The sequence below is a fragment of the Molothrus ater genome, chromosome Z (assembly GCF_012460135.2).
Source record: "Molothrus ater isolate BHLD 08-10-18 breed brown headed cowbird chromosome Z, BPBGC_Mater_1.1, whole genome shotgun sequence".
NCBI classification, from domain to species: domain Eukaryota; kingdom Metazoa; phylum Chordata; class Aves; order Passeriformes; family Icteridae; genus Molothrus; species Molothrus ater.
The window spans coordinates 63,023,080-63,150,077 of record NC_050511.2 but is presented as its reverse complement, the minus strand read 5'-3'; the positions used below and the strand labels follow the sequence as shown (position 1 = coordinate 63,150,077).

Sequence of the window (126,998 nt, the reverse complement as noted above, 5' to 3'; positions counted from 1 at the left end):
ATGCACAGTGTTGTCTCCTTTCCTCCTTCTTCTCACATAATGTTAAATCATTAAAAAAATACTGAAAATGTTGAACATTTAACCTTATTTTCCATGCTTCCCATTTTATACAAGCGTGGGGGTGACAAGTAAAAGGCAGTGTAGGATCTCTTTGTGTATTTTACAAGACAAAAAAGAAGGAATAGTAAGTGGCAGCTACATTGTAAATGTCAGCGTACAAAGGCAACACTGCTTTCTTAAAGACCTGCACAACCTACAGGCTCACAAAAAGATTCCAGAGAAAGGCTTTTAAACACAATGGAAATGGCATCACTTAGAATCACAAATAAGTATATTTTTTAAATTGCTTGGTTTGGCCATGCAGGGAAGAATGGCCACAGCGGTTATTTCTGTGGGACAGTGGGGGGACAAAGGGAGTCACACAGTAAAACCCATCAATCCTCTGAAAGCAACAAGGGTGGTAACATCTCAAATGAAGAGCACAAGTGAAAAAAAAACAGGCATTGTTCTCACATTGTCACTGAAGATTCTGTTAGGCTCAGCTGTCATGTTTACCCCCAAATAAAAGACATAATTTCAGAAAAATTGTACCACTGCAGCTCTTCCTGTGGGTGGAATAGGAACAATAATTAGATAGAGGTCACTGTTGTTTGACCTCTACAAACAGGTAGATTTTTTGTTTAGTACATTTTGAAGGAAAAAAGTTGTCTCATTAGAAGGATCCTGCTGACAGCTTCTTGTTAAGGCAACCTGACAACAAGGTGGTGGGCAAGTACACCATAAACCTTTTCCTAAAAACAGCGCATAACTATTGTGTTTGTCAGGTGTATTGCATATCCATGGGACTAGAAAAAATTCTCAGGACATATGACTCCATTAGGGCAGGACTCTACCACACAGCTCACAGGGAAGCTCCCTTTTGGTATTACCTGTTTCCAGTATTGGCATTAGATACCTGTACACCACAAAGAGCCTCCCAAGGTCTCCCAAGGTCTCTCCCAACCTTCCCAAGGTCTTGTTGTACTGTAAAAGCCCTGTAAAATGGACCAGAGAAAACACCAGCCGGACAGCCAAAGGGAGTGGATCTCATGCCATGGAAAATAATAGGTGTCTAGCACCACAGCACCCTGCAGAACCCAGGATTAAAAACCTGATGTCTGAAACACAAGGTGCTTGTGTTTCTATTTTGCAAAAATATTGTATTTAATCCAGAGAGGAAGGGAAAGAGGATCATTCTTAAAAAACACGTTGTTTTTCCTAAGACATTTGCTACCATCCAAACCAAGTCGGGATATTGTGAATAAGATCTTCTATCTGAAGAGCTGAAAGCAATCCTGCCAAGTCATGTATGGTCTGTGAGAAATACAAATACCACCTTTGGATAAAATAGCATTAAATAAAAATAAGTTTTGGACTCAATGTAGAAAATTTAAAGGATGGTTTTACTAGCCTATATTAGTTTCTTTTTGTTATCCTGACCTCACTTTTTCACACAAATATACACATACAGTCCTGAAAGATTTGACTGACTTATCTCAGGGAATCAGCTCCCTAAACTGCCTCATATGAAAGATCTCTATTGCTACCCATTTACTGGCACTTTCTGTGTAGCAGCTGAATGAATAGGATCAGTCAGAGTGCAACTGATAGCAGCACCTCTGCTTCCTATTCACACAGGAGCTGCTCAGCTCACAGACCTTAACAGAGCAGGGGCAGCCTGGCAGCTGAAGATGCTGGAGGTGCAGTGGCCAGTGTACCTTGGGCTACAGCAGGGACTAACTGCTAGGTTTGGGGTTTTTGCTCTTCATGCTCATATCCTCTGATACAGTAGCTGCTGTAAATTCTTCATTAAAATGCCTACATTTTACTGTTAAAATGCCTACTCAGTACATCATTGTACTATGGGAAACTATGGTACTCTAGAAAAAAAGTGGCCAAGCCTTTACTTAGCTAATTTTTCCCTACAGAAAAGTCAGGAGATTATTTTATTTTTAGATATATTAATTCAATAAGTTTTTTTCTTGCCTGCTTCTCATCTTGTAGCTATGATGAAGAAGCAGTGATTAAACTGGAGAATAAGTAAATTCTACATGTATAGCCCAGTGGTTTAAGGACTGAGGAAAAACAGAACAATATTTTTGCATTTTCATGTGACCCCATCAATGGATTGAATTCTATGTATGGTCACAGTGCCCTCTGCTGAAATATAAGGCTCTACGTTAAAAAATAAACAATGTTTAAAAACCCAAACAGGCATAAGAATAACATAATTCCTATTCAAATATGAATGATAAAAATAATTTTGAAAAGCTATTTGGTACTGTAGGCTTTCCCTTTACAGCAATGTTGTTGGGAAACATTTTGTTTCCAGTTTTATTGCTCTGCTATGAAAACTGTGCAGCACAACTCACAACAAAAACCACAGAGAGCCCTTGTTAAGGGGCCTTCCCAGCCTGACCATTCTCGAGGCTCTGGCAGTCACACCAGGGACTGTCACTGGAGCCCCTTCATGGTGGCCACTCCAGTGACCTGACAAGGTCCCACCTGACTCCTGCACATTCTCACAGGGTCAGCCCAGGTATCCTGGCACTTTCTTAAGCCTTATTTCTTAGTGCTTGAGGGAAAAAATTATAGCTAAGACCAGGAGAGAGAAAAATATCTAATAGATGTTAAATCTGAACTAATGTCAACTAACAAGGCTTTATGCTTTTGACATGTCTTGAAAAAAATTGATCTGGAAGGAAGAACTTTGTAATGGGCAAGGAAAAAAGTACTCAGATGCCCCTCCTGATATGTTGTACTGGGCAATGCACAGGCAGGGCCTGACTCCCTGCACAATATTTAAAGAAGATATGTAGGCAATGGGTTAGGAATAAACTCCACAGGCTCAGCTACAAGCATGTTTGGAGCAGGCTGCTGTTGCAATTATTAGCTAGCATCAAATATCCCAATGCAGTTGTTGTCCTCTACCTCCATCTGTACCTTTCAATCTGCTACTAAAAGGCAGAAGCTATCTTTATTGCCATGCATATCTACTCTTCAGAGCCCACACATTAATGTTTGGTGAAAGCATAGCTTTTAAAGAAAAAAACCCCAAGACAGGAAAAACAACCTACCTCCAACCGAGTTCAATTTCTCCTGTCTCCAATGGATTGTTGCCATGTTTTATACAAGAGGCAACTGCTTCTGAGGTTTTGTTGTTGTGTTTTTAAATTGCAATGTAAAATGGCATGAGAGCTATGGCAGAGATATCTGAGAACATCTCTGCTGGTTGATTACACCATGATCCTCAGTCATGCTGAGGGTCAGCCTCCGATTTTACTCAAAACCCTGCTCTCAGGTTTGTGTTTGAAGATGGACACATGTGGAAATTTTCTGTGAGTAACACCTGCAGTTTAATGCTCAGGTTGGAGTGGGAGCTAAGAGGCAAGGAAAATCTCTTCTCCAATAAATTGTGTTGTCTCTTTAAATTCTTTCTCCATTCCCCCACCACTGCCATCCAAGATACTCCTTAATCTGCGCTCATGGCAATGCACACTTTATGTTTCCTCTTGTGGTGCTCAAACGATAGCTCCAGCTAAGTTCACTCGAAGGTTATTCTAATTCCCTCCATCAAGATTTCAATTTAGAGGCTTACACTAAACCATTAATTAAAGTGACCTTTTTTTTATTACAGCAAATTCATCTTAACTAGTTAATGTGGTGGCAAGTCTTTCTTTGTTGTTTTGCCTGGCAGGGAGATCTCCTGAAATTGCTGTATTTGCTGGACAGGTGCCAAGTGGTAAAGCAATCCACATTCCCTGTCATTTGGCACTGCCTCTTCTGGCTCCAAACATGCTGGAGCTGCCAATACCCCAGCAAGGGACCCCTCACCATTACAGGCTGTAGCTGAGACACACCAAAACCACCTTTTGCAAACAATCACAAGCCTCCCAGAGTCTGAGATACCGTGCACTGGCTAACACTCCTGAAAGGCTCAAGAAAAGTTGCGTTTCAGAGAAGCCTCACTCCAGAAATACTTGGCTACAGATTCTTTTGAACTGAATTTCTTAGCTGCTCAGCCCTATCCTTTCTCTCTCTGTCTGCTGGCTCCAGCCAGGCAGGTGTGACACTTCTCTTTCGTGAGTTTGTCTATGGTTTTTGTGAGTATGAGACCACAGCCCATGAAGGGTTTTCTCCGCCTCTGATGGCAGTGCTTGTAAAATCAATAGGAGTAAATTTTAGTTTTGCAGATCATACCACTTGCTTCACAAGCATTACCTTGCCGGAGGCACAAAAATGTAAATTCTACTGGTCAAAGGAACCCATAGCCTGATGCCAATCTTTTCTTGAAAAACTTCCTTCAGAAGAGAGCTTTCTTTTTTCTGTTAATACTCCTGGGATAATTATTTTGCTGGCAAATGTATTCATCTGCCCACGTTTGCTTTTCCATATCTGTTACCTTTTGATCTAAGTATCTGCTAGGATGAGAGCATACATTACTCTGTCTGAATCAGACGAGTGTTGAAAGCTGGAGCATTTGCTTCTCTGCAGTTTTGCAATGAATTATGCATGACAGAGGAAGGAAATCAGTAGCCACTGTATTTGTTTTGCTTGCTCTGCCACTGTCTTGGCCTAATACACTCTGTTCCCTGGCCCCTTTTACGGAAGAGCTGTTTCCTGCACAGGAACCTATTCCTGTTTGTGACATGCTTTATCTCAAAAAGAAAAATCATGCAAAGCTCTACAAATATTTCTTTCCTAAACTAATTCTCTTCCACAATAAATCAACTCTCTTTCTCTATCCTGTGATCTTCCCACACTTTCTCTGGGACAGTCTCTACACAACCAGTAAGAGGAGCTTTGGGGATGAGCTTCAGTGACTGTGCTGGAAATGAAAATATATCTATATAGAACTACTGCATTGGCTTGCAAAACCAGACCTGAAGATCTGGATATCCCATTCCAAGTGGATTATTATATGGACTGCATATTCTTGGTATCAGTATCATTGGTTTCCTGTATTCCAAAACATTATGCACAATTGTATTCCTGTAACTTACCTGTTACATAAAAGATAAGCTGTATTACAGCAAATGTATCAATGCCAAGGAAGGGCAGAGAAATCTGTGAAAAGTCAGTGAAAATACACACACACACAAACCCTCTCACATACATTGCCTCCCACTGTTACATGGAGAAAGGTGGGTTTTGTTTGCTTTTTTTCTCTAAATCTCACCCATGGCTCCTCTGGATGCAGTTGGGTTCATTAATTGTTTATGAAGAAGGTTCACAGTATAAGAACTTGGTTTACAAGGAGTAGAATGTAAAGCAAGAATTAATGGACTACAAAAAGAAAAGCAGAATTAAACACTCACTTTAGATACAAATGGCCAAATTACTTCTGTAACAATTATGAACAAAACCCCACACTTCTATTCAAACACTTGTTCCTATGACCTTAACCTCACATAGTGGATTGTACACAAGTTAAGCATTTGTTGGATGACAGCTTAAAAAAATTACAAAGATAGCCAGGGTAATTACTGTCTTTAGAGATCAACGATTTGCCTGTACCTATATTGTTGCATCTCTGCTTAGTGAGAAACTTCATCTCACTTTGTACTTTTGTTATGCAGGTATATTCTGGCAAATAACATATCTTTTTACAGCTTCATTAATTTTGCATAACATTTCTGAAAACTCTTAATGTTTACAGTTAAGATACAGAGTATTTGAGTCTTTTAAACCCATGCCAAGAATTTGGTTAACCGTATGTGTGGGTTCACATATTAGTTATAGTGCATGTATAGTCACCTGTGAGAGAAAAAACAGGATTTTTACTCAAATTTACCATATGCTGTGCTCCTAACAGAACATTTGCTTCCCTATTAAGCTCTGTATTGAGACTTCATGCTCTGAGTGATCCAGCAGTGACCTTCTTTATCGACTTCAGTTCTAGGCAATTTGTAATATCATTTACTCTTTCACAGATCAGGCTTTCATAGGCAAACAGGGGAACTGTTTGCAAACAAAAATATTTTTGTAATTTTTAGGATCTTCTTTGAAAAATAGAGTAATACAGTTGTTTATGCATGTATTTATTAAACATACACAAATCTAGAAATTGCAATTCACTCAGGACCCCTGTTTTCTACTTATATAGTCAATAACTGTTAAACATATGCATATTAATGTGAACTTTATTTATTATCTTCATTTTGGAAAGTGATCTTGCATGTCACTACAAACCATGATGTTATTTGTGTACAACTGCCCAGGGTGGGAGCATGCAGGGGGTAAAGAGTGCACAGTGACTGAAGTGTGAAAGCAAGGGAGATGAAGAATAAGAAAAAAACCCAACCAATTGTTCCTACAAAGAGGGGATATCAACATTTCTAAGCTTCATATTGACACCCATTCTCATTCCATAATCTGCACTGCAAAGTATTTAATCTGGCTCATTCAACATGATGTCTGTGGAAGAACTGAAACCCAACCCTGACAGATTACAAGGACCTGTTTGATGGTCAGCAAGCAATACTGTACACAAAAATAGGGAGGGGAAACGAAAATTTTTACACAAGTTCTGTGCTATTAATTCCTTCAGCTTGACACTGAGAGGTTGTGGAGTCTCCCTGATTCGAGATATTCTAGAACTGTCTGGATACAATGCCATGTGCTCCAGAACAGCCCTGCTTGAACAGAGGTTGGACCACATGACCCGCTGTGGTCTCTTCCAAGGTGACTGATTCTGTGATTCTGTGACATGGGCAGTGTCCCCCAACCTGATTCTGAATATCTATTCACCAAAGATATTTCTATGCATCTCTTTGATTTTGAACATGTTGCTACAATGTGAGTGACAAGGAGCAGAGAATTTTATGAAAGAAGTGTATTTTGGGTGATCACTCTGTTTAGAGAGTTGGGAATGAGTGTATTAGGTTGCTCAAGGAATCACTGGCAAAGGCATTGGTAAAGCAAGTTTAATATAGAAGTAAAAGCGTAAAAATTTGTTGGCAAAGTTCACTGTATTATTTACTGAATAGTTATAGCACACAGAAAAATCAGACTAAAATTTGAATCAATCAGTCTAAAATAAAATTGATTTACATCATAGAAGCTGGGGATGGAAAAAGGGTAAGGATGGGAAAGAGTAAGGATTACAAAAAAATAAGGGAGACTCCCCTATTGAATCACAAGATTCAGAGTGAATGCCTTTGCCAAACTGAGCCTTGGACTTGATCAAATGTTTAGGCCTAAAGGTTTTAACATCACTTCAACTTAACAGTACTCAACAGCACTCAATCGATAGCCTGACTTAAATAATTTGTCAGAAGATTCTACAGAATTTACTGCAAGAACAACAGTAGCTCACTTATAGGTCTAACTTAAAAATCTGAAGTACCTAAGCATCTAAGAGCATTCACATATAGCACATTTGCTATGACATATTCTCACCTGTATGCAACTGTATGACCTAGAAGAATACGTACAAGGTATATATCTGGGAAAAACTGCCCTCAAGTTCAGTGAAGGACTCACATGGGATGCCTTTGTGCCTCCTCATTGGGTGAAGGGTTGAGCCCTGAGGAGGGGGTCAGTGTTTGCTGCAATCCCCGAGTATCCTTCACTGGCTCCAAAAGGTGCCCACTCCCAGGGAGATTTCTGGTCACACCCCACAGCGGCCCAGGGTAGTTCAAAGGGTCTCACTTGGCACCACTATTTTTAGGGTTGCAAGAAAATTTGCTTTAGCCACAGTAATTTCCCACATCAAGGCCAAGGCCTAATGGGCATTTCTGAAGTCAGTGGAGCTCAAGGAGGCAGCAGGAGATGCGCCACCACAAAGAGGTTACATCCTGGAACTAAAAAAGGGTAGGGAAACAGGGGAGGTCCAACCCACTCTCTAAGAAACTTTGTAAATAGATTTAATGGAAAAGAAGGATTGGCAGTTACTCAGACAAATCTGCAGGCAAAACATTGGAAATATCAGAAATGGAAAATTCTATGGGAATAAGACACTTAACCAGAGTAGCATCCCAGCCCTCAAGAACTGAGAAACAAGTGGTGAAGGTCTGTACAAAGCAAAAAGAGAAAGGTGTGAACAGCTTATAGGGAATAGAGACTGCAAACAACTTTTTCTTATATCTTCATTTTTTTCCATGTTAGCTATTAAAGCCTCACAGTGAGTTCTTACTGTATGTTTTCTGCTGGCTAGCAGAATCAACCCAGTGGCAATTGTGCATGCTGCTGTGATTCATGGTATTATAGATACTCATATCTTCTAACACTTTGTATTTCACTGCAGTGAAGGACAGAAAAACCTGGTATCAATGGAAGAACATTAAAAAGAAGAATGTAACCAAAACATGCTGCATATGGGAATTTATATTACACTATTAAAAAATTAAAAAGCAGAAATGTGCAATATATACTACTGAGTGATGCTTATCACAGAATAATTTTTCAGAAGTAGAAATGAGACCACAGATAACTACAATGTTGTTTGCTGTTACTACAAACATACACCAGTCATTTGCACTGGAGCTGAAGGAAAACTATTAGATCATGGTTCACACCCTACAGATGGAATAAACCATCTTCTGCTCATGAACTTCACAGATATCAAAAAGATGATATCATCTGAGATCCATCCCCAAAAACTACCAATTACACAAAACACACCCTGAACTGACTTTGGGGTATCTGTTAAAAAAATGGGGAAAAAAAAGGCATTTCCCTGGAAATGCTGCATGGAAAGATGCTGTTGTGTTTCCATCTTTATAGCAGCTCTAGCAAAGAACTTTTCTACATAGAATAATTGCACACATTAAAATAATCCTGAAATACCACTTTGTTTTGATTCTCCATTTAGAATAAACTATATATAAAGTCAGGCCTTTGTATGCTCTGTGAACAATTTCTCAAAAAAATATTATAAATTAGAATATTCACCTGTCAACCTATTCATCTTGGAAAAAGATGAAACAAAGAATTCCCTCTCTAGGCAAAACAGTTAAGTCTGCTTGGCACTTGTAAATACAAAAGAAATAGAAAAAAAGTTTCAAAGTTCATGTGTAAGGAGAAAGTTTACACAGACTGATTGCTTTGAAATTTCTCTATGATCTGACCACGCCAATTTCTCACTAATATATCAAACGTGACAGCTACAAACCTTTCAAGAAAAGCTAAAGTTTCTCTGAATGTTTTCATTATGGGTTAAAAGCACAAGATGATGTATCAAAAAGGCTAGGCTGATCTCAGAAGATCCCAAGATTGCTGTCTCCCAAAATTCACAGATTCATAGAATGGCTTGAGTTGGAAGGGACCTAAAGATCATCCAGTTCCAACCTCCCCTGCCATGGGCAAGGACACCTTCCCCCAGACCAGGCTGCTCACAACTCCATCCAGCCTGGACTTGAACACTGCCAGGAATAGGGCATCCCATCCACAGGTTCTCTGGGTGACCTGGTCCCTGTGCCTCACCATCTTCACAGTAAAGAGTTTCTTTCTCATATCTCACCTAAAGCCACACTCTTTCAGTTTGAAGCCATTCCCCCTGGTTCTACCACCACATGCCCTAATAAGAAGACCCTCTCCAGCAATACTGTACCTTCAGGTACTAGAAGGTAGTGGTAGTATCATCTCTGTCTAAAATTGTTCCTATTATATCCAAAAACTACTTCCCCCTACCCCACACACACCAGGATTTCATAATGGAAAAAAAAAAATGAGGGACTCTATTACTTGCCTGTCCCATCACTCCCTGTCATGCAAGTAAGTGGCCAGACAAGCCCTTTTTTTATTTAGCAAGTTACAATTGGTAGTACAAATTTGATCTGCAAAATTGCAGTAGACCCCAGCCATACAATTAAAAATCTCATAAATTTTCTCAAGCCAGAGGTGGCCTTTTGTACTTCAATACTGATTACTATTTTAGAACTTTAACTAGCTGAAGACACAGGGAAAAGAAAAGGCATTAGGAAAGAAAAATATATTTGTGAACCCCGGGAAGGGTCAAAACCTGCCCATAAGTGCTAGAACAAGTATGACCAGAAGACATAGAAAAATAATGACTGGGTAAAGCTCACATTTTGAAGTAGGAAAAGTTACTGCTTTTCACAGATATTCTGGCACTAAGGTGACATCAGAATTACCTTAAACAAATACAACCATGACAAACACTAAGACCTTCACTGATCAGTGCAGCTACAGATCCAGATAGCATCAAACCCAGCTGACTGAGCTTTTCAGTCAGAGCTGGATGACTATCCCTAGCTCTACATCCTTCCTACATAAGGTGAAAAGGAATTGAGGGGAAGCAGAGGAAATTATGTGATTTGCCCTGATCAGGAAACTCATGGCCAGGGTCAGAAGTTATCTGGGGCCTCAGCTGTCACTGCTGTCCCACAATACACAAAATTAAGTCTCTATTCTCCTAAGCATGTCCTTGCCATCATCCTGGCTCTTTGAGAATGGGTCTCTTGTCCCTCATATACTGGATTTCCAGTGGTGCCTTTGGCCAGAGACAGGGCCTTATTGATAGCACACTTAATCTGCTACTGGCTCCAAGAAATTTGTTCCTTAGTTTTTGGAGTTTTTTTTAAATTTCTTTACTGCAGGAATGGAAATCCATCTATTTGTATACAAAGCCTGAACATGAAGAAGCAATTACAATGCCTTTTGGAAGGGGTTTGGGGACTCACCATGTTTCAGACATGCGAAGTGTCTTGCTCAGTCCTTGCAGGCTGCAACAGCTGGTGCACTTTAAGAGAGAGGCTTAGGTACATCAGGCCTTAACTACATTAGGCCTTAACTTCCCACAATTACAGCATCACCTGGCTGGCAATCACCACTGGAGAGGGCCCAGGACACTTGCTGTCCCAAAGGAGGGTCAGCTAAAGCTGCTCCTCCACAGAAAAACACTCCAAAGGTGGACTGCCAATCAATTCCAGTGCTTGATCACTTACTCAATAAAAACATTCCTTCTGTTTTTGTGGAACTGCCTGCATTCCAATGTGTCCCCACAGACTCTTTTTCTCTGCCACTGGGCCCCACTGAAAACAGTGTTCACCTTTTTCACCTTCTTCACTCCCCACCAGGTAGTTAAAGACAAGGATAGGATGCCCCTGAGTCAGTAACACTGCTGCTCCTTGCTCCCTTGAGCTGAAATGACTGTAGACTCAGCAGCTCAGGCCAGCTTTGAGATATCTGGCTTCCAAGACAGACCCATAACTTCAGTCACCATCAGTGTTCCTTTCCAGTGTTGCTAGCTTGTCTCCGAATGAAGAGTAGGATATACTCCACAAACCTCACAAGTAAACCAGTGTTGAAATAAGATAGTTTGTATTATTGACACAGCACACACTATAGAATTACTTGATACAAGAACAGAAGACACCCATAATTTTATTGCCTTGTCAGATGTAAAAATTTATTTATGCTATTTGTCAAGTGTTTAAATTTACACAAAAGACAAACACTTTAACTTCAGGTCCAATTGTTCATCAGTAAGCCCTACATCAGAATACCCCTGACACTTCAAAGGACAAATTTTACAAGACGCTTAGAACAGCAGAATATCATAAATAATGGCCAACTTCACAAGCCTGAGGATCACCACCTCATCACTATTTCTCTGCTGAGCATGAGAACAGAGGAAGCCTTAAAGCCATTTTAATCCCCAAACACTATCACTACTGCACTCAGAGCATTTACATCACTGCCCTGCATTAATAACACCAAACATTACAGTTAGTTGTAAAGATTTATCACAGCTTCCCCTAACAAAATTACTTTTCTTTTAAACATAACAAGAGAACTGTGCATCAAAACAACTGCAAAATACACAATCATCCATTTGGCTTGGTTTTACAATAAAAAAAGTATTGGTCATCTATTTGTTAACTTCAACTCTTGTGTCATACTCCTTACTCCCTCCTTTCTCAATTAGACCAGGCAGTTTAATTGTAGCACTGAGGTAGCATATTTTAATTGAACAGAGTAATATGTTTGATATTGTGCCTCTTCTCCTTTAAAGCACAAAAAAACATCCCCACAGTTTTTCAACATCTTTGGAGAAGACAAGCATATAGTTCATTTACAACAGCCACTCTATTTTGAATTCAAAGCACAAAGCATCTATGAATGGTAGATACATTATACCAGCTCGAATGAATGAGAACATATAGAAGAAGAAGGAAATATGTCAGTTTTATTAGAACTAGGGTTATATTTTAGCCCTAAGGCACCTATTGCTCCCTATAATGAAATGCATCTTTACTGTCCCTGAAATTTAATTTCAAAGACAAAGATCCTGAAAAAGGGCAGCTGTGCCACTGTTCTAAATTATTTTTACACTATTGGCAGAGACAATTTATTGCAACAAAACCAGATTAAATCAACGGACCTAATATAAAGTCAACAGGAATTAACAACATGAGTATACTAAGAGAATCAAAGTTAAGGCAGAAGGTATGATTTAATGAACTGAGAGCACTTTCCATTCACTTAGAAGTTAAAGCTGAGATAGCCTTAAAAATAATTCAAGAAAAACCAACACTAAAAAACAAACAAAAACAATCCCAAAACCAACCAACCAACCAAACAACAAAACAAAAAAAAAATTAAAAAATCAAAGCAAAACAAAAAATCCACCACTGCAAGAGTAGAAGCCTCATTTCCTAACAAATTGAGAGTAACAGTATCTTAGTTTTGCCCTTCTGGATAAAAGCTTTAAGACTAAGCTGAAGTCAAGCTATACTCAAGACTGCAACCTTAACTTCTAGACTGTCTATTAAAGTAGCTCTTACAGACACACCTGTGTATTTAGAGAGAATGAACAGTGATCCTAAAGAACAGAAGTAATTTCCTGCTCTGCATGCCACACTTGTACACAATGTCTTGTAAAGCACTGCTGATTGGTACACAATTCTCACCCAGCCCCAGGCTGGATCTTTGAATTCCTTCCTCCATCTTTCACACAGGAAAGCAAAAATTTTTACTGCAATTAAAAATCCGTTGAGTCAGCCTCATGCATAGGGGAGATTGGGCTTTAACACGTTAGAAAGCAGACTGAGAAAGTAACCGAGCTCACAGAAAAACTCCCATGGAAACACCCAAACAGCTGAGGGAAAAATGCTTAAGTTATAATGACCAATTCAAGCTGTTTATGAAGGCATTGATGTTAATCTTTCAAGTAACCCAAAATGCACTCCAACACCTGTTACTAAAAACTTAAGGCTTTTATGAATACCCTCTTACACACAAAAGGAATATTAAACAGAAGGAAATTGTTTACAGTAAATACAAACATCTGAAAAATCTCTGAAACCTGTTTATACAAATACTAAAAAATTCTTTAATATTTTGTACAACTAGAAGGTGCACAGATTGGCATTCAAGCAGTCAATGCTGGCAAACATCTCTCAGACAATAACATGATTTACTTGGATAACAATATAGTTTAAAATGCCATAAATTAAAAAATAAGTTAGTTCACATTTTTCCCCCAGATTTTATGTACATCTTAGTCTTTAATGAGATCGTGCAGCCTTCTTCAGAAGCTCGAGGTCTTTCTGACGGCTTTTAGTTGCTCTGGCACAGCCATACTCTTCCAGTTGCAGAGGGATATACTTTTCTATCTGAACGAGCCCATGCCCAGCAGGACTGGTAAACAGCTTAATCCAGGATGGCTTAGTATTTCCTCTGAAGCCCAGAAAGGCCAAGCTTCCTGTGACAGAAAAAGCTTAGCATTACCAAACCAGCCAAGCTCACTGCAGCATCATGACTGGTTAGGTAGGCAAAGGCAAAATTCTTTCCCCCACATCATTCCAGACATTTATCCATTCTCAGCTTTACATGCACCTTACAAAGAAATAATGATTTGCCATCTCCTGTCTCAATATTTAGTATTAAATACCCTGAAATCTTAATTTGAAAACACAGCTAATTGGACAGTTATAAAACCTGCTTTCTCAACCACAACTTGTAGCATCACTCTGAACAGATGAGAGCTACCCCCATGTGGCCTATAAACTCATCATGCCTCAAAATACCAATAGCTTCTCATTTCTAGCTTCAAGTTATTTTAGAACAGGAAATACTAGGCAGGCACAGAATATTGCTTAAAGATACAATTGCTGGGTGAGGCACAAAATACAGGCTTTAGGAAAAAAGGCTGGGACTCTTGTGTGATCCACAGGCACAAAGAACTGCCAGTTACTTTTCTGTTTGCAACAAGCTTCACACAATGGGATAAAGGGGTTTTCTGCCCCATCTGCTAAAGGGCTGCTCAACAAGAGCTGACACACAGCAGCCACACCAGTGCAAACTGGCAACCATCTTCCACCAGCTGCATCCTTCTCACACACCCATAAGAAACCCACCACGCCAACATGAACACAAAGACCAAGGTGGTGTCAAAGAAATGTGCAACGTTTCCACCAACCATTGCTCTGAAGATAAGGTGGTTTCGCTGTGCCCAGGGACATTAAGGCTTCACCTAAATTATTAGGAATTGCTACATCACCTCTTGTGCTCAGCAGAATGATAGACCTGCAACAGGAACAGCATTGACACAGCAGCTATTATAAACACATTTTTTTAATATTCTGGCTACACACCTTTCCAGCTAACTGCCCTCAGTGTCCAATTCCTTATGAATGCTTATGACATGGAAATAGTCAACCTTTTCTGAAAGTAGTACTTAGAATTTCTTGGTTTTAAACTGACTTTAACTTCAAAATCATTTGAAAGTGTTATTTAGATATGATTTAGTATTTTGTATCAAAAAAATCAAGTTTGGATATTGATCCAAATTTAGAAAACTAAAATACTGTTTATTTTCTGACACTAACTCTCTATCTTTATTTAGTAATAAATAATTTTCTCCACAGGGAGAAAACAGTACAACATCTTTCACATAGTCCTTGCCACTGTCCTTATTAAACAAAAAGTTATTCTTGTTTTAAGCAAAGCAGTGTTATTACATGATGTCTTGTTAAAGAAAATTATTTTTGAGGAAAAAAGCAACACCAGAAAAATTTTAAGTGCTCAAAATCTGCTTAGTTTTCTTAAATAAGGATACACTGTCCAATAAATTGCTCCTCTGTTTCTCCTTTTGCCTGAATTTAGACATATGTTGTGTTCACTTTCAGCGCTCAGATATCATGATCTATTTGTCATTATTTAAATCCTTGTCAGAGAGCAGAGCTACAGCTTGCAGGACATACTGGAAATGACTGGTCATTGCACATACCTTTGTGGAATTCCAGATTTTAAATATCCATCTACATGCCTAATGTCTACTCCAGAAAATAATTTGTTTCCCAACACTGTGCCAGTGCAGGCATCTACTACAACAATAAGTATTCCATTACCCTTGAAGGAAAACATGGTGTCATTGACCTCAATGGGAAGAAAAAGAGAGAAAAGAAAGTTAATATGAATCAAACAGCAATTCTACTGCACCCAGTGGCAATCAATCTTACTCTAGTTTAGACACAGTAATTTCCTTACAAATACTTGCTTCTCCCTAGCAACTCTTCAGTTTTTCCTTTGAAAGGATGCTGCTTAATGGGATTTCTGAAATTGCATGGGAGTCTTAAGCCTGTAGCTTCTACAGGAATATGGCACATTCCAGGTGACTTAGTACCTGCCTCAGTCATCGCTCCAGCTTTGGGAAGCTAAAGTTCAGACACTGAATCCTCTGGACTTCTTTACAGTGATACAGTTAATTGATCCCTGCAGCAGGTTAGTTCCAGCCCAGTTTCTTCCTGCTGTTTTGGATATGGCACACACCTTCCTGGAGAAGTTCGCAGCTGCAAAGGTTAAGCTGCTCATGTGCTATTTGTCTACCTGAATAACTGAAAGTTCAGCCAGGCCAACAATGACTACAATGACTCTGTAGCACTGAAGAATGTAAGGAAGTACCATTAAGTGGTACTTCACCTTCATGCACAACTCTACTTCAGCATCTGAATGGAAAAGTCAAACTAAACTACTTGTTATACAGTATCACATCACTGGGCTCACTTGGGCCACGCCAGAACAAATACAGAAACCTACTGATTCTTTAGCAATTGCCATTTAGAGGACTTCAGCAAAGCTTAATGGCTCATGTGACCCATCCCACTAATTTACTAATCTGCTTGCACAAGGACAATTTCAACAAAATGGATTTAACTAACAAATTTTTAGTTTATGTCTTCTGTTTATTTGCAAAACCAGCCATAAATGTATGCCCAGATACATTTTTTACATTTTAAACTAAGATTTAAACATAAACTGAACATTTTAAACTCTAATCGGAACATTTCTCTCTTCAGCAAATAGGACTCAAATATAAAATGGGGTTTTGAAGCCTTACTTTCTAATGTTTAAACATAAGCTTTTTGACTTTATTTTCAAACAATGAAGCAATCTTTTCATTCAAGTGAAGAAAACTGAGATGTGCATTATGAAGAGCTGTACAACTGCTACAATACATACTGCTATAGTGATATTTAAGAAGAAAACCATAAAGAATACTTACATATATAAATGCTTGCTGGCCTCTGCTTGACTCTTTTTCATCAGATGAATTAATCTGCACAAGGAGGTAGTTTCTGTGAGGGTCACTGGTGAACACCATCTGGATATCAAACAAAACAGTTAAGTACACATATTAATGTTTCTTCAACACTTTATCATGCCAGTTTACAACAGACAGCCCGTGCTCCAAAGCAAATATATCCATTTGTCAATGGCATTATTTATGGTACTACTAATACTAATAAATATAATGATACATAGTGGAACCTATTTTATCTCTTAATTTCAATATTTTTCTCAGCTTGTATAGCTGAGACAATTTCAAGTTCACGTTAATAAACAAAGATCCAAACAGAGAGAAGGTTTGCCATGTAGATCTCTGCAGCAAAGCTCTCCATGTGTCACAGACAATACTGCAGTGCAAGACACCAATCCACCTATGTCCCTTTTCTGTTGTACTTGGAGCAGGAGTTGCACAAAAGAAGAAAAAAAAAACCTTGAAACCATGCTACAAGAAAGGACTCCAAACCTTCAAGGAGTCCAAGAAGATTAACAAGCTGACCACTGCAATTTAAAAGTGCAGTATTCTGTGCTGAAAGATTGAAATTTGGACTTAAATTGAGTAGACAGCATCACCAATCCTACAGTTCATGAAAGTTTTAGCTTATTTTATTTTACCTGAGTTGTGCCACATTTTGAACATGGTACAGTAGTTTTTTCTGGCATCTGCTTTATGACGGTTGGTACTTGGTAGTACTTTGGGTAAGCTTTTGCCATGCAATTACTTATCCCTTTTGATGAATCTTTGGTCACAATCTTGATCCTTTCACATCCCTGAGATGAGCAATAACTGTGACCATCCCTATTATATTTGGCTTGAAGAAATAAAAACAGTAATCTATACAAAAAAGGGAAAAATAATCTAAATTAACTGGTGAAATATAGGTATTTATATTCAATCTTAGCAGCTATATTTCATGATTTTCAGAAGCAGACAAACTACAGTATTCACTTCTGCACCACTATCCAAAGGTTTGAAAGTACTTACAGTTCACTAGAGTTAGGAAATCCCTAGCAACTTATCTAAAATTCCCCACAAAGGAGACATCAATATAAATGTTGATGCTTTGCAAAGAAATAACAATCCTCATATCAGTGGCTTACAGGAAACAAAAACCATATTGCAGAGCATGAATTTTTTCCTTGCTCATAGATCTTTGCAGACATGCAGCAGAAATACTCAGTTTCACCCACCAACACTGAACAATATAGTTGTGCTACTTCAAATACCTGGAAAGGCATTTTAGGGTGAAAAGCTCTTACACAAAGCAACATAAAATGTTTGTTCAAAATTCATCTGTGAATTTTCACAATTAATTTGTGTATTTATTATAGATAAGCACAGTAGCAGGTAACAGAACAAAATAAATAAGAGAACAAATTATAAATTCTAACTCACTGTTTGCAAAACTCATAACTAATGTACACAGGACTTAATTTACTGGAAGCTGATCATATCTAAAACCTCTCAGAAGGATCATAGTGGCATCTGTGAAAGAGAGACTAGGACTTTTAAGTTCTTTTGAGACAGCTGAAAACAGATTAGGATTTTCAAAAATATAATTTTTAAATGTTGGAAGAGAAAGTTTCTTGGAAATTTATAGAATTTTCTGCTTAACAAGAAAACAGACAATTTCTCTGAAGACTAAGAAATTAAATCCTAAAAGGCACTGCTGTGCAGCACACCAGAAATACTGAAAATATAGTAATATTTTCCCCAGACATAGAGTAGGAAATAACTTTGGCCACTGTGGTGCTTCTGGAAAGTATTTCAATGACAACCATGGTAGTTTGGAGATTTCAAGACATATGAACATTCTTCCAAAGAGTTTTGGAGTCCTCAACAGCTTTCCTCTTAGGCAGGTGCCTCAACCAGTTGCTTTTAACACTTTCAAGCTGGACATTTCAAAATTAAACAACATCTTCTAGCAGAGTCAAACTACAAGAGTTACCCAGTACTGTCGTCAAAGTAAAACCTCTTGTCTGATCGATTCTTTTCAAGCTCCATCATTGAAGATACAGGTGTGTAGCGCTCCACCTTGCTTGACAGAGCAGATGATCGCCTTTGAAAGGTTTCCAACACTATAAGAAAATCTGTCTTTGGTTGGTAACAAAGACCAACACGTATCCAGTCATTCCTAAAACAATATAAAATATATGAGTCCTCACAGGAACAGTTTAGGTGTCAATACAGAGCAAAGAGATCATTCCATAAAAAAAGAAACAGGAACACAAAAAGCTCCAAAACCCTCAACCAGATGATCAAATCTGCACAGTCTTTCATTAAACATTTTAGTAACTGATTGTCTCAGGATATATTTGATTATATACTTCAGAGATGTTTAATAAGTTCATCTGCCAACAAAATCAAGTATGATAAGCTAATCAAGTACAATTCTGCTCGACTTCACTATTGGTACATCATCCTCTCCAAAGGCTTTTCCTTAAAGACACTGTACTGGACAAGTGTTTAACTTCAGATGCATATCTGTTGTTTAATCCCATACTTTTGTATTTGTAACTATGAAAAAAAAAACCCAAAAACAAACCAAACCCAAGCTCTGGTCTTCCAGATGATTGCAAACTCATGCACAATAATTTTGCAGGACATAACTTCAGTATTGCCTTATGGATCAAAGCCACAAAAGAAAATAAACATACTTGTTGAAATTGATGAGATACAGATAGGTGACATTTGGAGCTTTTCCATTCCAATGTATTGTATAGCCCTTTTGGAGCATCACCACTGGCTGGTACTGCTGAAAGGCAGCTGCTCTCTGATTAATACCTCGAAGAACCATGGGATTGGCTGGATACTCATCTCGGACAATAGTCATGGAAAGATTCTGTCCATTCCAGGTTTGGACATAAACCTATATGATATTTAAGAGGGAGAAAATAGGAATATTTGATCTCGTTTGCAAAAGAAAACGAAATTGTGAAGCACTATCAGGACATTATTAACCAAAAAGCTGCAATCTGATGTTCTGACACAATGCACAAATCCATCCTGAATAAAAGTCTTATTTAAAAAACCATTATAGATTTTTCCCACCTTACAGACAAAAATGGGTATGAAGGAGAAAAAAAAATCAGCTATAACATCTGGCCACGCAGAGCAGGAACCAGAATGGGAACCTGTAAGACTCATTCAGAAGGTGTTATTTAACATCTCCAGAAAACAAACCAACAAAACAACCCCTTAAAATCTACTCTGTGAAAAAAAGCAGACAGAACTTGTGTGGAAGAAGACACCTTCAACAAAGATGTTTTAGCAGATACAGCTGCAACACAGAATTCTTGGCAAACACATTTAGTTTTATCTTGCAGCATCTGATACTGTACCCTCAGTCTGCTGAGAGGAAGCATGATGTATACACAACTGGCTCAAAAGTGTGATATGTATAGAAGTATCTTTAAAAGCAAAAAAATTTTGAAATCCAAAGACAGGTAATTTTTTATTTGTTACCCTACCTGACTCCACAAGTAGTTCATACTATACATTTGCCCCAAACAGAAGCCAAAAGTACTAGCCTGTGCATAGTTCCCACTGCAAACCACTCCACTCCATTCTGTGATGTTAACGCATTTGGGGTGTTGAATCAAGTAATTATCCATTCGGCCCACGTAGGTGTCCCTGTAGTCAGTCACTGAGCCATCTAGGTCATGAAATATTGAGTTCTTGTCACCATCCAGATCTCCTTCTTCAAACCAGGGACCAGGCTTCCCAAAGAAGGCTTTCAAAGAAACCTGACAACAACAACAGAAATTTTTGTTTTTCCTGAGGCTGAAATACAGACTTAGATTTGCACATGTGCAGAAACACAGGAATTTGACAAAGCTGATTAAAAATTTTAGAGCAAGGATAGCAGCACGTGCAAAGCAGACGTGCTGGTTTTTACTAATAGGCTCACGCCGGCTCAAGCCAGCTCTTGCTTCTGAACAATGTTAATATTTGCTGCAGAAAATAAATTACTAAGGATATACATCAAACCTTAAAAATCTTATAAAAATTTCTTTTCAACTTTACCACAAGCCATTAATCATTTAGTGTAACATATCCTACATCTCTGTTGGTATTGGATTTTTTGGTCAGGAGACAAAGGAGGCATGACCTCCAGCCAGGAGATAAACTCTGAAGTAGGTATGCATAGAAAGGATGACCTACAACTCTTGTTTGTGTATGTTAAATACAAGAAAAGAAAACCATTTGCAAGACTTCAGGAAAACTTGTAGTAAACTTACATTTGGACCAAACTTCACAAGAGAAATGTTATTTTTTGGAGTCATCTGCCATGGATTTTTCATCAAGAATCCAACTGCACTGGTAAATCTGTCTGGAGTTGGCACGAAGTTTTTAAATGTGCACTTAGTAAGGTGAATAGGTCCATCATAGATCTGAAAGCCTCTGATTGGAAATGTCCTGTTGATGCAAGCAAATATTTATACCATCCTGTAACAAAATTCATGGTACACTTGAATCTGTGTCAAATACATCTCTTCTCAGAAATCAATAAAGTAACAATTACAGAACAACTCGCAAGATAGAATTTAGCAAAGGAAATATGGTTTCTGCACTTCTCTAATGAGTCAAAAAATCCTCTATTCCTAAATTTTCCCGTTAGCAGAGCTATCACTATCCATGCACAAATGTACCTCTTTTTCAATATGAGAAATACAGCAGAAAAATAATACCTCCAGCTCTTTGATTGATCATGGTAACTGGAAGTGACTGCAGACTGGAAGAAAGTGAATGTCATTTCTAACTTGAGAAAGGAGCACACAGAGAATGGTAGGCTGCTAAGGCTTAACTTGACCCCCAGGAAGATGATAGAGCAGCTAATCCTAGAAACCACTTCCATGTGCCTGGAGGACTGGAAAGTCATCAGGAATAATCTGCATGAATTCACCAAGGAGAAGCTGATAAACTTCCGTGATGAAATGACTGGCCTGGTAGAGCAGTGGCTGAGCAGAGGAGAGGGTCTACCAAAACTGCAGTAAGACTTTTGACACTGTGTCATGATCCTCATGAAGTATGGGCAGGATGAGAGGACAAATGGCCGGGCCCAGAAAGTGATGGCATAAAGTCTACCTGGTGACCAATAATGGGTGATGTACCCCAGGGGTCAATACTGAGTCCAGTCTTGATCATTATTTTCATTAGTCATCTGCATGATTAGGCCAAGTACAGTCTATGGGCCAAGCTTGCAGAGGGCACAACACAGAGGGAAGCAGCTGATGCAGCAGAGGGTTGTGCTACTACCCAGACAGACCCTGACAGCCTGGACAAATGGGCGGATGGGAACCTCATGAAGTTTAACATGGGAAAATGCAAGGTCTTGTACATTGGGAGCAACAACTCCTTGTGCCAGTGAAAAGGACCTATGGGTCCTAGAGGAAGCAAAACTAACCATAAGCCAAACAATATGCCCTTGCCACAAAGAGGCAAAAAGTGTCCAGGGCTGCACTGTGAGAAGTGTTATCAGCACACTGAGGGAAGTGATGCTTCCCATTTTTTCAGGACTGGTGAAAAGACAATGTGGAGTGCTTGTCCCCAGTACAAGGCATGTATGGAGATACTGGAAAGTGCAGCAAAGGGTCACAAAGATGATTAAGTCTGTGGAGCATCTCTCATGGGAAGAAACACCAGGAGACATGCTCAGCCTGGAGCAGAAAAACCTCAGGCAGTAATCTCTATCTTCTGAAGGCAGGGTGCAAAGAAGATGGAGCCAGGGTATTCCCAGTGACAAGACCAGAAGCAATGTGCACAAGATGAAAACTAAGATGTCCCTGCTAAACAACAGGAGAAACCTTTCACTGAGTGATTGATCACTGGCACAGGTTGCCCCGGAAATTTATGAAGAATCCACCCTTGGAAATATAGTAAAGACACCTGAATGTTATCCTGGAACCTGATAACCCTAGGAGACAGTTCTTGAGCAGGGGAGTTGGACAAGATGATCTCCAGAGACCCCTTCCAGCCTCAGTTGTTAGGTAATTCCACTCAACAAGACTGAATACCTCATATCACCACATTAACTTCCCCTCTTTAAATGGCTGAACCGCAAAAAAACTAGGGTGGCTGAGGCCCACTTCACCCTTTGTCCTACTTGGCCAAGGATATGTGGGGACAGAACCTGGAGCCATGTGGGCACAGCCAATACATTGTGCTACTTGATACCATCTGACATCATGGCTGTGAAGTGGGGGAAAGGGACTGTCTCTCATTTTCTGAAGGGAGAGCATTCCTTTTTCTGGGGAAGCAGTGGGGTAACACCAGTCCTGGCCAGAGGATTTGTCCACCAGGAGAACATCTGGAGTGCAGATGGTCTCTTGGCCATCTTGTTCTTCGTCTTGAGAGCTACCCAGTACCAGGTTGAGTGGTGAGCATTTTTGCCTTTTTTTTTGCACATAAATCACCTTTGTTTTGTATACTTTTGTTATTAATATTGTCACTATTATTGTTAATATTCTTAATCTCATTGTTTCCAGTACACTGTTCTTGCGTCAGCTTGAGATCTCTGTCTTTTGTCTCTCTCACCTGAGGAGCTGAGAAAAGGGGAGTGGCTACATGGGGCTCAATTTCCAGCTGGGCTTAAACCAAAACAGTCTTCTTTCTAATTCTGTGGCAAGGGTAGGGCTTGGTATTATGTTAAACAAGCACCAGTGGAAGTCAAAGAGAAAAGAGAAGGATCATGGTCACAGACAGTGATTTGTCACAGACAAACTGTAGTCTCTAGTCCCAAGCTGACCTTTAAAATTCTCTTACCTGAAAGCTCTTCTAGACTCAAATACTTTTTAAGTCTAAGGTTCAATTTAAGTAGGATAACTTAAATTTCTACAGAATAGTAACCTGTGGAAGCATCAGATGAACCTGCTTCAGTAAAAAGGTGAAAGTGACACAGTTGCACACATAGCATTAGAAAGAAAAAGAGAGCATCACTTTCAATGGAGTCTTAATCTCTGACAGCTCAACCAAGAAGGGTCTTTACATCTGATACAGCAAATTTTTCTTGTATTTCTATTTCCTTCATTCTTGACATACTTACCGATTTCTAGGCAGAGTGCGTGTCTTGTTGTCTATTCCTCCAGTTCCCACATATTTATTTTGTCCACCTTGAAACCCATAATTCTTGCTCTCACCTATGAACAGCGACTCTGATACCTCCTGGCTGGCACCTTCATCATTTGGGAAGCTCCCATCACTATCAAAGCACATCAAAGACAAATCTTTAGCCAAGACTCTCCAGCAGATGATTATACCAAGCCATAACACCACTTTTTACTTCTGTAACAGCCCTCCTCAAGCAAAGCAGTATAGACTTCATGGACAATACACAAAACAATAGATTTAATCATTAACATTAATAGAGGCTAACTCACTGAAATGTTCAGCAGATCCAAACATTAAAATTTCTAACTCCCTTTGTAGAGGAGCCTCTTTTTATTTACAGCTCACTTTTCCAGTCCTAGAACTAGCTTGTCATAATGTCAACAGCAGTAATTTCAGTTCACTACCTAAGTTTCTTTATATTCTTCATTAGAAAGAGACTCTACCCCTGCTAAATGCTCACTCCCCTTTCTTTTCCATTACACACTTTCAACTGTTCAGGAGGAAAAAAATGCTGCCTAAGGAATCATACACTACCAAGAATACCTCGATAAATGTAGCTTTCTGGTAAAGGGGCAACAAACTGTGGTGCAAGCCAAGCACAGGCTGAACTAAAGCAGAAACTTTGGCAGCTATGCCAGCTTACAGCCTCTATAACATCATCTGCATGACTGGAAATATAACCAGGCCCCAAACAAAAACTGCAGCCTTATGAAAGCATACCTATTGATTTTAATACATACATGTAGATTTTCTAAGCTTCTATGCAAGGAAATACAGAAATTATTAAAAAAGTACTCACCTCGCAAATGTCAAACCTATTCCATTGTCTGCAAACCTACAAGAAAGTCCGAAACATCAGTTGTTTTTTCTGAATTATCCTACAATTGGTTAATATAAGAGCACATCCTGCTATGCACTGAAAAAAGCTTGAATTTTTCTATTAATGAAACATATAACCACCACACAGTTAACTTTCCTAAAAGCATTCTTGTTAAAAAGTAGTAAAATAATTTTCTACATATTTTAAACAGGACTTGAGAGCTTCAGGAAGACAACAGAAATCCCAGTCTGAATTTTCTGTCTCTTCCAACTCTCAGGCTTCTTTTTACTACAGCTGTTTTTTTTTTTTTTTTGCTGTTTAAAGCAGGTTCTCATCTAATCACATATAAACTTGCATATTTGAAGTTGTGGGATGGTATGAGAGCTGGTCATACTGAGAAGTACCTGAAGTTAACCATCAATCCTCTCCTATAACTCTGTTGTAATGCACTTTCATAAACAAAGCCTCAGAGAAAACAGCATGCAGCTATTTGCTTCCAAATACCTACCCAGAGTTCTGAATGAGGATATCCCCTCCCCTGACCCAGGCTCCATGATCATTGTTTTTGAAAGAGATTAATCGGTCAATCAGGGCAGCAACTCTGGGCTTTTCAGGGTCTGCGTCTTGATGAGGTCGAAACCTGGAAGAGATAAACACTTAGTACAAGAAAACTTTTTATTTTACATGTGCCATATATGCTGTGCTGAGTGAACCTGAAAGACAAACAATCATCTGATGGGCAAATTTCACTCTGCTTAATGTTTGGGATGAAAGAAGCTAAAAGCAGGTATATCTCTGGTCCTCAAAAGTACTAGAAAATTGTCTGGGGTACCATGAAGCCGGAAAGTGAAACATCTCTTTTCCAGTAATTCTAACAGGCTCAGTCTCTCTAAGTTTCTTTAGCTGCCTTTAGCCTTCCTTTATCCCCCTTTTCTTTCTGCCCTCTCCACTAGTAGTGAAGCATTAATGTGAAAGTTTGATGAAGGGAATTATAAACTCCTTGGAAGGACACACAGGGCTGACATTAGTTATGCAAAAACAGTCTGGACATTTGTCTAACTGATCCTTCAAATGTTTCAAGCTTTTCTGACACACAGCAGTGCTGCTTCTTTGGGCATGTCTGAGTTTTTTTTCCATTGCATTGCTACCAAGATGGTCTTGTACAGTAAATTATGACTGGAAACTAGTTTAAATAGTAGGAAGAAACAGTCTGATTAAGAACTTGTGACATTTTCACTTGATTACCCTCAGGACCCCAGACAAAAAGTAATACATTTTAAAAAAGTGCAAACAGGCATTTTGAGTGAGTAAAGATACCTATGTCTGTTATCCCAATCACCTGATACTCTTTTGTTGAGATTTGGATCTGCTCCCTCCCCATCCAAGGGAGAAATGAGAAGATAAGCAAATGCTAGGTATTGATAGACTCAGTCCTCTCGAATAACATTTAAATCTCTCCAGTCTGATTCCATGTACAATGATTAGGGACCTCACATAGTTATGCCGTGTCATATTCCTTTTCTTTCTGCTGTGAAACACAACCCCATTTCATGCACTGAGTTTCTTGCATCCTCAACACACTACAGATCTCAGAGGGCATCTTGCCCCTCTCAAGTTCCTCTCAATTATCTGTTATGACTGAGGTAAAACGCAAGGGTTATATGGATTTTCTGTCAAAACAGGGAACTAGCAGGTTCATTTCCAAATTATGAAGTATTGAGTATCATCAAAATTTGGAACATTCCTCTTTGCATTTGTAGCAGTCACTTAACTGTCTTTGTCTTAAACACAGGTCAATTGACAATAAAGAATCTATGAACCATAATTTCTGTGCTAATACTCAGTAAACACAATAAAATGTTGACAGATACAGTTATTCATATAACTGGTATTCCAGGCTATTTTATTTGAAGTTCAGGACAAGACTAAGCAGGTACAGTATAACCTGGAACTTTCCTAGACTTTCCTAGACTCTCCATTACCTTCTCTCACTTTGTAAACTGAAGAAAATGTGGTTGTTTGTACCACCTCTGCAAAGAGCCTTCAGTAGAACTGTACTACCGAGCTATGACTTCCAAGTCTAGAAGGAACAGCAGAAACATTCAGCAGTAGGAAAGCTGCACTACTGAGGCCTTTTTCTAACAATTAGTTAAAACTCAGTTATAAATCAGAAGATTAGATTTTAAAGGAATATTTTCCTATCAGCAGCAATTCCAGAAAACATTTTAAGCATGGCAGTGGAGCATGTTTAAAATGGTGTCCTCTAAGAGGACGGAAACTATCCTGAGCAAAAGCTCAGAAGGAACCCAAATCCTTTAAGAGATACCATGCCTGTTGCTCCCAAAACAGATTAATAAATGAAGGAAAAGAATACATATGAACTTACTGCTTGGTTATAATTTATAAATTATTTTATTGTTTTTAAAGAATTTTTCCCCATTGGATATAAGAGCAGTCTCAAAACCTTGCCATTTTTCACCCACTTGAAAGAAAATATCCTTTACCTTGCATTGTTGTCCAAACAGAGATATTCTCGGGGATCATCAGCACTAGCATTAGTTGTTTTAACACCCTTATCAATGAACAAACCAGCCTGAAATAAGCAAGAAAAGAAAATTCATAATATCCAAAATTTAAGATAGAGTAGAAATGAAACTTTAAAAATTTAGGCATTGCATTCTATACACATATTAGAAACTCTTAGATCTTTCCATTTGGCTTAAATTGGCATATTGTCTAATGAAAAAGAAGCTAATTAAAATAATAAACCGGTCAACGCTAAAATTATATTAATTATATCTGTGATTTAAAAAAAAGGCAATGGAAAATGATCAAAGTTCACTTCAGATTTCTTTCACAACATCTATTTGAGGTTTTCCATTTATTACCAGATGCTGGAAAATCTGGAAGCCAATCCTGTGGTGAGTTCAGATTATTCTCATAAATGGAAAAGAAAAGAAACCCTAAAACCCACTGTGAAAAATCCTTTGTGTTTCACTTTAAAACTAAACTATCTTTACCATAAAAGATAATTTTGATCCATGCAGTAATAAGCTTGAATAATCCAGTATGAAATAAATTACTTGAGAAAATAAAAGTGTGAGGAAGCATTTGTGCTCTTTTACCTGAATTACTTACAAATACCTGTGACTGACTACTTTCACCTCTGATTCAAATCAGGATTACAACTGAGTCTTATACACAAGCAGATTCTTAGACCTGCTAGTGGAGCTCTCCTTCAACATGGAACTTTAGCACACAAATTGCTACCCTTGTTTAAAGATGATAATAGCTATACAGGTGAAAATCTTTTCTTCACAATGCACTTTTGTATTCAGTATGTTCTAATTCCAATCTGAATAAAATGCCCTACATTCCCAAAAACATTACTAACACAACTTACATCAAACACTGCATTTCTTAGTATCCCAGACAACTGTAAGGCAAAATCAGTTTCACTTGGCAAAAAAAAAAAAATCCAATAATGATTTTATGAGGTTTCAATTGTTAAACTATGAGAATCTCATGCAGCAAACAAACACAAGTAATTATTTAGAGTTAGGTGGCTTTGTAAATGTCATTATATTTATACATACACACAGCAACTAGATTCCAAATGAAATACTTTAAGGATTTCAGCTGAAGTGAAACTTTAGCTGAGATGTGGTAAAGGTTTAAAAGTCATACTAACAGAACACTCCTCAATGACTGGAGGCTGAGAACTTCATAAGAAAACTGTTGCAAATAAGTGAGCTCCTGAAGGCAATATTAAACCTTAATCTCTAGCCAAGGTTGCGTCACCATGTGCAAGCAGCTGAGACTCAGAAAAATAAACTGTAGCAACTCCAGCAAGCTATTACATGAATCACTGCTATAATAAACTTGATTCTTCGAGGGTCAGCTTTTTTCAGAGTAGGAAACAAAGCTGTAAACAGTAGCACCTGAAATGCTACTTTGAAAAAAGTAGTTTATTAGAAGGATTAATTTATTTTAGTTGTTTGTATCTTACTAGGCTCTGAAGCACTGAATATCCAAATGCAACTAAAAATACACCCATGCTGATTATACATTGGATTTTGTGCTGTGTTTGAACTCTACTGTAGAACAATATCTTACCCAGCTTAAAATGCAAACAGACAGATTGTAATATAGAATAGTGAGAGATAAAAACTTCACCTGTTTTTTAATAACATACTACATTACCTTAAAATTAGAATGAACCCTGTTGTTATAGAAGATTCCTAGGGGTGTAAGCTCTGATTTGGTTTCGATGCCTAGACTATGAGAATCTCCTGTAGCAACCCTGTGGAATAAATACCATATTCCAGCATCCTGCAAGTAATGAGAGAATAACATTACTTATAAGTGATTCTGATACTATTACTGGTGGTGATACATATTTTAAAATAAAGACTCAAAACAAAAATTTAACCAGTGAAAATGTGAGATTTTGCAAATAAGGCTACATTCTAGTGGACTGTACCAACTAAAAAGTGTTTTGCTTCTTAGTGAACCATTCAACACCACATATTTAAGATGTTTTAATATTTCAAAGTAGAAAAGTGTTCAAATTAATGTAACTTCTGCATTTCAGTTATGTCATCCCACACACTAGATTTGCCTTTACTAGTAGATATTACTACTCACAGTAAGATACTCAAAATCATTCCTCCTATCTTTACTCTTTCAGTCTGTTAAGGTTGGTTCATCTCTGCTCCCATCAAAATTTAAATGGCATAACCAAAAAACACCTCAAGAGCTTTCAGTAGACAGAAAAAAAAGCACATCAAGAAATCTGGCCAGTTCGGGGCACTGTGCCAATGACATGCAGTAATAATTTTAGTATCTGTTCATTTTCTATACTTCTTTAATATCTCTGCTCTTAAAGAAACTGGATTTATCTGCTAATGAAACCCAAAAAACTTCCCTCTCAACTACATCTGTGTTTGCAAGAGGTGGCATCATGACAACATCTGCATTGGAGACATCTACTGACATCAAAACTTTTGCCTGACCATAGGCCGTGTGCCCTTAAAAAAAAAGAAGAATCACCCCACAAGGCACATTAAAGAATTAAATGGTAGCTAAAGAGACTTTGGGTGCTCTATCTCATGAAAAACAGTCATCAACCTTTTCAAGAATCATGGATAAAGTCAATTCACCCTGGCTTAAAAAATTTCATGCATTTCACTCCAAGAATATAATAATTTTCCAATGAGTGCTGGAAATTCTACTTTACAGTAATGTTCCCATCCCAGTGTGTAATGATGACGCACTGACATTTCTGGTGATTAACCATTACAAAGTAAATATGGATGTTCCATTAAAAAAACTAACAAAATCTTACCTCACATATAATTAAGTACAGCTCTGTGTTTGGCAGACTCAAATTTTACCCAAAACAACCCCTGATGCTTGAAAATAGACTTAGATAAACTTAAAAGCTTGTTAAGCATCTGCAAGCATTCAGAAATATGAAAAAGGTTGGGTTTTTTCCTCTTCTCTCTCATACGCACCAAAACATCTACTGCCTGTAGAGCCTTTCAATAGGTTTACTGCAAAATTAAGGATCTTGGGGAGGAATGGAATTATTTGGCTGTGAATTGCTCTAGTTTATACCAGAAAAACTTCCATAGTGCAGAGTCTGTATGAACACAGTTGAATTATTCTATTTCTGAAACAATAAGCTGTGGTCCCTTTATAGTATTGTGTTTACATCCATGCAAGGGATGTACATCAGAGTGGCTGAACTTTGCAAGACACAAATGCATGCTCCAGTCAGGCACATCCTGCTAAGAAAAGCAAGTAATATCTACTGGGATGAGCTACACAGGCAGAGAAAGACTTTACAGGACTTAAGCACCAGATAGAGAAGCAAATAAAAGCTGTTTAACTCAGCCTGAAAAGCCTAAACTAGGTATATTACACAAAGCAGGCAAAATAGAAAGACATTGTGTTGGACAAAAAAGAACTGATTTAATTTGGGAGGTGAGTCCAGATCCCTCCTAGTGACAGACAGGAGTCAAAAAACCAAACAGAGGCAAACCCACTGCAATAAAAGCAACAAGAATTAGACCACACAAAAAATAGAACAAAAGTTTTTGACTTTTTATTACTCCAGATATTTCAATTCAGCTAAGTATTTTGAATCCTATTCTATTTACTAATAACAGTTACCTGCTAATAAATGAATCATTTACTTATATAAATGTTATCATTTATAGATAAATGTTATCTGTGGCTAAGAACACACAGGCTCATATTCTTCCTACACCAGAGCCTTTGCAACAACAATCAACAACCTTTCCCGTTTTCCATTCCCATTGATCTCTTCAGAAAAATCCAATTAAAAACCTTATATTTCTCAGCCTCTCATACAATATAGAACAGACTCCAGCTCCCTCCTCCACAGTATGTACAGATCTTTATATCACAGGCAGCTATGAGAAGATTATTTGCACTAATATAAGGTTCAGAACAAGCAAAAGCCTATCAGCAGTCCCTGGCTGAAAACAATTGCCTAACCACTGACAGAAAAGAAGCATTTTAGCTGTTTCTCACACAATGAACGCCTTTTTGTAGCAATTTTTCATTCCAGTCACTACAGGTCTTGCAGAGCTGTCACTAAACTCATGACAACCTACAGAAAATACAGAAGACTTAATATGAAATGTACCAGTTCTGTGAAAATAAAAGGATTTTTACACAGACACTACTACATTTCTATATTGACACTACTGTCAGGTCTATTAAATACAGAAGACAAGATCTCCTCTGTTGCAGCCACAACAAAGATTTTTGGTGTCATTTAAATGCACACCTAGACATACCCTGCACTTTCAATGGCAATATACTGCCAAACATAAAAAGATGCATATATATATATATATATAAGGAAAATATATGTATATCTGGCAGTGTAAATTTTACAGATTTTACAAATGCCAGTGACATAAGTAGTTTGTCATGAATTACACCCATATGCCTTACCTGTGAGCCTGCTGCTGCATTATTTATAAGATGATTGTTGGGGTGAGAAATCCAGAATGTTGAAACGGCCCTGAAATATTATTTAGAAACTAGTTAATAAAGAAAACCTCTATCTCCAACAGAATTATCTTCCCTTTTAAACATCATCAGAAAAAAGTAAATCGATGAAGTAACTACTTCACGTTCAAAATACAAATCACAAAACCTTCCACATCTAGAAGTCAAAAATACCTTTTTTTAGTTCAGTGCACAGTATTGTATTTTAATGTTGTAGAGGTATCCCATGCAATGATAAACTGTTTTAAGAAGCTTTCACAAGAAACAAGTAGCATTCAGAAAAAATAGTGGTGACAACTTCAGAATATGCATACATTTACACAGTAGTCAAGATGCTCAACAGACTTCTAAGGTCCCAAGTATCACAAGATATTCCCATAAAATATTTTTTTTCTTTAATAGAAGTCTAAGTGTTATTTTTATTGCTATTTTTTAAACAGCAGTACTATATGAGCTACATTCATTAAATTATAGATTAAAATGTTTCCACCTGTACTTTGTCAAAAGATCATCAGCACTTTAACTGCTACAGCTGGCTGGGTTTTACTTTTTCATCATTACATACTCACATGCAGTCTGTGGCTGGCACTGGGACATAACTTCCATATACCTTATCCCTAATCCCAATACACATGCTGCTGTTTCTGTCTGTAGGTAGAAGAGTGCCTGGTTTTGTGACTAGCCCAAGGTTGTGGAACAACGTATTCCTCTGCTCGATGCCATCTTCTATGAAGAAACAGTGACCTAGTGTGTCATAGCCAATGGTGTCCTTTATCTGTAGAAATACAAGTTCATTATGTCAGTAGTAACAGCATTTACTGAGATTTATTTGACAAATACCATCTAGTTTTACTATCTTGACACAGATGCAGAGTAAAGTGTCAGTATCAGCAGCTCAGATGATTCAAGCACATAGTTTTATTCATCCCTTACAAACACAGCGCTGTCTGGAGAGTTAGCTGCCTTGCAGCTGTTTTACAGTTAGCTGCTGTAAGAATCTCAAAAAACCAGAATGATGAGAATGGTTAAATTACTATTTGTAGTAATTTATTTCTCCACTGAAATAAGAAAACCATTTCTGAGCATTGGATTTGCATAAGGGATGGGATTATTTTGACATTCTAAATGCTCTTTATAATATTTATTCCAACCTAATAGGTTTTACACTCTGTGCACCTACCAGCAAGCCATTAGTTGCATGAACATTCACACATCTAGAAAAACAGTGATGAATGGAAAGACCTTCCAGATAAGTTTTAAAAGTATATCCTCCTTTTTCATCCACATCCCCACAAAGGTGAAAGTGAACAGGATAACTTCCAATCTGCTGCTGGCCCATTTGCTTCAATTCCACATAGGAAAGGTGAACAGATGTAAAATTCTTCAAAATCTAAAAAAAATTAAGTCCAGAGGGAAAAACCAGTTTACTTTTTAATCAATGGAAATTTTAAGTTAATACATCATCTACCCCAGATGTACAGAAGATAGATTTATTGTGTTAGCCTGTAGCAACTTCACACAAGTTATAACAAACATTACTGTGTTGCTCTACAAGAAGCCTTACAAAATGTATTACAAAATGTATTCTTCATATATGATTTCAAAATTTAAATCTCCATGAGGCTACAACAGAGGAATTTTCACCAGACATATTGCCAAATTACTGTTTGGTCTTTACCAGGTGTCAGATTAAATATTCTCCCATGTACTGTCCAACCAAACAGAAGTCACCCATATCTGGGCGTGTCAGTAAAGAAGGTGCCCCAGCACAGTCCATCTGGGACAGCCTTAGCTGAATAAAAGCCACAGAATTATGCAGCTTCAAAGGAACCTGTTGAGATACCTAGCCCAGTTGAAAGCTTGTTTGAAGCTGACCCAGCTTATGAAGCAGGGTCAGCTTCCTAAGACAGTGCTCAGAGAATACCTCCAGTCACAGAGATGCTCATGATACCAATTGGTTCCACCCTTTCATTTTCCCAGTATGTGAGCATTATTTGCCTTCTTTAAGCCTGGTCCCATTGCCTCTTGTCCTCTTGCTGTGCACCTCCAAGAATTGCTGTAGCCACACTGAACCCTCACCAGTACCTGAAGACAGCAAGAAGATCTCTCCTCTCAACTCCCCATCACTCATCATCTCACACTGCCACACCACCTTTCCAGGACTCAGACCAGTGCATCTATGTTTTCATTTCAATGAGAAGCCAAAACTGGACACTGCACTCCAGAGAAATGTCTTTACTAAGGAATATATGAAATAATCCTCACAATCATACAACTTCACAGTAATGTTACTATGTACAAAGTAAAGTCATAACGGGGTTGTAGCAGTAATGCAGGAAAGTATTTTCTTCCACCTAACCTGCTATGAAAGCATAAACCAAATGCAACAGCTAAACTGCAAGGACCTAACCTGAGTTAAAACCAAACAAAAAAACCCAGAAACCAAACAAAAACAAACCCTACTTTCTTTTTTGTAACTTCATTTCATTAATTTAGCTGTACTGAGTATTTATCAAAAATATCCATTTTCATAGGGAAGACAGTACGGTTTTTTCCTCCTCCTCTAATTGAACCCTTAGGTTTGCATGCCTAACATATAGAGGGATATATGTACCAAACATATAGGGTCAAAACCTGACCTTTTAGGCATCCTTAATCTCTAGCTCTTAACTACTGAGAAGCACCAAAACTGCAAACCATTGCCTCTCCTCACTGCTACTAAGCCCCCTTTAGGCTACCAAACTAGTGACCAGTAAGAAATTCAGGGTGTTCAAAAGCTATTACATTTCTTAACATTTAGGATCCCTCTACTTGAGCATATAAGATTAGCATAAGCCAAAAATACTTTTAGTGCTGAAGTCTAGGTTTGGCAGCAGACACTCGCTACTCAGTCTCCTGGGAACAATTTAACTTTGATGAGTCAAAAAGTTTGCTTTCTTTTCTACCTTCCAGACAACTGAATGTCTGCTTATTTACATTTTGGTCACACTTAACAAGATTCACAGCTTGTCATTATCTTCTTTCATTACATTATCTTGAACCCTTGACATCTGGAGTCCACCTAACTTCCACAAAACAAAAGCTGCCACATAGTAAGAATGGGGCTTATTTTCTTTCCCACTATTATGACCACCACTGTGAAATTAAAATCTGTATCCAAATACATTAGAAAGAGATTTAAACTGTGTTGACCACATAATGAACACAAATATATTTGCAATTAAAATTTGAGGCCTCAAACTTCTCTAGCATCATTGAAGCACTGCTGCTCAAATCTTTAATCTAAAAATGTAATTGAACACCAGTTTAAATACTAGTTTCTAGAACTCTCCTTTCTCTCAGGTTTGTTTATTCATAATACAAGAAATCTGAAGCAGTTTCCTTTATAAAGTCTTAGTACTTTCAGACTTTTAAGATACTAAATATAAAACCCCGTAGTAAAAGTCAGTTTCTTCTCCCTCCATGCCTCTCTAGTGCTCAGGTTCAGATGGGAAATCTGAATTAGGATTCAATGCTCATCACCTGGGGAGGTACAAAGGCAGTGAAAGGAAGGAAGAGAAATGCCAGGGAGGTCAAGTTTTATTCTGTAATGTTATAGGATGCACATGCATGGATATCACTTGTTCAATCCCTGACATACAATGTTACAGTACCTGCTGGATGTTTCTATAACAGTTTGAGCATTACTTCCCTTCCTTTAATTTTGCAGATTCAGTCTTGAGGAGTTAAATCTAATCTGGGTAAAGTTAAGAATGAAGTAATTTCCACAAAAAGCAACTGAATGAATTGATGTTCTTTAAGTTTTTTAATCCCTTGAAGTTAAACATTAATCTTTTTGTCCTTAATATGCCTTTACATGACAGAAAGGTAATTTAAAACATTTTTCAAACCTTGATGTGTCCACCAAATGTATCGTAACTGAAGAACTGACACTCCTTTTCAAGATAGCAGGTATTTTCTGTCTCCCCCTTTATTAGGATGTTTCTTGTAAGAACTCCAACTTCTGCTCTCATGTCCACTCCATCAATTACTTCTCCAACATGAGGAAACTGAGGGTTTTCTGTCCAACAACAAATTCCAAAGCAGGAGGAAAAAAAACACAAAAAAGGCACCACTGATTAAAACCAGAATCAACTTACACAAATAAAAAAGATAACCGCAGCAACAAAACCTATGCATTCCTCTTCCTTAATATGCTCGTCTCTCTTAGCTTTTCTTATGGTAGATGTGTTTTTCATTTTAATAAGAAATCAATCCTCAAAACATATCAACATTTTATTTACAAGCATCTTATAGTTTTGATCCAATAGTTTGTGAACAGAATGGGAAAAAAACAAAGAAGAGTTTATTAATCCAATGTATCAAACTTTTAGTCAAACACAGATGCAGACTTGCTTTAAAAGAAAAAAATACGCTAGCTGCTTATAATCTGTTTCAAAGACAAAGTAGGAACTGAAAGTGAAGCCAAAACACTGTTTGAAAATGCTGTATTGATCTCCTCCTAAAAGAAAAAAGGACTTGCTTTCCTAACTAAATTTCTTCTTTATGTATCTTCAGACCAGCTACCTAAGAAAAAGGAAATTAGGGAAAAGAAGACAGTCTGGTTTTACACCTGTCTTCAAAAACCCAATCAATTTCTCATTGAAAGTAAGAAAATTATCTGGTTCTGTAAACCTTAAAAAATGCATTTATGCATATATTGATACCCTGAATACAGATTATCACTATCCCTCCTTAAAAAAAACCTACCACAACATGAAACAGAACTAAGAGAGACACCAACACTATATATGCTTCTGAGGATTTAAAAAGACAAGAGACATCTTAAATAGGACTGCACTCCTCTCCCTAAAGGCTTGTCTACTGTTTTTCCCTATATTTGACTAGAAACTCAAGAAATCAAGTGCAGAAAGAGCAACCAGGGCTCCTACAACTTTTTGGTTTTCCTACTACAGAAAGGTAAAACCAGCACAAAACCTAGTAAAACAACGTAAAATAATTTCAAAGGATTATGTGCTCATCAGCATGTTAAGTTTACCATTACAGAGAAAATTCATTCTTTGTGGAACAAATATGTAGGGTGCCATGTGGATTTTTTAAAACTGTATACATTACTATGACAAAGAAAACTACATTGAGGGTGGCAAAGAACCCCAACTGGGAAAGTTGACTTTAAGTTCAACGCCTTTAATATCTTTTTAGTTACGATTTACTTTCAAAAAAAAAAAAAGCACCAAGATTTTGTGTTTTACACTGTATCTTGTTAAAATCTGATTTTTTTAACCTTTAAAAGCAGCTGCTTTTTCACAGCACATGATTTCCAAGATGAAATAGAGTCTACGCACACACACTACTCAGTGGTGACATGAAACTTCTTAAACTTCATACTGCAACATTTCAGCTAAGTTTGCTCTTTAAAACACTGTGCCCAATAAAACACACCACATGACACATAAGAACAAAGCCCAGGAAATATCATGTTCAATAGCACTAAGTTAGGTATTCTGGTATTCTCTGATGGTGCAATCACGTAAACGTGGATATACTTTCCTCACACTTGAGATTCCTCAATGCAGTACAACATACATGACCCGTGCTAACAAATGTGGGAGAAGCAAATTTCACCACCACCAGGACAGCCAGACTGGCAATCCCTTAAGGCAGAGGTGTACAGGGAAATCTGAGGGTGTTGACAGAGAACTTCCCAGTATGATGAAGAGCACTTTGAAGAAGAGGAAGTTGCACTGTGCAGAAATTAATTGGACAAAACCAGACTGAAAAGAGCACCCATGAGCTGCTGCAAACTAACACTGCAGAACAACACTTGTTAGTTTGTGCTAAGGACTGATGCTGCAGCCCACCAGGAGTGAGAAGGGAAGCTCCAGACCAGAAGCTGGAGGACATGAAGGGGGAGGGTGGTACCATGGAGCAGGTGTGGAGCAGCAGAAGGAAAACAGAGATGCCAGCATAGCTGGCAAGCCAGTCCCAGGGGAGGTTCTTGTGATGTCAAGCAGAATGACTCAGATAATAAAAAGGAAATGGTCAACAACATGCATGACCATTTACTTGTGCATCACACCCAAAAGAAAAACAGATTGCAACTACTCAGGGATATCCTGTGAGAGCAGAATCTTGGAAGGGCCACTTATTTTATAACCATTTTGTTGGGGAGGTGGTAAAAAGCAGACTGAGGGAGAGGAGAAAAAAAAATTATGGGTTCAAAGATTGCAATTTTTTCCTTCCTGTTTTCATTTCTACTTTTTTAGTAACAACAGAAAAAAATTATAATGATACCAGTTCAAAAGACAAGAGTGACACTAAAGGCAAGAGAAACAAGAATGACCACAACAGCTATTCAAGCATGTGAAAAGACAGAAAGGAGCCAAGGAAGGAAAACAAGCCTAACCCCACTGGAAAAAAAAAAAAAATATGGTATTCAATGAGCCTGGGAAGAAATGTGAAAGAAAAGTTATCATGGTGAGCTGTGAGGCAGACCTGAAATACAGAGTCATTTCATAACAAGGAGAATTACACATCCGCCTATGTGGTAACAAAGCCATACAACAATTTGAGAAAAGGCTGCTCTTTACTGCTGACACTGCAAGGGCCTGTCCAGCAGCAAACACATACTTCACACTGATCTTCAGGTGGTGACTGCTCTCATACCTTTGACTTTAACCTGATGCTTGGTGCACTCTGTGCAGGGAAGGAGGGTGAATTCCTCTGTCTGATACATTGAATAGTCTGTGCTCGCAACCACAATCCTGTCTCCAGGCTCCCAACTACTAACATCATCCAGAAGGTTCAGTATTACTCCACCCACCGCTTCCACCTGGAAGCCTGATATTGGGACACCTAATTAAAAAATAAAAGAAAAGGAAACAAAGATTATACTCGCCTTTATATGAAACAATTCCCAAGAAGATACTAACAAAATACATAAGAGATTTTGCAGGCCCCAAAGCCCTCAAAGTACAGCTTTTCCCTCAAACATGCCAGTGTGCGATGTCTTTACAGCCTGCTTACTTATTGGATCTCAAACAAAGCAAAGGGAAAACACAGAAACTAATGGTGACTGGAATAAACCATTTTTTTTTTTTTTCTTCAAAAAACCCTAGTATCGTATGGCAATAATTTGTAGGTCCAGCTACCTCTGCTTTTTTCAAGTGACATTTTTTTGCTGTTTTAAACTGTACAGATGTAATCAAGGACATGGAAAACTAAGTAGAGGGCTTTCTTTTCTAAGCACAACTAATAGAAGAGTTTGGCAGACTAAGCAGCATACACATAGACTTTCACTGGCTCATGATGAATTTGCAAAAGTTCAGCCACTTTTGCTAACTCTTGAATCTAATGCTACAGCACCAGTAAGTAAAAGAGGTATTTTGGTAGATTTTTTTTTTTAATGTAAGTCTTTACATTTTCATGGGGCTATCAAGAACAGTAAAGGAGTAGTACCAAATAGCTCAACTGCCTAACAAATAAATTTATAACTACCATAAAAAAATTTTGAGGAAACACAATAGCATTTAGTAATTCTAAAAACAGAAAGGGATTATTACCCATAAAAACACAGATCTAAGATATCTTAAACAAATAAAAAAAAAAAAAAAGGATAAAAGCAAGCAAGTGGTAGGTCTTCTAGCTTTTTATACCACAGATTCAACTTTGTACCTGAACAGCTGCCTAAAATTCAGCACTCTAAGAGCAACCAAAAATCGTATCAAGAATAAAAACTTTCTTTTGGCTTCTAAAGTTTGGGTTGTGTTTTTCATTTTTTTGTACCATAATCAACATCTCAGAAGCTGAAAATCTACATCATCTGCCAGATTATGAAAATAAATTTTAAAAGTGTCAAAACTTATTAGACTCCTATCTTCATCTAAATATACTTGAATTTAAGACTCGAGATTATGCTGCTCACACATTGTATACAAACAGAGTGAGAAATAGGTAGTACTGAAGAACTGTGTCCTCCTATTTCATCCAGAGCAAGAGAAAACAACTTATAGGAGCATTCAAAAATTTAAATTACAACCAGAAGTTTTAGTGAAAAAACAGCATATGAAGTATTTTTTCTTTTTCCCTCAAATGTAGAATTTCACAAAACACTTTCCTACCATCATTCCATTCGCTGTAAGCTCTCACAACGAACTTCTGACCATCCACTGTGAAAAACTCTTTCTGAGCAAGAGCTTTCCCACCAGTGCTGTGGTTTTCATAGTTTCTCACTGATTCATTACAGGAAGAATTTCCACCACCTATGACACCAACTAAAGCCCAGGCTTGCCTGTGAAAATCAAAAGTAAATGTTTAAATATAATGGCCCTTTCAAAATTCTTTACAAAACCAGGAAAGGCAAGAAGTATAGAGATCATAAAAAACCCTTTTGCTGCTCTTCCAAATTAATTTTAAAATGCAACTTCAAAATGTAGAAGGAAATGGGCAGATGTAACAGCAGTGAAAAAAAAAGTTTAAAATAACTGGGAGTCCTACACACAAATTGGCAGACAAGAACTCTTACTGGAGAGGGCTTTCATATACATTTCTAGTAAAACATTCAACAAGATACACATTTTTCCAAAGCAAATTGCTAGAGATGTGTGACAAAAGTCACACAGGATCCTACTCCCAAACAACTTTAGCAGGGCCCAGGAAGAGCAGGAGTCTGTGCCAATGTTCCTGCCATTTGCCAGCAACACCCCAAAGGAGCAGTCAGGACTCCAGAGGACCACAGGTTCCTCAGGCCAGGAGGGATGGACACAGCCAGCACCACCACAGCCACTGGTGCTCACCCCCATGCCAGACAGGCAACAGCTTTTGAATCTTTCAGGGTGCTCAGAACCAGAAAAGGAAATGCATGCTGTTACACAACTTTCATACAATATACCACTCATGTGTGAGTGTTTGGAAATTGAAAGCAAACCATGCACCACATATAGCTGCCACCAAGTTCAAAATAAAAACAAGTTTATTTTGCTGTCCTTTACTGCTCTGTAATGCCATAACCATGTGTGCAAAGAAGCAGTAGAGATCATCATAAAAAAGCCAGACAATTTTAAATCATTAAAGTTGAATCATTTACCCCACGTGAAAACAGCTGGACTGCAGTCTGTTGCTAATGATTAATTCAAAGGCAGATATTAAACCCACCTTCAATCCAGTTGCCTTGATTTTAACCCTTCTTGATGTTTGTGTTGATTGGGATCAAAAAGCCAAACAATACTTTAGCATTAACATGTTCACAGAAATACATAAACATACATATTTACAGAAGTACCTACTGGGCTAGCTTTTTAGTAGCAGCAGCAAACAAGCTGAACATTTCACATACCAACATTTAAAATAAAGTTTTTTTGATGCATGTTTTGCATTCTATGTGTTGGTGGAAGAAGTAGAAGGGGAGAGGGTTGTAATGGAGTATTCACCCCCATGCTGATATCTTTTTCACTACCATGAGAGGTTTAAGAAAATGACCTGCTTTTCCTGAGCAACCCATCAGGGACAGCTTCTTGCCTATCTTCCACTGCAGAACAGTTTTATGTGTTTACAGAGCTTTTACCAACTGAGGAAAGCAGACAAGGATCAGTTCCGCAGAGAGGCAAAAAAGGCTGCTTTTTCCCAGTTACATGATGCAGTTCCTCATTTCAGACAAACTGTGTGGAGGTCATGGGCAGAGACAAATCCCAGAAACATACACCTCTCAGGACATGCTGGGCTGGCTGCACCACAGCCTGAGCAATGTGAAGCCACACAGGCTTTGCTGCTTTCAGGAACTGGTATTCTAATATGGAACATCCAGGTCCTGGCACTTTTGGCCAAACTGCTTCAGAGGCAAGAGCATTCCATTCCACACCCCTGTGCTTACACAGCCAGGGACATAAATGTAATCCTGATGGGAACTGAGGTCAGAACATGCCATCCTGACTGACACGCCTCTGCCAAAGCACAGGGAGGAAACTAACTGGAATCCAGATGTCAGGGGATAGCAAGGGATAAGAATAGAACGGAAAAACCAAATGACCAATTTCCTGGAAAACACTGGACAATACAAAGAGGTTATACAACACCATCCCAAAAGAACAACAACAAACTGGGTATACTTTGCACTTATATTGTTAACTCAGAATCACAGATTCATTAGGCTGGACAATACCTCTAAGATCATCAAGTCTAGCCTTTGACCAATGGCCACCTTGTCAACTAGACCATGGTACCAAGTACCACATCCAGTCATTTCCTGAACACCTCCAGGGATGATGACTCCACCATCTCCCTGGACAGTCTGTTCCAATGCTTAATAACCCTTTCCCCTTAAGAAATTTCTCCTACGTTAAACTGTAAAACTCTCCTGATGTAGCTTAAGGTTACATCCTCTTGTTCTGTCACTGGTTGCCTAGAAAAAGATGCTGACCCCCACCAGGCTTGTAGAGAGCAATAAGGCCCCTCTGAACCTCCTTTAGTTCAGGCTAAACATTCTCAGCTCCCTCAGCAGCCCTTCATATGACTTACTACACTCTAGACTCTTCCCCAGCTCCATTGCCCTTCTCTGGACACACTCCAGCACATCAGTATTGTAGTAAGGGGCCCAGAACTGGACACAGGACTCAAAGGGTGGCTTCACCAGTGCCCAGTACAGCACTGCCATGGTCCTGCTGGCCACACTATTGCTGATACTAGCCAGGACCTTCATGGCCATGAGGGCACATTGCTTTGTGTTGCCCAGAGCAGAGTGGACAACCCTCTGTGGCACAAAGCCAAATTCAGAACATGCACTGCAAAAAGCCATTTGCAACAACAAAATGAAGAGCAATGAGGAGCAGTGTAAGTTTCTTGCTTTAATAACTCCTGTTATACTTTTTCTACTGTTTCACCATCCAAATCCTGGCCAATTGAAAGGAATGGTCAAAAGACAGAAACACCTTGTAACTGCACTTCAATCATAAAATAATTTGACAGATCAGCTCCTGTGAGAACTCTATGGAGAGGTAACATACTTTTATTTCAACAGTGCAGGAGTATGAATAAGATGTTGATACCTGGGATTAGTATCCCTTAGAAATAACATTTTGGGTTGGAAGGAACCTTAGAGATCCTTTAGTTGCGCTCAGTGCTCTTCCAATGTCATACAATTAAAAGCTTCACCTAGCAACTGTTACCTGTCTATATCTTAGTTTAATATCTATAAAGAACAGTGAAAGCAAGTAATTTTGAGTAAGTAAAAAAGTATGTCACACAGACACCAGTCTCTGCACTGTACTGCTAACTGAATACTATTACTGCAGCTCTATGTACAACACAAGAACTCTCTGAAAACTATATGAACTGTCAAAGTTTAACAAATCCCCCACAGCAGAATCTGCATGTCATCTTTAATCAACACAAAGGGGAAAATAAATTACTTACCTGTAACTTAATCCTCTGACAAACCTACTTCCCAGAAGATTTTGAATAGTCACTCTGGTTTCCTCCAAAAGATTTTTAGCAGCTGAATCTCCTACAGCAATAGCAATAATGCGACCAGGATGCCCATTTTTCAGTAAGTTCTGGAGCTTTAAGCTTTCCTCTGCAAATTCATGAGTATCAAACTTCAGCACTTCCAAAACCTCCGCTGTATCCTGATCGATCACTCTAACATTTAGTCCTCGGGAAAAATTCTTTTTAAATGTGTAATGACCATAGGCCAGCCCTGAGAAATATATAGTCTTTGACAGAAGAGTCCATGATAACTTCTGGTGCCCGTGCAACTCCAGCGTTCCTTCAGGGCCCACACCAATAAATTTTTTGCCAAATTCTGGCACATCAGCACCTTCGTTTGACTTCCCATACAAAATAATAGTTGCTTTGGATTTATAGCGGCATTTCTCTGCTCCAACATGAAGCATTCCACCATCCTTTATCAGGATAAATCGAGTTCTCAAGGTAATATTTTTAGAACCTTCTTTATCATCACCAAAAACAAGTAAACCTAAAGGAAAAAAAATATTTCTGTACATCAAAGCAAAATTCAGAGAGACTCAAATAACCACATTTTGCAGAAAGAACAAGAGAAAAATTACAGATTTATTTTCACACCCATGAATTAAGTTATGCTCTTACATATATTTAAGAATATGTGAGAAAGTAACTACTACCAATTGAGATTCATCTTTCTAAGCATTTGCTAGTTTATTTTTTGTGCAATCACAGAAGTAAAAAATACACAGGACACTGAAGCAAGGTGTTCATCTTGCTTTTTCATACCTCCATCCTGTATAACTATAGAGTGTACTGTAGCATCTGAGTTCAGACGAAACAAATCCCCTTTTTTGATAATAACTTGTTTTTCAGGATCTTTTCCAGGGCTCCAGTTTTTAAGGCGAGGATTCTGATCAGGACAATTCTCTGCAATACAATGTGAAAACATTTTAAAAAACAAACATCATCACATCAATCAAGGCAGCATTAGGATGAACAGAAGTAAGAAAGGGTCAGTCACCCACAAAGGACGCCCACATCCTTTTGTGGTTTTGACACAGCAGTCATTGCATTTGATTAGCCAAAAAGACACCTGAAAAACAGCCAAAGTATCGGGGTAAGAAAGCATTCTCTACTGAATTAAACCAGTATTGACCACACATTGACCATAGATACTTTGGAACCCCATGTGATTTTTCTCTTATTTGCTAGGTCACCTGTTTTAGATAAGAAGAGATAAGCAGAATGCAGTCAGACAGAGAGCAATCACTGAGCACTGAAAGCCTTAGGCCAGCTAACTAGGCTAACATGGTTATAGAGCATCTAAATATCCCACCCCCTCAAGGTCTCAACCTTGTCAGAAAGGCTGATCCCTTCTTACTTTTAAGCATTCAAATCATTCTCTCAGTGGAAGTTTGCAGGAGAGACAAGACACCCTGAAGATATTTAGTATAAAACCTAAGATATTTAGTATAAACCTAGCTAGAGCAGTTTCCCGGGACATGAGACATTTGGATCTAACATAAATGTCTCATTTGTACCCCTTAGGAAGTCAGCTTAAATATCAGGCTACAAACAAGAGCAAAGACACATGCAGTCCTTGCTGAAAGCCATGACACCACACAGGCTATAAACTGAGCTACAAGGCCAGGGTTAGAAGAGACAACAGCAAGAAGTGACAGGCTTGTATGATTTCAGACAAAGTTACAGCAATGTAGTATTTATACCACACACCTCTTTAACAAATTAAGCATCTGAGTAATGTGGAAGCATAGACACACTATAAAAACTGGAAAGCAGATTCCTTGGATTATCTTATCAAAATTAAAAATGAAAATTAAAAAATTTAAAGATATTTTTCCTGTGCAAAAGACAACCAAAAAGTTACCAAAATAAAGATGTTAGCAGGCCAACTGAGGTTAACAGCCAAAATAGCCTTTTCACATCCTGTCTTCTGAAGAAATACACCCACACTTCTGAAGTACTACTTCAGAAGCAAAAAGCTATCAGAAATAGTCCGTTCTTGCAATAACTAAAGAAACCAAAACCTATCCACAAGTTTAATACAAGCCAGCCTTAGTTTTGCAAACAGAAATGTTTTTCCTTTGGTATTAACTGTCCGCATTTCAAATCCCTCCCAGCTCAGGAAAGCCACATAAACCAAGATTTGACTACCAGTGGGGAAAAATTAGCAAACTGCAGAAAGGGCAGAAGGCAGACAAGTAGTATTATGATAATAAAAACAAAATAAAATCTTTTGGGAGGAACCTATGAAGACAGCTTTTAGAAAATATAATTCAACATGAAGAAAAACTGAAAAGCCAGGAGAGCTGCACTCAGCAAGACTGCTGAGCATTCACCAGATAAAGGCAAGTCTACTGCCTGACTCATGCAGAGTCTCTAATCCCTTTTCCCCAGACACCACACACACAAGCACTGTGAAGAAACACTTATTTCCTGGCCGGTAGCAAAGGGCAGCGTGAGGAAACCATGAGTCAGCAACCTGATGACTTCTGCTTAGTGTGATTCACAGAAGAAAAGATCTAGTGAACATGTATTTTCCTGTTGAATCAGAAAGAAGACGTATAAAACAGTGAATAAAAAAAAAGAAAATATTTTAAAATCTATTGTACATTACAATCCAGCAAGAAAGCTATCAGAATCAGAACCAGGCACTCTTGTAAAGTAAACATGCTTTAGGGGCACAGTGGGTCAACTTTTTGGCAAGCAAATCAGAGGTTTAGCAAAAGTATTTTGAAATTCTCCCTTAGCAGTTGTGGTGGGCCACATGAAAACATCAAATATTTAGAACTTCACCATATGTTATCTCCAAAATTATGAAGTAGATTTTACAGATAACAGTTACTGCCTTTAAAGTTAAGTAAAAACAGAAGTACAGACCAGAAACTGTTAGGTAGTGATGATCTTGCCAAATTTAGGCACCCATGTTGAAAATTTTTCAAGTCAAGCCTCTGCTTCAAACATTTCTGTAAAAATGGGTCAGTATTCCTTCAGGTTTAGTAGCTTCTATTGGAGCTGAGGGGCAAAGTAGAATTTCTGCAAGTAGTGGAGGAAAAGTACACCATCCCCCCCACAAGAAAGCATCCTGACCAAAAAAAAAGTCCATTGCTAGAACCTTTCATGGGGACAAATTTGACAGGAGAAAAAGATAAGCAGGGAAGAGTTCTCAAGATACAACTAAATAGTTACTTTCTACTTGTTTAGACACCATGCCTAGAACTCTTAAGGCCTCTGGGAAAAACTTATCAGTGTTATATTATGTTCAGCAGAAGTTTGTAAGACTTTGGCAGCTACATTTCAGCTACATTTTCTGAGGATCCTGTTTACTCTAGGCAAGGTCCAGCTGAGAGCTGGAAGAGTGAAGAACTTTTCCCTGTCTCCCCAGCATAACCTTGCATCAGAGGCCTGGGGAAATGGGGAAGGAAATTGCATTTCCATTGATCTCCAGTGTTCAGGACTCTTTAGATGAGTCAGGAATACAGAAGCATGGCGGAAACAGAAACCAGCTGATAAGCAAGAACAGAAATGCTGACAAGCAGCATCTTCCCTTTGGGGAAAGTACGGTAGAGGTTTAGAATTTACATGCATTTACTACCAAGTGCCACATTCCTTCCACTGCCTTTTAAACAGCCATTAAAAGTTCTGACAATATGGATTTCCAACTAGTCCCGAAGAAAAGCACACCTAAGTGGAACAGGTGTTGATCACTGCAGTACCACACATGCTTGGGTCAGAGCTATTATGTTTATGCACATTTACATTTCAAACTGCTGGGGAACTTTTGGGGAGTTTCTGCAACATCCATACTGCAAGATTAAAACATCAGCCAGGCTTTTCTTAGTCCCTGTAGGAGTTTCTCTTGTGTCAGGGTTTCACAGTATCACAGAATAAATAGGGCTGGAAGGGAGCATAGTGGGTCATCTGGTCCAGCCTCCCTGCTTAAGCAGAGTCATCCCAGAGCACATTGCATGGAATTGTGTTCAGACAGCTGTGGAGTAGCTCCAGTGATACTCCACAGCCTCTCTGGGCAATCTGCTCCAGCTTAAGGTCACTCACACAGTAAAATTCTTCCTCATATTAAGGTGGAGCTTCTTATTAACTCTTGTCTTACTGCACAACAGCACCAAGAAGAGCCTGGCTGCACTCCAAAATACTTCAGAGTGTTAACTGGTAAGTCACCCTGCAGTCTCCTCTGGAATCTGCAACCAAAGTACTTAATGCATATGTACCCATTACCAGAAGTATGTATCATAACAGAGGAATGATCCTCCACTTACTAGTCCCTAAGGTTTTGTTATTTTCCTTCGTAATTTATTAGGAAAGTTCAGCAACTTCACCCAAGGAGGTATCTCAGCAAGCCACCACAAAGAGCATTTCAGTTGGATATGTGCATTTATTTTGTACTGTCATCTGAAACCTTCAGTTGGTTATCTGATTTGTTCAGCCTGTGTTGCACTGACTTTGGAAACAGCATCTTTTTGATTACTATGTCAAAAGCCACTGAGAAGTCTGTTATTACAGTAGCCAACAGTTTCAATTCAAAATCTTGTTTAGCTTCTAAAAAGCTTCTGACTTCCAAACAAAGTCACCAAAACAACCCACACTCCAAACCGTACTACCAATATTTAGCAACTACACCTCATACCATCTTCTAGGAGTAATTGACTAGAAGGATGTACACTTTGTGGTCACATGACCTGTTGATGCCTTAAAACAACTGACACATTTCAGAGATTCTCCAAATTCCAAAAGAGTTGCCCAGTTTTCTAAGATGAGCTGAAAACAAAAAATCAGGGCTAATATATAAAAAAGGTCCCTGCCCAATTTGCATATAAACAAAACAAACACATACTATTAGCATAGGTTCTCAAAGACTTTTAAATAATTTGACTTTAACACTTTTTTACTATCTGCCTTAGTTACTGCTGAAACAGACAGGATTTAGTTTTGTCTACAATTCATGAACAGATGAGACAGCTTCTGCAGATACAAATAACTATGCTTATAAAACATTCATGCCTCTTTCTCCCCTCACCATTAATCTTTATTTACTGCTATGCCTTTCTGTTTCATGTAGGTAAATTAAACCATATGTAATAAAAACAACAGTGATAACAAAAAAGGAGCTGATCTTTGCCCCCAGTCTCTGCCTCCTCTGATCCTAAAATCACAGTGAGTGTCCTAGTATCTTTCAACAATTATCCTGACACTAAATTATTGAGTTATGTTCACAGGTAGCGTAACTTCTAGGATGATTTTTTTAATGAACTTACCATCTGGAGCATACTTTGAAGCTATTCCCAAAAAAATCCCCAGTGCAACAAAAAGTGAAAGGCTAGAAATGGCAGAACAAATAAGAGTATTTTTGTGTCTGTTGGCTTCTGCATGTCGGCGGTGCTGCTCCACTGGTAAGGACGGGAGTCTTGTCTGGGCTTCCTGTCTCACCGAGGTAAATTCTGCTGCAGCATGGCTCTGCGAAGGCGGCGGGGGACGGAGAGGGGCAATTCTCCCCGGGACATACCCCGAAGACCTGTGACTGCTCCCGTTCTGAGGACGGAGGAATGCAGGGGAGCTCCCCCTGGTATCAGTGCCTTGCATGTTATAAAGTCACTGGAACACACACACAGAGGGAAAAAATGAAGAGACAGGTTTTCAGAATACAGATCAAAATGCATGAAATAAAAAAAGAAATAACAGCAAAAGGCAATTTTAAGCCACCTATGTCAAAAACAGCCACTGAAGCTGTGAATATTTACAAAGTATCTGTTACTCAGTCGCTACTGGTCACTTGCCATGGTATAAGCGCATAGAACAATATATGTGTCTTCAACACAAACTCAAAAGCATGTGGTGAGGGAACCCAGTACAACAGACCATTTCTTCATAGTTCCAGTGGGTACTTTTCACTGAGTATTTTCACAGTTAACTTGTATTATGAGATTAAGAAATCAGATGAACAATGAGAAACCTAGCAACCCCTGCTTCCCCACAGTTATGCAAAGAATGTCTAAATGTATTTTTTCTGTACACAGAAGCTGAACAAACTCCTCACTTTCCCTTACAGAAAAGAAGCTTAAAAAGATAAGCCTGCCTTCTACACTGGAAGCCCTAAAAGATGTTTAAATTAAAATACCAAATACCTTTTTATTTCTAGTCATGCTGATGCAACTTCGTCAACACTTTTAATAAGCTGAGGTGCATAGAGCCAGAAAACTCTTGATTTACTCACAGCAAGATTCAATTGATAGTAAAGGTACATCAGGAATTGTTCTCTAAGTTACCTACATCTTATTCAGGAAACCTTGTGATTTTTTTCTGCTGAGATACCTGGGTTTGGACACAAAGCCTGGAAGCAACATGCTTGCTCCAGATCTCTGTACCTATTGCCCAGAAGTGAGTACTGCTTTTATTTCAGTTACTAGTATTGTCCATCTTTCTTCTGAAGCATACCAAGAAAAAAGCATACCAGTGCCATCCCTGCCTGGCCCATCCTCAGCAGCAGCTCTAACTCACCACTCTAGTTTAAGAGACAAACCTGCATTTGATTGTTTTCTCTGGTTTTCCAGTCAACAGTGTTGCACAGAATATTCACAAAGCTGGCATAATTTTTTTTAATCTCCATTATGATTAACACTTCTTATAGATGAAATTTTTTGAGAAGGATGCTCAAGTTTCAGTTAACTGAACCCTAACTTTTGAAACTAAATCCTGAAGGGGATTTAGGCATAGGTCATGTGCATTAAACAGCAAAGTGTAGGAAAAATAAAAACTAATTATGGAAGAGTATAAAGATCCTCTTTCTGTTCCATTAACAAAGAGAAGTCTGAGCCATACTCTGAAGTGTCAGGCACGCTGATGAAGGAGAAATGTGACAACTGTAATCTTATTCTGAGACGCAGCAAAGGAGCCTTTTGTTCCACATGCTGCAAAATCTGATAGTTCACTGTTTCCAGGAAAAAGAGCTGTTACTATAAAACAGGCTAGATTACCCTTTCATGGGAGACAATGCATCTCCAGATGTATGCACAATGACAATGAAGGCACAGAAACATTAACTGGAGTAGCTATCCCAGAGTGCAAAAGTTATTCCAGGTCCTCCAGAAGTGCTTCTTGCACCTGTTCATTATAACAAATTAATTTTCAGCATTCTCCTTTCTGTTCTTTGACAAACCCAATCCTCTGCTCTCACACTTAACTGCCCAACCAGTTATGTGCACTGTAGAACAGTTTGCTTTAACCTCATATGCTTTTACTCAACTTATCACCTCTCAGAAATGAAAGTAATCTCTGTGTTTTGGATGTGGTAATAAAAGCTGGGTAGAGATGGAGCTTTTCAGGTAGTTCAAAGATAGTATCTATATCTAGCTAAACAAATGCTGGACTAGCTTCTTAATTAAACATTTTAAGAAATCTGATCCAGCATTGAGATTTTCTCTTTTTTTATGGTTTGAAACCCCAACTCCTTAAACTTGGCTAATTTTTCAGTTAGGACATTTTTCTGTGACACTGACAAAATTATTACAGTGTTCATTATAGTGTAATATCAACAGTTAAAAAGTTTTTAAACTACTCAGCTATAGCAACTGAATCCAGATTGGCTATGCAAGAATTGAAACAGTTTTACAAAATAATTTTCCCACAATTCTTCCCACCAAGCCCTCCTAAAGTACTGCCAGACCTCTAAAGAAATAACAAAAAAAAACCCAAACAAAAAACATTAATTACAGCAGCCATTGGAAACACTCGTGTCATATTTCAAACATATTTTGTGTTGTACAAAGCATTCTGCTTTGTTAGCAACCCTCATTTTGGCAATTGTAGAAGGTTTTCAACTGTCCCACTCAAGTGAAAACACAGGTCACCCCAAGGATGGGTGGGAAAGAGATAGTAGAATTGCTGTCTTAACCATTACAAAATAAAAATAATTACACTAAGCCAATAAGGAGCTACTTGGTACATTCTAATCTCACCATACAGTTTTCCATTACAACAGGAGTAACCATTGCAATGCTTCCTTCCCTCATCATGCGTTATTTGAAATTCTCTAGCTGAAAAAGGATATCTTCTATCTTGTAGATAAGCTACTAACTTTTTTGAAAGATAGACTGATAATCTGATTCAAATTATTGGCTTGTTTATTTCCATTCTGTGGAATACTTCAGAGAGCACCACATAAAAGCAAGTATATTAATTGTCTGTTTGGCCAGTTATGCACCAGAGAATAATGCAATTATTTGGCTGCACAAATACAGTTTGTGTGTCACAAATATAGCACAAATTTTACTCTGCAAATGCATTTACAGAGTGAAATGCAGGACAAAATACCCAAACTGCTGAACTATTTAAATACCACATTGAAAATTCCTATGCATCTGAATTTTCCCAAGTTTACATTTGACCTGTGCCTATGCCATGTCTCGTAAGGAACTCATGATCTGGGCATCTCTTCCTGATGGCCAGTCCCAGACAAGAACATCTCTCACTTTTGCAATTGTACTGTGGTACACAGAATGGTGCCACAGATTTTACTTTGCAGCTTGCTTCAGAGTGCTTTCAATAACAGTTAAGTTCTCACACCATATTCAACCAATTAGCTAACATTTGTACAGAGCTCTATCTGTACAAATGTGTTCTTTGTCATGCCATTTAAAAATGCTGCTTTCTCACTACTCCCAAATTTTTTGCACGTCAGCTTTCAACAAAGTATTATGCAAGATTTTAAATCCATTATTCAACACAGCTTTTAGTCAGAGCCACACTTAAGCATGTGCCTCAAGCCCATCAGTAAGAGGGAAGCTTCCCTGCACAGACTCAGCTGGAGGATCTCAGATGCTTCAGCCCACGATGTATCTGGAGTATCTCAGATATTGCCACCCATCTGCTGGATGACTGCACTATTTGCATATTGCTCTTTTGCAAGAGTAGTGCAACTCCACACAATCCAGATTTCTGCTCATCCACCCCTTCCTACAGCATGAGCAAGCAAACAATTACTTCTCATACTGCTCACATCAGCCGAGCCAGCTTAAACTAGCTTAAATAAAAAATAAAAAAAAAAAAAAAAAACAAAAAGGTTTATTTTGCACAGCTTCCAAGTGAAAACAGTGAATACCTGCAAGTCTGGATACGTCAACAGAACAACTGAGCAAACAGATGTGGACAGCAAACCCCAGCTTGCAGACAGCAGTGAGCCGCTGAACAGGCTGCAACATCTCCCGTCTCCTCAAGTATTCCTTCACCACTTTTAACTTGTGCCACTACCACACTCTCATACAAGCCCATATTGTTCCACACGGTCAGAAACTGGAAACATATGCACTGTACAACCAGGGCATAACATATGAACCTCCTGAGACACGACTGCGCGCTCGGAAGCAAGTAGTGTGCTTATCCATTACTCATTTTGGGGCTGGTTTCCTGGAAAAAAATTGGCTTATTTTACCAGATAATTCAAAATGTCACATGACACCACCCAAAAAGTGGGAAAAAAATCAAGATATTTTACACTTCTGTGTTGTCAAATGCTAAGTGTAATAGAACATGTCAAACATGCTAATAAACTCCCACACCTGCACCATCTGAAAATGTTGTACAGAATGTTTGCTTACTTCATAATTCATGCCTCTCTTTAAGCACATCTTAAGGATCATAGGTCTTAAAAATAAAATAAAAGAAACCAGAAAAAATGACACACTTCTGTTGATCTGGGCCATCAAACTACACCAGTTCTAGTGCTGACCTATTACCACACTGTCTAGTCTCAGAGCATACAATTACCACTAAGGAAAAGACTGAGCAAAGGGTGGAGGAAAACACATACACAAAAAAAATATTTCCCCATGCAACACAGTAGTAAATTTGCAAACATTAAGCTGAGTGCATGTGTCGATCTGTTGGAAGGTAGGAGGGTTCTGTAGAGAGACCTTGGAATGATTGGATGTGGGCAGAGTCCAATAAAATGAGTTTAATAAAAAGTTTAATAAGTCCAAGTGCCAAGTCCTACATTTTGGCCACAATAACCCCTGCAATGCTACAGTCTGGAGACAGTGTGTCTGGACAGAGGCCAGGCAGAAAGGGACCTGGGCGTGCTGGTTGACAGCCGGCTGAACATGAGCCAGCAGTGTGCCCAGGTGGCCAAGAAGGCCAATGGCATCCTGGCTAGTATCAGGAATAGTGTGGCCAGCAGGAGCAGGGAGGTCATTCTTCCCCTGTACTCAGCACTGGTGAGGCCACACCTTGAGTGCTGTGTCCAGTTCTGGGCCCCTCAGTTTGGGACGGATGTTGAGATGCTTGAGCACGTCCAGAGGAGGGAAATGAGGCTGGTGAGGGGCCTGGAACACAAACCCTGTGAGGAGTGACTGAGAGAGCTGGGGGTGTTCAGCCTGGAGAAAAGGAGACTCGCTCTCTATCTAAAGGATATCTCTACTGTAAAGGACTCACTCTTATCACACTCTACACCTTTCTGAAAGGTGGTTGCAGTCAGGTGGGGGTGGGTCTCTTCCTCCAGGCAGCAACTGACAGAACAAGAGGACACAGTCTTAAGCTGCACCAAGCTTAAGTTGGCTATAAGAAAAAGCTTTTTACAGAAAAATTGTTAAAATACTGGAATGGTGTGCCCATGGAGGTAGTGGAGTCACATCCATCGCTGGATGTGTTTAAAAAAACACTGGATGTGGCAGTTGGTGCCATGGCTTAGCTGAGGTGTGTTAGGGCATGGGTTGAACTTGATGATCTTGAAGGTCTGTTCCAACCTAATGATTCTGTACCACAAAAGTTATTACTACTTTCCTGGTAGAGGCACTTGTCTGGTATAAAACCAAAGTGCAGTGAGAAACCCATGAAAAGGGAAAGGGACAAGAAATCAGTATTAACAAGCTCCTAATTAGAAACAATTACTGAACAGAATGTGATGTCAAGCAAGCTCCTAAAGCATGACATGCACACCTTTGTAGACCTCCGAGCTGGTCAACCACAACAGAAATACAAATTTCAATGCTTCAAGTGTCTTGGAAGTCCTCAGGTCAACAAATCACCTCACCAGTAAGAACAATTCTAGACAGGGTGCCCACATGTTTTCTTTCCTGGTTTCACATTTTCTCCTCCTGCCTCATTCTGAAATTACACCTATTCACTAAGACAACAGACAGCATATTGGAAGGAACCTACTTTTCCAGCCATGTACAAAAGCTGGAAAGAGTATGTGCACAGTAAAATGCACTGCTAAGTTAAGTAACTGTTGGAAATTTATTTAGAACAGCCTGAAAAATCTCAACTGAATTACAAAGAAAAACCTTTAGAAACTCTACTGACATCTAGACACACGTGTTTTCTGCATGCCTCCAACAAGTTTTCTCCTATGCTCCACATTTTCAGAAGAAAATTAGAGCATAAACCAGCAAGAAATAGAGATATAAGAATGGTAAAAGTTACAAAACTTAGAAGATAAGCTCTGAATTTCCTGCGTAGCAATTAATAATCTTTAGTGAATTACTTGGCATGTAGAAAACGTGTAAAATTGCAAGGTCCGTATTTCTTAAACCAATTCTTTCAAAGTATAGAATCACAGAACCACTTTAGTACCACGCATCAAGAAACAGAAGTGAAACCATGCATTATATTTACATATATATATGTATAAGAGGAGGCTTATAGATAGAAATAACCTTCGTCAGCTAGTCTAATGAAATCTTGGAGAACACAAGCCTCTCTCCAGTTCAGAAGAAATTTCAAACTTATATACAAGCAGGGAAAGTTGAACTACATATGTTTAGGTGATAGGCAAAACAATTAAGCTATTATCTATGGATTAGAAAGGACAATGAGGTGAGGGGTAGAGGATGGTGAAAAGATTGCATTCCAAGGGAAATAGGTAAATAAACACTCTGGAATAGAACTTGTCTGTGGGAATAAGTACGAAATTATGGTCAAGTAAAACCACTCCCACGTTGACAGCTGACAGCATGCAGGAGAGCCATGAATTTCATTGCTATCCTCTTGTGCAGGTGTTTGGCAGATCACCATTAAGGATGAGACAAAGACCGAGGGTATTTGTACAATAAAAATGGTTCCCTGCTCCAAAGACAACTGGGCTTTTGTCCTTGAGATACAGTTTGTGTGAGCAGGCTCTGCAGCACTCACCTGTTTCACTTACAGAGAATTTGATGCAGCAGATGAAGTATCTGATCTTGCAGAAAGTTTATGTACAAAGCCTGAGGATTTTTGTAGTGCTGCAGATATGCATCTTGCTGCAGAAACTGAAGGGACATGTTTTTTCCAGTTCCTAGACACCAAACATGTAGGTAAGCTTTCAAGAATTCTAAATTGACCAGTAGACACTGCAATTTTCAGTCTGCTCAAGTAGAACTGTAGTAGCTTCAGATTTTGCCCATTGAAACAAAGAAACAAGCCAGCAGCCACAAAAAACTGTAGTCAGCGTTTCTAAAACAGTATCTGACATTTCCAGTGAGTTCTACTTTCCTGCCCTTTGTTTCTTTTTGACACAGTTTATCTTTGTAAATTATAAATTGGTGGAAGTCTATTCTGTTTTTCATTCACTATTTAAAAAATAGCATATTCTGCTGGAGGAAACCACGTAGAAACAAATGAATTATCGACAACTTAAATACAGCACATCCAAGAGCACACTAGGAAATATGGCATGCGCCGAAATAGGCAAAATGAATGGAATCATTTTTACTACTCCACTTTCAGAAATTAAATGTTTAATAATTTGTGTAAGAGATCAAGAGTGGAAACTTGCATTTTAGTCACCCATCTGTCATTAGCTTGCTGCATGAGTCACGGATTACTTGGGCCCCAAGCCCGTAACATGAGCAAAAAAGCGGTCACCAGCCTCACAGGGACATTGTGAGGGTTAGTTTAGAGAACGCTTTGGCCTCAGCTCAGTAATGCATCTGAGTACAAGTCTACTTTTAAGTAAATAAATAGCTACACTTAAGTCCACAACTTTCACATGAAAGTGATGGATTTGCCACATTCACCTTAGGGAACCTGAATAAGATGGTAGGGAAAAATCCAAATAAAAATCAGGGAAAAACATTTAAACTACTTCTCATACGGACAATAAGAAGTGGTATACAGATATCTGCAGTCTCTAGAAAAACACAAATCCCAATCTAACAACTACAACCTAGGACTTCAAAGCAGAAAATTTTTTATGTAATGGTAATACACTTCAGAGAGGTGAAGTTGAGTTCTGGCACTACCTTGAATCACTGGGCCTACAACCCTACTCCAAAGAGAAGGACAGTAATATTATATATCTATTAGTAAATTAGAAAAGCTCTTATAAATAGATTATAGGCATATATGAAAGTACAGACTATAATATGCAGTGGGGAAAAGAATCAGATCCGATATTTAGCTTCAGTAAACTGACATATGCAAAGCATTCCTGAGTGTATTCATAATATCACTTAATCATCAAAGGGTTGTCATCTTTAAGTTGTATTTAAAACAAGAATCAGAATAATAACAGTCTCTTCCATATCAGCATGTGGATTTCTTTCTTTGGCAAAGCTGTTAAGTTCTTAGAATTTTTTCTTCAGTCCAACTCAAGCTTCAATAAATGAAATGTCACCCCTCATTCTGCACACGTGAAGGACTGCCTCAGCAGATTTTAACTGTGCATCAACCACAAAAAAAATGCTGCTTGAAAAACTGAATTGTTGGAGTTGCACACCCACATTCTTTTGTCTTGCCTTTGTAAAAGCCAAGTTAAATGAGTCTGCATTAAAAAATAATTAAGAGCTGCAAATCACATCCAGTAAGAACTCTTTGAATCCCCAAAGGACTCCTCATACTGGTGATGCATGATTAAGAGAGAGGCTATATGTCACTAGGTCCATAGAATCAGAAGTAGCTGGTAGAATGCAAAAAACATTTCATGCCTCTTCCCAGGAGGAAAAAAAAAAGCTGACACAGACATCTTTGAACCTGTCTCAGTACTATATGCTTTGGACATCAAGCAGGACATCAACACAGGTTCAGGGAACAACAAGGTTGCAGAAGATAATTCAGTTGAGGAGTATTGGATAAATAACACTGCCCCGAGTTTAGGAAGTCCTTGAAACACAAGCTGGAAGCAATAGCATCACAATGCAATAGCTTCACCAGATGACTATTACTCACCACTGTCAGACCCTGGGTAATTGCCTGGATGGACACTTGGCCTGATGCGATGTGGTCATTCCTCTACCACACTTTAAGACCTCATTTACCTGTCTTTCACCTTCACTTTTCCAAAATCACCTCTCCTCCTCTAAGGACCAAATCCCCCTCAACTCAGCCACTGCAACTGCCTGCTGAGATCAGCAACACAAAATACACCTTTACCTGATCACTTACATTAATATGCCACACTGATTGATACACAGTAGCTGAAATATAGTACAGTTTTCATTTTGCTGTAGGAATTGTGGCAATGTAGCAGAAGGGCACAGCACATACCAGCTAAGGTATGAGGGCTCAAAGTCTTGTGAAAAGAGTTTCTACTGATGAACTAAGAAGAGTAACTTGACTGTGTATCTGAATGCCAACCTAATCCATGGCTCCAAAGTATCTCAGAAATTTCAGAACTACATGAGTTGAAAATCTGGTGAAAAAGGAACAGTGACTTAACTTACGCAATATGATACCTTTGTAGAATTTTGTAAAAGAAAAAACATGCTATAATTCTCCTTTTGTAAAAAACACAAACAGCATATCTGGGATATCTCAAAACAGCAAAATCTCAATCTTCAAACAGCAAAACAAAGCCCAGTAATCCACCATTAGTTATACATTCTACTGAGCTAGTAGCTACACTCATATTTTGGCTTACCTACAGTGAATTCCATTCTAGGAAACTCCAAGAACTCTGCACCCTACTGCCAAGTACTGCAACATCCTGCCAGGTATAGCTAGTCATCTTGCATGACTGCACTACTCCTTTTTACATGTTCTTCTTAATCCCATGTGCCAAAAAGATAGAAGAGCTACTAGCACATCCCTTCCATTAACCTACTTCACAACAAAGCAATAAAATCAGTTACAAGTTCTAAAGTATGCATTCTTCAATGCCTTCAGTATTTTCTTTCCATATTGGCAAATACGTCACTTTTCTCCCTCAGATCTTTGCTCAACTTTTCTACTCCTTTTCCAATTTCTCAGTATTACTATTCCACGAAATCTGTGGATTTCTACACCCACATCTACAAATAATTCATTCCCATTTGTCTTGCCAAAAATTTCTCAATTAAATCAACAGTGAAATCCCTTTTGGTAAAAATAAGCCGAGAATGTATCAAGTCTAATCACAGTTTGACTCCAAACAAGAAACTGCAATTTACAACACAGACTTTAATCACGTTTTGATACATACTGTAGGTGATTCTATGGAACAGCCTTACCAATGCAAAGCATGAACCTTACTGATATACTTCAGATTATATTCCTATGATTTAATTTTTTAATATACAGAAAGCAAGATTTACTAGGTGACAATTTTCCCACTAATTTCTGTCTGAAGTTTTTAAATCACTGGTGCATGCACACAGAAGGTAAGGAACAGTTCATCACAAATACTGTGGGACAACTTTCCCTGAAGTCACGCACAATGTGGCCCATCAGCCAAGGAGCTCCTTCAGCTGCAGGGCAGAGGTAGCAGAGGTGTCCCTTACAGCATCAGCCTCCAGCAGACAATGGGGACAAGGGTCCCTCTCCTCCCCGGCTCCCCCCAGCTCCAGTACAAGGCAGAATCAAGAGGAGATGGAGCCTTGTCCTAGCACAGAGTAGCCAGAGCCGTCCCACAGGCACAGAAACAAACAGCTCTGTCCTATTCAACAGGTAAGATAAATAAAACTGAGTCACTGCTCATTTTCTGCAAACAAGACTTCCACAGGAAGAAACTGGAGTTACCTCAAAATATACAAAACCAGTCTGCTAAAACTGTTTAATGAAACTTCTGAAACTCACTGGACATATAATAAAGGAAGCTAATGACTGTCCTTTGTATTTAAAGTTATCCATAATTAAATTACATTTCTAGTCCCAACTGTCCAAGGCATGCAGACATTTCTTCACAGCCTTGGTGGTAAGAATGTTGTTTTGAAGTATTTAAATAAGACTGAAAAGCACCTATCCCACTGCCCCCGTCATTACTTAACTTCCACTGAAGTACCAACTATTCAAATATGTATCAACCCAAACCAAAAAAAAAAAGAAAGAAAAGCTGTAAAATAACCAAAGCAGCCCCACAACTTGTGTTCTATCTAATTTCATATTCATACTTAAAGTAAAAACAACCTTTTTTTGGTCCCCTGGTTTGTAAACTTGGAAGAAAAGTGAACTGTACCACCAAAAGGTAACTTCCAGTCACAGGACCTGTAAAAGCTAGGAATGTTCAGAGGATTTCATAGGCCCTTCAGTAATCAATAGGTTTGACACACAGGGGCCAGCATCTTCTACTAGTTAGTGTCTCTATCAACTAGCAACAAGTCAGACGAACTGGCTAAAAGCCTTCAGCCAATCCTTAATACCACTTTCACCAAAAATACCATGGGAAAATGTTTTAATATTTGTAATTAAAAAACCCACAGTGTGCCACTGGAAAACATATATCCCCATCTCAAAACAGCACACACCACCACAGCTCCTGCTGAGACCAGACACTGAACTCCAGAAGACACTCATCTTAGCATGGACCCCACAAGACTCCTTGTCTTTGTCCTTTTCCCCTCCACACTCGCTTTCTTCTTCCTGAATCCCTTTGTGTTTGCGGGTATTTCTCATGCTTTACATATAACTTATTTCTCTGGCCTCCTTGCCTAGCTCAAGTCCCTGACATAGTCTGCTGAATGCTGTACTAGTAGAGAGAGTGCAGGAGGAGCAGGCCCAACAAACTTGATCTGGCAGAAGACTTCACATTTGTGCAGGCAGTGTTCAAGATCCATGTAGACAAAGCACCTCGAAGAGCTGCAGACTCCTAAGAACAAAGATGAACCTCCCTTCTCCTTACTGCTACCATGGGCCATTTCACATCAGTAGCTAAGCCACTGCAAACCTTTTTCTGTGATTCATGAAAACAGACTAATGCCACAAAAAAGCACCAAGTACTACTTTATCCTCCATATTACATTGTCTTTGTCTGCTATTCTGCTTTTAGAACCACTCAAAAATATAAAATCCCTTTCAAGGAAACTGTATCACTAAATGCACACTTAAGTACCCACAAGGTCATAATCTTCAGCACACAGCCCTCATCTAGCTGTGATGTAGCACAAATGCAGTGCATTAATCGCTGCACACCCTCCTTTCTTAGAGGGGCTGGGATGATGTACAGCTCCCACTGCTTCTTCCGTGCCTCTGGGCAAATGAAGCAGCTGTTGGTTATCAGTCACAAGGACGGCATTCCACGACAGCCCAAGCTCTCGGCGATGCCTGAGACAAGTCCCAGCGCAGCCACGCCGCGATGCGGACCCGAGCCCGGTCGCTCTCCACCGCGACCACGGCAGCACCGGACTGGGCGCGCCAACAAAGCCGCGGCTCCGTGAGCGCGGCCCCGCCGCCGCACCTGCCGCGGCCCCGCCAGGCCCACACCTGCCGGGCCCGCGCGGCCCCGGGCGACCCCTCAGTGCAGCCGCGCCCGCCGCCGCCCGCCGCCCGGCCCTCCCCGCCCCGCTGCCGGCTGCTGCTGCTGCCGCCCCCGCTCCCTCCTTCCCTCCCTCTGCTCCCTCCTTCCCTCCCCTCCCGCCGGCCCCGGGAACAAAAGAGGCCAGTGCGGCGGAGCCCGGCCGCCCGGGCGCGGCGGCTCGGCCCACGCCCCAGCCGGCCCGGCACGGCCCGGCCCCGCGCTGGCTCCGGCCAGGCCGGGCGCGCTCTCACCTGGGCCCGGCGCGGCGGCGCGCTCGGGGCGGCGGCGGCGCGCTCAGGGCGGCGGCATAGCGCTCCCCGCCCCGGACACGGCGGGAGGCCGCCGGCTGCTCGCCAACCCCGCCGCTCCCCGCCTCGGCTGCCGCCCTTACGCAATTGGCAGCGGCCGCAAGCCCCGCGGGGCGACCCAGATCGCGGGCCCCGAGCGGAGGCGGCCGAGCCCCACCGCCGCTGCCCCGCCTCCCGCCCTCCCGCCACCCCCGCGCCGGGGGAGGAGCGGGGCCGCCCCCACCGCCCGCCCGCCCGCCCCTCGCACGGCCCGGCCCGGCCCGGCCGCAGCTCCGCGCTGCGCTCCGCGGGCGCCGCGCTGCCCGGCCCGAGCCTGGCGCTTCCTTCCCCGCGGGACTGCATCCCTTCGGCCTCCCGCTGCTGCCGGGGGACCCAGGCGCCGCCTCCTGCAGCGCCCGGGCCTGGGGGGCAAGAGGAAGCAGGGGGGTACTTTGCATCCGTGCCCTGACCTACGGCTCTCCTCTGGGCAGAGTGGAAAAGAGCTGATATTCAGTTCAAATACTGGACGCACCGTTAGATGCCGATGTCCGTGTTAAAGTAATAGTAACAACAGCAGTAGTACTACTACTACTAATAATGATAATAATACTTGTAATAATAGTAATTCCACAGTTATAAACGCGCAGGTGCTGCCTGGGCGGTGTGGAATGTGCGCGAGGAACGAGAGCCAGGCGACAGCGAGGGAAGAGACGCTGTGCTGTCTCCGGAGGGGAGGGATGCAGGGACACCCGGAGCGCGTGAGAGGCGGCAGTAGCAGAGAGCAGAGACACGCGGCGGCTGTCGGTACGTGCGGGCTGCACAGAGTTACTTACGGCGGCTGTAGTCCGGGCAGTCTGACCAGGGGAAAGAGCCGACTGAAGAACCTGATTCCGCTTTCTGATTTGCTTTTTTGTTTTGTTTTGTTTTGTTTTGTTTTAATTTTGTTTCGAGTTCTATTGTTTTTTAAGTAAAATCAAACTAAAGTCCAAAATGTTCTGAATTTCAGGGAACCCCTGCCTGAAGCTGTTACCCAGCAAAGACCATCAGTTGGTATAGACATTCAAGAGGGACTGTGAAGCCTCAGGCCACCTCAGGCTGTCAGCTTTGATGCAAATCTGACAACGGGCTTCTCTTAAGTTTGGGACCTCCCACCATTTCCGTGCTGCAAGGTTGGGCCACACTCATTACTAATGAGCCAGTGGAAAAAAAAAAAAAAAAGAAAAAAGCATTCCCTGATCGGATTCAAGATGGGTCAATGAAATGCTTCGGGAAACACAAGCATTTCCCGACATAGTTATTTCCTTGGGTATATTCCAAACAGATGAAGTCAAAGTGATAACTCACTTGTATGTCTATGAACACTGCCCTGCTAACTTTGCCTCTAGTGATTTCCTCTTTGTTTAAAGCATAGTAAGCATAGCCAGTGTGGTGAGGTGTACTTATAGCACATGGAGACATCTAGCGCCTAAATAACAGACTGCAAATCAGCTTCATTAATCTGAAATCTTGGAGATGACAGTCGGACCCATTGCTTGCAATGTTTCACCCCAGGGCTGCAGGGTGCTGAGCAGTTTTACTGCAAACCATCGCACCACTGGATAGCAGCTGTCCTTGGGCAGGGAGCGCGGTGGAAGGAGCACTGCACTAGCTCAGGAGGAGACTGTGACTGCAGCTCTGCTGCACAGTTTGAGCTTCAGGCCTAGGAGTTACAGCAGTAATTTACTCAAGACAGAGATTTGCCTGTATACGCACAAAATAGATTGAGACAGTTCCTAACTTGCCTTTGTCACTAAACCACAGAGAGGAAAGCCTGTAGGTGTATGAATAAGACAATTTCATGTTGGCTTTTACAGTGTGTCTCTACTTCTATTCTTCCTTTGTTAGGCCAGGAGCACAATCATTCTAACACATGTAATTGTAAAACTTTGACTCTTTTCAACAAACATATGCAAACTGAATACTTACATTTGCCTATTACTTTGGCTGGAATTAAACTGAAGGTAAGCACTGCTTATCTACTAGAAAGATATTAGTCCAGGAACAGAAATTATTTACTTTTCTTATATACTTGTCTAAAGAAAGAAGAAATACAGACTGCTGATCAACATTCTCAGCCAGAAGCCTGAAAAAAAGGTTGTTTTCGTTATACCCAAGTATTAATGTTTTGCCAGTACTACTATATAGGGGCATAAGGTAAAACATTTCTACATACTTAAATAGTCTGCAACTAAATATATTGCATTAGGTATGTGTGTAGGAGTGCACATGTATGTATATTTTAGACAACCCACATAATACATTCTTTTCAGTCTCAGGCAGGCCACAAACACCTTTGAGCTATAAAAGCACTAGATCATAGGACCATAGAAAAAATAAGGCTGGAAAAGACCTTTAAGATCATTAAGTCCAACTGTCAACCTAGCACCACAAGCATATTCACCATTAAACCATGTCCTCAAGCACCATATCCACAGCTTTTTTGAACACTTCCAGAGATAGTGACTCCAACACACTTAACAATCCTTTCTGTGAAAAAGAAAATCAAAAAATTTAGTCTAAACCTCCTCTGGTGCAACTTGATAGCATTTCCTCTCATCCTGCCACTTGTTATCCAGGAGAAAAGACTGACACCCACCTCACTATGACCTCCTTTTAGGCAGCTTCAGATCTCTTACAGAATGGAATTATCACCAAACAACAATAATGCTTTTAAATGATGGATACACTTGAATAAAACAATCCCTAAACCCTGTAAGTATGTAAAATGTTGGACTTTGAAATTTCCTGAGTATTTGAAATCTCTCCATCAAACCCAAATGATGCACTAAAACATTAGTGCATCTCCATTTTGTATCACTTTCTTTTTTATGCTGCTTTGGGTTTCAGCAGACAAATCATTAAACTGAAGTTTAAAAATGACAAAAGATGGACTTGAAAGAGATGATGGATGCCATCACTATGGTCTGATGATTTTAAAATAAGCAAGAAGGAAGCAACTTTTGTCCTTCTGAATAAAAAGAGGTACTAGGAGAGAGGAAGGAGCAAGTTAGGAAGCAATAGGTGGGAGTAAGTAGTATAGGCAGTTACCAGTTAAAATTATGTCCTATTCTCTCAATTCCCATGCAGACCCTTAGAAAATATTGCTGGTTTTCTATTTAGATAAGAGAGCAAATGTACCTATTTCTTTCCTGACCTAAGCCTTTCTGGCTTATGTCCCAGGTACTCTGCAGTAATACCTTTTCCATACAATAGCCATGTTTTAAATTATCATAAACCACACAGATTTTTAATTAACTCTCAGTAAGTTAAGCACTTGTGGCAAAATAAAAGTTAAGTTATTAAAATAATGCAAACACTGCCTAGGGCTGGGGGAAGGTTTGCTCTTAGTAAAAACTTGATCTTACTTTGAAATACTGTGCTTCAACCAAAGGTAACAGTAGTTAATAAAATATAACAACAGTTTAAGAGAGAAGACAAGAGTGCACAATGCATATTAGGGGAATGTAGAGTTTTAAGCAAAGAGAATTAAACCAAATTTAGTCAGAAGCAGATTTAGTGCATCATCTTCCCCTGCTCACTGAAGAGCCAATGTGTTTTTTTCTGTGTGTCAAGACAACCCATATGAAACTGATTTACTTTTTGCAGGTTTACAAAATGGTGTGACCTATTTCTGAGATCTGGTAGATCCTACCTGTCCTTCTCCTCTGTCACTTTGTATGTTTCCAAATTTTTTACCGTGCAGAAACTTGTCAGAATTTTAAGATTCTGGGTCATATAAAGATGAAAAACTGTGGAAAACCAACAACAAAACCTGATATAATTTTAGTGGCTTTTAGATTTCCTCCTCAGTAATCAAATATTGATAGCAAATCAGCAAAATACTTTAAAAACTTGTGTAATGGAGTATTATAGGTTGCATTCAAGGGTGAAAGGAGAATTAATACATCAGGGTTTTAAAAGAATAGTTGAAAATAAGTATTAAGAACACATAAGAATGGGAGGGGGAAGCAGATGTACGTAGATGGAACACATGAAGGGGAGCACATAACTGAAACAAAAGGAGAAAAGAAGAAAACAATAAAATCACAAAGCCAATATGAGTAGGCAAAATACCAGAAAGCTGTATTTTGCGTTTTACACTCCTAAAGTGCAGTTTGATGAAAGACAAAATGCAACGAAGCCGTATTACACCAATTTTAAATATCATCAGAAAAAAAGTCACAATTCCCTACCAAATCAATTCATTCATTCATTCACACTAAGAAACAAGTATCTACTTGTTGTTTAGATTTTATTCCAACATTATTAAAAACATTTGATTGTGATTGTCTTCCATATTTAAAAATGTTTTCCTTGGGAAAGTTTCTCACAGTGGGTGTCCACCTTCCAAGTCACTTTAATATTTATTTTTATGTGAATTGGGTTGACATTTATGTGAATTTTACAAGCTAAGTGCAGCAGTAAATTTGCCTTGCATTTAAGGTAAATATTGATGGAAATTGACTGGCAAATGAGTGACCAGAAACGAAGCCATAAGGACTGCTGGTTCTAGTTGCTTGTTTGGTCAATAAACACAAACAATGGCTAAGTCAGATCCATGAGAGTTGTATTTGGAGTGCTGTGCTCATGAGATGAGCCACAGTCTACAGACTTTTTTTAAGATCTGTCAGAAATTTTTAATTATGAGGCATTCTGTAATTGTATGTAAATGTAAAAATCGTTAAGTGCATAATTTCTTACAAATTGCCTGCTAGACTTTGGTTGAGACTATTTGAAATATTTATGACCGTTTGCTTTTTATCCCATGTGCTTGGTGCAATTGCTTTTAAATTGTGCACATAATGTTTCTATGTGATAAATTTAAGTCCCAAATTTTTTATTTTGTTCTTATCCTAACAGAGAATGATTTTGGTTAAAACTCTGTGAATTTTACAAGAAGAGCAGAGCTTAAAACACAGATTTCTGATTTGCATTCACATACTAGTAAGCCAGAAACATGATGTAATTGGGTTCTTTTAATTTTTGAGGGAGACAGAGAGTCTGACTTCCACTGTAGAGAAATACATTTAAGTGTTCTGCTCTTATGGTTACTTATTATATATCTGATTGAGGAGAAAGATAAATATTTTCACAAGGTGAAATGCTCAGGAATATTATTTATTTTAAAAGCATTTAAACATTTGGAAAATAATTAAGTTGTAATGCTTCTAAATTGGTGCGAAAACCAGATATGGAAATTTCTAAAAACCTGTATTCGCTGGTATCGTGTTTTGTTCCAGAAGAAACATATGTACATAGGAACAATGTGTAAGTGAAAATATTTAAAGGTAAAGTGCAACGTTAGGACACTAAGATAACATTGTTTTCTATGGCATTAAAACCAAGTTCAAAACAGAACTCTCCATCAAACACAACAAGATACATTTCTTGCACATGATGATTTGCTAATGTAAATCTTCTTAGAAAGCTTTGAGCTTGTTTATTCACATTTACACCATAGTCCTCAAAATGTCATTCTTTTATAAAAACTTCTGTGAAATTCAGCAGAAACACATTTGACACGTGTTTAAGTAACATTGTAGAATAAAGCACTTATGCTTACTTTGTTTTGTAACAAAGTAATAATGCACGTATATAAAATGACAGGGGATTGTTTCCAGTAAATTTTCAGTTTTCTGCCAACAGAGTGTGTCACCAAATGACGGACTGAACCTTTTTCCTTTTAGGAAGAACAAATACAAATGTGAATCACTTGACAGGAAAAGTTATCTGTTGGATTCTGTGCCTAGGATGTCATCCTGACCTTTTGATTTTTTTTTACGAAAAAGCTCCAGGAACTGAAGTGTCTAATATGAATGACAGCCAAATGTAAAAACAATAAGTATTTTTTTGCCCAAGAGAAATGAATACTTTGATTCTCTGAGATGCATTTGCAATCCTGCAGAACATGATCCTTAAACATTTGGTTTAGGTTGAGATATTCAATAATCCTAAAAATCATGCTACTTTTAAAAATCAATTCTTTAAACAAGAGACTGAGGTGAAAGCACCATGATAATTACTGTTTCTTTACAAAACCATAAATTCATGTTAAAACAGGACTCTACACTAAAGCAGACATTCATCTAGCAAAGTATCTTCTTTCCAACAGCTGTTGACAAGCCATTGCAAGAATATATTTTTAAAAGATAAGTAAACATACATCAAAACTTGATAGACTACTTCCCCTTCTTCAAGTGATTTGCAGCTCTGTGTCACCGTTGATATGCTGCTTTTTACCAGCTTCTATTAAAGAATCTGTTGCCTTCTACCTACTTCTAGGTAAGTTCCTACCATCCATGATGTCCTGTGACAAGGAGCTCTGTGGTAACTACATGGGGCATATGAGTTGCAAGAAGCTTATCTTGTAACAAGAAGTATCTCTTTCAGAGGTTCCACTTATCTTTTATGATACCCCATAGTTCTTACATTGAAAGAAAGTTATTCCCTATTCACATGCCATCAAATTCTCTCATGCTCATTGAGATAATAATATATGTATTAACAGAACATCTTTTTCTGTCCCTTTCATGGAAACTGTTTTATATTTCAGCATCTTTATTTTTCTTTTGCCAATTTTGCTGCCTGTTTATTTAAAGAAGACAGAAAGAGAATTGCAGCATCCTCCAGAATATGGGTACCTTAGATTTAGAAAAAGTGCTTTATTTTCATTGTATTTTTCTCCCTAAATCATATCTAAAATCCTATTGCTTTGTGGTCACCATTGAATATTCCATTGATGTTTTCTTAGTAGTATTTCTGAACAGTAACTCTTTAGAGCCTGTAATTGTGTACATAAACGTCGCTTTGGATTTCCCAACAACCTGTAAGTGCCATATGCTATCACAATCACATCAGCAAGCTTTTGAGAAGGAGCTGCATTTCTGATTGTTCTTGTTCTGTTCTGAACAGCAAGTTCCTGTTCTGTGCCAATTGCAAAATAGGAGCAACTCAAAAATTATAACCTTTGCCATAAACCAGCCCTTTGGAAAAAATAGGCCATCAGTTTCCTGTTTTCTCCTCAAATACTGTCATTAGATTTTAGGTAAGCAATGAGGGAGAAAAAAAGACAGGAAAAAATACCTATCAAAGTCGGTTGTTTGCTGAAGGCAAGACAACGTTCTCAGTGCAAGCTTGCCATTCTTTTTACACATAAGGCTACTCAGTCGGGGAAGTTCTTTCCTGCTGACTCTTTAATTTTCCTTCAAGTTCTCTTGATACCAATCTTATGTTTCTCTCTTGCTTTTTGGTTCCACTCCCTTAGCCTATTTCCTTTTTTTTTTTTTTTTTTTTTTTTTTTTTTTTTTTTTTCAGTGGGAGCGTATTTACTTAGCCAGGCAGTTGTACATGTGGGATTGACATCAACATTTTTTAGTTAAGTCTTACCTCTGCAAAATTCCATGGAGCAAGCTGCATGGAAAAGAGAGAACAGGAAAAAAATAAAGAAAAATACTACAGATAGAAACATTCTTCATTATTATGATTGTACATCAAACTCTGACAGGAAAGATAACTTAGACAATGATTTTTCAACTGAAACTTCAAGTTGAGCACAGTGAAGGTTTAATATCTCTCCAAGCAATTTTCTCCATTCTGAATTAGACAGCACAGTCTTTATAGAGATTAAAGGCTTAACTGAAGTCCCCTCCTGGGAAAAAACAATGCCAGAGTTGGGGGAGGGTGTCTACAAGAAAAAAAAAACACAACCAAGCCTCTAGAGACTCAAAGGTAATGACTGCACAGAAAAGGTCTTGCTGGCTTTATGTATGGTAGAGGCTGTCTAAAAGACTTATTTGGACAATATCCTTCATAAAGCCTGGTGTTTCCCACTATATATTTACACTTTTTACAAGCACAAGGAATCACCAATGGTGCTGAGTTACACAGTGATTAGACCTTTTCATGGGTTCAGACTAAAATTCATACGAGGCCGAAACAATGCAGCAGCTTTCACCCCTGCTGCAGGGGTGAGATTCATGCAGGCTTTGGACTAAACCTCCCCCGGTCCATGGACCAGATTCATGCTGGACAGGCTGGTCAGAACAACTGTATGAGACTGGGAAAATTTGTATCCTCTCCTTGAAGCACTCAGCAATTGGACATAAACTCTTAGACATTTACATTCTGGCTAACCAAAAAGACAAAGAGCGGGATACAGTAATTTCCCAAATTTATGGATGCCTTAAGTCAAATGCCTTGCTATGCAGAAAGGACTATTATATGGTTATAGATTGTTATTTTACTTCATTTGTTATGTAATTAACAATTTTTTACATTACTGTTTTAAATCATACACCTTTCAGGAGATAAAAATCAAATCATAAATGTAAATTATTGCACTGGGAAGGAGTGAGAATACCTGAGAGAAAAAGACCTGCAGAGGGAGGGGTAGGAGGTGCTCCAGGAGCTGGAGCAGAGATTCCTCTGCGGCCCCTGGTGAGGCGATCCCCCTGCAGCCATGGAGATCCACAGGAGAGCAGAGATCCACCTGCAGCTTACCTGTGGCTCCTGAAGCCCCAGTCTGGAACAGGGTGATGCCTGAAGGATGCTGTGATCCTGTGGGAAGCCTGCACTGGAACAGACTTCTGTCAGTCAAGGAGTGATAGAGTGGCTGGGTGGACACTGGACATCCAGCCAAGGTCAAGCCACCAGAATTGGATATTAACTTAATCTTTGTGGTGTGTCATTTTAACAAAAAGACTTTGAAAGAGGCTTCTGTCTGTTTATTTTGCTTTTTTGATAACAGGTTACCTTTGGTCAGCTTCATAAGTCTCTCACATGAAACCAGGGAAAGAAGACACTTTTTTGGAATCAGAGAAATGTGACAGCAAATCATAAATTTTCTGAATGCCAGAGTGTACAGAAATCACATTAATTTTTAAAACTTATTCCACTTTTCAAAGTGTTGACTTCATGTGCAGATAATGAATTAAAATCAGACATATATAGACACAAATCTCTTTGCATGCTGTTATTTAGGACCTCTTCTCATAGAATATTTTTGAATTTGAAGCAGTATTACCTGATCCATCAATCTTGTGTAGCAAATACTCACGAATATGTTGCTAAATACATATCTAAAGGGTTATTCAGTAGTAATGACTCTACTTTTTTTAAGTACATGGGTTTATTTGGTCTTCAGAGTTTAAACTTTGATTTACTATTTATCTCTCATATCCCCAAAACGGAATCCAATTTTATCTGATGTATTTATGATCCAGTGTCCTAGTTTCTTGCAAGATACTATAAAAATATATTCAAAGAATCTTAATATCTGTCTCGGAATGCCTGCAGCTGCACAATTAAGTTTCAAAATATGCGTATCAACTTAATAACAGATTGCTGACTGGTATAACGAAAGGCATGAGATGTGAATGGCTCCTGTGTGTCTCATGGGTGCTAATCCTGAAACTGAGTACCACATTTTAAAGGGAAATATTAGTAAACACTTTATTACTAATTGGAAAAAGAAATGTTAGTGTGGCTAATAACTCCTCACAGCTGTTGGTTAATGCTATATTCCAATTCAAACCTGGAGTGGAACACATACTTCCTTGCTAATTGGAATTGCTTGCCAGTCAAATGGAATTTCTTCCTCCCTTTTAAGGAATTTAATTTTATCCTGGCATACATGCTGTCCTTTTCACTAGCCATGTTTTCAAATGTTCCCTCAAAGAGGACAGCAGACAGTTACAACCTTTCTCTTTCTTTTTTTTTTTGTGAATAAAATGCTGACTTTTTCATATGCAGTTGACAACACCCAAAACTTGACAGGAGGCTTGTTCTTTTCTTTGGACTAGTCTTGAGCTAGAACTCAAGTTAGAGAAGTATTTAAGATCTGAATAGAACTGTTAGGTGAATGCAGCTTTCTTGGATATGAACATGGCTATGGAATAAGATTGCACTGAAAAAGATGATTCCTAGACTTTCCACAGTAACTAGAAGAAACAGAACTTTTAGCACAAAGTTTTTTGTGGCTTAAGGATCTTCTCAACACTAGCAATGACAAAGCTGCATCTTATATGGACTGGGTAAATCTAGAGCAGCACACTGCTACATTTGATGTCTGGCTGACACAAACATTTTTAATCTTTCTTTTTAATCTGCCCTGAAATACAAATGGGTTAAACTCAGATAGAAGCCAAAGCTGTGATCTCCCATGTTATATACACCAAGGTACCCACTGGTTACAACCTCATGCACCTGTCCTTGACATCCTCAAGACCCAGCTTGCAGAATCTCAAATTGGTTCTGCAAGGAGCAGCACCATAAATCAATGTGGAAACTCAAGCTTATCTGGTGTTGTCTGCTCTCATGACCCTTTCATTATCTTGAAGTTTAATTACATCTGCCTTATAATCTCTATACCCTCTTATTCTTTAGAATGCTATGGTTACATTAGAAACTAAGCTTTCTTTTAAAAATGAAGTACTTTAGCCTCTGTTTTGAAGTTGGAGCTTGGAAATACAACTTTTGTGTCCATTGACAGTTCAAAACACAGGAGGTTAATTAAAAAGAATTGGGTTAGTTTGTATTACAGGAGAAGGATAAACTCAAGACTTTTTATGGCCCAACATATGTTTTCAATATATTAATTAGTATATTAAAGAGTTTACTGTCCCTTCCTTTTTGAAAAGACTCATAAACATCCTCTGTAAAATGGATCTCATACAAAATTTTATAGAATGCATTCTATTTATAACTAAATCTAAAAACCAGCTCTGTAGGGCTCTTTTTCTTTCTAAAGTTTATCTGATTGATAATGATCTAAGTCACAATGCAGTAGAGTCTTCCTACTACTCTGCCAGTATTGTCTCACAAACAGTACAACCATTAAATACTACTTAAAGGATAGCAGAGGCCCAACAGGATACAGACCCTTTTATGTTTGAGTCAACTTCAACCAGCACTCCAGCAGATTAAAAGAATGATGGATTTGTGTTTATAAAGTGCGTTGAAAACAAAGTACAGAGGAATTGCCTGATACCACCTTGGGGAAGCATACTGAAGACAAGCAATCTTCTCAGTCCAAGTCAGTGCAAACCAGTGTCTGTTTTGTAATCATTACAGACTTTTCCAATATTCCCAGCAGAAAGGTCAGGGATAGGGAGATTAAACACACCTTTTTGGGATCTCTCCATTCTGGTCCTTAAGCCATTGACATGACCAGTCAATAGCACTGATGGACTCTTACAAGGAAACATATAAGGTCAGAAACCTCCCATCTGATGCCAAAATCCAATTACATATTTGAAATGTAAGTGTAAGTTTGACTAAAGAGGTTAATATAATTTGCCAGGTTTTCTGCTGGCGTAAGTTCCTACATTTTTAGAGCATTTAAACCCAGCCTTTTGACTGAACTGCAGACTGCATTAGATAATCTGCTGGCAACAAAGATTTATTAGGCTAGGATGTTAAACGTGATGTTTGGTAATTCAAGTCTATGTCAGCATAGGGCACAAAGAAGGTCAGAAAGCATTCAAATATAAACTAGCCTGAAAATACCTATAAACAATCCATAGTTTTATCATAGCTTCCTTTCACTATCAGTGTTTACCTTTTGTTACTGCTTCAAATTGCTGCTTCTAGACATAAGAAAATGAATTATACAAACATTAAGTATAACTGTTGTTAAACAAATATAAAGAAATATTCTTTAAATACAAGCCTATGCTTATATTCTTACAGCTCTTACCTTCCCAAAACCTTTGTTATATGAATTTCCACAGGAAAGCACATGGCAAAACAGCAAAACAAAGGCTTTTTTGGGGCTTACCCTTTGCAAGAAAGCCCAGTATAATTTATTATTGAAGTTTTGAATGTCACACTACTTTCAAATGTGTTCTGTCAAACACATTTGAAAACCAAGAGTCAACATATATAAATCAAGTTATGCTTGAAAAAGTGGGTCTAATCTTCTCTGTGCAACTGAAAGCATGATTGCAGGTCTAATTAAAAGGGTGTCCACAACTCAATTTCCTGATCCTACTTTGAGAAGAAACTTAGGAAAATATAAAAGACTAAATTGAATTCTTAATGTCTTTATCAAATAGCTGTAGGTCTACTTTGGCTGTAACTGGACTAGAATCTTCTGAAGTCATGGCCACTGCTTTCAGTAAGTTGTGCTTTTGTTTTTGGAAACCATAATTTTTTTTCATTGTAGCTGGTAAATGTAAGACAATACAACATGGAAAATTCAGGTGACTATTTTTGTCAATGATTTTGACTGGTCCTAACCAGCTATTTCTAAATCCATTTCTGTGCAGTATTGCAAAACACTTATGAATAGTTGAGGCAGCTCTGCGTCTTGTGATAAGGAGGCCACATCCTCACCTTCCTTACCAAGGCCATCAGAAATGTAAGCAATAGCTTTGGAGAGAGCTCATCACAAGGCTTTAGACATTGCATTAGTGTCTAGTCTAGTGCTCTCCAAATTATGTGTGTGGCAGGGAAATGTACAATCCAGGATGTATGCCAGACAATACAGTCAATACAGTGCAATGAAGAAATATGGGTTCTAGCATTAACAAATAAAATAAAATTAAAAAAAAAAAAAAGCAAATTTTCAAAATACTGTTTTTTTTCATCTTTATCTCACATTATCTTAGTTCCTGTTTTGGTAAATGTTTTTAGATGTACATAATACATTAATGGAATATGTGTACAATTTATAAATAAATATATATGCCTCTATTATGGGTACATGCTTAAAAAGGTCTTACTGATAGAGGTGCATGATCAAAAACTTTTGGAGGTCACTGGTCTAGCCCTAGCACAGTAACAGTATCAGTGCGTAAACACAGAGGAGAAGAGGAGATGCCATTGTTAGACATAAATTCTTTTATCACAATAAACTGATTTCCCAAGGACATATGACAAAACAAAGGAATTGGAAAATAGAAGTAATGTAGGGTGTTCCCCCTCCCCTTTTCCACTTCCTTTCATTTTTACATTTTCCTTCTTCCTCTCTATTTTTCATTATATTTGGCACTTCTCCATCTACTAATTGCTCCAGTCCCATTCGGATTAGTTACATTTTTCTTTCAAAAAAGTTTTATTTTGAAAAGACAAAAGCTTTAAGCTCCTTTTGCATTTTTCTTTTCACTTTTTCCTTTTCCTCATTTTGCCTAGTTCTGCCAAAATCTCTCACTTCTCCCAGCATCTCCCTTTTTCTGTCTCATTCTGCTGGTTCTGCTTTCCACTACCTAACCACAAACTCCTTGCTTCTAATCTGCAGATCCTTCTTTAGGCCTTCACCAGGCCAAAAATTTACCTTAAATCTTTTTCTTTTTCTCCAGTGGAACATCCTATTTTCCATATCCTCCCTTTCCTGTTGTTTTCTTTTCCCACACCAAGATGGAAGAGAAATACTTAGGAGCAGATAAGAGGAGGAGGAGGTTTGTTTCCTCTGGCCTTTGGGCTACTTGGCAACCAAAGTCTCCTTATGAAAGCAGGAATAGCTGAACATTTGTTGCAGCAAGTCCCTTCTTGTCTGTGCTTCTCTGTGCCACTGAAATGCAGAATGGATTTGTAGAGTCCTTGGAGCCTCATCCACTTCTGGCTGCTGCTTGGAAGCTTTCTGAGACGGGCTTGGGCCGCACAGAGATTAAGACAGGGGCAGCGAGACAAGAGGTGCAAGGGACAACAAAGAGCCTTCAGGAAGAAATGGAACTTTGTGTGAAGCTAAGGGATAATCTAAACTCAAGGGAAGACTGGCCAGATGAGCAGTGGCAGTTGCTGTGATTCGAGTATTGTCACAGCAGAAAACATCACAATAAACAATCTGGCAACCTGTGACTTAATGATCAAGAGCCTTTGAAGTCTGACATTATTAATTTAGCTGCTTCTCTGCTGCTGCCCTATTCAAAAAATCATTAACCTAGGTGTTTCAAGACACACAATGGCATAAGAAATTATCAGTCGCAGTGAAGTGCAATCCAAAAAAAGCACTGTAGATACTTATGTCACTTAATGGGTTTTTTCCTCTCTAGAAATTTACTAGAGTTAAAATAAAGGATTAGTACAGGAATCATCAATGTATATGCACTGTTTTTTTGTCAAAAAATCACATCAAAGTATTATTGTACATATCAGAAAACTTTATTAACATATTGCAGATGACCACTTAAATTAGTTCTCAAAGTATTTTCTAGTACTTAGTTTCACTGCTTTAACAATGCTAAAAAAATCTAAGCTTGGAGATATGGTTTCTTCTAATAACATATTTTTTAAAATATTCTATGACAGAAACAGTATCTGCACCTACATCCTATAGATATCATATCCTATTCCACACTAATTCTATCAAAACGTCAATAGAAATATCTATAGAAATACTGCTCCATAAAATACAGCAATGGCTAGATTATATATTTATACACTGTCTTTTTCTATAGACAATACATGTAGTATCTCTTTTTATCAGATTATTTGAAAGCATGAGCACATATTGTCAATAATACTGTTTCTTAGTGTACCCTAAGTGTGTATTATATTTCAAACAAGGACAACTAAATGACTAATGAGAGGAAGCATTTCCTTTACCTTCACAAGAAAAACTGTGATATCTACTAGAGAATAGTTGGGTAAGGTGGCAGCAGAACTGTTCACCAAACCCTGAAAAAACAAAAGGGAGGACATTTATTATGAGTGAAAATTTAATGAGATGGATTTGAAAACAGAGCAAAGGAAGTACTTCTTTTAGAGTGATGAAATTGTTGGATTTTTAGCCATGAAATAACAGTATCAAGAAATTCAAAAAGGCAATAAATACAATCATACACTAAAGATTTTAAAGGGCAGAGGTTTGGATCTAGTCTTTTAACATTTCTAGTTCTCCAATTAAGGATGTCAGCAGAGCATGAGAAGATCTGACAACAGAAAACACACAGTCGAAAAGCTCCTACTGAATCACACCTCTGACTAGCAATGCTGCAGACAGAGCAGTGGGACAGATGGACAACTTGACATATTACAGCACTTTTCAAGATAATTTGCTACAAGAACAACATTTTCTGTGCATTAGTTGCTAATCTTTTTGCAGGTTCTAAGCCATGTGAAAATGTGATACAACTAAAGGAAAGCATAAGTAATCATGCATTTATAGTGAGTCACATGGTTATTGCAGAAAAATTGGCAAATAAGAAATTCATATGTTTACCTAAATAGAAACTTTATTGCAGACCCTATCCATGCTCCACATGCACTCTACACAGTGCAGAAAGCTGCAACAATGTAAAACTTAGATGTGGAAACAGATGTCCCCATGTTTCCTAAGCTCAATGCAGGGAATCAACTCCCACCAACATTACCAAATTGGTTCTTTAATTCCTTTGCAACAGGAAAAAACTCATATGAACCATGAAGAGGAAACATGGAAAAGCACTGCAGCCAGCTGAATGATTCACTAATAAAAAGAATACACTTTTTGGCTATCATAAATGATCACATGATTGACTATAATAAAACTATACAATTATTCAATAGCTGTATGTGTATCAGTGTCCTGGTTTAGGGCAAATTTGGTAGAGAATTTCCAAAGGAGGACCCCTCCAGAAAGCAAACCCACATGGCCCCTCTGCCCAACCGGTTCAAGAAGGATTCCTCAGAGAGAAGTGGAAAGAACCTGTTTATTTAATAGGCACAGCACCCCCCAGCACACAAAATGAACAATACCGGATGGCACCACTCTGAAAAAGATGACAAATTCAGAAAGTGTCTCTTGGGGGGTGGTCACTCTGTTCTCAGTCCCTCCGGCACTGGGGCAGCTGCTGCAGCCACAAGGTGCAAACTCTTGGTGTTCCCAGGTCCCAGTCTGGAGCAGGTTTGAAATGGGTGGAAAAAGGAAAGGAGAAACAGTCCAGAATGAAATTTGGACAGTTTAGCTAAACTAGCTAATGAGCAAAAGCAAGCAGAAGAGAAGCAAGCAAGAGCGAGAGAGAGCAAAGCGAAAAGCAAAAGCAGAAAAAGCAAAAGCTGCAGTCTCTGTGTTCCGCCAGGCTGATGAGAAAACCAAAACTTTCCCTCTTCAGAGCCAGTCTTAAAGGTACAGAACATAATAGCCAACATTACCAGAACACATGAATGGGGATACAAGCATCATAACGTCACCCTAGGACAATCAGTCATGAGACATGAAAATGTGAATATTTCAAAACATTAATTCTTAAACAAACACACTGTACTGATTCCTGGTTACTTAGAAAATCCAATTGTTTACTGAAGTCATACAGTACTAATTACAATTCGGAACAAGTGATAGAATAAATAAATAAAAAGACAAATTACCATTAAACATGCACATTCTTATGGCTCTATCCTCACATATCACAGAGACAATTTGACTCAGAACAGCTGCTGAACACTGACAAAGCAATAATCAGAAGTAATAATGCTTTGTTCACATATGAACGCTATTGTTCACATTTGATCGTTTTTTAAAATAGCTACTCCCCATAGAATTCACCAAATTGTTAAAGATGCAAAAGACCTTTAAGATCAACAAGTCCAATCACTAGCACAGCACCGCTAGGTTTCCTACTAACCCATGTCCCAAGTGCTATGTGTCTACTTGTCTTTTAAATACCCCCAGAAAGGTGACTCAACCACTTTCCTGAGCAGCCTCTTCCAATTCCTGTCAGTGTCTTTGGTGACAATATTTTTGCTAATATCCAATCCATACCAACCCTGGTGTAATATGAGGCCATCTTCTCTTTTCCTATCACTTGCTGCCCGGAAGGAGAGACTGAACCATGTAAAAAAACCTGTTGTGCCATCTTCTGTGGAAAGCAAGCCTGAATGTCACAAGTCAGACACATATGGGAAAACACAATGTGATTTTTATAATGCATAAACAGTGCCTTGCATAAAATCCATTTCCTTACATTAGAAAGAGAAAATATGGCAGGACAATAATGTATTGTACCAGCAGTCTGAAAGATTTAAATTTAATGTTTACCTTATCTGTATTAAAGTTAATGGTTACCTTATCTGCATTATTCTGGAGTTGCCTCCAGGACTGCATATTCAGATTTGCCAGTCCTTGTGGTTTTATCATGCCTTGTGATGTCATATGCCTCTGAAGAACTCTAGTTACTGACAAGTGAATCTCAACTTCTCCTTGAAACAGAACCCTCAAGATTTTGTGACTACAAAGAAACATATAAAATACAGCCTACATATCATCCTAACTTCTAGATTACACAAATTGTCATCTGTAACCCAAAATGTTGTCATATTCCAGATCTATTTGTGCCCAAAATTGTTCCTGTCTCTTTCCGACCTGCAGCCAGGAAGCTGTGGTGTGAGGTGCTATCGGGCACTTTTGAAGTCGGCTGTCACAAGCAGCTCATCCCTTCTTGCCGTGTGGGTTTTGGCTCGCTGACTTCCTGGTCTTTGCCCAGGCAGAGCTGTTTCCTTTTGGGATTCTTGTTCGGTTTTTTCCCCTTGTGTTGGAGAGTCTCCAGTTGGCAGTTTTGAGCTCCATGGAAGAGAATTCCACACATGTCGCCTGTACTGCCGCATCGAGTAGGGTGGCTGCGCTCCAGCAATCTGGTCCAGATCCATCAGTCCCTGCTCCAGGAGAGAAGACTACAGAGTCACCCCAGCCCAGACATCTTGCCTTTACTGCTCCTGCCGAGAGAAAGGGGGAGTCCTTCCGCAAGTTTCCAGCCCTTGATCCGTGTAGCACCAGCCAGAGCTCCAGCTGGAGATGAGCAGAGCGCTGGGGGATGGTGGGGGAAGACTGGCACCACCTCTCCATTTGTCCCTTGAACTGTGCACTCGGCTGTGGAGCGTCATCCTGCAGGGCTGTCCCTGGCATTTTGGGTCTCTCTGTTCTGTGGAGTCTGCGAGGTTTAGCAGTTTTGTATCTGATGGGTATTTGCTGTTATTTCCTGACTGTTGCTGCACCCGTTGTTGGTAAACTTACCTTTTCACTTCTACTTGTAGTCATCATTTATGGGTGGAAAGGGATTGGTTCAACCTATAAAGGGAGGCAGCTCATTCCAGAGTGTGCTCCTTCAAGTTGCTTTAAACCAAGACACAAATTCTTTTTGTTTTGGAACCCTAAGTAACATAATGACAGGGTATCTATTACACACCTGCTACGATGGGCAAACTGAGACAGTGCTGGGCTCTACAAATACAGCAGAACAGGAACTCATATATTTTTTCAAGTGTGCATTTTTTGTCTATCTTCCTGTTCTGGCTCCAAGCATGTGGTTTGCGTTCCAGCACTTCAGAGGACACAAAATCTCTGACAGGAAGAAACTTACATTAAATCTTGTTGCCAACTAGAAATGATACTACAACACAAAAAGAATTCTGATAGATACAACACAAACAGAATTCTGGTAAGTAAGGTATACATCCCTTTGCTTTTATCTATGCAACGCACTATAATACACTTAGCCAAATACATGAAAAAGAAGTAAAGTATATATTTAACTAGTACCATCTTGAGAAGCAGAGACATCAAAAAACCGAAATGCCTCATCAGCACTTAGATTTTACAACCCAAATCTTTTGTGAACATTTTTCTAATGGATTAAAGTGTTGCCATGAATGTAACAAAACAGCATTATCCTGGGAGGTTGTTTTAAGCCAGAGACCAGATATTTCTGTTCCTGTTTTGAAGAGTGTGCAGCATCTACCAAATGGACCTAGCAAACTTTTATTAGGAAATATTTAGGGCAAAATCAGAATGCATCATATGTGTCTCCAAATCAGTAATGCTCTCACAAAGCTGCTGCTGATTTTTATACACACACTCCTTGCTCTCCTTAGAATGACTTACATAAATGTACATTTATGTTGAAAGTGTACTTATACCTTTAAAAGCAGACAAGATGGCCAATCAAGTGCCTTTGCAATACTTCAGGTGCTGGATAAAGAGCCGCAGTGCCATTATGTGCCCTTGAGCTACTAGATGATTTACTGATTAAATGACTTAAAATGCTGTTCTAGCTTACGATTTATTCGGATCTTCGGCACAGTTCAGTTTTAGAATTTTAGTCAATCTACCATTTACCTGACTCCAGAAAAACACATCTGGCAAAAACTTTTGTGGCTTTGGAAAATTAAAAATGTCCCAGTATGACAGCCTGATTATGTCCATATTACATTCACCCAAAGCTCTAGGAGAGAAGGCACAGTTACCTCTTGAGGTGCACACAGCTTCTAGCCTAATATGAAGCTATATTGACTGTCTCATCAACATCTCTCCCATGTCTTCTCTGCAGTGCTCAATGAAAGTTAGAAAACTATTTGCCCACTTTAAGCCAAAAAATTTGAAAATTAAACATTAAAATGACAACCATTTGTATGATGCCTCCTTGACCAACCTCAAAACCTCTTCTAAGCAACAAGACCATTTCAAGGTTTCCTCATTATTTAGAAAGATGTTATTAGACTAAGACAACCTACTAATGTCCTTGGGAAAAAGTTAATGCTGAGATAATTTTTTATGGCTGGCCCTTCCTCACTGGAAGAGTAATCTGTTGTTAAGATCATGTCTTTTACAAAGTTGTCTTTCTTGAAACATTTTCCTTGGCATTTTACCAGAAGTTTGCAAAGATTTTACTCCCTTTCATGGAAAGAAGACCACTTAACTGAGAAATAAATAAAAAAGGTAAGCAGATAAAGTATAGAAATTATTATCATACAATAGAATTTATTGGGGAATCATTGTTTCTTTTTATGGCTATTTTAAAATTAATATGAAGTTCAATATGTCAAGAGCTCTAAGGTAATGTCATGATGACACTTCAATCTGGTGGTACTCAAGCTGAATGGGTTTTCACACTAACATAACAATCAGAGTTATCTGAACTGTATCAGTGATGGTGAGCAAGTTACTAGCTCATGACAAACTTGCCCACAAACAATTTTTCATTTCATTAATCATTGGTGAAGTAAAACCAACTTTATTACCCAATTTTATTGAAACAACCCAAAACAACTGTATCTCATAACTTCATAGTAGCTTTGAATGCAACATTTCCATCTTTGACAGTGTTTAAGATATCTTTCAAGGACTTTTTTCAGGATAGCACACTTATATTTCACTTCTAGCTTTTCAACCTTCCATTTGTAGTACACTGTAGCAATCTGTGATCTTTGATGACACTGTCTGTGCTATAAAAGGTGGTATTAGTCTGACTCAGCAGCAGTGCATCAAACAATGATGGTCTCAGGACCAAGAGAAAAAGGGCTTTCTGTTGCTTTAAAATAAAGCGTCAAAAGTAGGGAATACCAAATGAAGATAATTCTTTTAAATAAACACTCTGCACTTCTGAGCTGGTGTACACAATGAAAGATGCTGAAAGGAACCCCTTGAGAACATCTACTTGTGTGCTCAGAGCAGGCTCAGCTGCAGCAGGTCACCTAAAGTTGTGTTCAGCTGAATTCTGACTATGTGTAAAGATGAGAACTACACAGTCAGTGCCAGTGTTCAATCTGCCTCACAAAAAAAAAACAAAAACAAAAACAAAAAACCCCAAAAAACCCAACAAAAAACCCACAAACAAACAAACAAAAAAACCCCAACCAAACCAAACCAAAAAAAAAAAAAAAAAACCAAACCACCTCAAAAAACCCAGTTTGCTTTCTAATTTCAGATTACATTTTCTGTTTTTTAGTGTGTCATCATAGGCTCTTGCCCTCTCAGAAGGCATTACAGGGAAATGTTCAGCTCTCTCCACTCCCTCCCTCAGATATTCACGCATAACAGTTAATATCCTGCCAAACTTCAAACTTTTTCTTCCCCAAGATGAACAGCCCCAGCTCTCTCAGCATCTCTTCCTATGCTGGATGCTCCAGTCTTTCAGTCATAGCTGTGGCCCTGCACTGGACTTCCTTCAGTACATCCCTATCTTCCTCATGCAAAAGCCCAGAGTTAGATTCAGCTTTTTGCACATATCTGCATTCACAGAGCAGAGAGGAGAGGTAGGATCACTTCCCATGATTTGCTGGCAAACCTCTGCCTATCAGGCCTGGAATGGTCTCGTTCGCCTTTGGCATAAGGGTGCAATGCTGGTTCATGTGCAGCCTGTTGCAGCAGGGTCCCCAACTCCTTTTCTGCAAAGTTTTCAACCAATCAGCCTCCTATTTACATACTATTTTCCTTATTTGTGACTTTAAGATATTAACAAGGCCTACAGAGTAGTGAGAAAAATTAGGACCTGTAGGACCTGGCATTTTCCATATGTGCAGTACCTTGTTGTCCAATGTCACCTAATTAAAGGAGCCCAAAAATAAACATGCAATATTTTTCCCCAGTAAAAAAAATCTTGAAAAGGAAAGTAAGTTTAGAATCAATCAATAAGAGTATCTAACTGAATATACACTAGAATTCTTTGGTGCCAGAAGTAGACAGTAAAGAGAGGGGAGTATTATGGAGTTGTGAATGTAAAAGCAAAACATGTCCCAAATAGACCCCACCTTTAGAAGGTAATCATATATTTTACATATATGAAGTTGTTTTGAAAGCTGATTTGCCAAGGTTTCCAGAACTGAAAATGACAGCTTACTGTCAAATACATCTCTTAAAAAAAAAAAACAAACCAGGAATGACACCATGAAGCTTACAAAATGCTCTTTTCTTTTTCCCTAAAATACAGGCATTGTCTTTTCAATGAATGCTGAATCAACTTTGTTTATCAGGAGACAATTGCATCTGTAACATTAAACAACAGCCCATTGTCAACTTGACCAAAATGATGGTATAAGGATAAGACAATCAGGATGTCAAATGTTTTCCTCATCGTTGCAACAGCTCAGAGTTGCTTTCTGTCACTAACAAGTTTGCTGCCATAGTACGATCTGCACCACAGGCTAAGCTATTTAAATTCCTTCACATATACAACTCATCTGAAAAAATATAAGTATAAAACATAAGTCAGGACAAAATGACAATAATTAACCATGCATAAATGGTGCAAGAGACCAGAATCTCTACTCACCAGTGCACTCCAGCACAGCTGCACATACTGAAGTCAAAACACTGTTAGTCAGGTCCTTTGTTCTGCTTCAACAAAATACAGAAACAAAAGCAGCAAAACTACTATGACACCTTTTCTGTCTTTTTCAATTACACGGTGCCACAATATCTCCTGGCACAGTCAGATAGTTCTTGTGGTGACAGTCGATCATTTGCCTGCAAGGGGCAGGCAACCAAACTGCAGCCAATATATATCACTTAACATTGCACTACTACACTCTTTATTTCTGAATTCCTGAAGGTGAATCTCAAAACAGGCTCCATTCATCACAAAGAAAGTACTTAAACATTTAATGGCAAGGACTTCCATTGGAGATAGTGGCTAATGGCTACCTCCTTACTAAGGTACTAAGAAAAGGAAATCAAACTATGTATTAAATACAATGTTAATAAAGCTGAGTTACACACCTGTATCCAAAAGCCTTGAACCAGGATGAAAATCCTTAAGTCTAATGTTGCTGTTTCTGAATATACTCTGAATTTCAGAACTCACTGAAACATCCTTGATCAAAAAGTCATGCAGAAACCTAGTTCCTTGTGAACAAATTTCTTTCTCCTCAATTAACTCAACAAAGTGCACAAGACAATAATTCATTTTAATTTCAAAGAAGGAGATACTAGAATTCGTTACAGAAAAAAAAGTTTACAAGCAGCTTTGCAGCAGAAAGCCTGTGTCCTGAATGGCAAATTGTAGTAAGGTGAGGCATGGGGATAGAAGAGTGATCCAGAACAGTAGCTGCTCATAAAGAAATGTGCTGGCAATTCAGAACAATGAGTTATTGCTTTTGATGTCAGATTTCCTGAATAAATGGGGAGTTGCTAAGTATTTTGATACTGCAAGCAACTGCTGCTATTACTTTGAATAAAAAGAAAAACTGCAAGTTTGTGGAATATTGTTTACTGTTAATCAACACATCTTAATCAAAGTCTTCACAATACTCAAAGCTACATTTAAGTATACAATAGTCTCAATCACAAAAAAACGAGCACAACAATTAAACTATGTAAGGCCTTAAAAGCACAGTGTGTATTGTTGGAATATTATTTTGTTCACAATTAGGCTACATATAATTAAGTTTATTTTTCATAGTTTTATTCACGTAAAATGCATTCAAGGGAAAGGCAACTTCAAGTTTATTTTATGATGAGTTAATAGAAAAATGTCAATATTCTCTTCTTGTCACTCCTCCCACCCCACACAGGCCCAATTAGTAAAATTTCCATACAATACTCAAAACTAATAAGCTTTTACACTAAACACCCAAAATTAGCCTGATCAGACAACTGCTAAGTTGCAAATTCTTTATTACAATGTTGGATAAACTTCAAGGTTCTTCTAAATGACACATTGTGGCTCTAGAAAATCAGTGTTTAAAACGACATGGTTCAAGAAGTCTTCTAGATTTTAAGTCTGGTTTCAAAGAGGTATTTTGTGGCCTCAGTAGCAATCATGTGAATGATACTTGCATAACAACCATTATAATTTGTGGAATTATTCTGGCAAGATTAGGACTCCTGAGAACATGAGTGGATACATTTTATTATCCTGAAAGCTAAGAGACAATATGAGTACAAAATAACTAAAGGAAAACTAAACACAAAAGAAATAAAAAATATGGGAAAAGATATCTATTTTCCCCCCCTCTCAGGGCATGAGTAATTTCCAGTGACTGTTTATTCTCATTACATACATTAGTATTTGTTCAAATTTCATGGCTATTACATTTTTACAGAACAACAGTTTAGAAGTCAGTTTTTTAATTACACCTGTGCAACAGAGTAAGTCACAGTACACTTTGAGATGTTTAAAAAATATTTATAAACTTGGTTTTGATATGCTAAAGCACTTGGCAACACTTTTACAGCATTGGGTTTTATATAATTAAATTTTCTTACAGTACTCCTTGTGATTTTTTTCTTTACATCTAAGAAGAAAAAACCTCACATAAAGAAATACAAACTGCCAGTCTGACTGCATGATCATGTAATTCCAGTTTATAATGCTGACATTAAAACCTTCATTAATTGTGTTGACAAATCATTACCTGTAGATTTAATGAAGGCAACCAAGATGACTTAAAAACAACATTCAGGTTTTAAGTTATATATTTATCAAAGTGTGCAGTTCTGCAGTGAAATGAAAAAAACATGTAAATACACAATGAAAGTTACAAGTTCACCAGTTCCTGTGACACAAAATGTTTTAATCTTTCAAGGTACTGTCCATAGAGTTCCACATCATTATGGCCTGCTCCTTCTACCCACAGTGGTTCTACAGGTCTCTGGCAACGCTCAAATAATGCCAGGCCATGTGAAAAGTCAATTACTTCATCTTCAGTTCCATGGATTATTAAGACAGGAGATGTTATTTTAGAAATTTTGTCAATGCTGTAAAGAAAAAGATTATATCTGTGAAAAGAATGGCATAGTTCTGAAATACAACAGAAATTTTCTTCAGTTAAGATTTACTTATTTTTTCAGTCTTATAGAAACATATTGCAAATGACTTTGTTCACAGTTACCCAGACTAACAATTCCCTGGACAGAACTACTTGTTAAAACTAGGGATTTACATGTTATATACAGGAAAATGAATTACTTCTTTACAGATATCCACTAAAATGATTAGAGATGCAAAGTGCCTAAAAGGTTTACAAAGTTTTGTAAACGTCTTCAAATCAAGTGCTCCTCTTCAATGTTATTCACTGATTTTTCTCCAATTCTTTTAATAAACTTTTGAAAAGAATTTCAGACAATATGATAGACTACTTGTTTCTCTATTTGAGAACTTCTGTTACAGAGAAAATGCATGCTGAAGAAAAAAAATATCCTACAACTTACTTTGGGAATGCATCAAAGCAGTAAGTCTTCTTTGTATCAGGAAAAGCTACTCGCATTCCTGAGGTCAGTGGAGAATGAAGAATTACAGCAGCACTTTCATATCTAGCAGCAAGATCCACAGATGGTACCGTTCCTATACTCTGGCCATATATAATCACATTTTCAGGGCGAATTCCATACCTAGAAAATTAGAAATGTTTGAAAACTGGCATATAAAGTGAAACAGATGCAACCTACAGAGCAAGGCAAAAAAAGCATTTCTGAAGATGAAAATTTTCACAATGCTATCAACTATGAAACAGGAGCTGGTAGAAGAACAAGCAATTTTGTTCTATGACATTCCTGACTCAAACACACAATTATTTATTTACTCTCTATTTGCAGTAATTTTTTTCCCTATGCCTGAATGATATTGGAATAATGATTTAAATTTTTTAATATGGATTTGTAAATGCAGTGTGGCTTGTTAAAGTCTTCACTTTAACTCCAGTGGACTTACAACAGAAAACTGATTAGAGTCTTAATAGATCTTTGGTTATCATCACATGAAGCATAATCAAGCCTGCAAAAATTTGGTCAGCTTTACTCTTCTGCTATCTGATAAAACCTGCAAGCTGGTACATTGTTTATAAATTTAGTGAGACTTAAAGCTTGCCCATACTGACAATGAGCAGTATAATGATATTGATCATTCCACATAATAGCCAAGAAGCTTGTTCTTATCAAACTAATCCACAAGCAAGACAGCCCAGCAGGGAATACAGAATCGAAACCAAAGCCTTCCTCCTAGTAAGATGCAATTAACAGGGGCAAACAAAAGAAACATCTAGTTAACACTCATACAAGTAATTTTAAAATATTTTTCAGCATTAGTGTGAATGCAAAAAGCAATTGCTACCCAAGTTACACGGGAAAAGCCTCTGAAGAGAACAATAATGTGGCCAAGAAGAGTGCCTGCAAAAAAAGTGAGCTGATCCACTGCCCTGTACCCCTAACCAGGGACTCTTAGCACAGGTCAGACTGCAGCAGTGTATCTAAACTTGGGAAAGGAAGTACCTTGAATAAGAAGGCATACCACACTGCACCCAAGAAAACCCGATACACAAAAAACCCCAAAACCAACAACTACACTTCCCAAAACCCCACAAAACACACCAAACAAACAAATTCCTCCCCATCACCTCTAAAAAAAGTCCAAAGCCCCCAAACTAAACCAAAAAACCCAAACCCAAATCATTGTTCTCATGCATTATTAAAAACTTGTTCAACTTTTTAAGTAAGAGCAGTCTAGCAGGAAGTAGGTTTGACATTTGCCACTTTAAAAGGAATGAAAATCAAGTGTAGGAAAGTGCACCTGTTACGTTGTCTACAATAAAGGCATGCATATTTTCTGTCAACATTATATAACAACACACATAGCCACAAAGAAGTTATCAAATTTCTATATTTTGCATATCTCCAGTAAAGTCAGGGGAGCAGAAGTATGAAAGAAATTCACAAGTATCTTATAAACACGGGTAAATAACTGTAGGGGTAACCAAACACTAAAATCAATAAAGTCTAAGAGACTAAAGATCAGGAACATTAGGGGAAAAAAGTGTTTCATGTGTATCAAGACATTCAAATTACCAACCAACAAAACAGCTCCCTCCAAATCCACAAGTACTTCTTAATAAGCCAGAATAAGTATCTTCTACTTTGCATTCATATATAATCAACAGTTAATAAAAAAATATGTATCTAGGGAGATTTCAAGATTGTGGTATTACCTACATGTTACCAGCAGCAAAACTCATTAGACATGCCATTAACTTGCTAAATTTGGTATAAAACCCACTATTCACATCTAAAATTGTCAATTTAATATTTGTGTGTTTATTTAAATTGAGTTCTGATAAAGTGAAATGTAAAAGGTTTGAAAGTATTAGCACAGAGGCAGACTCTGCCTGACACAGGAATCTTGCTGCATCATGACTACTAAATCACTATCAGTGTTTCCTAGAAAGAGTTTCTAGTCATAATCAGATCATGATCAAATTAAGACTTCTAAAACTCTAAGTCTTCATCATCAGCCTGGAACTACTAAGAGGCCCTTCACAACAGTTCTCAAAGAAAAAACAATTTCAAGCATTAACAAGATTTTCTGAAAATTCCAACACACATAAATAAAATAAATGAAAGCTTTGAAACAAAAGACAAATCCGAGGTCATCATTATTTCTGCATCTCTTCTGAAACACCTGAGAACATAGCACATATCCTTTTACAATTCATCTCTCAATTCACATCACATTTGTCCACTATGAAAGTACAGGACAGGCTTCCCTCCTTCCAACATAATCTGAACAAAACTTGCATTAATACATTGCATCACTAGTATGGCATGCAGTTTGCACAGCACATTATGATAAAACAGTTTTCAAATAATAAACCTTGCCAATTACCACACTTGCATTTCCTTGACTGTTGAGTTTTACAAGATACAGGCCATTACACAGGAATTCAAAGCACAACTTAAAAACTATATTGCAGAACATATATTCTCCTCTTTCTCATTATTCTTCCCCCTACTTTTTGATCAAATTCCTTCAACCTGAAGACAGATAAATGAGGCTACAAAAAATAAGCCAAAAGAAGCATTTACAATATCTGGATTAAAGTAATCCTTACTCCATCACAGTCAAATAGATTGCCTCACAGTGCCCATCAGAAAATACATGCTTTGCAATCAGTAAACTAAAGAAGTCAATAACCCAAAGTGGTAGTTCAAAGTACACTTCTGAATATTCTGGCTTGAATAGGATGGAAACCTAAACAATAAACCCCTCCCTCCTAAATAAAAAACTCCAAGCAGCTTGGAAAACAGATTACATCTGCTCATTCCAGTCTTCCCTTTTCTCTTGAAAAGGTTTAGTGGGCTGATCCTGGCTGGGTGCCAGGCACCCACCAAAGCAGCTCTCTCTCTCATTCAGCTTCACAGCTGGACAGGGGAGAGAAAATTTAACAAAGGGATCATGGGCTGAGGTAAGGACTGGGAGATACGGTTCATCAAATACCATCTCTAGATGTAGAGATATTAATTTAATTTATTACTAACAAAATTAGAGCAGGATAATGAGATGTAAAAGACACCCGAAAAACACCTTCCCCTCATGCCTCCCTCCTTCCCAGCTCTACCGCTCCCCCAGCAGCGCAGGGACACAGGGAATGGGAGTTATGCTCAGTTCATCCCATGTTGTTTCTCTCGCTGTTCGGGGTGAGGAGTCCTTCCCCAGCTCACCATGGCATCCCCCTCATAGGAAGCCGTTCTCCATGAACTTCTCTGATGTCTGATGCCTGTCCCACAGGCAACAGTCCCCCTCACGCTGCTGCAGGGTGGGTCGCTCTTCCATGGGGTGCAGTCCCCTCAAGGACAGGCTGCTCCAGCGTGTGCTCCTCTCTCCACAGGTCTCCCATGGGGTCACAACCTCCCTTCAGGCATCCCCCTGCTCTGGTGTGGGCCTCCTCTGGTGCCTGGAGCACCTCCTGCCTGTCCTTCCCACTGACCCTGGTGTCTGCAGGGCTGTTCCCATCACATGTTCTCCTTTCACTCTTTTCTGGCTGAAATTACAACTGTGCAAGGATTTCTTTTTCCCCTCTTCTTCTTAAATATGCTATCCCAGAGGCACTACCATAATTTCTAATCGGCCCAGCCTTGGCCAGCGGCACAGCCATCTTTGGAGCCAACAGAGATTGGCTCTGCCAGAAATGGAGGAAGCCTCTGGCAGCTTCTCAGAGAAGGCACCCCTGCTACCAAAGCTTGGACATGCAAACCCAATGTAATAGGCTTCTGAAATATTTAGAAAAAAGAAAGAGAAGAACTGTCCCTCTGTTGCTATTTCTCAAAAGTATCACTTTACAATCTACAACAGAAAAAGTATTGAAAAGATAACTGTTTCTAAGTTTCCTACTCATAAAATTTACTTCTTTTGACAGACTCATAGTCTGTTAAACTCCAAGAAGTTTTGTGTCAAATTATCAGATGACCATACCTGGTCTCCCAAAGAAGGAGTGTCAGATCAAGAGAAAAAGTCGCAGTAACACTGTTCTCCTCTCAAAATCAGTGCCTTGTAAGTACAGGCCATCCTGAGGAAGGGGAACATGACATTTACAGAGCCATATGCTTCAACTGGTTCCTCTGGTTACAAGAGGTCAAAGACATGCCGTAAAGACTGTTGCTATCTTTGAAAGCTCATTATGTTGATAATAAGACTAATGTAAACACTGTTGTCAACTCAAGTAATCTTAGAGAACCTGTGTCAGCATAGACAGACCTTCAGTGTGGGGGTGAAGGTAAAGAAGGGTGTTTTTAGGTTTGGGAATTTTTTTTTTTAAAGCCATAATCACCAAAAAGAACCTTGGAAGAAAACCTCAAAAGTAGCTATGCACAGATGTACCAGCGTGCTGGTTTTGCAGAGAAAGTACTATTCTTCATGGACAAAGTATTCTGGGCAGAACCTGGTACAAAACTTGATATTTTCTGTAGTTTCAGGGCTGACTAAAACATCTTTCTCTTTCCCAGAGCAGCTGAAATTTCAATTCCTTTCAACACCCAATTCATCCTTTATGCTCACACACTTAAAGGTTACCTGCCTGGAAAGCAGATGGAATCTAAAGAATCTAAAATTCTTTTGACACAGAACCGGTGTTCATGTAAGCTTCCTGACATCCTTACAGAGTGTCTGAGCACTCACGAATTTCTGCCTCATCACCACACTAAAGGCACAGGTTAATGTCACTACAAAGCTAAGCTATAGCTGAACAGAAAGAACCACTTTCCTATTTGCAGCTTCAGCAATGCATTCCCCCTCATTAGGCTTTAACAGTTAATGAAAGGAACTAAATAAACCTTGTCTGGGAGTAGTGGAGCAATTGCTTTAGCGCTCCTTTGTGCTGGCTGTGCTCAGGGACAGGCAGGAAACAGCATGCCACTGTTGGGTGAGGAAGGAGCAAGCCAATAAGGAGTTGTAACTGCGCCAGAATGTTCCAGTGCCTGGAACCAGGGCCCAAGATAACACTAATGAAGCCAGTATTCTTTTCTGTGGCCCTATATATGACCAGATGTAGATGGTCTCCTGTAAAAGAGGCAATCCTGAACACTCTTGGCCTGATCTTTTCAGCTTCTGGTAGGAAAAGAACTGCTAAACAATAGTGAAATATTCTTTTTTCCCCTTGGTGATGAACTTCATGTGATTTAGAAAAGAAACTCTTTTCACCATTTCTTTGATATTTCTGTCTTTGTAGCAAGACCTTTCCTGCACTTTACTAAACACTTATCTTACTGGTGGGTCCATCTTTTCTCTGCCCCTCCATTCTCTTTTTCTCTTCATGGAATCACAGAGCAGTTTAAGTTGGAATGTAATATAGTCCATGCCCTTGCCATAAGGAGGTAATATTTCACTGAATCAAGTTGCTCAAAGTTCTGTCTGACCCCTAAACACTTTAATTGGATGTACATCACTTACATTGGATATTAACCTTATTTTATATTTTCACTGGATATTTACCATATTACCATGATATGCAATAAGAAAACTACAAAATGCATGTCTGGCTGTGACAATGTAGGTAGAGTTTTTTTGTTTCTTTGTTTTTTTTCCTTTGTTTTTGGTTTTTAACTTCAGTTACCTTTAAGAAACAAATACTAGCAGAAATTACCATGCTACAGTGTCAGGCTCTTAAAAAATACCTGCCATTGTGATCTGGATATACATAAGGGAGACAAAGTAATTTATATTTACTTCTGAACTATTGCTCTTAATCTAGAAGACTTGATTGCTTTACAATAATGAAATAAAATATTGATAAGATCAAGCTTAGAAGAGTACATTTTCCATAGTACCTCTTCAGGCTTACACTAGATGCTCTACAGAAGCTGCAGTTTGCAAAGCTATTGCAACACATACATTTAGAAACCTGACACAGCACTTGGGGCACATGGAACAAGGGGAAACATTCCTGAGGGAATTTTCAATGTACATTCAGAATCTTTTGTCATCACGGACATAACACAAGAAATTACAGCTGCAAGTTGCAGAACATGAAGGGCATGAACCTCATCCACACCTGTAACTCTCAACATTTTAGGCCATGAATAAAATTCAGGAGCATACAGCTCTTCCTCAAATGATGTAGGCATCCCCCTTCTTGTGCATACAGTATTTTACAACGGAAGAAGGAAAAAGGAACTATGTTTTATGAGAGGCAAATCCATTGTCCACATTATATCAACAAACTGCACTTTCTCTGCTTCTCTCACAGTTTGGCCTTTCTAAACTTTAAAATGCTACCAATACACCTGTTCTATTGTCAAGATTTCTCTTCCACAATAATTGAGCTACTTTTCCCTATCAATTTAAAGAAAACCTCAATTTCCCTCCAAAGGTACAAAGCTAGAGTACCTCAACTTCTAGCTGAACTCCCCCCCCTTCTACTTCTGAATGAAAAAAACCAAAAAAGGTAGTTTATGAATTGTGAAATGAACACTTTCGGTCAACATCTGAAGAGAAAGTATTATTCCTATACCTGGCTGTTCAATTTATGGACATTCTGTCCACTTTGACACATTGTCTGATGGTGAGATTTACCCTTTAATTTTTCAATTATTATGCAGTTCATGATAAGCAATAATGAAGGGGCTGTTTCGCTTCTTACAGGTAAATCTGGTCACGAGGCAACTCTGGCACATCTTCAGAGGTTTCTGAATGAGTGCCACTTGCCCTGCATTTGCCTGGGGCTGGTTAAACCTTTCCACCCTTGCTAGGGTGTCATCAAAGGCCTTCAGAGACCAGAACAGCAGAAAATAGGCGTATCCCAAAATGACTCCTGGCATTTCAACACTTGGTAGTTATGACAGCTGGAAAAAGAATGTCCTTACTTGCAGCTTTTATACAATCCCATGCACATGAATATGCAACAATGTACAACTTTTCCAAAATTGATGAAGGCAGTGAATCACACCACCTTCTTTCATGGTCATCATCCACATAGGTAGTGACTGCTTCCTATTAACATCTTCAAAGGAGGTAAAGGATAGGGACACAACTCAGTATCTACATCTGCTGTTTACCTGTTCTGATAGGCTGCTAAACTAGTTTTATGTATTCACTTTCATGAATATTAATATTCACAGCAAAATCTCATTATCACCCTCAGTATAAGTTCCAGACTATTTCACCCCAGGTGTCCAGCCCCCACTGGACAGCTGCACTGATTTACAGGTGAGTATGTGGATTGTCTTCCCAAGACACAAAACTTAAGATTTGTATCTTAAGTTTTCTCACTAGTATTTTAACTAAAGACTAGCAAGTCTTTACCACAAGTGGTTTTGTTGACTGTAGAATTAAGTCTGCATCAGCATTTCAATTACCCCAGAAACACCTTTTAGTGTTGGGTTCTATGATTTCATTTTTCAGAACAGGGAGTGCAGGTAGCTATGGCTGTGATGAATCTCTGAAGGTAACTTCTCCATTCTTTTCTTCATCACATCACAAACTGGGAGGCAGAGTTTAAAACTTTCTGATCCTTTCTTATCTCATTTCATCAACAAGAATTTCCAAGGAGTTACAGCTATACTCACATTTATCCTGCAAACAAACTATTGAATTACTTTGTTTTTGCAGAATTAGTTATAAACGTTAAAGATTGTACCAATGTGAAACTGACAGAAGAAGCTACACTATGAAAGTGAATCAAGGCTGCAGCAAACGCTCAAAGGCTCTGTTCTGGTCCAGATATACATTGAGTATTTTAACACAGCTGAGCACTGTCTCCGGGCTCAAGAGAATACCATAGCTGGATAACCAAACTGTGAGCTAGAATATCCAGAGTCAAGTGCTGAACTTCCCCCTGTTACATCCAGCATTCAGATACGAGGATGAGACCAGATCAGCCAATTGGAAAGCTGTTTTAAGTACTACAGGTGTAACTGGTAATACCAACCTCTTTTTCAGCAGTAGACCAAATTCAGTTCATGTGTGTGAAATTCACAAGTTGAGCAGACCAATTGAAACTTCATACACTCTACAGAATTACCTAATTGCTACAGGAGGAGAAATAATAATAAAAAAAAGGCAGACAAAAAAAGGGACCAAGGTGAGGTCATTCTTGAACATAAGAATATCTTATAAGATATATTTAGAGGTCTCCCCAACAATGTCTGCTGACAAATGAGCACACTTGTATGGGACGTTACAATCACAGAATAGTTTGGGTAAGGGACCTTTAAATACCCTGTAATTCCACCTTCCCTGCCATGGGCAGGGATGCTTTCCACTAGATCAATCTGCTCAAAGTTCCATTCAACCTGGCCTTGAGCACTTCCTGGGATGGGGAAGTTGACAACAATTTCTCTGGACAACTGGTTCTTCTAATGGCAACTGCTCTGGCAACTTGTTCCTGTGCTTTATCACCCTCACAGAAAAGAATTTATTTCTTATATCTAATCTCAATCTACCCTCTTTCAGTTTAAAGCCATTAGCCTGTGTCCTATCAATCATGAACAATCTTATTTGTTTAGAGAAAATACACTTCATTGCTTAAGAATAGTGGTGAGAATTCAAATTGTAATCACATTTCCTTGCAGATTGTATATTCACACATTCATTACAAAGAAGAAGAAACAATAATTACAAATTAGTTTCTAAAACAGAGCCTGTAAACTGACATAAAGTATTATGTTTCACCATCTAGTTCTCTTCCATTTTCTGTTACATTTAAATAGTTCAAACCTTCTTCCAAATTGTTCACAAACAAATGTTAATAATGTAAATGTAACCGGGTATTTCACTGAGTAGCTAATCACCTACCAGCTACAAACCATAGTCAACAGTGCACCTGTTGCAGCTTTTGGCCTGTGGAACAGCCATATCTCAACTTTCCATTGTAATAAAAATAAATACCAAAAGCTAATCTAACAACCTAGTATGCATGTTTTTGAATAGATGAAGCTGAAAACCTGTCTCCTGCGGTTGAATGAGGTTTATGATAATAAGCTTTTCCCCTATTTAATACAGGGATAACACATGCTTCTTTGAAAAGAAGTATCATACTATTGTAATGTAAAATGAGGGCAAGACTAAATGTGTATTTAAAGCACTGAGAAGGGGTAATCTGCTCATTAATACTACATTGATGAAGTTCTAAACTCACTGTGACAATTACCAGGATCCAGGATTTAAAGCCCACATGCCCTTACACTAAGTCAAATCCCTGATACTATAATTATTAAACAGGATGCTCAAGTTGCAATGACTGAGCCATAACAACACATTTCAGGTTTTTATACCTTTTTGATATAAAATACACAGTGTGCTGGGATTTTCTGGTGGGCAGTTATTCTTATGATAGAATACTATTTTAAAAGTAGTATTTATAGTCTGGGTATTTGTAACCATGAGAAGACTATTGAGCTAAATGGAAAAAATTATGGTGAAAATTGCTCTCAAATTAGAGAAGCTGCACATATTTGGTGCAGGATTCTGTAGGATTCTCACTTATATCAGTGAATGTATTCAGTCTTTCATCTTGCTATTTTATGTCCCACAAAACCAGAGGCTTAGAACACAGAAATTGCTGAAATAACATCTTTCCATTTGTATTTTTTTTCTTGTCCATTTTTATTCTGCTTGAGTTAACGCCACTGCTCGAAATTCCACTTTTTTTGTTCCCACCATAAGGTATTTAAACAGATCCATTACAAACTCTCCCACACATTATGTTTTGTGAAGCTAGCTTTCTATATAAAGCAAAAAGATGTTTTCTCTCTTTGGAAATACTGTAGCTGCTAGTCAGAATTCTGAGACAAAGGTGATCCCAACACCATACAGAAATAAGAGTCTCACCAAGTTCTCTTGTACCAGCTTTACTCTGCCCCTCCCTACAAAAAAAGTAGGTGATGGAAATTATCTGAAGAAACAACCTGCATTTTCTCACATCCACATCACAACATGGGTTAATCACTGGGGTATCAATTATTATGGATTTTTCCCAATTTTTTAAATTTTGCAGCTGAGAAGATTCCAAACAATGACAATAAGGAAGATAGTCTAATTGTTCAAGACTAAACTACAGCTTATTAAATTTAATTACATTTCAATTTTTCCAGTCGGTAAGTAATATATACTGATCCTGCTTAATACTGACAATGCCTTCAACATCAGGCACCACCAGTCAGCTTGGATTTGAATCCACTAATTCTATATCACAGCATTGCTGTTTCAACTACCAATGCATGTGAAATAAAACCATTTGACAAGAATGCTGTAAAAGAAAAATGGCAACTAATGTCTTACCTTGTTCTAAGAGCCACCCAAGCAGCATCAATGTCAGCATATAGATTCTTCTCCGTAGGCTTCCCAGAACTTGCACCATATCCAGAATAATCATAGGAGAATATGTTGCAATTAATCCGTGAACCCAGTCCAATATAGAAGCTGCTCATCTGACCCAGGTCAACAGCATTTCCATGTGAGAAGAGCAAAGTGTACTTGGCGTTAGGTGAGCAACGCACGAACATACAGGCAATCCTGTTGCCTTTACATGTTCTAGTCATGAAGCACTCAATGGCATCTTTTTCTCTGGAAGAATATTGCCAGTCTGCTCGCTCTGAGAGATGTAAAGTCCAGCGACTGCCACTCTCATCACACATCAGTGTGTATGTGGGATCAGGAGGTAAGAATGCCAGCTTAGAGGCAATTTTCCCTGGGCATGGTGGACAACAGAACAGGCAACACAGTTCACTAAAGGAAAGATTATTCATCTTCTAGTCTGAAATGGGAAGAGAGAATAGTATCAGTTTCCAGGTACAATCTGACATTAAAAAAATCCAACTTACAAAAAAAAAAAGTGAACACAATATCTCTAGAAAATAACGCGTAACTTCTGAACATTTAACAAAACAAAGACTTAAATCCATATATATATTTCCATATAATATTCAATTTTATATTATTAGTTATTTCACAATGGGTATATTAGTAAAGGGGAGTGATAACACTAAAGCCCTGCCAGATATCAAAAGTAAAGCATGATTATCCAGAGAAAGAAAAAGCATGAGTTTTCAACTTTCTTTGGAGGAAATGAAGTTCCTCATCTTAAGACATTAAGAAAAATGTTCTTCCCACTGAAAAATAAATACATGATAAAAGAACAATTAAAGTATGTTGCAGAGTTGCAGCATACTAAGGTTATGCAGATTTCTGCAGCTAAAAGTCACTACAGCATCTCCTAAATACAAAGAAAGTATATTGCAATCACGGGGTATGGGCTCCTGCACTATCAGAAGTGTAGGAAGGGTGCATGAAGGTCAAAATGTAGAAGACAAAACAAGATGATGCTTCTGGATTAGCAAACACTCTAGAGCTTTGGTACACAAAAATGTAGCCATAAACTTATCTTCACTCCTCATACTTGCCGACATAAATATTTTGAAAACCTTCAAAGAAGTTCTTAGCTGTATTGCCTATAGGAATTGGGATTGTATAAATGACACAATTGGGTTTTTTTCCCATGTTTCAAGAAACATCTCTTTAACTAAATCCTCTATCACAAATATTTGTTAAAGCAACATAATCTATAGTACCAATTCAAAGCATTGGTTTTAATAGTGGTGAGGGGGGAGAAAAAAAAATAAACACACCTATACCTAAAGCAAGATAGGTAAAGATACAGCTGCCCTTAAAATAGACATTGTGTTCTCTTAATTTAGAGCAGTGAGAAGGGAGTGAGGGGAAATCTTTTGTTGCGGCAATACTTTTTCTCAGAGATAAGAAGAGCAATAAAATTTGACAAGTACTGTGCTGGAAACCAGCACACCAAAGATAAGCATTTACTCTACTTTCCTTGAGTTAAGGCATCTGACATTTCATCTTAACTTAAACAACTTTTTCATACCAAATCTACCTACAAGTCTCAAGTTCATCTCCCAACAGTCCCCTGTGAACATAAACACGTACAGTTTCACATACTGACTTTGACTCAAACTACAAAACAAGCAGATTTCAGTTGTCTACAGTACCATGCTGTTCCAGAAGTATTTGGGTCATCCAACACTAAAATCTTACTGCTAACTATGACACCTAACAATATTTAGCAATTTCAAATTTTGACCTTAAATTTGTACAGAAGCATAGTTTTCATGTGTAAATTTCTTTTTAAAGAAGCTTCAAGGACAGTGCTGCAAAAACACTTTAACATGTATCACAGAACAACTATCTGCATTTTTGGATGCATGAATGGTTTCTTCCTGGTGGTACAGTAGGAAAGCATACTGCAAACAATGCTACATGGAGCATACTCTTAGAGCAGCAAAACCAGACACAGTGAGACAGTCTGACAAACACACAAGCATTCGTGGAATACCACAAAAAAGGAGGTTGCCGCAGCTAAGGTTTTTCACCCAGGTCTCTAGTTTTCTTCAAAACAGAGGGAAACCACAGAGGTTTAGACATGGGAGATCAACACTTCCAATTTAGAGGACATGGTGGAAAGTACTGATCAGCTCTCTTAAGAAGGTAGATAGACTCTTAAAGAAGATCCTGGATAAAGGACCATATTCCTGACAGCTGAAGTAACAATAATATTGTGTTTCAGCACAATTAGTCACTCAAATATGGAATAACTCACCTCTGTCAGATGAGATTATGTGAACATTAAGTTTCAGCTATACCCGCAAGTCAGGATAAGTGGAAGGAGTCTATGGAGGAAGTCAAACTATTAGCAAAAGGCTTAGATTGTCTTATGCAAAGTAAAAATCCTATTGTTTTGGGGGGTGGTGGTGGTGTGTATTTGTTCTTCTTCACTTCTCTTGTAATTATGAGCGCCAATGAAGCAACTTCTTTCACCTCTACTTAATGAGTTCATCTTCGCAGTCCAGCCTCAACATGCTTTTTTTCCAAGTACTTAAAACCCTATACTCAAAATCACTTCTATTTCTATCAGAAACTATTAAATGGATCTATTCTGAGTGAGTTTTCCCACCTGCACAGAAATGCTGAAGGTGAAATTAGATTTTATACTTTATTCTAAGGGGATGATTATAATTTTTTGTGAAAAATTTAAAAGAATTTGTAGCTCCAAAAGTGAGATATAAATAGTTTGTTTTGCCCAGGAACAGCAGACTGCACTCTTACCGGCATGTAACGAGAACTACAGAATTTCTTATTTCTTCCAAATCCCCTTGTCAGAAAGAATTAGAACAGGAGTTTACATTATTTGAAAGTGTAAACAGCCCAGAAACACTTCAAATATGATCTCACTCATAAAATATTTTCTATTTACCCAAGTAATTTCAGAAGACTGGAAACTGGCCTGCAGGATTGACACACAGGGCAGTACAGCAGTAAACCACAGTGAATTAGCTGATGTGGTGGTAATGTCCCCCAAGATAGCGTAAATGTGCTAAAAATGGGTTGTCACCAGATACGGCAAATGACATGCTGAAGACAGCAGATGAAGTATTATTCCTCCCCTGTGCTAGACTAATGCAGGCTTTATGTATTGATCTTTTAATCCAATGGAAAATATGCCTGCTGAAATAAAAGATTCTGATTCATTCTCCAACTAAATCATGGCTAATAACAACTCTCTTCTTTAAAACAAATACATGCTACTATCTTCACTCAGAAGACCCAAGACAACCAGCAGGTCACTAACTGAACCAATTTGATGCAAAACACCTACTGAACTTCCACAGGAGAACAGCTCAAACTAAATACAGACAATGTTTCTATTATACTGGAACTGGTTTGTCTTTCACTGTGATGGATTGTATTCACATGAGAGTGTGAATAAGCATGCTTTATCTGGATTCTTAGTGAAGCTGAGGCAAAAACAACTCTGACTAGATTACTTTAAGCATATGGTTCCACAAGTACAGATGAGTAACTTTAATGGGACTCATTTGACTAAGATATGCTGTGAATACCTAAGGTATAGTCTAACACCTTCTGAGCATGTATGATGTAAATCTCTGTGCTCATTACAGCATAATCAGATTCTGAGAGCAACACATCCCAACAACACAACTATCTCACCTTCTACTTGACATTTCAGTAGTAATAAAAATGCCAGTGCTGTTCTGCAAACACAGTTCCTACAGCTGGTAAAATATACTAACAACAAAAAGAATGTGATAAAGAAATATAGACCCCCCTTTAAAATTCTACTGCATTTTTCATAGTAAATGAGTATGAAAATCCTGTAGAAGAAACTGTAAAAAACTTTTCTATTGCAAGAAATAAAACAGACCCAAGCTATACTACTTATCCCTTCTAGGATAGCTTTTAAAAGGAAAGCAAGAGCATTTTATCAATCTTATCTCTTTAACTCTCTTATGAATAAAGACTTAACATATAAAATTACAAATGTAAAATTGCCCAGAGGCAGCGATTTCAATTCATTCTGTGGCAATTAGCCTTTTCACAAAGGCTGACAGAAGTGGGAAAATGTCTATTTAATTTTAAATGCCTCAAGTATTTATCTTGTGCTTCCTAGGATAACACAAATGTAATTTTTCACATGAGTAATTATTCCTGTCCTCCTATCTCTCTGTACATAATAACAAGACAGTGGAACCTATTATTCACATCTTTGAATGTTTCACTATGTATCAGTCTCAAAACCAGCCCAACCTTGTAAACACTTATCTAGAAATCTTATATTTACATTAAATATAAATTATTCTAATTGTTTATTTAAATTAAATTGCCTATTACATGGGAACTATTCACAAGAACAAAGTCAAACTCATATATATAGCTGCTGGTTTGGAACTTTAAGTGTTGTTCAAACCATAACGGTTTTTTTTTTTGTTTGTTTGTTTGGTTTGGTTTTTTTTGTTTGGTGGTTTGTTTTGTTTGGGTTTTTTTTTTGTGTGTATTTTGGTCGTGGGTTTGTTATTTGATTAGAATCTTTTTTCATCTTTATTGTTCATTATCTACTGCTGAAACAAGAAATTCTAAAGCATTTTTCCTCATACTTTAATTGAGAACAATACAATAAGAACTTGAGTTCAAGCCACTACTGAAATACTGATATTTATTTCAACACCTGTGTAATATTAAAAATTGAACAGTACGATCTGAACATCCTTTAACTAGTCCAACAGTTAAAGCAACAAAATGTTCAGAGAAAAAGAAATCATTAGTGTCTGATTCAGTACCATATAAAAGGATTAAGACAATATTAAGAAAGAATACACAGTAAGTCCAGAAAACAACACAAAGGAAGTATATTCAATTATGAAAAAGCTATATTAATAAATACTGTGAAGTAAGTGTTTAAGATAGTTTTCAAAGGACAAAGTAGGCTACATGAAAACAGAGAAGCCTGATCAAATCAAAACTATACTTTGTTAATTTGATTCTAAACAAATAAACACTCCTTCTAGTCTCTCAAATTCTATCTATTTTAACACGTATCATTTAATTATCCTCTGCTGGTTACTTTGTGTATATCAAAACTAAGGGCACAGTTGAAAAAAGAAAGGGAATCCAGGAAACATTAACTGAAAAATCCAGACATTCTTTATCAACCGAAGAACAAACGAAACCTCTAAAGGCTCCAGATAGACAACTGGGGTTAAGCCGTTTACATAATGCCTTGCATGCTCTAAGCAAGCCTCTGCCCCCGGAGCTGCCCTGCTGAAGGCACCCGCCGGCTGCTGGAGCTGAAGCCCCGGCCCGGAGTCCCGGCCCCCGGCCCGGTGTCCCGGCGCAGGCTGGCCGGCCACCAGCACCGAGCTCCGCCCTCAGGTACTTCTTTCTACTCTGATTTCCGCAGCCATGAACTTTCCGACTTAATTACTCACCAAATACTTTAAATTTTTATATTAATAATACCTGAGAGCAACGTTGAGGCCAGCGTTACTCCCACCCTCTACGGTAGAAGCCGAAGGAATAAATTTAAGCAGGCTGTCGGGAACTAAAATAACTCCTCAGGTGTCCGAATCTGAAAAGGGCTCCGCCGAAGTCCTCAGCAGTGACTCGAAGGCACTGTTCGGAGCCCGAAAAGCCAGACTTTAACACGCGTGTCACAAGTCAGTGCGCCCGTTTCCAACAAAGGAGTCCAGGGCAAGACCACGGAGACGGGAGCACCGGACAGATCTCCCACAGCACCCGGGCATCCCGAGGCAGGCGACACGCCAAGAGACCCCCGAGCCCAGCGACACTGGGACGCGGGCAGGAGGCAGGCGGGCAGGAGGCAGGCAGCTCCCCGCCCGGTTCGTGCCGCAGACCGAAGCCGCGCCGCCCGCCTCTCTGAGGAAACGCCGGTGGCTGCCGCGGGCCCTTCCGCTCGCCCCAGGGGCCGCCACACGCCTGCGCCAGGCGGCGCGGACGGGCCGCGGGTCCGAGCGGGGCAAGAGACCCGGACGGAACCGCGAGGGGGAAACAACTCGCCCTCACGCCGCGGCAGCGGGTCACCCGGACACCGTCCATCCCCGCAACGCCGGGGGAGGACAGCCCCTACCTGCACTTGGCGCTCCGCTCGGCGGCCCCGCGCTCTCCCGACTGCCGGTTCGGCGGGCCGTGGGGACACCGGCTGTGCTGAGTAACGGCGCGGCGGGAGGCGGCCGTCAGCGCCCCGGCCCCGGCCGGAGAACGCGCGGCCCTGACAGCACTGAGCCCGCCCCGCGCAGCCTCCGGAGCGGCGCCAGCCTCGCCCCGCCCGCAGACTACACCGGCGCGGGGGCGGCCGGGGCGGGGCCCCGCGGGCCGCAGCGCCAATGGGGGCGCAGCCGCGGTGGCACCGCCCAGCGCGGGCGGGCCGGGGAGCAGTTCCGGGGCACGCGGCGCCGGCCCGCGATGAGCTCGGAGCGGGGGAACGTGTCCCGCACGCGGCCCCAGCGCCACCAGAACGCTCGCGCCTTCAAGAACGACAAGTACGACACCAGCGCCCGGTGCAAGGTAGGCGGGGGCGGGCCTGGGGCAAAGCAGTTGGGGGCGGGCCCGGGCGGGGACACGCGGGCCTGAACCGGCCTCAGAAGCCGCCCCTCTGCAGGCGATGCAACGCTTGGGGCCGGAGCGCTGGGAACGACTTCTTACCGAAAGCGTGGGCAGGTCCCCCCACGGCCTCTGAAGCCATGCTTTGTCCCTGTGAGGTCTGGTGCCAGGTCCTGATAGGCTTCGGGATCGCAAAGGAAGTCACGCGGCGCTGGATGCCGAGGGACCGCTTCAGGGATGGAGATACCGCTGGCCCGGGTCCGCCCGCACCAGGCACAGTGCTGCTAAGAGAGAATCCTAACAAGACATTTCACACAGTTGTCACTGTAGGCAAATGTATAGTGTGAGACTTGAATCATACTCATGACATGAAAGGACCTTGTTAAGCCAAAGAAGTAGAAGAGGAAGACTGAAATAAAGCACATACATTTGTGCAGTGAGTGCAGCAATTGAATGTTCAATGACTTGTTATCCATATGAGTTCTTGAAAGGCGTTATCCATATGACTTCTTTTCTTTGGTCTTCTCAAAGTGTGTGACTATGTGGTCATAACTGAGAAGTCTTAATGTTTTGAGAGCTGCGTTTGAACAACTTTCCCCCATCCCACATAAATACCCAGCTTCAGTTGGCATACGTTTGAGATAACTTTCATGGGTGCTTTAATTTCTTTTTTAAAAAAGGGAGCTCTTTTGATTAGTTAGATAGAAAGGTGTGTTCAGCTTGTCTTGTCAGCTCTTTTGCTACAAAAGTTATCATCTTCACTCTGTTATTCCAAAAGACTGTTTTGTCTTTTTTGGTTCTAAGTAGGGAAGGGGAAACGGTCTACAATATATTCTTGAAATATGCTCTGTGCTTTTTAGTTTTGGTAACATAATATGTGGAAGGGGCTGAAGAACACGCAGTGTGTCTGAGCAGTAACACCACCAAAGTGGGATGTTTCATCTTGCAGGCTAAATCGAGAAAGTGACTAAGACAAAATGGAGAATGAACAATCTAGGAGAGTTTATCTGGTGCTATTGCTGTCATATCAATATCCCTTTAACTGAACCTGCCTGGGTTGTCGAAAAGAGCTGGGAGGAAGGGAACAAAGTAGTAAGTTAAAACCTTGGTGTCAAAGAGGGAGGTTTGGGTTTTTTGTGAGTTTGTTTTGGTTGGTTTTTGCAATGTTTTTTTTAGGACCGGTTCTGCAAGTTGAACTTGCAGGCTGCTTTTCTGGGATTCTAAGCAGTGACAGTATTATTATATGAGTCACTGCATGACCTCTGATAGGAGAGTATTTTCTGTCTGGTGCAAACACACACACACAAAAATGTTGTAGAGAGCTGGTCTATCAAAAAAGTTTTCAAAGAGAAACTGAATTCTGGTATCTGTTTTGTAACTGAAGCAATCACTTTAATACACACATGACTATTTTTCTGTTTTTCTTCCCTTTGAAAATAATTAATATCCTATAGAACTCGCTACACAATGTCATGCACTCAAGAAAATATTTTTTTAATGTGGCCAAGGTTAGCTGTGGACATCAACTTGTCTTTTTTTTTCTTTCCATGTAAAGCAAATTATTTCTTTTCTCTCTGTTCCTGCTGGTTTATGGAGAGGGCTGAGTGTGTGGAAGTAGCATCCTGAAGAATGTGCATTGTATTCTGGGGTTAGGTATGTTTGGTAAGGGGAAAGGATACGTTCCTTTTTCTTAGGGCATCCTGTCATGTACAAATTCAAGTCCTAAGGTACTGCTGTGTTTTAGGAATTATATTCCCCAGTGTAGTGTTGTAACTGAAACACTAAACCATGCACCACTCACTCACCCCTCCTCCTACCTCTCTCCCTGCATAGCCCTGGAGAAGAGAATTGGAGGCACAAAAGGCAAGGATCACAGGTTCAGATAAGGACAATTTACTGGAAACAGCAAATGAAATAAGAAAACAGTCACAGCAATCATGTAGAAGAGATGATTCACACGCAGGCATTCACTATGTGGGACCTCTGGCAGTACCAGACCACACCATGCTATGTGACCTGGAAGGGACCCTTCCCTCCACTCCTGCAAAATAATGTCAGGTGGTATGGAATAACCTTAGTGTCCTAGCCTGGAAAATTTAACCCTGGCTTGGCCAGAACCAGGCCAGGGATACACAGGGGTCAGTATAATGATGCTAGCCCCATTTTGCTGTTTTAAAGAAGTTAGACTAGCAAAGATTAAGTGGTGATTAATGTCATAGTTTAGATATGGACTATGCTGAATGATGACGGTTTTGCATCTGTGTCTTTTGCAGTCCTGGATGATCAGATATGTCATGGATGTTCAAGGTGTGATGAGGAAAAGGAAGAAATCATAGAAAGTCTGTCATAGGGACTGATAAAGGAGTGGACCATACTCCTTTCTATCTCTCATTAGCTCAGTAGATCAAAAGAATGCTTAAAGCTTCTCAAAGAAAATGGATCTCCTGAAAATCGCTGTTAAACATAATGGGGGGGTTTGTGTTTAGCCTGTCTTCTGTTGTACACTGTCCAATGCAATGCTATCTTGAAAGGCTACAAAATGCTTATCAGCTTAAAATTTGGATCCTGCTGCAATTGTACACTGCATTAGCAATGTTGAGTATTTACCAGAATAGCTTCAGGTTGTACAGTGGGTGGAGTTGAGGTAGTTAAGTATGGTGTTATTGCTATTTCTTTCAGTGAAGCAGTATCTGTAGAGGAAATTGATCTAATAGGATTTTGACTTTTCTCTGCTGGCAGTCATTATCCGCTTGTTTTTTTGTTTTGTTTTTTTGAAATGTTTCATGCTTTTTGTCCGACACTGACTGTGTCATCCATTTTCTAATCTTAGAGGCCACAGATCTGATTACTTGAGAACATGCTAGAAGATCCACCTGTCTTTCCTCTAATGATCAGTCTTTACTACAGCATTACTACAGAATTGCTCTTGAGGCTTGTTGAGGTGAAACATCCTTGCAACAAAGTACACTGCCTCTCTACTGTATTTGGGAAACAGCTACAACAGTGCTGGAAAAGTGTGCATCTTAGGATGACCTGAAGAAGGAAGCCAGGACAGGGTAAGACACTGTCTTGTTAGTTACTGAATCTTGGAATTTGTTTATTGGTGTTTGCATTACATGGTATATTCCAGAATAGCTTTTTGCAGCACCAAGCTGAGGAATATACATTATGTTATATGAATATACATTTTATGTAAAGTATATTACATAAGTCATCATGAAAACTGCAGTAGTTCTAGAAATGAAAGCAAATATTTAATGAGAACATTTAGAATTCTGTTGTAGTAAGATGGTAAACCACAAAGTGATTCGTATTTACACTCAAAGGACTGATTTGTTTCTCATTTCGTTCCTTTCATTAAGATGATAATTCATGTTTCCCTAAATTTCAGGGCTTATTACCTTTGAACTTCAGCTTTACCATAGTGTTAATGTCAGTTACTTTTTCAGCCAGGTGCATGGATAAATCACTTGTTTTAGTTGAAACACTGGTTTAGACTATGGGAAAGCACTAGGTAGAGAGCAGCTGAATGTAGAGCTTAAATGCTGAGTCAGTAATCGTATTTTGAAATGCAGAAAGGAGATAGAGATAAACCAGTGGCAACTGGAATTGTTAGATAACCATATTGCAGTTTTTTAGATAACGTTCTTGCTGCAGCGTAGAGTAGCTTGGTAGGCTGAAGTCTACTCTCTAGCCACTCCTTTTACTCTGGGTTCAGAAGTACACTCAGTCTTGGGTTTAGCCTTTCATGTAGGGAGAATAGGAACAAATATAATATCTGCTCTGGACTCTAACCCAAGTCTGGAGGTGGGGCAGAGAGTGAGAGTGGGTAGGTGCTGGAGGTGTGTCTGGTGTGTGTGTATGTGTCTTTGTGTATTTTCCATTCTTTCTGGGGGAGATGATGAGAGTCGTTCCAGTGCTCTCTTAAATGCTATATGTATATGTTGCTTAAGTTTTGAAATACACTTGATGAGAAAACATCTCTAGAAAAAGGATTTTCAAGTAATGCTGATACAATATGGGAGCAAGTGAAGCTCTGTGGGGGACAATTTTAGCCTGTGTAATGTGTACTGGAACCCTGAAATCTGGCATCTGGTGGCTCAGTTTCACATATGTCAGTCTGCAGTGACCTGCTTTAACTGCTTAGTAGTCATGTGCTGGAGGTCCTGTGGAGTTTCATTTTTTTGATAAGTTCATTTGTTCAGAAATCCTGCATTCACCCTTGTGCTGCATTCAGCCTTGCTGGTTGAAGCAGTGCCACCTGTGTTTCTGACAAGGAAGTTTATGGGTAGCATTAACATTACACTCAGTTACAGCAGAATGGACCACTGATATGTGCTTAGTAGAAGGAATCTGCTTTCAGTAGAGGAAATCAAAATATCCATAGGTTCATACATAATTAGAAGCTTACAAACAGATGGTGAAGCTTCTTTGAAGCCCTGTCATTACATCCTACCTGTGAGAGCTTTAATGCTAGTTTTAGCTAGGGATTATTTTGTGTGCCAAGTTAGTAGGTGTAAGTGCATTCATTTACTTTAATACATTCTAAACTGCTTTTGGCAGGTTGTTAGGTGATTTAATATTAGGTTATGTGATCAGAGGATGTTGATTTGTTAATGTACAACTGAATGTGCTTATAGTGTGCACATGGAGCATTTTGTGGCATCATACCTTAAGGCTGCTTAGGGATGTCTGTATTACATAACTCTAATTTCCCTGGAGAATGTGTAGATGTACCACAAGCACTGGATGAGTTGCACTTTTCCTTGGAGCAAAGTATGCTAAAGAAAAGAGAGAGCTATTAACTAAAACAGGGAAATGAGCATAAAGAAAACCCCAGAGAAACTGCTGCAACATAAACATAATCTATCATGTTGGAGTAGTTTTCACACCAAGAAATTAATTTTACACCAAGAAATTAATTTCAAACACTACCTCCTATTTATGTGTGAGGCCCTGACTACCTGCATAAAAGCTGGGTAGAAAAGTTGGAAAAGAATAATGAAGTTTGCTAGCTTTTTTCAGGGTTTTGTGTGGGCTGTTGGGTTTTTTAATACCCTCAAGGAAAAGCAAGCTATTAAATGGGCAAAAGGAAAAAAGTATGAGTTTGTGAAAGTTGGAACAATATACAAAATATATTAAAAAGTAAATATTAATAGGAAAAGTAAGCACCAGAGGAGTTTATTTGACTTCCCCATTATGACCGGGAACTGAGAAACAAGGAAATTTGTCTTCAGGTTTATTATGAGAACTTCTCTCACATGCTTTTTTAGCATTTTCAAAAATCTGAAAAAACAGGCTATTCAAATTTTTAATTAGGAACATCTTTCTTTACTTCTTCAAGTCTCCATTGCTTTTGAAAGTGGTGTGTTATGGGTTATTTTGATCAGGGGAGATGCTGAATGAAGTGTAAAAAAACACAGTAAATTAACAATTTATTTTAGTAATGGTAGCATATAAATACCATGCCTTTTTTTCTGAGCAAAATAAACCTAAAAGATAAACACAAGTTAAACTTTCTAACTGCTTTCTTTACATCAATCCATCATTCTCTATTGACTTTCTAAACCAACTGCCTGGTAGGGTTGTAAAGTCTTAGTGGCTCTTGTATTCAGATGTGCTGAGCCAATGATTAATTACAACTTAATTTTGATGCCCCATACTTGAGGCATCAAAATTCAGTAAAAAATACAGGAAATTGCTGAAAAAGGGGAAGATGCTCTATGTGTGCCCCTTAGAAGGAGGAAGTTAGAAGTTAAAGCTGTTGTCTTTCTTCCAGTTTGTGACCTTCTGAGCAGATGCAATTTTAATAGCTGCATAAGATTTGTGCTATTACCATGTTGAAACTTCCAGGCATCTTTATGCCTGGATCAGGATACTTAAAGTGATTTTTGATGCACATAAATGTGATGACAGAATCATATAATGTTTGGGTTGAAAGGCACCTTAAAGATCATCTAGTTGCAAACCCCCCGTCGTGAGCAGAGACACCTCCTTCTAGACCAGGTTACTCAGAGCCCCATCCAGCCTGGCCTTGAACACTGCCAAGGGTGGGACATCCACAGCTTCAGTGGGGAAACTGTTCCAGTGCCTCACCACCCACACAGTAAAGACTTTTTTCCTAAGATCTGGTCTAAACCTATAATCTTTCATTTTGAAGCCATTCCCCCTTGGCCTGTGACTACATCCTTTTGTAAAAGTCCCTCTCCAGCTATCTCGTAGCCCCCTTCTGGTACTGGGAGGTGCTCTAAGGTCTTCCCAGAGCCTTCTCCAGGCTAAACAGCCCCAAGTCTCAGCTTGCCTTCATAGGAAAGGTGCTCTAGTCTTCTGCTAGGAAGGGTGGTCTACTTAGTGGCCCTTCTTTGGACTTGGTCTGATAAATCCATGTCTTTCTTATGTTGTCTCATCATCCAGATCTGAATGCTTATGTGGTATCTCACAAGAGCAGTGTGAAGGGGCAGGATCCCCTCCCTTGCACTGCTGGCCAGATTTATGGGCTGCAAGCTGCCAATTCATGTTGAGCTTCTCATCTGCCAACAGCCACAAAGTCCTTCTTCTCAGAGTACTGCTGTCCATTCTCCACCCACCTTGTATTTGTGCTTGGGATTGCCACAATCCTTGTGCAGGACCTTGCACTTGGCCTTGTTGAACATCATGAGATTTGTACAGGTTCACCTCTCAGACCTGTCTAGGTCCCTCTGTATGGCATCCCTTCCCTCCAGTGTGTTGATCACATCATACAGGTTGGTGTCATGGGCAAACTTGCTGAGGGTACACTCAATTCCACTGTGCAAATGCCTTCTACGTGTCCGGGGAAAACAGGTTTTCTGCCTTCTGAATCCCCCCTGAGAGGACCCACATTTTCCCAAGTCTATCTTTGATCACTGACATACCTAAAGAACCTTTTTTTTCTTACCCTTGACATCCTTTGCTGGATTTATTTCTGCCCATACTTTAGCTTTCCTAACCATCTCCTTGCCTCGATTTCTGTGTATTCCTTCCAGACTACTTTCCCCTGCTTACACCCTCTGTAAGCTAGCTGTTTAAGTTTCTCTAAGAGCTCTTTGTCCACCCACGCAGGCATCTCAGTTTTCTGTCTTGATTTCCTCTTTGTAGGGATGCATTGCAATTGAACCTGAAGGAGACAACTCTTCAGTATCATCCAGCTCTTTTGGGCCACTCTTCCCTCCACAGTTCTGTCCCATGGCATTCTACTAAGGAGAGCCTTGAAGATGCCAAAGTCTGTTCTCTTGTGGTCCAGGGCAGTGATCTTCTTCCCGAGCTCCTCGCTGCCCCAAGGTCCTTAAAATCCACTGCTTCATGGTCACTGCAGCCCAGGCTGCCCTCGAGCTTCACGTTCACCAGCTCCTCCTTGTTGGTGAGAACAGGGTCCAGCACAGCACCTCTGCTTGTTGGCTCCTCTCTCACTTGGAGAAGACAGTTGTCATCAGTGTATGTGAGGAACCTCTTAGATTGCCTGTGCCCTGCTGTACTGTCCCTTCATCTTTGGCATCTTCAGCTTTTGGGATGGTCAGTGTTTCGGTTTGATTGGAAAAAGAAGAAAAAAGAAACTCGTCCCTGTGTGATCGTTGTGTATTTTGGAGCCAGATGATGAGAGTGTTGGGGTGGGGAAGAGCTTTATAAATCTCCATGAACAGTAACTATGTATATTTCCTTGTTCCATAGCAAATATTAAGCAGAATTTTTAATATGCTGCCTGTTTGATGAACTTTGGATTTGCTTCAGGTGAGAGGTTTCTGAAGTATTTTCTGATCATTCTTCAGGGTGTGCAGTCCTGAATACAGGCTCTTGCATTCCAGGAGCTTTAGGCTTTGCTGGGCCTGCGCCTGGCCTGGATCACTCTATGACACAGCTCCCAGCCCCAGCTGTGATGTCAGGATGTGTTAAGGGAAAATACATTATTTTCATCCAGGAAGCTAACTGCTTCTTTGGAAGAACAGCCATCTCCCTTCAGCTTAAGCTTCTGCAGTCTTTTGACTTTCGCTGGATTCTGCCTTAGCAAAACTAAAACCAGCTGGTAACAATAAATGTATCCCTACCTGGAAAAACAAATTACAGTGTATCTTACTGGCCTCCTGCACTACCAGTCACTGCAGGTCAGGGGAGTGAGGGGGAGCGCTGGGAAGTTCATGTTAGTTTGCATGTTGTGGGGAGGTTGTGGGCTATAGTTCTTGGAGCCTTGCGTCGTGCTGGTCAGGTGCTGAAAACAAGGCTTGTCTTTGAACTGCATGAATTTTGAAAGACTGAACACAGGCACTGCTCACAGCAGTTTGAATTGCAAGATATTGAATTGTGAGATATTAAATTGCCTTTAACAGATATCTACTGGGAACTTACTGATGATTTTTTTTCTCTCAGAAATTTTGCACGTTAAGCAATTGTTGGTATTTTTTGGAAAATATATCCATAATGCATCAGAACCACAGCTTTCTGTATTCAAAATTCAAGCAGTATGCAAAACCTTGTTTGGTTGGCTTCTTAATATGCCAAATGTCTATATTTGATAATTTAGAAAATAATTTTCTTTTAACTGAAGCAGCCAGAAAGCACCACACATTCAGTTAACCACACCACAGGAAAACTCATATTGAATGAGCAAGTTTAATAAAAAAGGAGACAATGGAACGTAAGTCGCAGAGTATAGTTTCACTTGAAAATAGCATCTCCACTGCCATTTTTTTTTTTAATAGAATAAGATACTGAGTTTTTAAAGCTTGTCTTGTTTTTTTGGTCTTATGTATTGAAGTAGAGCTTTGTGGAGTAGTAAGAAACTCTTGTGAGTCATAAAAGCAGGAAATTACTTCAGAAGATGCTGTATTCATAGAATAATTTTTTTTCAGTTTATTTGTGAAAGAGTAACATCAATTGAAGTCCAGATTAATGCAGAATCACTCCTTTTAGGTATGCTAAGAAGTAGATGTGGTTTAAACAATTTTAATTGTTTAACAATGTTGATGTGATAGCCATTTTTAAACTATCTTTAAAAATATATTTTTTATTATATGAGGTTTTTAACCCTGAAATTTCTAGTTTTAAATTTCTCAATTAATATGAACACCCATATGATAGACAGCATTAGTGCTGGCATTTTTAAATAGAGAAGAAATAAAATTGGATTGAGCTTACAACAACATAGCTTGTTATTTAAGGTAAAAGTGATTTGGTACCATTTCCCATCTCAGAATAACTTTTCTTGTGCAAATACTACTAGCCAGTTGACATTTCATATTTCTAAGAAAGCTAAACACAAAATGTTATAGGAGATATTAAGGTAAATTTTTCATTGTCTCAAAAATATACCATGGTTTAAATTACCGTTTAAAATAAAATTATCTTAGATGCAGAGAGCAAAAATATTTTTCATAAAGGAAGGCTAGGATTAAGAGAGATTGAATAATTTGACTGCAAGTAGTGTGTGGATTCTACTTTGTTGTTATCTGAGGAAAAATCCTGAGACTACTTAAACTATGTAGTATAATGATAGCTTGAACAATAAGTTAAGTGCTATGTCTTGTAAGTTGTCTTCTTTGGACAAAAGCTGTGTATTTTAGGGCTTATTTCTTCTTTTATCCATTTTGTAAAATTTCTAGAGATGAAAAGAATTAAATACCTACAATATTAAATTCTCAGCAATATAATAACAGTAAGAAGTATGACTGTTAAGATAATTAAAATAATAATAATAATAATCATCATCATCTATTCTTTAATTTCAAGGTATCCTTTCCATTGAAGAAAATCTGTAGGCAAATGTATATGAAAAGCTTGTTATTAATACCAAGCAAACATGTTTATAGTACTGTATTAATTGTAAGATGGGTAAAATGCTTTCTAAGCAAGATTTTACTCTTTACAGCAGGAAGTCATCAATGTATTTTTTTTACTTATTTAGAAAATAAATGCTAAGCTTCATGATGGAGTGTGTCAGCATTGCAAAGGCATCTTGGAGTGGCGAGTAAAATTCAGAAAGTACAAGCTACTGACAAAACCTAAAAAATGGTGAGTAAATATTTTTTGTTAATTGTTGGTATGTAGTTTGTGAGCTTTTGGGAAATATTCTGGCTTTGGAAACTCAGAAGAAGAAGCTGCTATTACGCAATATTTTTAAAATGTGTAGTCTGAAATGACAACATATAGGCATTGTTAATTTTCCAATTCTTAAGTCTTTTGTTGTAAACTTCTGAAAAGAAGACACAGAGGAAGAGCAACTGCTTCCCTCTTTGCTGTTAAATCTGGTTGAACTGTGGACCTGTAGGTTTCTGTAGGTTTCCAAGACTGTCAGTGTCCTCCTGAACAAAAAGTCCTACCTAACCATGTTGTAACACAATTTTCTAAGGTCTTGTTTCACATCTGTATTAGAGGGATCTTCACATCTCTTGACTTCTGTACTTTGCCAATGTTTGCAATACATGCATTTCATTGCCTTTTAGCATGTTTTCTCTTTTTCTGTAAGAAACTATAATCCTAAGTAGCAAATGTTGGCACTGTTTGCATAGAGTTCTGTATTGCTTGTTTTTGTGTAACTCTGTGACAAAGATGATAAATACTCTAACCTATCACAAACATGTAATTATTTTAGTTTTCTGAAGGAGATGCTCTCTGCTTCCTTCTTATTTGCTCCGTTGCAGAGGTCCTTACCTCCTGTGGTAGCAGACACAGCCAGTGTCTGAAACATTTTCATTGCTGAACCATAGAACTCAGAGAAACCACAGCTGGGCTGTGAGCACAATACAGCCAGGTTTGTCACAGTAGCTTGTATTTTGGTATTAACCAAAATACAAGTAACCAGTTTCACCCTTTCATGTAAAGAATAAATGATTAGGTAGAAGGCTTGCTGAATAAAAAATAAGAATTCTATGTTCTGTGCACCACAGATGAAGTTGAGTTTTCCGCTTTTTCTCAAATAACTATGTTATTTGTACATCCTGTTTTGTTTTTTTTTTTCCCAAAGGGAGGAGAGCAGGCAAAAACCCCATGTAAATCAGGGAAGCATTGGATAGCTTCTTAATTGTTCTAAACAACTGTTTAAACAACTGCTTTAAAGAACTGTTCTAAATGTTCTAAAGTGACATTTTAGAACAGCAGCTTATAAAAGAATATGTGATGTTCTCTCTCATATTTTTGAATGAAGAAGTTGTTCCTCAGAGCATTCTAGCTTCACTGATGATGATTTCTATGCCACCAGTACAATGGCTGGGTGAGCCATTGTTCTGCAAGGACAAGACAAGGAAAATTTTCCACATATTAAGCTTCTGGGTGAAGTAAAAGCGTAATAGACATTAAAAATGTCATATTTTTTAAAAAAAGGAATCTTTATATTGAAAAAGATGGGGATGGAGGACTTCCCTGTACCTCAATTAATACTTCAATTATTTTTAGTTTTGTAACATCTTTAAAATTATGAGTCTTAGTACAACCACAAGTATTCCCTACTTTACTTCTGAGTGTTTAATTATTAGAAGTCAAACTATTTTTTAAAAAATATATAGATTTGCCTTGCATTGGTATTGCCTCTGTTTAGTATGACATGTCTGGGAAGAGCTTTTGAGGCATTAAAAATTACTGTCAAGAGATCAGCATTATATGGGGTATATTGTTCCAGTTATATTCTCCAGATATACAAGGCTATAGAAAAGTCAGCTGAATGTTAAGCCATAGAATTTTGGAAATTACAAAATCCACAGAATATTATCACATTTTGAAAAAGAATAGCCCAAGCCCTCTACCTTATTAGCTTGGGTTTGTTGAGAATACTATTCCATGCAGGCTTGTGTTCATAGAAAACAAAGTCTAGCACTGACTCAGTTCATACTCTGAGAAGTTCAAGAGGAAGTCATTTCAGTGTTTCAGCTGAAAGCTTTTTATTTGTAAAGTCAATGTACTTTTTTATGCCATATGCTGCTTTTATCATTAAAATGGAAGTTGTGCAATTTTAAATTAAAAACTGCCTACTGAAATGAACGGAAATGTTTATTCTGTCAACTTAAATATAAAATTCTTTATTTAATGTTTCTTTTTCAATACTTGTTTTATTAATTTTTCCTGAGGAAAGTAAGGGAGAAGGGTGAATGGCAATGATTTTCATTCTGCTACTTGATAAAACATTGAGTGTTTAATTTGAAATCAGCTGAAGATGTGTTGTTCCTCTTTTGTGAGTGTTTGTTCCTCTTTTGTACATTGTATTTGAATGCAGAATGTTTAGTAAGTGTCCACAATATTTTTGAATCATATTTTCTTTCTCTTCACAGTGTGAAATGCCTCCAGAAGACTGTAAAAGATCCTTATCATATTATTTGTCGACCATGTGCTGGTAAACTAGAAATTTGTGCTAAGTGTGGGAAACAAGAAGAAATAGTGATTCCGTAAGTAGCTAATAGTTTCAGTCCTGTACTGGTAATTCCCCTTGTAATAAGCCTCGTTTGGAAACTGCCAAGAAGCTGTCATAATTTATTCCATATTCTCAATTATCCCAACATGAATCAGTAGGAGTCATTTTCCTCACTTTCTTCAGAAGCAACTGGGGGTAAAATGCTTATTGATGTTAGTGAGGCTGAGACAACAAAAGTCCTACTTGGATAAGACATTTTAGCACCAATGGGTAAATTGTATTTCTTCTTAACAAAGCACTTCAAAATGGGTTTTGATGTAGAGCATCATAAAATATGCACAATCCACTTTACTGTTTGCATTTTGTCTGCCACTGGATGATTCAGTTACTAGTGAACAGAAGAACTAAACAAGGACTGATATTAAGCACAGTTACCATAGTACATTTAGCAGGCTTTTGGCTTTTTTTACTGGTGCTCTCTATTGAGCATGATATGTAAAACATTAATTTACTAGTTTGTGACAACAATCCAGCAGTTGCTTACTTGGTCAAGCTGTTCAAATATTTACTTTTCTTTCTTTGCAGTCTCTTCTGTACTAAATACTGTTTTATGCATACTTTACTGTGTTTTATATCCTTCTTATTTAGTGTGAAGTAACTTTAGGGACTTTTATTGCCCCTCTCCTCCTTCTTCCCACCTCCTGCCATCTTCCATCCTACATTGGGATGGAATGCCAGGAGGATATTCTATCCTCCATCCCATTCTTGTTGAGATTCCAGAAGTGGGTGCTGATAATATCCCTCTTGCTTTCTACAGGATTGATAAAGGACAAGACAGAACTGACAGTGAGACTTCTAAAAATGGCCAAGAGAGCAGTAAATTGAAGGATGAGCTGGATTTTGATACAAATTTCAGTAGTGCAGACAGTGATGAAGATTCTGATGTGCTTGAAGAACAATTTAAAAGTATGAATTTTGAAAAAACAGAGATCTAAAAGGCTGTGTTTATGCAAGAGTTTATATGCCATCAAATATGGTAAACCAGTGCTTACCCTTAAACTGCTCCAAACCCTGATTAGACATCTAAGGTCCTTGTATGTTAATTTTGGCATTGTGTATGATGATGCGTGTGGGGATTTGTATTAATACACATTTTTATGTATTAGGAACAGAATTTCTTTGAAAATATTCAGAAAATATTCAATATTCTATCTGTAAGCATAGTTATTTATTTCATACATATAACAACTTCCTGTTTTTATGGAATAAAGTCTCTTTGTGTAATTGTTCAAAATTCAGTATTATGTAACCGTCGGAAGTGTTATTGCTACCTGGAAACCTGCCTGAAAATCTAGAGTAAACACAGATAGGAAGAGCTAAAGCAGCTATAGTGGTTTTCTGAAGGAAGAACTTGCAGCATGCTGTCAATGAGTTTCCAAATGGGGTCTTACCCTAGGCCAAAGGTTTTGTTCATTTTTTTTCCCCACAAAAAAGAAACAAGTGTATACATGCCATCACCAGTACAGTTCATGGACAGTTAAAGCTTATTTACCATGTATAAGTGTGCATTACAGATTTGTGACCTTGTTGCTACCAATATTTGGTAAAGAAGAAACCTGCAGACTTTAGAATTTCTCATCGCACTTTTGTTTCATTTTCAGAATTCAGAGATTCATCTGCTTCTGATGTAGTTTTCTCTGATATGAAAAGACTTGCATAGTGGAGTGATGCATATAAAGTTACTCCCTTCCCAGTTTCTATTCCAGTGTTGATTAAGCTGTACAAAGAACTTAACTGAAGTTGCAGTAACTGTCTTTACAGGATTTAGGATGGCTTGATTTCTTTTGTCTTCCTGCTCTTTACATGTAACTAACAGTATATATATACATTAACCTATGACAATATGCTCTGCCACATCTGCTTTGGTGCTTTGCCTGATTTGCAATAGTGAGCATAGAAAAACTTGATTCTCAAACTACATTTTTCAAATGCTCTGTGAGGAAGTTCAGCTCTGAGGTTGCTGCCCATCCTTGCCTTGGAATGAAGGAAATACTGAAACTTGATTCTTTGGGTACAGATAAACACCTGATGTCTGTCCTGTCAAGCTGGAAAACACCAAGAAGTGTTCAGTGGCAGAAAAGGAGTTGTCAGGTGTGTTCAGAAGTGTTGAATCTGAAGGTTTTCTGGAGGTTTCACTGACAGACAAGTCCTCCCAACAGGACAGCAATGACATCTGACTTAGTGTCACATCTGTTGTCCTGCCCATTGACGTCAACAATGGCAGAGTAAACAAGGAATATCCCATGCACATACTGCAGATGACCAGGTAGGAGGGTGCATGGAAGGACGTTAATAAGTAATCTGGATTTAGCTTCAGAAAGGGTCTCTCTGGAGGGACAACCAAAAGTGAATTTGGCTTTTGAAAGTGCCATATGTATGGGAAATGTTCATCCAGTTGGAAAAAATTATAATGGCCTTGTTCTTTGTTTAAAGGTGAGAGGAAATCCTGGAATGGTAGGAAAGCATGTGATGGAACTGGCAGAAGCTGTATAATGAGAAAATAAGGGGAAGAATTCTCTTCTCATAGTGGTGACACAACCTGTCAGTACCAGGAGTGAGCAGAGTGACAGAGATAAACAATGTATTGCAACAGTGCAAAAATGTTTGTACAATGAGAAAGTCCTGTGAAATCTTCATGTCACACTCCTGATGCTCTGTTCAGAGCTGGTACTATAGCTGATGAAACAGTGCTGTGGGTGAGCACAGCTGCAGTGGTGGCTGGCTGGTGTTAGTCCAGCCTGTCTGCAGACAGTTTTGGTTCTGGCAAGCCTTCTGTCTTTGGTTGTAGCTGTGGCTGAAGGATATACTGCTGGAAATCATCTCTGCAACACCATTTAACATGGTGGTTGTGAGTCAGCTTATAAAATGGCAGCTTTGCAGGGGAAAAGGAGTTTGCATTTTAGTGAAGATTAGGATATATTTGGAACTGCATTAAGCTATTATAACTCATGCTATAAGAGTTCTGGGTATCAGGGGTTTGGTTTTGTCTCTTTTTGAGGAACTTATTGAACAGAGGATAATGCAGGAGTAGGACCCCTTTAAATGCTGATCTTCAGTATAATCATATAGAAATGAGAATTTTTTTTAAAAGGTGATCAAAAGTCATCAAATATTTTTGAGATCTTCAGGGTAGTCATCTAGATGGAATGATTTTTAGTTTTTAATTGAGATTTTGAAACCTTGTTGCCTATTCTGTCACAAATAATAATGAATTTGTGTCTATAAACATAAGAGGAAATGAAAAATACCACAGTGCCTGCAGGATACTGAGATGCAGTTTAAACAGTGTGACTGATCGGAGGTTCCAGGATTTGTCTGGACCTTGCAGTGCCTCACCAAGTACCATTACTGAAGAAGAAAATGATAGATGTTAATTAGTCATCTGAAGAATACTTGATGCATCACTAATGATGCAGTGATGTCGCTGACGGCTGAGTTCCTGTTACCAGGTTGCTCTTAGGAGTGTCATTTGCCATGACTCAACACTGAAGTAATTAATTAGGTAGTGGACTGCCAGTATGTGTGAGGCAGGCATGCCAGATGATTCTTACTCCACAAGGGGAAATGCTCATCATAGCTGGAGCTTCCAGAATTCAACATGCTTGACTTGCACACATTTCTGGGAACTAAATTCCTATGGATAAGGATTTCTTGAGACAACCTGGATTCATTGCAGAATGATGAGAGCCTGATGTGGACATAGTGCTACATTCTAGAATAATTCCTTAACAATCTATTCTGTCAAAGTTCACAGGCATCTGTGAGACATCCTATCATCAAATGTTTTGCAGGATAAAGTAATGCAAAAAACATTGCCCCGTGATTTTACTTCCAGTTTTGCATGGGCTGAGCTCTTCTATTCTTGTCATGGATACTGGTTAATCTGTACTCCTACAAAATACTGTAATAATACCAGCCTCTGAAGGTTTATAGAACTACCAGTTAATTAAGAAAAGCACAGCTTGCTTTCTCCCTGTAATGGGCATGTACTTGAATGTTGAGATGTAAATCACAGCATTAGCAAGGAAAATAGAAGAAAATATAGCAGGTCATCAAATGTGAGCCACCTTGTAAACCTCTAGCCCTATAATTATGTATGTTTTCTTTGTTCAGGAGTTCTCATAAGTAAATGTATGCTGGTAGAAAATGCAAAACTAAGTGATTATTGGAAGCATCAGCCTGACTTACAGAGTTAATGAGGAAAGCTTTACAAGTGACAGGGAGAGATGCTTTTCTTTATCAGATGTTTAGGGAGCTGCTCACGCAAACTGCTGGCATTAATTTCCTGCCTACATTTCATCTGAAAGCTAATACAATTCAAAACTCTTGGTGAAAAACAAGCCATGGACTCTGTATACGTTCTCATCACATACAGTGAGTTTGTAAAGTAGGATTCTTAAACTTTGAAATTGAAGTGAGATCTTTCTGTGGCTTGATAACACATTTGCAGACAAATTACCTGTAACAGACTAGAAATAAAATATTTGGCTTATTTCAAATAGAAGACTTTCCTGCTGGAGCCCCTAAAAATAGTTAAGATGAAGGCATATTAAAATTATCTCTTTTTTTCTGAGGCCAATAGGAAAACATCTATTTGTTAGGGGTAATACTCATAATTCAGTCATCAATAATAATTTGAGGACATGAAAACAAGAGCCAAAGGCTCCTGAAAGGAGAGATTTTATCTGAAGAATCTTTCCTTGCATTTGCCTCTGACATAACTTCAGAAACCCAAATTGAAGGGATCAGATGTATTCTTATAAGTGCTTTGAAAACAGCACTTAATAGTTTAATAATTTGCTTTTAAACTGCAACAGAGAATACTATGTTTTTATACAAAAAAACCAAAAAAGGTTTATGCCTCTTACTGAATGGCAGCACTCAATTGAAATCTCTCTTTTAAGGACACCTCGCATTTTTGGGCCTCAAGATAGTACTGTCTCTTCTTCTTGCACTTGACTTGCAGTTTCCCTAATCTTATGCGAGCAAATATGACACAGTGTGTCAAAACTATCTATGAAAAGTATCCATAGTTTAATTATTACTAAATGTATCAGCAGTGAAGCTTGTAACATTTGTTGAATAATATGTAGTTATAAAGCTACATGGGTAACCGCTAGATTTTTTTTTTTTTTCCTCCTGACTATTATGTTCCTTTTAGGGTTATTTAGTATTCTTTTCCCAGAGCCACTGCACTGTGGAAGTTTCTAGCTGCATCAGAGCTGTACAGCCTCTGACTGTCAGCAGCAATGGATTACTCCGTGTTATTCCCAGTAGAAGGAACAGAATTGATACCAGAACCGTAAAACAAACTGCTCTACCTTGTGGGTCCACCTTGGAGATGGACTATGTGAGCTTCATCAGACACAGGGGAAGATGGTAGATCAGCTTCTCAGAAAGAGCAACCCTGTAGCACCCACACTACCCAAACCTTGCCATGCAAACCCAATACAAAATACACTTATGAGGTGGATGTGAAGTGAAAGCCATGGGTCTTGGGGGGAAACGATTAAAAGGTGCTACAATATTTTTTATAGTATTAGAGAAATGCAGAATAATCCCAGAGCTTCCCTATCCAAGGAAAAATAAGACCCATAAAACCTGACAACTTCTATTCTTTTAAGCAACAGCAGATTTACTATTACCTACATGACAAAGATTTTAAAAGTCTGTCTGGAAATGGCTAATATCTCATTCTTCACAGAAAATAACTCTTCAGTAGCAGCTTGGTCTTTCTGACAATAAGTTAGTGATAGAACCTTCCAGAATGAAGCAAGGTTGTACCTGCATTACTCAGAGAAAAGTCATAACGCAATCTTTATGTTATAAGACTGATCTTATGCTTTTAAAAGATCACAAGGAATTTTCCTAGAAAATACCTAGAAAGACTGAAGCTGTATTGCTATAATCTTTTCATTTTAGGAAATTGTTACCTTAAGGTTTAAGCCATCCCAAAACTATGCAGGGACCGCAAGCTCCGAGCTATGGTTTTCACTGTGTTTCAGCAGGAAGTTTTTCTTTATTTCCAGTTCTTGAGGTGCATTTGGGTATTAGTAATTCTGACATTATGAACTCTTCCTTCAAGAAAGAATTGCATTTGGGATCACCACACCCAACTAGTTGCTTCTTTCTCATCCTCATCTCATGACTGCATCTAAGGTCTACGGCCACCAAGTACAGGTACTGGCTATGTTACTTCAGAAAATCACATTAGCAGCTGACTGGTTGTGAACATCCCTACCCTCCTACCCCCCCCGCAAAAAAACCAAAGCAAAAAAAAACCACCAAAGAGTCCTCCCCCAAATGAAACGAAACACAAAAATAAAACAAAAAAATCAAAACAAAAATGAGCAAAATAATAACAACAATATCCCCTGTCCCGTGCTGGAGCACTTACCCAGGACACTCAGAATGAGTCCTGTTGGGCATTCTTGTCCCTTGCCACTAAAGTGTGCCATTAATGAGAACAGAGTGTGTGGTTCTAAAGGAAGGGTAATGCATATGCTTTAGTCATGAAATGGAGAGAAGGGCCTCTGTCAAATATCTGACAGTGCCAAGCAGGGTTGTTCAGCCAAGTTTGTTCAAAATGCTGTTTAGAGGCAGAGGGTAGGGGGGAGGTGGTAAGAAGGGGAAGAGGGTGTGGCAGGAAACAACTTGTGAGTATGGAAGTACAGAAGTTCACACGGCCTGTACTTGCCTTTAAAAGACTGATTTGGATTAAGAATCCCACTCATAGAACTGAACACTAGACCTTCAAAGTGACAAAACACAGTTATCACTACTTTACCTTTGTAATTTGATACACTTTTTAGTGAGCTTTTGTTTGGGTTTTTTGTTTGGGTTTTTTTGAGGGGTTCAGGTGTTGTTTTGGTTTTCTTAACATTAAAGCATTTTACCATTAGTGACTCTGTTGAGTGTAGATCTTTTCTTCACAGAGCTACTGCTTAAGTAGCTCTGAGTTTTGTTAGTCTGCAACTGGGGAATGTGTTGTGGCTCAACCTGAGCCAGCAGTCAAGCCCCAGGTAGTGCTTACTCACTGCCCCACCTGCAGGACTGGGGAGAGAATCAGAAAGGGAAAGGCTAGAGAACTCTCTCATGGGCTGAGATACAGGCAGTTTGATACGAATGCAAAACTCACACACACAAGCAAAGCCAAGCAAGGAATTAATCGACTGCTTCTCACAGGCAGGCTGGTGTTCAGCCATCTCCAGGAGACCAGGGCCCCATGACACATGATGGTGACTTGGGAAGAAGAACACCATCACTCAAATGTCCCCCATTTCTCCTTCTTCCCTCCACTTTATATACTGAGGATGATGATCTGGAATATCCCTTTGGTCAGTTTGAGTCACCTGTTCTGGCTCTGTTTCTTCCCAGTCTCCATCATCCCTACCCTACCACTGGGGCAGCACAAAGAGCAGAAAAGGCCTTGGCTTTATGTAACCTGTGCTCAGAAATAACAACCATCTCTGTATAATGAACCCTCTGTTCAGCACAAGACCAAAACAGCCCCATGACAGCCGCTGTAAAGAAAATTAACTCTACCCCAGGTAGAGGGGTAACTCTACCTGGTTACCCCATCCTGATTAACCGGGACAGAATGTTGTGCTTGTGCTCCTTCTGGAAGGTAAATGATGTTAGAAGGGAGCTTGATTTACTGACCTTGAGTAAACTATACTGGTAGTTAAATATGTCTTCCCCAATTGATTTGAAATCAAGATAGCCCTGTCGGCTTCATGTTTGACATACTTCAATGAAAAATTTGGTTCGAGTTTTTTCATTTATATTTAGAAAACTGCTTTGCTGTGTCATTGTTCCCAAAGAGAAGGTTCCCAAAACTGTGTGACAGTTGTTGCTCCAGAGTATAATGCATACATAAATCATCTAAAGTAGATGCATGAAGTCACAGACTCCTTTTTTTATTTTTTTTCCCCACTTAGTAAATGTTGAAGGAAGAAAGTGGAGCTGAAAAAACCCTGTATCCCTGTGTTTGCAAATTGGAGCATTTGTTTGTCAGTGCCAAAGTACAAGCTTTGTGTGGCTGCTTTTACGGATGTCCTCACGTTTCTCTCTCGAAAAAGCTACCTTGCAACACCAGGTGTCACTGTAGCAAAGTGAAAAAGTTTGCTCGCAAGTTAGCCGCTCGCTGCTCGGTGGTACACCAAGCTGGGCATCTCTGGGGGGCTTTGTTTTCATTCCTCTGAGCTGGCTGGCCAGCTGTTATCTCACAGGGATGCGGCCCCCCACCGGTCTGCGCGACCCAGACCATCTACACTTCTAGCCAGCTTCTGAGGGGAGGAGCACGGGATCAAGGGCAGACACCTGAGCCAGAAATCCTGCTTTTAATGTGAAGTTTGTTTGTAAGGAAAGCTTAAAAGGCTATACTTCCCAGCCTGGCAGCCTGGCTAACCCACCTGCAGCTGCTAGCACAAGTAGGCAAGTGCTGAGTTTCTAAAAGTCAGAGCTACAAACCTCATACTGTATGTTGACTTATTATAATGTGAATATTTAATTAATTAGAACTTACACATGCAAATAAAAATAAAATCCACACCAACCAACCAACCAACCAACCAACCAACCAAGTGAATACTGCACAAACACATTAAATTACACTAATCAAAGGATTACACATAGTTAGATTAAGCTCAGCTCATTAATTTCCCCAGAAATCTCGGAGAACCTGGTGTAGAGTTGTCGGGAGAGAAAGAAACCTAAAAATGAAAACATACTGCCAGCACATCACATTTAACCAAGAACTATAATTTTCCACAGCAGCTTTTCAGGAGTAACCCTGAGTTGCTAGTTGAGAGGACATGGACGTGTGTGTCAGGACAACACAATTTTTAATTTTCTCTTTAGTTAGGGGAAAAAAAAAAGTGTAGGTAGAAAAGGAAAAGAGTTAGTCTGCCTTCCTGTTACGAATTCCTTCTCAAAAATCACCTGCTCATTCACCATGGTGGGCCAGCCATTACTGAGAGCCAAATGCTCACACAGCTGCTTCCTAGTTTTGTTCTCTGCAACATGGGAAAAGATAGAAGAAATATAAGGAGACTTGTGAGATAATTACAGCTTGAGACCCAACCTTAATCCCAATCCTAACCCTGAAAGTAAAATATAAAGTAAACAATGGGTGTTGGGGGTCTACAAATCAAAAGGAGAAATACACTTTCGACTTCCAGGAGCTGTTTAGTTGCTACCAGAAGAGCAGGGCTTTCCCATGAGTAACATTTGTGGGCTGCTGTAGAGAGTCAGCTCCATGTCAGCCAGACCCAATACATTAATGTACTGCATGTACTTTCTGAATTGTTTCAGTGTCACAGCAAACTCAGCTGTGAGCACTAAAATGATAAATTATTGTAAAACATTCAGTACAGACCTTTGCTGACACACACTGAACAAATTTGTAAGAAGCTAGATCAGCATACACCTGGGGATCCATATGTACCAAATGTTTGCCTCTCACTAAAATGTCACAGTGTTCACTGTGGGGTACATTGCATGATAAGCAGTTCTTTCCTTGAAAGAAAGATCTGAATCTGTACTTTAAAAAGAATTAATGTCTTCTTCACCAGTCAACAACTGGAAGACTGTCAACAAAATATACAAAAAAATAGTAACATGCTAAATATTTAGGATACAGTTATTTGGAATCATTTGAGTTCGAGAGCAGCAGCAGCATTTGAATTTGTGGTTTGACTTTTTCTCTTTTGGAGGTTCCTCAATCCCTTCACTTCTTGAATGTATATGTGTGTGTGTGTGTGTGTGTGTGTGTGTCCTGGAGAACATTGAGTTTGAGTGGTCATGAGAGGGACAAAGTACAATCATAACTGCTTGGGCATAGAGACCTGAAAACTATTTATGGGCCACTCCTCCTCAGAGGTTTTCAGAGCTCCTTCTTATTTCTTTCACAATTAATTTCAGACTTTGATTGGTGATCTCTAGCAGATAATTATGTGCATGAGAGCATTCAAATCCATGCCAGCATGTTGTTTTATTTAGTATTAAGGTCTGTATTACAATAGAGCAGCTTTACAGAACAGCACTGCACCAGGTACCTTTCTGAAGTACTAGAGGGCTTTCTGAGACATAGCAAGTTGTTCATTTATCTCAGGTGTCCTGGTTTTTTGGCTGGATTAATGTTAGTTTTCTTCCTAGTAGTTGGTACAGTGCAGTGGTTTGGATTTATGTTTTTGTAATAAAGAAGAAGAGTTTAAAGGGTTTAACACCAGTAACTACGCTCCAAACAACCACTGGCTCATTCTGCTCTTCCCACTTCTCCTCTTTCCTCCTCACTTTCTGGTGGGATAAGGGAGAAAATCAGAGTAAAAAAGAAAAAGCATGGGTAGAGATAAACACAGTGTAAAACGTACAGCAAAAAGGTAAAGAGAAAGGTAAAGCAAAAGACACACACACAAGCAAAAAACCCCAAGGAATTAGTTTACTGCTTCCCATGGGCAGGCAGGTGTTTATTCCTCTCCAGCAGACCAAGACCCCATTACAGGTGATGGTGACATGGAAGACAAGTGCCATCACTCCAAAGGTCCACCACTTCCTCTTTCTTCCTCCACTTCATATACCTAGCATGATGTCCAGTGGTGTGGAATATCCCTTTGGCCAGTAGGGCTCAGATCTCCTGGCAGTGTCCTTTCCCCAGCCCCTCTCTCGCTGCGTGGGGTGAGAAGCAGAAAAGAGCCTGGTCCTGTGTAAGCACTGCATCAAATCCAGACTGTATAAAAATCAGTGGGAATCTCAGTACTAAATCTAATGATGTCTGGATCAGGCATTTTCCAGTCTCTACTGTGCTAAAGGTGACTTTGAATATGAAGCCTTCTGCATTGCAGGCACGCAGATCAGATATTGCTCCTGCTGAGAAGACCTTGTGGTTCACATGGAATCTCACTATAATGAGATGATTCACAAGCATATCCACAAATGCTTGTTTATCCAAATTGGTCACACAGAAGCTGTTTTGAAAAGCTGTTATAGCAGTGTTTATTTCTGATGTGAATTTCTCTTGCTGGAAAGGCCATTGAACCTAAGGAGATCTTAAGTCTCAGATAAAGTAGATTTGGGGGTAAAATTTTTTTCAGCCCAACACATAGATGTAATTTCTGTTTATCCCAAAAGTGAATTTTCTGACCCAAATCTTGGGAGCAGAAGGATTCATCTTCCAATGGTCTAAGACAGGTGGACACAGAGGAGTTGGATAAGACAGCTACCATCAATTCTTCTGTTTTTCTAGACTTTTCTCAGGTAGAACTAAAGATTTCAAACATCCCTTCTCAGCTAACTTGACTGTTTTTTTGACTCTCAGGGTATTTTGTGCATTGAAAACAAAATAGATGAAATTTAACAGCATCTGTTGAATCTTCCCTAAATTCCCCCATAATTTTTGTTGCAAACTTAAATGATTTCTATGGTAACAGCAGAAGAGTGTTTCTAAATTTATAACATCACATTGTGGGTGGGCATCAGTGCTCTTCTCTGCTGAAAGATATTTGCAATTGAACCATTATAGGCAAAGTCTAAGATTTGCTTAAAACAAATTATGTATTTTTATTGTTTTAATTTTTAGGGCTGGTACAATAAGCGAAAAGTTCATTTTTGTTCACAATTCAGCTATGAATCACTTTCCATGGCTGCAATAAATGTGGTGACTGGATTAACTGCACCAGCAGTGTTCAGGTGTCAAGAACTCTTCCTTTACATAATGTTAATCATAAAAGTGTCAAAATCAAATGTCTGGTCACAGACATATGTCTGGTCATAACTGATGGC

At 38.9% G+C, this 126,998-nt stretch overlaps 3 protein-coding genes across 7 annotated transcripts; 1 reads left to right on the top strand and 2 right to left on the bottom strand.

Annotated features, from left to right (window-relative positions):
• Window positions 1-11,386: 11,386 nt before the first annotated feature.
• CEMIP2 (cell migration inducing hyaluronidase 2) lies at window positions 11,387-61,041 on the bottom strand. Of its 3 annotated transcripts, none has more exons than XM_036403146.2 (24): window positions 60,915-61,041; window positions 48,305-48,641; window positions 43,797-43,937; window positions 42,960-43,521; window positions 39,674-39,843; window positions 38,220-38,408; window positions 35,444-35,613; window positions 32,734-32,943; window positions 32,123-32,328; window positions 31,497-31,566; window positions 28,710-28,838; window positions 27,011-27,099; window positions 25,015-25,146; window positions 24,486-24,521; window positions 23,622-23,777; window positions 20,818-20,995; window positions 20,107-20,322; window positions 19,234-19,445; window positions 18,525-18,710; window positions 17,191-17,410; window positions 16,514-16,612; window positions 15,239-15,387; window positions 14,429-14,535; window positions 11,387-13,711 (listed from the first exon to the last, which is right to left on the bottom strand). In XM_036403146.2, exons 2-24 carry the CDS (start codon window positions 48,627-48,629, stop codon window positions 13,515-13,517), a joined length of 4,149 nt encoding a protein of 1,382 aa, XP_036259039.1. In that variant the 5' UTR covers window positions 48,630-48,641; window positions 60,915-61,041; the 3' UTR covers window positions 11,387-13,514. The 3 variants fall into 3 exon arrangements, with proteins under 3 accessions (XP_036259039.1, XP_036259038.1, XP_036259040.1); XM_036403145.2 differs by lacking the exon at window positions 60,915-61,041 and adding an exon at window positions 55,170-55,472; XM_036403147.2 differs by lacking the exon at window positions 60,915-61,041 and adding an exon at window positions 55,183-55,472.
• Window positions 61,042-83,871: 22,830 nt separating this feature from the next.
• ABHD17B (abhydrolase domain containing 17B, depalmitoylase) lies at window positions 83,872-102,496 on the bottom strand. 3 transcript variants are annotated; one of them, XM_036403676.1, is made up of 6 exons: window positions 102,336-102,496; window positions 101,708-101,860; window positions 98,493-98,562; window positions 96,161-96,635; window positions 85,831-86,010; window positions 83,872-85,377 (listed from the first exon to the last, which is right to left on the bottom strand). In XM_036403676.1, the coding sequence occupies exons 4-6, from the start codon at window positions 96,625-96,627 to the stop codon at window positions 85,158-85,160; spliced, it is 867 nt and encodes a 288-aa protein (XP_036259569.1). In that variant the 5' UTR covers window positions 96,628-96,635; window positions 98,493-98,562; window positions 101,708-101,860; window positions 102,336-102,496; the 3' UTR covers window positions 83,872-85,157. The 3 variants fall into 3 exon arrangements, with proteins under 3 accessions (XP_036259569.1, XP_036259570.1, XP_036259568.1); XM_036403677.1 differs by lacking the exon at window positions 101,708-101,860; XM_036403675.1 differs by lacking the exons at window positions 98,493-98,562; window positions 101,708-101,860.
• A 155-nt stretch (window positions 102,497-102,651) lies between these two features.
• CZH9orf85 (chromosome Z C9orf85 homolog) lies at window positions 102,652-116,455 on the top strand. The gene is made up of 4 exons (XM_036403504.2): window positions 102,652-102,772; window positions 112,722-112,828; window positions 115,078-115,191; window positions 115,975-116,455. Exons 1-4 carry the CDS (start codon window positions 102,671-102,673, stop codon window positions 116,150-116,152), a joined length of 501 nt encoding a protein of 166 aa, XP_036259397.1. The 5' UTR covers window positions 102,652-102,670; the 3' UTR covers window positions 116,153-116,455.
• The last annotated feature ends 10,543 nt before the right edge of the window (window positions 116,456-126,998 follow it).

Excerpts from the sequence above, each read along its gene's own strand:
- CEMIP2 (XM_036403146.2), bottom strand. The coding sequence starts at position 48,629 with ATGCAAGGCACTGATACCAGGGGGAGCTCCCCTGCATTCCTCCGTCCT. Across the intron at positions 32,329-32,733 it reads ATGCAACTAATGGCTTGCTG|ATAAAGGACACCATTGGCTA; the intron begins GTAGGTGCACAG and ends GTATTTCTACAG. Across the intron at positions 16,613-17,190 it reads CAAAATGTGGCACAACTCAG|ATGGTGTTCACCAGTGACCC; the intron begins GTAAAATAAAAT and ends TTTGATATCCAG.
- ABHD17B (XM_036403676.1), bottom strand. The coding sequence starts at position 96,627 with ATGAATAATCTTTCCTTTAGTGAACTGTGTTGCCTGTTCTGTTGTCCA. Across the intron at positions 86,011-96,160 it reads TGGGTGGCTCTTAGAACAAG|GTATGGAATTCGCCCTGAAA; the intron begins GTAAGACATTAG and ends CTAATTTTCTAG. Across the intron at positions 85,378-85,830 it reads TGCTTTGATGCATTCCCAAA|CATTGACAAAATTTCTAAAA; the intron begins GTAAGTTGTAGG and ends TTTTCTTTACAG.
- CZH9orf85 (XM_036403504.2), top strand. The coding sequence starts at position 102,671 with ATGAGCTCGGAGCGGGGGAACGTGTCCCGCACGCGGCCCCAGCGCCAC. Across the intron at positions 102,773-112,721 it reads ACACCAGCGCCCGGTGCAAG|AAAATAAATGCTAAGCTTCA; the intron begins GTAGGCGGGGGC and ends TTACTTATTTAG. Across the intron at positions 115,192-115,974 it reads CAAGAAGAAATAGTGATTCC|GATTGATAAAGGACAAGACA; the intron begins GTAAGTAGCTAA and ends TGCTTTCTACAG.